Source organism: Saccostrea echinata, unplaced genomic scaffold (assembly GCF_033153115.1).
Source record: "Saccostrea echinata isolate AGI-Se365-2 ecotype Australia unplaced genomic scaffold, CSIRO_AGI_Sech_v1 ptg000001l, whole genome shotgun sequence".
In the NCBI taxonomy this organism is placed as follows: Eukaryota; Metazoa; Mollusca; class Bivalvia; order Ostreida; family Ostreidae; genus Saccostrea; species Saccostrea echinata.
Genome location: NW_026889750.1, coordinates 45475807 through 45619985, shown reverse-complemented (window position 1 = coordinate 45619985; position 144179 = coordinate 45475807). Strand labels below are relative to the sequence as shown.

The following is a 144179-nucleotide window of genomic DNA, read 5'->3' as shown; positions in this document are numbered from 1 at the left end:
TCATTTGAAAGATCACACTCTTCCAAATCAAGGGGCTTTAGTTAAAATACTTGGAAAATAGTATGGAATTATTGAAAGAAATATGTTACAGGAAAGACGGGACTTCCTTACCTGGAGTAGATTATTTGCTAGGATGAGATCTGAGACAATAAACCAGACTGAGGAGTTATATAGTCAAGACAATATGACAGCTAGCATACATAATTCAAGTAATGACTTCCAGGGTCAGTGTGTGTTGGGTCGATCACAATAGGATTTCATATTTCTGTAGGGAATATTTAAGAAAATTAAGTGTTGAAAGCAGATGATGCAATTTACAAATAAGACCAGAGTGAACCAGAAAATACAAAGTATAATTGTATATTTTGCATAATGTTTTAAAGTTTAAATTTTTGCACTACATATCGTACAAAGATAAAGATGTTGATATTTTTATGAGCCAGACAGAGACAACGTACGTCGTCCTTGTAGGGCCATCCATGTGTCTGTCCACCCATCTATTTTTTGAGGAGACACATTTCACAAAAGTGATCATCGGGCAACAGTTATGAATATTATACAAGATGATTATATTCATAATTTTGATTGGCTGAAAGGACGTCACGTGATATTTGTCATTTTGTGATATCATCGCGAAAGCGAGTCTGCAGAAAATGATATTGCATGACACATCGTTCGGTTGCACTAAAGTTACGTAGAACGTGACGTCATAATATAAGAAGCGTGTTTTTAACCATTGTGACGTAATGACAGCCAAGTCTGTTCAGTTAGGACTGTGTCATTGCATTCACTTTGAGTGATTATATAAAATAACTATTAACTATTGAGTGATTATATAAAATAACTATTATGGACTTCAGTGAACGGTCAATATGTGGTTATAAGGACTCATGGCATAGAAAATGATAGCGACCTTGCAGGCTCGGTCGCTATCACTTTCTGTGTCTTCGGTCAGTATCAATTGCCATGAGTCCTTATAACCACATATCGACCTACGCTGAAGTCCATAATTGTATATTGATTGATTCTTATTGTTTAATGTTGGGTCAGCAATATTTCACTCATGTTTTGGCGGGCAACAGTTATATAGGATTGATTGTTATTGTTTTACGCCGAGTCAGCCATATTTCGGCGGTTGAATACTTGGCATCACAGCCTGATGTATATGAAATGTACACTATGTATGAGGAACGAAGTTGGGGGAGCTTATGTAATACCCTCAGCGTTGGCGTCCCAGGTTAAGGTTTTTGGAGCAGTTTTCTTTTCAAGTACTCCTATGACCTATATTAATCAGAGAGGCATGGAGGATGCTTCTAGTGTGTTTCATTGTACCAGTCAAGGTTTCAGATGCTGCAATTTCAGCTAAAAATGACCAGGTTATTGTTTTTGGAGCAGGTTAAAGTTTTTGGAGCAGGTCTCATTTCCAAGTAACTATAAGCCCTATATTGACCAAACTTGCATGGATGATACATCTAAGGATGCACACTACTGGACTTGCTTCGGATGCTGGATCTAACCTATATTTTCCGGATGAGTGACCAGGTTAAAGTTTTTGGAGCAGATCTCATTTCCAAGTAACTAAAAGCCCTATATTGACCAAACTTGCATGGATGATACATCTAAGGATGCACACTACTGGACTTGCTTTGGATGCTGAAACTGAACTATATTTTCTGGATGAGTGACCAGGTTAAAGTTTTTGGAGCAGATCTCATTTTCAAAATACCAAAAATCCCTATATTGACCAAACTTGCATGGATGATACATTTAAGGATGCACACTACTGAACTTGCTTCAGATGCTGAATCTGACCTATATTTTCCGGATGAGTGACCAGGTTAAAGTTTTTGGAGCAGATCTCATTTCCAAGTAACTAAAAACCCTATATTGACTAAACTTGCATGGATGATACATCTTAGGATGTACACTACTGGACTTGCTTCGGATGCTGGATCTGACTTATATTTTCTGGATGAGTAACCAGGTTATAGTTTTTGGAGCAGATCTCATTTTCAAGTAACTTTAAGCCCTATATTGACTAGCTTGCTTCGATGATACATCTAAGGATGCACACTACTGGACTTGCTTCAGATGCTGGATCTGACCTATATTTTCTGGATGAGTGACCAGGTTAAGGTTTTTGGAGCAGATGTCATTTCCAAGTAACTTTAAACCTTATATTTTCCGGATGAGTAACCAGATTAAAGTTTTTGGAGCAGATCTCATTTCCAAGTAACTATAAGGCCTATCTGAACCAAACTTGCATGGATGATGCATCAAGGGACGAACAATCTCAAAACTTGCTTCGGATGCTGGATTTGACTATTATTTTCTGGATGAGTGACTAGTTTTAAGTTTTCAGATAAGTCTATTCCCAAGTAACTGCAAGCCCTATCAGACCAAAATTGCATAAATGTTGCATCTAGGGATGCACACTCCTAGATTATTAGTTTAGTGTGGGACTTTGCCTTACTCGGTATTATTGTGTAAAAACAGGTCACAATCAGTATATGATGAAATATTTGAGAAACGGGGAACACAAAAATTATTTTTGCATGGCTGATGACGGAAATCTTAGGTTTATCTGGCTTATTTAGCTCACGTGTGACGTCATAGTTGGTTTTTCCCGTACACGAGAAATGTAAAATATTGACATGCTTATGTCTTCTATAACGATGTCCTGTGCAATATTGAAGTCAGCTTCACCATTTTAAATTCTTACAGTTAATCAATAATATGAAGGACTTGCATTTCAACGTAAATTTAAAAATATTGAATGATAGAATTTTTTGCAAATTAAGTTTTTTGTATTTGTCTATAAAAGTACGTAATTTCCCCTATCCAGAGGCAGTATGATATTAGAAACTTGCTTTTTCGAATTTTAAACCCTATTCATACTCTGAAATATTTTAAAAGACACATGTCCACTTGCATATTTTTATCTATGCTTAAAAAAAACATAATAGACAGAGTAATGGGCCCGGAAACTTAATTCGTACTTAATTAGAAATATACAAAATATAAAATAAAATGAATGACAAGTATTTTTCAGTTCAAGGTCCTTCTTCCACGTAAAGATTCTGAAATGCATATATAGACTTCATGTTTCAAAACAAAAAAAAATGGTAATAATCTTCTATCAAAGAATAGTAGTGCTGACTTCATAATAGCTAATATAATTTGGTATTTCTGAAAAAAATATACTTCAACTCCTACATGTATTTATAATTGTGATGTTCTGTAATAATTGTTAAGATATAACAATGCCTTTGAATGAGGATCTGCTTTATATTTAAACATGTTAGAGAATTTTTTTTCAAAAATTGATACAAAAAATAATAAAACAATTATAGCTTTTAAATTTAGTACTCTTCTTTAATTACCTCTTTCAGCATAAAGGAAAGGATCCGTTTAGGGTTAGCAAGTTTGTATTATACTTCATTGAATCGTATTTCTGTGTATATTTGATTTACAAAATAAAGAATGGTTTCGACACGGCGATCAAAAGAATGAAGATTAAATTTTCCACATGGATTTTTTTGGTGAACATTTTTGGTATCTCCCCAGTGGTAAAGCCAATTTGTGATTACTTACTTTCACCACAGCAACTTTTTTCATTTGTTTGGCTAATTTTGCATACAGGGTATATTAAAACATAGCGTATAATACCAGTGCTAACCTAAGAAAAGTTGAATGGATGACATTTTTGGCTGTGTTTCTTGGAGAATGCTGCAAAACATACACAGGACTCATTTCTATGCGCGTCACTGCTTCATATATGGCTAACTATCTCTTTGTTGTGGTTCACGTTTTCTTGCATGGTAGGAAGAGGTTTGCCACGCGTTTTAATCATTCAATAGGAATAACGATAGCTGTCCTTACTTTTGTGCTGACTGCGTCAAATGGAATTTTAGTGCCGTCAAATACTCGTGAGAACACATTATTAAAAGTTTCCATCATTAAAATGACTTTATTTGTTGATGTCACAACTTTCCTGAATTTGATGTATGAATTAGTCGATTCAGACATTCTTTCATTTAGCACGATACCAACAAAATTATCCAAACACGTCCGAGGTCTTTTGACATATGTTTCCGTGATTTTCCTTTGTGCAATTTACTTCATCATCCCAAAAATACTTATGCAAATATTCAAATTTTCTGTAGTGTCCAGAAATTTATTCGAATATCAGATAGATTCTAATTCAAAACAGTGTCTTTGATTTCAATATGTATATGCAGAATGAAAATTTTAAATGTTTTAGCAGACATGAAAGCTTCTTGTTCAATAAACATTGTAATCAGTGTATTTGTAAGTGTATTAGAGCTCTGGTAGATTACTCAGAGTATGTGTCTTTATAATTTTCATATATATTACATGTACAACATAAATTTTCGTAAATTATCTCTATTTATTATAACAATCATATTGTATTCATTGTTTGTATAACAAGGAGAGGATTTATTAAGTTGAAAGAACTTGTATCCAATCCTTTTGTGCGTATTATTACAATAAAGTATGTTCAAATCAAATCATATATTTATTATATGATTGAATAATTCCCATAGTTATTTCCATACATATGTCGATACGATATATCCCCGTAAGCTTGAAATGAAAGATACCACAGAGTCTGAAACAACTGTTTCATATATTATCTATGGTCGATACAGACTTGTCAGCAAATACAATCTATCATAAGTCATATGCTAACTGACGTTTTTCATACTAATTGTTAGGACATTATTTACCATACTGAATTGTCGACGGGTTTTTCCGTTATTTAACGATTATGACAAGGAGCACACGGCGGTTGTGACCGGTCGGGAGGGGATGTTCACCCATCCATTACACCTGATCCCACCTCTGATGTTTTTGGAGGTCCATGTTTGCTCTGCTCCCGATTTTTATTGTTTTAATGGACTTTGAGCTTGAATACTGTTCGTTATCTCCATATTTCATTTTACATTGCACCTAAAATAAATAGAATTAAAAATTCCAGATTCCAGATTAATACAATTGCTCATGTTTATTTTAACCTTTTTTTTTCTCTCATTATGTTTGGGTTTGAGACTGTATAACATACGAATTGAAATCCTAATTCCATAAATTGGGATCTAAATACGAAAAATGGAATTTCAAGAACAAAGTTGTAGACCGACAAGTGCATATAACAGGCCCGTAGCAACGGTTTCAAAAGTAGGGGGAGGGGGCGGGGCAACTTCCCCAAAAAAAACCCTGACAAGCCAAAAAAAAAAAACTAATTTACTGTACAAATCCTACAATTTGCCAGTACTCGACCTTACAACGTCAAAAATGGGGGAGGGGGAGGGGCAACAAGCATCTAAAGGAAAATTTACTATCGCAAAATACTCAGAAAAATGGGGAGCCCCCCCCCCCCCCTTGCGTTCTACGGGCCTGTAAAACGCAGATTGAAATCTCTTCTAGTTATACGAATCGCATGAATAAATTACAATTTCATAATTCAGTTTAGTTTTGAGTGGTGTGGAATCATATTTCTATTTGATTATCACATGCTTTTCTATCACAGTCTTACTATCTTTGGATATTTATCTAGGCAGGAAAATGCTTGAACAAAATACAATAGCAAATAAATATCTGACCACACTTAGATTTATTTACATCTCTAACAATGCTAATTTTACATATTCCTTGAAACACTATAATTAAGTTGTATTAGACATGAATGTACATACTGCATCTTACATTCAAGTACTGAAAGTAGGATTTCCAGTTAACTACTTTCTGTTTGAATTTGTAGTAATTTGACACCTGTTCTTTTTTAGAAGAACAATGTTTCATTTTATTTTTGTAAAAATCACAAAACCTGGTTAGCTGGATCTATTTAAAGAACAAATCATAGAAAGTGACTCGATTTTAAGTCACTAAAAGAGGTGTATTAGCAATGTCAATGAAAGGTACTCGAGGTCACCTTTTCTCGGGACTGGTTGTAGTCCTGAAACTGCCAGCTTTGTTTCTTTTTGAGCTCTGGTGTCTTTCAAGTACCGAAAAATATCTTTATCAAAGGATCTTAGACTTGGCAGGTTTGTGGACCTCATTCCATTATCAGTACAATTAACTTTAGTTAACGTTTTTAAAAATGAAAATTATGATAATGTATGTATATCTGTTTTTTAATGAAGAAACAGTTTTGATGATTTGATGCCAAGTAATTGTCTATATTTGTATCTTACTTTTTCAGTACCCATTGCATCCACGGTGTTTGTATTCCTTCCACAGTCCCACATTCTCCAGGTTTACAAGTTCCTAGCTAGTGTAGCTGTACTGGTTTTTATTCATTTTCAAACCAAAAAGGTTATTGAAAGTGACGCAAGCATTGGATGCACTGACTTGTTCAACAATTCTTTTCTACTTGGATTTGCAGGGCAATTAGTTGCATATTTGTGTAACGAAAACTCAAACCACAACTTATTTTTCATGGGACATATCATACCAATGCTGACAAAAAGTATTGATCTTCCTTTCAGGATTAACCAGTGTTCGCTTTTATTGACCAGTGGCATTTATTGTTTGTATCTGATTTGCAAAATAAAGGATGGTTTCATTTTTGCAATCAAAGAAATGGAGACAGAGATTAAAACTTGGAATTCTTTAGTTAACATTTTTGGTTTCCTCCCTGTTGCAAGGTTGATATCTGAATCCAGACTTTTAACACAACAGCTTTTGTTATTCTGGTTGACGTCTTTTGGATACACGATTTATTACTACATAACATATACCACCAATTCCAATGTTCTGTCTATATCAAAAATGGATTGGTCGACATTTTTTGCAATTTGTGCGGGAGAATGCTGCAAAACGTATTTAGAACTTGTTTCAATGTGCGTTGCTGTTTCATATATAGCTAATTTTCTGTTTCATGTAATTCACTTTTACGTCCATGGTTGGAAGGAACTTGCAACAGGTGTTGATCATTCTGTTGGATGGACGATCGGTATCCTGACATTTGTGCTGTCCGTGGCAACTGGAATTCTAACACCATCAAATTCCTTGCAAAATATGCTCAAAAAAGGTTTTATGATTAAAATTATATCAATTTATGTGGCATCCAATTTTCTCAATTCGGCGTATGAATTTGCTGATCCCGCCCTTCTTTCACTGAGTGCAATATCAACAACAAAAGTATCTAAACACATTCAGGGTCTCATTTTTTATGTCTTTATTATAGTTTCCTTCTCATACATACTTTACATCGCTTGGCAAGTTGTTGATGTTTTCCTGACTATACCAGTAATTATCATAAGTCTGTCCAACAGTATCCAAGCGATAGCTTCTATCATGATATATTTATTGTTTGTTTATGACGGGCTTCATGCTCATCCTTTAGAGCACTTAGATGACATAATTTATTACATAAGGTCCACTGTGCGTTTTCTAGATTTTGCAGGGTCAGTTGTTTTGGCTTGCAATGGAATATGGTTAATAAAGTCAGGTGGACTTAGCTGGATCCAATATCCATTTTTCGTTTTACACTGCTATTCTAACGTGTGGGAGAGATTTCAAAATGGCTGGAAAAACTTCATGTTACGGAGAAATGCTGTGAAGATGGTAGATGCCCTTCAAACTGCGACAGAGGAACAGATTCGTAACCACGATGATGTGTGTTCTATATGCCTTTGTCCGATGTCATATGCTAAAATAACCAGATGTGGACATTTCTTTCACAGATCTTGTCTTAAAAAATGGATGTATGTTGGAGATTCTTGTCCACACTGCCTACAGAAACTTTCTATTGTTCGTCAATCCTGATACATCAGAAATGTCATTGGAATCTTTTATACAATGTATCTATTGAAGAGTTTTTGAGAGAATGTAAAACTTATTGGGAAAAAGAGCTAATTTTTGTATGTTTTACATATTGTGTATTTTGATTTAATTGAGATACAAATAACCATATGTATATATATACTTTCTTTTTATTGATTTATTCTATTACAGATTGAATAATAAAACATTGCTTGCAAAATTGATTTTCATCAATTTTTATGATTCATAAATCGTTATGAAATTCATGAAGTCCTGATGATGTAATTATTATCTGAAAAAATTCAAATATATACATACAATTACTTTAGCATTTTTCATTTTAAAAGGCTTGATGTCTCCTACAAAAACAACACATAAGTGTGCAATATTTATGTATTTATTAATGTGTTAAGTGTATTGTAATATTTATTACAGCGTTCTGCAAATGTTTCTGGGGCGCTAATCGATAGAAACTTCATTTACCCTATTAACATATACATGTAGAATTTCCTCTGACACTTGACATCCTGGAATGCTAATAAAATGTGAAGATCATACTCAAAAGTCTAGTTGAAAATACAAATTATTAACAGAGCCCACAGAGACATCTGACAACAGTGTTGGAATCAAGTGCCATGGATGAGGAAGCATTCCCCTGTTGACCGATCATACGCGTCGTTTACTCTTTCTCATGATTAGGTAAACGAGAAAACGCATAGAAAATTCAATCAATATTCAATATAACGACAGACCGAATTTGCAAACAATTGCAAGGTCATTGTACACTAATTTTGATATATAAAACAGCATCAAGCTAACAAAAGAAGTATTAACATCCATTTAGCATCAGCATATAAAAAACTACACTACCAGGATCAGCATCAGAAAGCAAAGGATAGAACTAGCATAACTAGCATTGACCTACTTAAAATCAGTGGTGACCTATTGGCTCAGAAAATCGACGAGGTTTGTTTCTTCAGTAAAGTAGATGTAAAACATAAAAGAAAATAGTTCAATGATTTTAAATCTTAGTATAAAAATATAATTAAAAAAATTACTATATCAAGCTTTTTTGATGCTTAAAACTGTGATGGTAAAATTCAATTATCTACATCTGCCAGCATGATGTAGAATTCGGTCGCATTAACCTCGTTCTGAAACAGCAAAGGTAGCATCTACATGTGGATCAGGATAAGATAATTAACATTAAATCAGCAAGCAAAGGAAGCATTCAAATCAGCAAATAAAGGATTTTAATAAATCAGCAAGAATACTTAATTAAAATTAGTTTTCTGCACTGCATCGAACAAATAAATTGCAAAATGTTGACTCTAAACGGAATTGTTGATGTTTTTGCATCATTAACTTATTTGTCAAAAGCCTGCCATGTTTTAGAAAATAGATGTAAGATATGCTCTTGCATATCAAATCAACTCCGAAACAAAACCTTCATATGCATGTGATAGAGAAACTGTAAAGTCACTATTTTCGTTGGGGTTTAATTTTCGTTGTTTTCGAGGTAAGATGAAACTCACCAATTCATGTCCTCTACGAATTGAAAATTTTTATATACATAACTTCTTCCAAGAAATCAAAACCTCACGAACCAATATTTTCCCTCAAACCACTAAAATTCGGCTGCACATAATATGTTACTTTACAGAATATTGCTACGTAGATAAGGTAAGTTAACGATAGAAAAGTTGAAATCATCACATTTCTCATAAAGTTTAGTTGTCAGTTTACCATCAATGTCTTTCTCTAATAAAACATCCAAATATTAAACCGATGAATGAATGAAAAGCACCGAACAAATTGAAGCTTTTATTAATAGACAGATAATGTAAACAGAAAGGAATCAGTTGACACATCATACACCCCTGTTATTGTATTTGGAACATTTTATTTTTCGGTGTTCTGCAAATTATAATACCCGAGGAGTTCGCAGTAGCTCTGGCGAGATTTGGTGAGACTACAGCGAGACCGTCGATGGATAAGGTAAATTTTTCACGGAAATGTAGTTAGGAAGTGACTAGAACGTGGAGACATGGTAAACAGAAAAGTTATATTAAATTTTCAGTTTTCACCACTGTATAATATCAGTGGAAATATACTTTAATATCCGTAGAATTCATTCAAACTTCCCTAAGTCGCCCGCGTGGCGCAGTGGTTAGAGCGTTCGCTCTAGAGTCGCAGAGTGAGGAGTTGATCCTTACGTCGCGGGTTCGAATCCCACTGCGGTACGTGGAGACTGGTCCTTCGGATGAGACCGTATAAACCGACGTCCCCTGTCGCAGTAGGTGCTGGCACAAAAAAAAGATCCCTCACTGCTCAATGGCCCTGAGTGCCGAGTATAGGTCAAAATTTGTAGCCCTCCACCGACAAGTGGTGGCGTCTCCATAAGAGTGAAAAATTCTCGAGAGGGACGTTAAACAATAAACAAACAAACAAAAATCAATCTTCCCTAATAAGTATTCTTTATGACATTAATATTTTCAGCAGTTAAATATTATAACATTTAATATGACCTTTTTGCACAGTAATTACGTCTAACACATAAATCAATTTTTCAAGTTTTTCCTCTAATATATTTTATCCAGATAAATTATGGGAACAAACACAGTCTATTTCATCTTGAATAGTCACATTAAAATTTATGACAACAAAAACAAGTTTCAAATTAATTCGCATAGTCAATTATTTGACCTTTCTGCACTCAAAAATGTCATTTTCTGGCATTAAAAATTTAACGGGCAATAAAATCATTTGAAAATAATGACATTTTTCTGAATTTAAGCAGAATGGTCAAAATTATCTTATATATTCAGAAAAGACAATTAAAAAAGGGGGTCTGTGATGTTAATTTTTAGATATTACTAAAATAGTGTTAATTTTAAGCTTAAAGTGGGCTATTTTTCCAGGACTTTCACAATATATTTGCTAAATTTGTCAAATATGATGATAGATTTCATGATAGTTAATTTAATATATAATTTAGGACTAGCATAAAGCATTTCACTGCACAAAATAACTCTGTGTGCAGAGTGCATGTAGAGAAAGGAATCCAAACTTAACAATACTGTAAATACTTCGAAAGGGAAAAATTGATCATTTTCTTCTTAAAAAAACCTTTGGCCACAAAAAATAATTCCTCCCTTAATGCTTTCGGTATGGAATTTAACCATGGGGTTTTATTTGAATATTCATGTAGTTTAATTAGCACTGTAGAATCCAAAAATATCGTAAGAACGAAACCATTATGCAGATTTTTTTAGATAGAGGTCAAGACAAAAATCTGCTCAAAAGCTCAGTTACGAACCTCTTTGACAAAAGTTTGTCATTGTAGATGACTTAACTTTTTCTTCCAACCTATTGGGCGACTTTGGAAAAAAAAAATAGGCCGCTACTGAGCTCCAATGTTGGCTCACACAAGCGATGATTAAGTAACATGAAATATTAAAAAAAACGAACAGTATTCAATCTCGAAATCTCAAAATTTAGAGGTGGGATCAGGTGCCATGGAGGAGTGAGCATCCCTTGCCGACCAGTCACACCCGTCTTGTTCTGCTTGTCGTGATCGGGAAAATATGGTTTTTAATCCACCACCCTTTCCTTTGTGTCAGAAAGGTCTGGCATCTTCCCAAGTCAAGACTGGTTCCTGATCTACTCCGCTCCATATTACCATAGCAACACCTTGAATTTTTAAGAATAAACTTTTGTATAGCTCTTCTAAACGTTGTCTCTTATGATGAATAAATGTCATATTTATTGAAACACCATAATTCTCATTGTGTCTAATCTCAGAGAGATTAGTATTAGAGTCTGAGCTCATAGCGTAACATGAGGTATAGAACATTATGCAGCGTTTTACATCAGATGAAATTTTTCAGATTGCTAGCTATAGCAACCATGCATTTAACGATGGACACATAAACATATTAAGAATTTCTTTTGAAGTTATCATTTTAAATGTTGCTGTGCTGATTAATTTTTTTTTTTTATAAAGTGAGATACAATGTGAAGATACACTCTAGCTTCCTAAGATGAATATTTAAATTACGCAAATAATATCATGAATATAGACTAAAAATAATTTCAAATAATTCTCAAACTTATAACCAATTTACCAAAAATTCAACAACCATCAAATTTCAAAAAGTCCAATTACTCAGTTAAAAGTCCTTTAAATTGACAAAACGTCCAAAATTGTGCTGGAGTATCCCTAGTTCTTCTTCTCGATCATTCCTTTAGACTGACTGTGTTTCAAGGGTAAGGATAGAAGTTAGAATTTTTTTTGCATTTTTGAATTTAGATTTAAGAAAGCTTTTTCATTTTATTTATTTTATTTTATTGTAAGAAGAGCCAGGGACGGTAGTGAGTGATACAATTGAGTAATAAAAGGTTATTGATTAAGGAGAGCATAACAAATAGTGATGTTAAATAAGAATCTAAGGGATGGAAATTTTTAATCACTGTGCCCCACACACTCTTCTAGGGTCAGGTTGAGCTGTATAACACAAGCCGTGTCAGAAAGATAAGACAACGCCTAGAGAGTCTCAGAGAAAGTAGCCCGTTACACTTTGCCTACCTCCAACAGGCCCGTAGAACGCGGGGGGGGGGGGGTGTAGTATTTTGCTATAGTAAATTTTCCTTTAGATGCTGGTTGCCCCCCTCCCCCACTTTTTGCTGTTGTAAGGTCGAGTACTGGCAAATTGTAGGATTTGTACAGTAATTTATTTTTTTTTTTGCTTGTCAGATAATTTTGGGAAGTTGCCCCCCCCCCCCTTTTGAAACCGTTGCTACGGGCCTGACCGAGGCTTGTTGGTATCAGAAATCCAGTGAAACGAATAACTCTAACTACAAAGATGGTGAAGAGGACCTCAAAAATATCTAGACGAGAGGGAGTTATGTTGACAGTGAGGAGATACAACAGGTTACAGATGATGAGGTGAACATGATTTCCCTGAGTGTCACTGACGGAGAATCTATACAGACCACAGCATACGAATAAGCGTCATTTTATGAGTGACACTAAGGGTAATCGTGTTCATCTCATCTTCCTAAGATGACCCTTATTTTGGTTTCCTGATCTGTAGATTCCCCGTCAGTGACACTCCTCTGATGAAGCAAGAAACAGTTCACCTTGCAAGAAGCATGACACATCAGAGGAAGAAAATTCAATTTTCATCCAGAGACCAGTATCAACTTTCCTCATATTCAAAGGACGAGACAGACCCAATACGTACCCAGAGGAACGTCATTAAATGGTAGTATCAGGACTAGTGAAATTTTTCAACCAACACAGCGCAGAAGCCAACAGACTGATGAGTGAGCTGAGGCGTATGCTGCTGAGCTTAAATGTTTGTATGATAAAGCTTATAAAAACAGAGGCGTCTCAATCAGACAGGAGTGACAATACTACAAATACCTTAGATGTATAAAATTGCCTTACAATCTTAATCTACAAGAACCCTGAAAACATTCAGATCATCAAACAGGCAGAGCAAATAATTAATGGAAGTTGCTTTGTCTGTAGTGAAAATATAATTTCTTTCAGGATCTTTCCTCTAAGTTATCAAAAAAAGAAATAATCACAGAAATGAAGAAGATTCCAACGAAGTACTCCCGGCACTGCCAATCAATAGCAATCCAATGATATCAAGAGAGAGTAAAGATTCATTAAACTAAATTCGGTCTTCTCAATGTAAACATCCTTCGCTTCAACCTATATGCTCTTCGCTCCTCAACAGCATCTTGTAATTTGTCCTTAATAATTTTCAATAAATCATATTTGTTTCTGACTGCCAATTGCAATTTTTCACCTTTTTTGTATCCATCAATCTGTCCAATAGCTCAAATTTCAGTACTTCAACAACATTTTGGAAGCAAAGTGCTTTTACGAACGCCTTCTTATACATACCGGTACCGGTTTTAAATCTGCATCAATTTTCAGTGTGATGCTGTTTGAAAGCAAAAGAAAAACTATCAAAATACAAAAATCCGTCCATAAAAGAATGTTAAATTAGTATTTTCTTACTTGATTTTTGCAGGTGGATTAATTTTTCAACACTAATATTAAACACACAAAAAATGTTTAGTTAGTACACTAGTAACGAAAATATGTCCCACCAGGACTTCTGTATTTTTAGGACAATGCATTAACAATTATATTTCGTTGATGACTAACTTAAATGCATATATTTTTGACGCACAGAAAACACACAATATCGTATTTCATCCGGTTGTTAACACATATTTTAAACAAACCTTTTTGTTATAGTGCAGAAGCAGTTACTGTATATTTCGGCCTTTAAATATTAAAAATCCTATCTTTACACTATCGGGGAATTTCCAAAAGAATCAATTTTTGAAATTATATTTGAAGAAAGAACTAAAACGCATATCCACTAAAGTTGGAAAATATTACAGGATACAATGAAATATATGGAGATAACGAAGAGTATTCAAGTTCAAAAGTCCATTAAACAATACAAAATAGGAGCAGAGCAAATACGGACCTCCAAAACATCAGAGGTGGGATCAGGTGCCATTGAGGAGTGAGCATATCCATATCTCTTCCCAAGAGTGCAGTTAATCCATGTGCTTTAAACATGTACCATCTTTGACTTACTGCATGATCTCCTTTATCAGAGGAATGATAATTCTTGTATAATGAAATATGGCGATAACGAATAGTATTCAAGCTCAAAAGTCCATTTAAACAATACAAATCGGAACAGAGCAATCACGAACCTCAAAAACGTAAGAGGTGGGATCAGGTGCCATGGGGGAGTAAGCATCCCCTGTTGCTGGTCACACCCGCCGTGTGCTCCCTGTCACGATCGGGCAAACTGAAAAATCCGTAGACAATTCAGTGTGTGAATAATGGCCTAACAATTGGTATGAAAAACGTCAGTCAGCATTTGACTTAATGAAAGATTGTATTTGCTGACAAGGTCATTTTATCGACCATAAAACTTGCGAAATGATGACTTCAAACGAGACTGTTGATATCCTTGTTTCATCAACTTGTTTGTCAAAAGCTTGCCTCGTTTTAGAAATTGTTCATACGTAGAGTATGGTAAATCTTTTCGAGAATTCATTTTAACTTTCATAGTCAGAATGAAATGGTGGGGAGAATTAAATAAAAAGATTAAACTTTGAAAACATTTTTGATGTCCTCCCTGTTGATAGTTTAAAGTCATATTTTTACCTCAACGGCTTCCTTTATTTTGGTTGACGTCTTTAGTGTAGTTTCTGCATTGCTATACAACATAGACATGTACATGTACTACTTATTTCCACGTACTATTATATCAAATTTGGACTGGTTGACATTTTGTCTCGGATTCCCATCGCCCAATACGGATTTCCAATTCACACAATGGAAGACTCCGTATTATGTCACAAATAACCGTGTAGTAACGAATACTGTGCTGTAACATCAACTTCGGCATGTGAATTTAATTGCCCATTCCGCCATTTAAGCAACAAATTTAACCACATTCAGAGTAATATTTTTTGGGTTTTTTTTCTTTATTTAATAATTTCATTTTTTATTCAATAATTTCATTTTTTTATTTAATAACTTCGCTTTCTTTATTCAATAATTTCGTTTGTTTTTTATTTAACAATTTCGTTTTCTTTATTTAATAACTACATTTTCTTTATTTAATAATTCCGTTTGTTTTTATGTAATAATTTCCTTTTCTTTATTTAACAATTTCGTTTTTTTATTTAATATTTTCGTTTTCTTCATATAATGATTTCGTTTTTTATTTTTTATTTTTTGGTTTGCGCTCATGCACTATTGGGCTTCCGTAAATACTACATTTGACTACGGAATGTTCCGTCTACCTTATCAATACATAGGGCTCACGGCGGGTGTGACCGGTCAACAGGGGATGCTTACTCCTCCTAGTCACCTGATCCCACCTCTGGAATATCCGGGGGTCCATGTTGTAGGCCCTGTTCATAAATTTTTATTGTCCGTTGATTTTTTGATATCGATCACTATTCGCTATATTCACGTTTTTCATCATAATTTCTAATACACTGCTCCGTGTGTTTTGTAGATTTTGTAGCGTCTGTTGTTGTTGATTGTAATGAAATGTGAATAATCAAATCAGGCGGACTTCTCTGAATCCAAATTCTATTTTTTTAGTTTTACACTGCTTTTCAAATGTGTTGGATAAATTTCAAATTGCTGGAAAATCTTTTTATTGAGAAAGAACGCTGTGAAGAAGGTAGATTTTCTTCAAACATATTCTAACAGATTCGTAACCACGAAATGTTCTTGTCCGATTCGTATGCTGGAATAAAATGGACAAAAATCGATATGTGTTGTACACTTGAGAAGGGAAGTGGGTAATTTTCTGATATTGTTTGAAATATCGTTTCAGATTTGTTTTGATTAAACTGAAAAATAGAGTTAACACATTTATTACTTTTCACTTTAAAATGTATTTATTATTTATTTATACATTATTGCAAATTGAATTAAATTATAAACTTTGCTATGAAGACAAACAGGTCCAAGAAAACAATGTTGGGCCATTATTTTCGCACTGAATTGTTAAAGGATTTTTTCGCTTCCCGATTATGATAAGATTCACACGGCGGGTGGGACCTGTCGACAGGGCATGCATACTTCTCCAAAGCATCCATTCCTACCTAATGTTTTTAAGAGGTCCGTGTTTTTTCTGCTCCCGGTTTGTATTGTTTTAATGGAGTCTAAAAATTTTTATTTATTATTTATACATTTTTGCAAATTGAATAAAATTTTAAACCTCGCTGCAGAAGGCAAACAGGTCCGAGAAAACAAGAGGGCAATAGATTACTGTAGATTTCTTGCAGTTTTTAATTATGATATATCCCGTTTCATAAGTCAGAAATAAAGGAAAAAAATATACAGTGAATGGAAACTCTTGAAATATATTGCTGTCGTGTTACTCATATTCTCAAGAAGGATGTATTTTCCCTCATCTATTTTTAGTCATACTCCTGGATGATTATATACATGTTTTTACTGTCTGATTTATTTCTTTCCTTGTCATGAGTATATTCCCATATTATTACATTCATAAACATGAATAAATGTACAGTGGGAATACTCTTGACGTACAACACTGTGAAAATGAAGAAAACGGAAGTTGGTCTAACAGTACGACACAATTTACTTATACTATTCCAAATATTTAAGCTATAAATAACGCTCAAATGTCCATAAATTATAGATATAATTAAAGCATATGTTTATTATGAACAGATTGTCCCCCTAATAGCATTTCTAACTTAAAGCAAAAAAGTTTGAATTCTTGATAGCCACTCGTCAGAATTTTACTATAATTAAGGTAGGGAAAATGTTCCATATTAACGATGCAACAATTTTCTGTTATCTATTTGCATTCAGTTAGTGATTCACATATGAATAATTGATAACTTAAAAAAATCATATCGTAAACAAAAACAGTCCACAAATACAAATAAATATGATATTATGCAAAGCTAATGGCACACTTTAAATAAATAACATATGGAAATTTTAAACAGATTTGAGAGAAAATTTAACATAGGTCTGATGAGCTAAAAAGAAAAACTGTTATATCATTAACCTTTGTTTCAAATTATTTTAGATTCCATTTACCTGTATAGATTTTATAGCTATGTAATGGATAAATAACGAGATGGTCTTGAATAGTTTAGAGAAAGGTGTTTTATCCAAACTATTAGTTATTAATCTTCTCCTTTAAATCCCTTCATTACTTTCAAATGAAAGTGCCATGAATAACAACATACTATTTGGATATAGCAACGACACGTAGCAGCTCTAAATATAAAGAACGGGAATGAGTGATATAATTTATGAAATTAATTATACTAAAATTATAATCCAACTTCATGCATATAAATCATTTTAATATGAAAAAAAAAATAAATACGACAAACAAATTGAATTAATTATAAACCAAGGTTCTTGGAAACATTTAAACGATCACATAGTTGATCATGAACATATCCATCTTTAGCGGACTCCGAGCGTCAACGTCCATGTCTTTTAAATATCCTGTCCGGAACTCCACGTACCACAGATGCAGTTGCTCCACCAGAACGCAAACTGTGCAGCCTTGCTGTTATTCACAATGCCTGTCAATGTTTCAATGAATATTTCACGAACTATACGATAACGGTTTTACACAATTACATAGACTGTATCCCTTTCCTGTCTTAGAAATTGCACAGAATACAAAATCCTGAGAATCATCTTGAACTCCAGCTAAACGAAGATATAACTCAAAGTTAGAAACAGGACACATATCCGAAAATGTTCTTGAAATAATAACTCTAGTACCATCTCTATAAATATCAGTCTTACTGGACTCGATGAATATTTCAACATGATCTTTAAAACAACTGGACGTCAGATCTTTTGATATTTATAAGTTCTCTACTACGTACTACGTACGCGAATGCTAACAGTACCATGCTAATAATTCTCTAATTATAAAGATTATTTTTAACAAATAGTTTCAAATACATATCACGTAAGTTATCAGCAGTGATTGGCTCTTTCTTTGAAATAGGTTTTGCAACTTTACGTTTGGCACCTTCCATAACATTTCTAACAAACTACTCGTCGTTTGTCGGAGACGTAAAACCAACAAGATTATGAGCCCATTTAATAGCACAAAAATCGTCAATAAGAGGAGATTAAGAATTAGCCTGTTGAGAAAAACATACTAGATAAATGGAAACATGTAAAGTTTTAGAAGGGAAAATATCACTTTCCTCAATTCCTAGATCCAGAGCTTATTCTTAAATCTCAAGAAACTGTTACAGTATTTGTAGATGGTGGAATCCGCTCGTGAAGCTTGAATGATCCCAGGGAGAACATAAACTTTTCCACAAAACTTTAAAGGTAATTCATTCAATTCTCTATCAAAAAACCTGCAAAAACAAACAAATTTGTTATCGAACACCAATAAATAATTTTTTCACTTTTAAAATCTATATATATATATATATATATATATATATATATATATATATATATATATATATATATATATATATATATATATATATATATATATATATATTCCCATAATGATAAAATTCAAACTCGCCAAATGGCAGTACCACAAATGTGGTGGGATAAATATCCCTGCATTCAAAAGCCATATGCTTAAATGCATAATACTGAGCAAACGCATTTTTAAATATAATTCAAAATTTTCTAGATCAGAAAAAATTCAAACTCGCCAAATGGCAGTACCAAAAATGTGGTGGGATAAACATCCCTGTAGTTAAAGTTTCATATTATTTAAAAAACGAGCCATATGACTACAAAAGCATGGTACTGAGCAAACGCATCTATAAAACATGATTCAAATGAATTTTAATAATTGTGTATAAATTATTTTCGGAAATCAAAAACAATTGCAAGCATTCTAAGTTCTAAATCTTCCTTACCAAAAATACCAGAACCGAGTTTACCACATGGGTAAAACTCCTTTTGTGTTGGAAGATCCTTCCATTCTACAATATGTGACCTGTAAATATCAGATATAAAATTGGCCAAGAAGCCGATGATTCCCATAATGGAACTACTAAAGTTCCATAACCTTTTGCATTTTAACAAAATTTTCCAAAACTCTAGAAATAAGATAAAATGGATGCACAATCCAGGCATTCCAACCTGTCCAACTGACAGTAAAACCATCGACTGCATAAGAAAATGGATTTCAAAATCTGGATCAAAACGAATATGGGTCATTTTATGAGTGACACTAAGGGTAATCGTGTTCATCTCATCTTCCTAAGATGACCCTTATTTTGGTTTCCTGATCTGTAGATTCCCCGTCAGTGACACTCCTCTGATGAAGCAAAAACAGATCACCTTGCAAAAAGCATGACATATCAGAGGAAGAAAACTTAATTTTCATCCAGAAACCAGTATCAACTTTCCTCATATTCAAAGGACGAGACTGACCCAATACGTACCCAGGAGAACGTCATCAAATGGCAGAAGACAACAGACTGATGAGTGAACTGAGGCGTATGATGCTTAAACGTTTGTATGATAAAACTTATAAAAACAGGCGCCTCAATCAGACAGGAGTGACAATACTACAAATACCTTAGATGTATAAAATTGCCTTACAATCTTAATCTACAAGAACCCTGAAAACACTCAGATCATCAAACAGGTAGAGCAAATAATTAATGGAAGTTGCTTTGTCCGTAGTCAAAATATACTTTCTTGCAGGAGCTTTCCTCTAAGTTATCAAAAAAAAATTATTAATAATCACAGAAATGAAGAAGATTCCAACGAAGTACTCCCTGCACTTCCAATCAATAGCAATCCAATGATATCAAGAGAGAGTAAAGATCTATTAAACTTAATTCGGTCTTCTCAATGACAACATCCTTCGCTTCAACCTATATGCTCTTCGCTCCTCAACAGCATCTAGTAATTTGTCCTTAATAATTTCAATAATTCATATTTGTTTCTGACTGCCAATTGCAATTTTTCCCTTTTTTTAACCATCAAACTGTCCAATAGCTCATATATCAATACTTCAACAATATTTTGGAAGCAAAATGCTTTTAAGAACGCCTTCTTATACATATCGCTACCGGTTTTAAATCTGCATCAATTTTCATTGTGATGCTGTTTAAAAGAAAGAAAAAAAAACTATCAAAATACAAAAATCCGTCCATTGAATTAGTGTTTTTTAACTTGGTTTTTGCAGGTGGACGAATTTTTCAACACTAATATTAAACACACATATACCAGTAATATTTATTTCTGTATTTTTAGGACAATACATCAACAATTATATTTCGATGATTATCAACTCGAAGGCATATATTTTCGACCCACACAAAACACGCAGGTTGTTAACAGCGGGTTGTTAACACATATTTTAAAGAAACCTTTTTGTTATAGTGCAGAAACACTATATTTCGGCTTTTAAATATTAAAAAACCTATATCTTTACACTATAGGGGAATTTCCAAAAGAGCCAATTTTGAAATTATATATGAAGAAAGAACTAATAACGGATATCCACTAAAGTGTAAAATATTACAGGATACAAACATTTCAATCTTTCCAATTTTGGATTTTATCCGTGGGCTACGGAATCCATTACGATGATATCAATTGATAAGGATCAGCTTTTTGCAGGACTGTATATGGTTCTAAGACAACCCTCCTTCCTTCTCTTTGAAATATGGCTTCGTTTTATCCCGCATGGTTCTTCATGGTTTCAACAGAGATTGAATATCTTTGGTAGGTATCTATAAAAAAGTTGAAATTCTTTGTAAGTATTTATATTTACATTTCCAATGTCTTTGTTCGAGATAAAATTACAAATTGTAAAAATACTTTATTTCTACATAAATCTACTGGTTCATCGATGGGCGCGGTTAAAAAAAATCACGTGCGGGGCGGGACAAATAGAGACAGAAGCGGGGCTATTAGCACGGGAATTTGCAGAATCAGAAGCATGTAAATATAAGGAATAACTGTCAGATTTTTTTGATTCATGACGATGATCAATCGATTGGCTTGCGTGATAATTTTATGCATAAACGCCTTCGGCGTTTATGCAAATTATCATGCAAGCCACTCGATTGATCACATCATGAATCCAAAAAATTAGACAGTTATTCCTTAATTCAAGCTGATTTTAATCAAAGGATTTGAATTTAAAACATACAAACAAAAGCATTTATTTACTATTGTGAAGTATACATCGCATCTACTATGTTGATCAGTTATTGAATAATTTAGTTAACGTAATTTGGTCCTTAACTTTGAGTACATCAAGACATTGAATATAACACAACATATTTTTCCCTGGGCAAACATTTAATAAATATGATATAACACAAAACATATTTTTTCCAAGGCAAACATTTTATGAATATGATAATTATTAGTCTAATTAAAAACTGTGATCTCATACAAGACGTCCAATCAAAAATTTGTAAAAAGAGGGGGGTGGAAAATTTTAAGGCTCTGTGTTTATCGTTGGCATTTTCTATACAAAAACAGGGCGTGCGTTAACTTTCGTAGGTATAAAACATTCAGGTTTCAAATGGCTATTTAAAAGGGACAAAAGCATGATCTTAGAGCGCGATTTATCAGGATATCAGGTTTACCAATATAATCATGTAATGTATTTATGAACGAGTCCAACTTGACAAGAATGTTTTAAGAGGGCCTTTAATCTTTTTTTTTTTTTAAATCGACATCAGTATATTGTTAGCTTAAATGACAGTTATTAAAAAGGGAAAACTTATAATGCAAAGCAATTTTATTTAATTTTAATTTATTTTGGTAAATATCATATAATTATATACTAGTTTTTGAATACCACAACAATTTTAAAAGAAACTAATATACATACCATTCTTACTGGTAAACATTTTCTTTCAACTCATTTTTTTTTCTAAAATAAACATGTATTTTAAAATTGTTATCAAAACACATACAATAACATTTTTTGTGCCATTGATTTATGACATTTAAACACAAAATATTAAACATTGTGCAGTTATTATTGAAAACTCCATGCGTTAAGTACCGTAGCATAATTTTTTCTTAAATAATTGCATTATCATTTAACGAAATCCTTTTCTTTACAGATGTTTCCATAGTCATCTTTTTTATGGCGCTTCCAAATTCGATAATCCCTCAACTGTATTGGTTTATCCTCCGTGTATGCCCTGTTGTTTTTGCCTATTCCTAAACAGTGGATTCCATGGAATTAAAAAGTGTTCATGAGGTCAAAGACTTACTCATCATCGACATGTTCAAAGATATTGTCATTCTTTACGTCTGTGGTCTGATCTCCGATAATTTGTTCGGCGAAAAGTGTTTGGCTAAAGTGTTTTTGGTAGCTTACGACAAAGCAAATGGGTCTTTCTGTCGCTAACATAAAATTTTCTAAAAACCTGGCAAATGAAGCAATATTTTGTTATCTTATTTTCAAACTACTTGTAGTCACTCAAGTAGAATGACATTGGTGGTACCTTTATCCCGATACTGGATTGGCTTTTGTAGAAATAATCGCATGTGAAGTACGTTTAGCTGAACAATTCCTAATTTATTGGTCACTGTTATTTTCATACCACTTATTTTGCAACATGGCACCAACTGCTAAACCGAATTCTTCACCTATACAAGAAAATGACTGGTCCACATTTTTCTTTATGAGTGTAAGTGATTGCTGTGCTAACCCTCTCGGACTCGTAGCCACGTACAGCACAGTTTTATACGTTTACAATCAACTTTGTGTTCTTGTTAATATCTTCCTACATGGTTTGGATACATATGATAATTTTAATTATAATGTAAACTGGAGACACGCATTTTTCATACTTCTGATGAATCTAATAAGGTCAGTACTTCCGCCATCTGCAAACAATTTGGAATTCAGAATAAAACTCGTTCTTCTGTTTACAATGATGGATTTTCTACACAGGACATATTGTAACATACATACAGTTATCATGTCATTTAGTATAGTTCCTACAAAACCATTCAAGCATATCCGAGGAATTCTTATGTACATCTTTATTATACTATTTTCTACTATTACGATTGTAATGATTTGTCAGCTTATTCATGTATCTGAGAGTACTGATATGTTAGTAGTCTCCATGTCAACTTGTGTCGAAGCACTGACTTCTATCATCATCTACTTCATTTTTGTATATGACGGTATTTATTCTAGACCGTGGGAAAGCAAGGATGATATAGTGATTAACATTTGGTCGACGATACAGTCATTAAATGTCGTGTTGTCTTTCATCGTTCTGGCTTTCGCTGGTTTGTATTTTATCTATCATAAAGATTTTATCTTTTTACAACTCATGTTAATCGCAGGATGTTGTAACTTTTCAGCTTTCGGTGTATTAAACATGAGATGGGAGCAAATACAATTAAGAAAACAAATCATGAACAAAATAGATATGTTACCAACTGCCACAGATGAACAAATAACAGACCTTAATGATGTGTGTTCGATATGTCTGCATTCGATGTCGACAGCTAAACTGACAGTTTGTGGCCATTTCTTACACAAAATATGTCTCAAAAATGGATGTACACGAATGATCTTTGTCCAGTGTGTCCACAAAGTGATAGCTCTAATTCACTTGCCAAATCCATTTACAATCCTAAACCCGATTTTCCCGACGAATCTGAATCCGACTTACTCGAGAGGGAGATCAATCAAATTTCGATGATGATGCATGCGGTAGGCCCAATTTAAAGGCAACCTTTTTTGTGACAATGTTAAAAGAAAACTCTCGTTTTATATATTCAACTGCATGTAGATATTAATGTAGCAATATCTTGTGTGTTTTATACAAAATCCTTTTTTTCTCAGATGTTAAGTTTTTATATACATTTATTAATGTGAAGCTGTAATACAATACGTTGTAGATTAAAACAAAAAGTGTAAATATAAAATAAAAATGTCCCCAAACGTATCCAAATTGTGAACAATAGTTTCTGGATAGCTTTTTTATTGCAGTTTTCTTTACTCTCTTTATATGCAATATAAATTTAACAATAGATACCATATATCGGATTATTTTGGCTTTGGAAACATTTGGCAAATTTGATATCAAAAAAGGGGTTTGAAATATTCGCGTCTTACATTTTTGCCAAAATATCAACTTTTGTAGAATGCTGAAATTACCCAATATGCGATATAACAAGACTTAGTGTCACCAGGTCAATTTTTAAACACGATTTTAAAATATGCTATGCCATATCTAAAAAAGAAGCAAAAAGTTTAAATATAGCTTGCTATATTTATCTCATACCTAAGAAAGAATTATGATTAAAACGCCATTTTTAGGTATCAAAAATATTGCATGTAATCTACCTCATAGGATTCACTGTAGTTAAGTAAGGACTTAACCCCATCTTGTTTATATGACTTTACAATGTCATGACAACAGCTGCTTTCAATGCATAAAACATTGTAAATGGATCTATACATATAAAAAGATCCTCACTTGATTACATTAGCATATTGCTTGTCGGAGTTCAATATCTACCACACATAATCAACGTCACTTTTCGAAGTGACTGACTTTTGACACTTTGACTACAAATCGACATTGACTGTGCATCTTTCATCTCTCTGAATCTTTTTCGGCATTTAAAAATAAGTACTCTGGATGAATTTTTTCTCTGTAATCCGTTTAAACATTTCTTAGGTCTATACCAGTTTTTCCAGGAGCGAAACATTATAGAATGTTAGAAAAAGAAACCTTGATTCTAACGACGCTCCAAATGAAAATTACGATAAAATTTTTCAGAACTTACAGAATGAGGTAAAATTTGCAAATTTTACGGAACCATTGTTTTATACCAAATGCCTGAATTGACAGGATTTTTGGATGACAAATATTTAGTTTAAAAGAGTTTTCCTCAGTTACACTCAGGTAGAAAAAACTTGATGTTCACGGTTGCGCCGCCTGGACATAGGGTTGCTTACAAAAACATTAATAATTTATTTAAAAATAACATTTATGGTTTATTCTAAAGATAGAAAGATAATGCTAACTAAATGTATTAAAATTCATTGACGTACCTAAAGCGGTTTAATTTTGGGAACTTTTTGATATCCCCATCTATGAGATAAATACGACATATATATACTTCAATACAATATTAAGTGAAGCGATGATATTTATTTAAAAAAAAAACAAACGTATATTTTGATAAGGTGATGTATTTGTTTTAATCGATTTGTTAACTTTGTTAAATTTATTACTAATAAGTCTTCCTGCCAATTAGAAACTCCCGCCACTTATACATCATTTTCCCTTATGGCAGGAATTAGTGACCCATAGTGGTTTTATTTCCTTCATAGGAATATTCTAATTAATATAATGCATTTTTTAAACATTCCTTAAAAAGGTGAAAATAGCGATCAATCTCAAAAAACATACTGTAAACAATACAAATCTGTGAAAAGAGCATAACACACGGAACCCTAGAAATTCCGGGGGGGGGGGGGGTCAGGTGCCTAGGAGCAGTAAGCATCCCCTGTCGACCGGTCACACAAGCTCTGAGCCCTATTTATTGATCAGGTACACGGAATAATCCGTTGTCAAATTTAGTATAAAAACAAAGGCCTTACAATTGGTATGAAATATGTCAGTCAACCAGTGATAGGTTATATTTGCTGACTTTAAACGAGGTTGTTGAAGTCCCTGTAACATCTATTTATTTGTCAGTAGCCTGTCTTGGTTTAAAAATTGGCCGTATTCAGAGCACACTTTTGATTATCGAAAATTTGGAGACAAACTCTATGTGCAGGTGCACGTGATAGTGGAATATTATTGCATAAATAAGGAAAGTTGACAGTGAAAAAGCTGAAGTATTTTAAGTGTTTGTTGGCCCTTTTTGTCTATAGTCAGTAAAACACCCAAATGTTAAAAAGATGTGACAGACTCTGTGGTGTCTTTTATTTCGATTTAACTGGGAAGTATCAAGTCGACATATGAAAGGAAGTAATGGAGGGATTAAATGCTTTGCGTCTTCGAGTATTTGACAAAAGTGACACCAACTCAATGTATTCTTATTCCATTTGTATACATATTAATGCTCATTAAGTATATTTTGCAAAATTAAACTTATGATTAAATTCTGCCAATTGCTTAGATTTAATTTTATTACATGTAGTTTTTTATTGCTTAATAGCCGTTTTGTTATCTTCAAAGTTTTTATTAAATCTTTGGCAGAAAATCTCCCAGAGTTATGTTTTTCATGAAAAAAGTGAAGATAACGAACAGTGATCGATCTAAAAAAAAGAAGTATAGAAATCTGTGAAGAGGGTTTAAAACACGGACCCCTGGAAATTCCAGAGGTGGAAAAGCAGCTGTCTATGATGTCAAAAAGCCTGGACTTTAATTTATCGTAAGGAATGGTTGTATAAAGTGTTGAAAAGTCGTAAGTTTTAATGTTATTGATTTTGGTAAATTTTTGTGATTTCAATTTTCGAAAAGTTCCTGGAGTTAATTGGCACAGTTATTACGATATGGTTTACATTTCTTTTAAAAAGGACTTTAGCAATTCGATGAAAGTAACCTGATATCATCTTGTAGCGGGAATGGCTGTTGTCCTCAAACTACCAGCCTGCTTTTTATTTGAGAAGGCGTGTCTTTCAGCACCGAAATAAAAAAAATCTAGTCTTTTCTGATATGTGGAATCCTTTCTTATAAATGTCTGGGTAAGTTTTCATGCATTATTACAAAAAAATTAGTAATTCTAATATTCTATATAAATTCGTTTTAGAATGCAGAAAATAATTTTGGTATATATATGGGTCACTCTCTATATGGAACTTAATTAACTGATACTATTATTACCTTTCTAGTAACTCTTTCATTTATTGTGCATGTATTTCTTCCACGAGCAAAGATATTCCAGGTATATATAACGTCTCAGCTGCTGTGTGTTAATAGAATTCTCAGACTCTGAAGATTATTGATAGCGACATCAGCACGAGTTATAGTGACTTACTGATCAATTTCTTTGCCTTTAGAAAATCAGGGCAGTTGTTTGGATAATTATATGGTGAAAATTCAGAGAACAAATCAGTGTTTATGATACATGGCATACTTTTGACAACAAAGAATTTAGGACTTCCGCACAAAGTTAAGTAGTGTTCGCTTTATGTTTCAATGTGCGTCGTTGTTTCATATTGGCTATTTTTCTTTCTCATTTGGTTCTCCTTTACCTCCATAGTTGGAATGGGATTACTCCAGAAATTGGTCATTCAGTCAGATGGATGGTAGGTGTTCTATCGGTTTTAGTGTCCCTATCATCCAGAATTCTCTGGAGTACTCTGATTAAAGTTATTATAATCAAAATCATATACATTTTTGTGACAGCAAATTTCCACAATTCTACCGACGAATTCTTTGATCCATCTTTACTATCACATATAGCACGATATCAACTACAAAGCTAATAAAACACATCCAAGGTCTTTTTTAAAATTATGGTTTTCTACTTGTACATAGTTTACAATATTCAACAATTTATTGAATTTTTTGTATCTATAACAGTGGTTTCCATTAATCTGTCTTCCAGCCCTCAAGCAATAGATTCAATCATGATCTATTTACTATTTGTCTAAGATGGCGTTCAACCCCTTACTTTAGAGAACTTGGATGACGTAGTTTATTCTATACGGTTACAGTGTGTTTCTTTTATTTTGCAGAGTCAGTTGTCCACCTTTAAAAGGAATAGGTTAATCAAATGAGTGAAACTTACCTGGATCCAATATCCATTTTTTTTTTGTTATTCGATGCATTCTGTGTTGGAGAGGTCACAGAAAGACTGGGAAAACTTGATGGTGAGAAGGAACGCATTGAAGATTGTAGATGAATATGCCCTTCGAAATGCGACAGGAACAGATTCGTTACCATAATGACGTGTGTTCTATATGTCTTTAACCGATGTCGTCTGCCAAAATATCCCAGTGTGGAATTTTTTTCACCGATTTGTTTTAAAAATGAATGTTTGTTAGGAATTTCTATCCACACTGTCTACTGAAACTCAATACGTCAGTCATCAAGATACAGCTACGGTAATTTACGTGCCAAGTGAAATTCTATTGTTTAGATAGATGATAACATTTTATTTAAATTCTCCTTTCATTATTTTACCAATATTTTTTTTTTATCTATTATCACTCAATAGCTGTAATGCTAATGATGTGCAACTTTGTTTTATTTGTGCCTTTACAAATGAAACTATTGTGGTATTACACATCTTATTTTGTTACAGTATATTATTATTATATATAAAACACTTTGGCATTTAGTAGGTATGTGTAAACAAATGCTTATGATTTTTATAGTTGATAGTATTATTTTATGATCTAAATGATCATCTTCTGTACTTTTTCCTGTGATTTCAAGAAATAAAGACGTAAACCTTAATTGTCTCCTGTCCTTTTTTTTTTTACAGAAATATCCCATACTATGTCATTCACTACGATGATTAATGTAGGTGTTCTATTAAAGTACACTTACTGCGATGTTAATGATATACATTAAAAGATAAAAACATCAAGGAAAGCGAAGAAAAAAAATGTATAACTGAATTTATTCAGCATTAAACAGCAGACTGGTAACAAAGATGTATCATTCGGTCTAGCGTTAACGTCTTTATGGGTATATGAGGAATGTTGAGACTATGCTGTGTTCTCATCATTATTCCACAGATATATTTCAAATACCGGAACATTGCAAATGATGTCTTTGTAAGTTTTATCTTTTATATATTCCGTTTCATAAGTCAGAAATAAAGGAAAAAATATTTAGTGGATGTAAACTATTTACAAATGTTGCTGTCTTGATATTCATATTCTCAAGAGGGAAGTATTTTCCCTTTTCTTTTTTCAGTCATTCGTCATTTGACACACTTCTTGTTGATTAATATATTCCCACATCACCACATTCATAAACATGATTTAGTGTAAAGTGTGTATACTCTTGCGTACAACTGTGACTATGAATAAACCGAAAGTTGGGCTTACAGTACGACTATTAATACTATTCCAAATATTAAGCTATAAATAAAGATTAAATTTTGCTTGATCTATTTTTAACTTTAAAATACATGTATATATATAGATCTGAGTAGATTCGTTTTCCAAGTTGCTTTTCTAACGTATAGCAAGAATGTGTGAAGTCTTTAAAGTTCCAGGTCCAGCCAATCTATCGGAATTCTACTGTAATGAAGGTAAGTAAAATGCTTCATATTAACGATAGGGAAGTATGTTGTTTGTTTGTTTAATTGCATTCAGAGATTAATTCACTTATAAACATGAAAAAAGTGAAGGTAAGGAACAGTGATCGATCTCAAAAAATCTACAAAATCTACAAATCTGTGAACAGGGCGTAAACAAGACGCCCGGAAGGGGTATTTGATGCTTTTTTTTTTAAATTTCAAATTCTAAACAAAAGCAGTCTACAAATGGAAATTATTAGGGTATTATACATAGCTAGCAGCACACTATAAATATACATATGAAAATTTTTAATTGATTTGCGATAAATTATAACGTGTAATATTTTTTGTAATTTAAATAAGGTTTTGAAAAAAAAAATGCAACTTGAAAAACATAAAATGTAACATATAAATGCAGTTATGCTCGGGGGATACACAAAAGATATTTTTGTCAACGTACATGTACAAATTGAAATCTACTCTACTTAATATAACTAATGATGAACCTGCTGTTCTAGAGATTGTTTAAAAACATTCCCATGTGAAAATTTGATCCACTTTTGTGGCCCCACTTTACCCCCTGGGGTAATCTACAGTATGTCAGGAGGCTTTAACTTCTTTTTAAGACATCCACCTTTATGTCTTTTCTTGATTGCCCCTCCCTTTAAGGGGCATTACCCTTTTTTAAAATAACCTAAATTCACTTTAAGTTTGGTTGAATTTGGTCCAGTGGTTCTGGAAAAGTCGAAAATGTAAAAAGTTAAAAGACGGACAGAGAGACAGACAAACGATGAACAAGAGGTGATCTGAAAATCTCACCTGAACCTTTTGTTTAGGTCAGCTAAAAATGATACTTTGTTCTTACATTATCCCTTCTTTCAAATTAGTTTGACTTCAATCTTCCTTCCATAGATTTTACAGCTTATTAAAAAAACAACGGTATTACGACTAATTGATTGTATGTTGTCTTATGTTCCATTTGAGAATTTTACACTCATATAGAGACGTCACCGTATGCCAGTGAAGGGCTTCAAATTTAGACCTTTACTCGGCACTCAGGGCCATTGAGCAGTGAGAGTTCTTTATCGTGCTAACGCCAACCCTAACACGGGGCCTCGGCTTTGAAGGTCTTATCCGAACGACCCGTTTCACTTCTAGTGTCAGACCCTTGGCGAAGGAACTGTCACTTTGTTTACGTCTTTGGTTTGACGCGGCGTGGCGAACGAGAATCGAACCCGGCCTCCCGATCACGAAGCAATTTTTCGTTAACTTCATTCATAGCATGTCAAAAATATATGTAGTTCCATTTGTAAATATATATTGCCAACATCCTTTATTTGCAACAAATATATATATTATACAATTATTGCTGGTTTTGAGGTCAATACGATGATTTAGACACCTGATGAGGAGGACAATATTCACCGAGCACATTTTACAACAACTCTTAAACTAACATTACTGCCCTAAGTGAAGAAATATTCAGTATAGAAAGCACAAAGAAATTCACTTTTATAAGGATAGCGGTATTTGAAATATCTTTGTGGAATAATGATGAGATCACAACATAGTCCCAACATTCCACATATACCCATAAAGACGTTAACGCTAGATCGAATGGTACATCTTTGTTAACAGTCTGCTGTTTATATATATAAACTAGTATATCTATCTATCTATCTATCTATCTATCTATCTATCTATCTATCAATCTATCTATATCTATATCTATATATATATATATATATATATATATATATATATATATATATATATACATATATGTAAGACTCCAAAGTGCGATGGGACTTCAAAGTCCGATGGTCACTCCGAAGTCCGATGGTCTGAGCCAAACCCTGATGGTTTGACACGCCAAAGTCCGATGGTGCGGAAAACAATTAACGTTTATGACGTCATAGTATTACTTCGCCAAACTTCAATGTTGCGCCATGCCAAGGTCCGATTGTTTCTTAAAATAAATACAAATAAATATTAAATGCCAGGACTAACCCCCATCTTTTGGATAGGTGCGAGACTCACCCTAATCAGTAGAAAAGTGTGTAACAACTATAACATAGATATCTTGGGTGGGTGCTAGACTAACCCTAATCAGTCGAATAGTATGCGAGGACTAACCTTAAATCTCTTAGGTGGGTTCAGTGTAACTCATTGTCAGTCAAATAGTGTGCAAGGGCTAACCCTTATCAGTTGAGTGGTGTGTGAGGACTCACCCTAATATCTCTGGTGGGTGCTAACAATAAGCAAAATCAACAAGCATTCTGAGAGTATTGCATTAGCAATACTAGTCCCCTACCGGCAAGTGTAATCTGGTTCCCGTTAAGAATTGAAAATACCATAATTCCGTCAAAAATCAATGAAGCGGGACGAAATGCAAACTTGATCTGTAACTCATCAAGACACACTCACATACCAAAAGTCAGCTCAATATCTGCAAGCGTTTAGGAAAAAAGTGCGGAAAACCAAGTGGGACAGACTGACAGACAGACAGAGGGACAGACAGACAGACAGATAGACAGACGGACAGACAGACGGACGGACAGACTCAGAGGAAACCTATAGTCCCCTCCGGTTTCACCGGTAGGGGACTAATAAAATTGTATGAGAGGACGAATACTGAATTGATGGCTTTTGAATGCTGGATTACAACGTCAGGGATTGACGTCGGACTATTGTGACGTCATAAACGTTGATTGTTTCTCCGCACCATCGGACCTCGGCGTATCAGACCATCGCACATTAGCGCAACGCGTCTCATAGGAAACAAGCCATCGGACTTTGGCGTGACCATCGGACTTCGGCGTCCGTATCGACATCAAACCATCGGGGTTTGACGCAGACCATCGGGGTTTGGCGAGACCATCGGACCTTGGCGTGACCATCGGACTTTGGAGTCTTTTATATATATATATATATATATATATATATATATATATATATATATATATATATATATATATATATATATATATATATATATATGCCCAATTATCAGTAACTGAAATGAAATACAGTAACTATAGCATGCATGTATGTACAGAAATTCTCTAACTAATCCCATTTTGTTTAACATCTGTACTCAGTTGACTTTTCGATGATACAATTTACAATGATTGCATCAGAATGTTTCAATTAAATGGTATACATCATTATACAATGAAATCCGTTGATGAAATATCACGATGACTTGTTTTCAGATCCGTCAAAATACGGAGGTGACTCAAATTATTTGGGATTATAACACAAAATGACAGATATGAACTTGTAGTCAACTATTTTCTCTTTTATTTCTGACTTATGAAACGGAATATATAAAAGATAAAAGTTACAAAGGCTTCATTTGCAATGTACCGGTATTTGAAATATTTTTGTGGAATAATGATGAGAACACAGCATAGTCTCAACATTCCTCATATACCCATAAAGACCTTAACGCTAGACCGAATGATACATCTCTGTTCCCAAACTGCTGTTTAATGCTGAATAAATTCAGTTATACATTTTTACGTAACTAATATTGATGGTATATAATTGCATTTCCTTCCGTTTCAATGATTGACGGAATTTTTTTAATGGGAACCAGATTACACTTGCCGGCAGGGGACAAGTATTGCTAATGCAATACTCTCAGAATGTTTGTTTAAAGAGTGGCATTACGTATCCATATTTGCAATTATATTTGAAAAGCGAAAAAATATAAACTGCTTTTTTCTATATAAATCATTAGGAGAAAACTATAATGTGAAACCTTTCTTTTAATTTTGAACAGTTATTTATCTGAAATAGAATTTGAAAAGTTATTTTCTCTTAGCATCCTACGCTGGTACATGTAAGGATATCTTCATAAAAAGCACTAAACATAGCTTATTGTTCAATTATTGCTTTTCATTTTCAATTACATAGTACCCTTTAATCTGATCACCAGTTTTACTGAAAAATGGATTTCCGCAAAAAAAAAAAAAATATCAAAGAAGAAAATACTCCCAAGCCTTTAAATACCTATAGATGAATACATTACTATATCTTGTATTTCTATATCAATTGCAGGAATAACCAGTACATCAAGAATCGGTCTTCATTATTGATTCCAACGGCACTATTCCACATGAAAAGGTCCACTGAATACATCTTTCAAATGTCAACACAGTTAAATTGGGTCGATGTTTTGTCCTTCCATACATTTGACTGTAGTAATAACCCTCTAGGACTATTTGTCACGTGCATGACAGTCTCACTTGTATTTAATTTCCTGCGATTTATAGTAAATTATTTTCTTCATGGCTGGAAAAGTTGGGTTACAACAAGTGACAACAAATTTAGCGGGACAGAAGGACTGACTATGTTTCTGATGTGTATCAAATTTGGGGATGGAACCATGAAATATCTTGATTTACAACAGCGATCCTTTATCATTAAAAGCTCTCTTCTCTATGCGACAGCGACTTTCCTCAATTCAACATACAAAACATTAGATCCAAGTCTGATGTCTTTTAGTACAATACCTATCACAAAGTCATTCAAACACTTCCGGATACTTACAGTGTATTTTATCATCGCTGCATTTCCTTTGTACATAGTGTACATACTTTATCAGTCTGTATGTTTTCTCATAACTATTCCGGTGCTAATAATGTGTGTGTCTACTAGTTTTCAAGCATCGACATCAGTTGCTACTTATGCATTGTATATATTAAGTAATTGTCGAAAAGATTCCTCAGAAAGTTTGGATGACACGGTATACTGCATTAGAACTACAGTTAAAATGATCGACTTTCTAGGTTCCGTTTTTCTTGCCTGCATAGGAGTGTGGGTAATCATAACAGAGGGGCTCAACTGGATTCAGACCCCATTGCTTATTTTGCATTGCTTTGATAATGTTTGGAGGCAATTACAATATGAAAGGATGTACTTCCTACTGAGAAAAGAAACAACAAAAAATATGAATTCTTTAACAACTGTAAACATGGCAGAACTCCATGACCATGACGATCTATGTCCTATCTGTTACCAGTCAATGTCCAGTGCTATGGTTACTCCTTGTGGTCACTTTTATCACAATATGTGTTTAAAGAAATGGCTATACATCAAAAATACATGTCCACTTTGTAATCGGACACTAATTGCCCTGTCAAAGGAGGTAGCAGTCATGGATACCCACACACCATGGTACTTTCCATTTTGCATTCAAATAGTAATAGGACCAAGTTCAATTTAGATGTTTGATGCTACATGTATTTACTATTAATAAATCATGAGAGGGTGCTTGAGTTTAGTTATATGCAGAATTTTTTAACACTCCATCTTAATATACAAAATATGCTTCCATAACAAATACATGTAAATCCCATTTTAGAATATCATAAATGCTTTATGTTTGATAAATTTTGTACACATTGAAATACATGTACGTTGCGTTCCAGTTATAAAAGTAGAATGTCCAACGATTTACTTTTTAAGTCTAAGTGAAAAAGGTGAAGATAACCATGATCGATCTCAAAAAATCTATAAACAATATAAATCTGTGAACAGGGCATAAATCACGGATCCCCAGAAATTCTAAAGTTGGGATCAGGTGCCTAAGAGGAGTAAGTATCCCCTGTCGATCGACCGGTCACACAGCCGTGAGTCTTAAGTATTGATCAGATAGACGGGATATTCCGTAGTCAAATTTAATATAAAAAGAAAAGCTTAGCAATTGGTATGAAATATATCATTCCACATCCATTAGCAAATTAATAGGTCAATGCCTAATAACACAAAGCAGTAAAACACATCAAAACATTAACAAAAACTGCATTAAGTGTACTGCGTAAATTTCTTATAGCTAAATAGCTGATTGTTTTATGTGTAAGAAGATGTTAACGTAGATTTTAATTTTTATATTGGAGGATTTTTTTTTATGTGTGCCTGGAAAAAAAGTCTATTAATATGCACATGGAGACATTTTAATTCTGCTTCAATTTTTAAATATCAATGTATTAAATGCACCCGAATATCTCTCTCTCTCTCTCTCTCTCTCTCTATATATATATATGAGATATAAATATCACCATGTGCATACATATATATTCATTTAATTTTTTTTGGTCTTTTTGGAAAGAACAGTTTAAATGTCAATGCAGTAGATAATACAATTTATCATATATAAAAAGAAACGGATTGTTTGCAATCGGAGATTTTGCCGGGAGAGTCAAAGCGAAGGCAATATTGAACAGGGGGAGATCTGCGACACCAGCTGGTGTCGCGAATCTGCCAATCTTTTACAATTTTATTTCGAGGATCTAACATCTGCGGCGAGAATTAAGTAATAAAAAAGGTGAAATAACGAACAGTTATCGATCTTCAAAACCTTCAATACAAATTTGTGAATAGAGCATAAAACACGGATCCCTGAAAATTCCAGTGGTTGGATCAGGTGCCTAGGAGAAGTAAGCATCCTCTGTTGACTGGTCTCAGTTGGAAGTCCTATGTATTATCAAAGACGCGAGAATTAAGTAGTGAATATGACTCTCCCCTTTACATGCCACAATATAAAAGGGGAATCACTTTGTAGAGAATCTTACGGGTAATTTTGGCGCGCTGCAAAAACTGACTTTGTTGGAGGATAAAAAAAATTAGTGAAAATAAAGCATCAACATTTCCATAATCTTATAGAGTTATCTGCTTTATTTTGAATTTGCCGACATTTGTAATCAGTGTATTGTGAATCTAGATGGTTTGCATTTGATTAGATTTAGGTACAGGTGATTTCCATAAATCGTGATTGAAGTTATGGGAACCACTAAAAAACTTCGAGAGATCGTGAGATCAAGAGCTCAAAAATCGATCAGCCTATTTCTCGCTGGCTATGAATACACATGTATCAATAAATGGTCTAGATCAAATTTATTCAATAATTTTCAGAAATATTTGCACAGTTGCTATTATTGTCTAAGCTAATAGTGCTTCGATTATTCATTTCATATTAAAAATGGCCATACAAAAACGAAAGTAGAAAATTGTAGCTAAAAACTACAAAATATCATTTGTAAAGTTTTCCATAACATCTCAGAGTAAATGCTTCTAAGGTATGTTAAAATATTTTTGTTGTTTTCCCGTGTGCGTAAATAAACAAAGCAATAAGTCCTTATTCCACAATTTTTATATACTATCGTTAAAAGTAATTATAGCTTTTCTTCTACGGCTTCGTGTTCATTAAATAATCAATTTCATAAACCATTGTGTATCTTCAAATGAATGGTACTTATTTAAACATCCAATCAAACTACACTGTATCAGATTTAGCAAATAGGTAAGGATTAACACGTCGCTAACAGGGACTGACACGCGTGGTTTAAAGCTTGGTTTCAACTTTCAATAATTCTGCATTCATTTTTATTGCTTCATTATTTTGGGTGGTGGGGTGGTGTTGAGGACATCAACTTACACATAGCTGCTTTTAAATTACCAATAACAGCAATCAGTGTAGTGGTGTTGAGGACATCAACTTACACATAGCTGCTTTTAAATTACCAATAACAGCAATCAGTGTAATACTGTTTTTGGAAAGAATTAGCAAAAGAAATAATTTAAATGCTAAAGTACGTCAAGAAGATGATTGGAATACCGGAAGTTTATTTCTGCTTAAGGTGTATTCGCATGTGGGGAAATTTCATGACAAAAACAAACAATATGTACTAGGTAGTAAAAAATGTGTTCTTTTCATGCCTTTTTCCCAAAATTTCCGGGGTTTTTTTTTTTGTTGTTTTTTTTTTTTTTTTTTTTTTTTGTTTTGTTTTTTGTTTTTTGTTTTTTTTGGACAAACCTTGAACACATATTTGAGAATATAAAAGGAACAAATATTTTCGACGCATATAAAACACGTAATATCCTATTGCATTGTGTTGCTTTTATACAAATTCTCATTGTTATATGTTTAGTGCAGAGACAATGTAGGCCTTTTAAATGCTCGATTCTCATGTAATCTTTTAAACTCCAATGATTTTAAAAATTATTTTTAATTCAATATTCTAATTTGCTTTCGTTTTCAAATCAAGGGAATTCCCAAAGAGCCAATTTTGATACACAATATACGTAACAAAAGAACTGAAAGAGCATATCCATTGACGTGAAAATATTCCAGGGAACAAACTCTGTTGTTGGGTTTTGAAGTCATTACAAGGGTATCAATGATATTTGATAAGGAACAACTTTTTGCGGGACTAACTCTGATTCTTAGACTACCATCGTTCCTTGTCTTCGAAATATGGTTTCGCTTTTGTTGGCAGGATTCATCATGGTTACAGCAGGGAATGAATATTTTTGGTACGTTGAATAGTCGCTGTTAATATCTTTTAATATGATTATAATCAGGAATGTTAAGTGAACACAGGAACGAAGCATATTCCGAATGTTAACTGAACGCAGGAACGAAGCATTTTCAGTTTTTAGGACACAACTAAACAGAAATTAATCAACAAAAAAGGGTCATTAGTAAAGAGGCACAACTATAAATTAGCTTTGTTTTCAATTATTTACCCACACTGTAAAAATTGTGTTTAGGAAATAAACACTTCTATTACATGTTTAGATCTAAACGTGTATAGTATTGTGTTTAACAACTAAACAATTATGTCTTAACATGTTTTATATCTAAACGCGTTTAGAAATAAAACACGTTTCACTGTAAAGTTAGTGTTAAATCTAAAGCAAACTAGCATGGCGCGGCGCCATGCCCTTTTTTCTCGGCGCCATGCCCTTTTTTCCAGCGCCATGCCCTTTTTTCCTTGCAAAAATAAATAAAAATGCCTAGCAGAGGCAAGATGGACTAGCGGCTTTGTTTATTCAGTGCATGCTGATTAGACCCTTTGTTTATTTAATGCACGCAAAGGTGTGAATTCAGGACAGGAAATCACTTCACGCTTGAACGCACACAGCCACCTGACCAGGTAACATGCCTCGGGCTGTCAGGGTATAAGAGATAACACGAGAAAATATCATTTGATTGCATTGATTATGCAAGAATTAGCCCAATGTCACAGATACCCCGGTATATTAATTTGTAAATTAAAATGTTACACATTTTAAATCAGGATCGTTTTTTTTTTAAATTGAAAGTAGAATAAACAGAGTTGATGAAGAAATGTGAAAAATAAAACTGCTGATAAATTTAGACAACTTACAATGTACAGTACCAAAAAAACTGAATATTATATGTGTTAAATGGGCTAGGAAACAACAAAGTATGAAGTTAGTTTCTTTCAACATGTTCAATGATTCTGTGTTCTAACTTTTTGAGATGACACCCAGAGGCTCAATGTTTCTAAGCCAGAAAAAAAGTTTAACCAATTTATATATTATTTCAAGTTTAATTTTTTGGTATGATCAGTTTTCACTTGATTTTGTTGGTAGATTATTTTCAAAATAAAGAGAATCCCTCTACATTTATTATCCAAGTAGCCCCCCCCCCCTTTGCAATTTTGTTCTGTTATTTACCTCATACACAAATAACAATATTAAAGTAAGGGAAAAAAATTCATACCCCAAACTAAAATAATTTTTGAGCAAGTGACAAAAAGATTCACACCTATTACTTTTTAAGCATAACCTTGATAACCATACTGATTTCTTGATTAAAAAATTTGAATTTAAATTTTGGCAGTAATTGCCCTCTCAGTGTGTATTAAATGAATTAAGCTGACAGATTTATAAATTTTTCTTTTAGATACTTGTAAAACTAAAGATTTCAGTATTAAATAATAATTTAAGTACATAAACATGATAAAGAAAATATTTATAATTTCAAAGACGTTAAAAAAGTGCCTTCATGAAAACTTGTCGCGGCATAAAGTGCCCTTTTGATAATTGGATTACCATGCCCTTTTTAGGGTCTGGATTTAACACTAAAAGTGCAGAGTTATCTTCCCGGAAATGACACACATATATTTGAACGTTAATTTGAGCGGCTATGTAAACAAAGAAAACGCAACAAGCTAAGGTGATGTATCAATGAGAGTTATGACAACCCAATTCAAGGGATAACCATGACGAAATAGTGAAATACGTGAAGGGCATCTTGTTGCTGCAATACATTAAAGGTTTGTTTTCTTCTTCTTTGCATTAATTAACCACGATGAGCAACGTAAATAAAGTTGACTTGGGATATCTTGAATTCGTTCATAGATTCATAGACTTGCAGGAGATGAAATAATATTAAATGTCATTAAAAACATCTATATTTATATCTGTGTAGTTTCACTAAAATTTGAACAATTTTGTTTTTCTAAGTAATGTAAAATATCAGTGATATAGTGTACTTTTTCTAAAATCTGGCTTTCTTTCCTACAGGCACCGTACGTAGTCCAGATCGAACTCAAAATACACATATCAGAGTACCTGGTGTCATCTTCAAGTGCAATGTTGTTGTTCCATAATCAACACTTTGGAACTTCATTTGTTGAAGACTACTGTGTTAATTCGACAGTGTTTACAATTATCCTCGTGCATTCGAAATTGGTTACTTTCTGGCAGTTATTGAGGGGATATAGATTATAATATGTGGTGCTTTGGGACTTACTGAAAGTTCATAAAATTTGATATTTTGTGATTGACATGAGGAAAACTCTGCAGCCGATTCAAAATATAATGATTATAATAAATATATATATAAATATACATTTTGTATTTTTAGTTTAACAATTCTTTAATGAAGCCTTTTAGAAAATATTCAATAAAGTTTTGATATTAAATTGTCAGCTTAATATTATTTTCTTAATAATTTTGAAGATTAAAAGTTTGTTATCTATGTGTACGTTATAAATTATGTGTCATTCTGATTGAATTGTTGAGACTTATCAAATCTATTCAGTTCTATCTCCTACATTATTTGTTTAAATTAAGTACATGTACATCGCACAGTGACCATTGCATTGTATAATTAAATACATATCCCAACGTTCAGTAGCTTTATGGAAAATAATTAATATTGGTTACATATTTTGAAAATTTTGACAATTATGCGCGTTTAAAAAACATATACTTTTTGTGCCTAAATTTACGAGAGTGGTTTGTTTTTCTGCATGTACAAATTAAACTTATGATGTGTTTAGATTTTAAACACATCTGCTGTTATGTGTTTAGAATTTAAACACTTGTGTTTATGTGTTTAGATATGTTTAATTTCTAAGCACACAAGTGTTTAAATTCTAAACACTTTCTAAAACATGTTTAGGAATTTTACATGTTTAGAAATTAAACATATAAAAAAGGAGGTGACAAGAAAGTGTTTAGAAAAGTGTTTGAATTGTAAACACATTTTTTACAGTGCATGTATTAGCAAAATTACTGATAGGCACGACCACGTGCGTTTTGTTCCTATAGGTCTGAAACATGCAAACCATTTTGTTATTAAATGTAAAAGATGAAAATAACGAACAGTGATCAATCTCATAAATCCAGTGATCATGGCAAAAAGATCCCTGGAAAAACCATAGGTGTAATCGGGTGCCTAGGAGGAGTAAGCATCCCCTGTCGATCGCTCACACCTGCTGTGATCCCTATGTATCGACTAGGTAGACGGAGTAATCCATAGTCATATTTGGTACAAGAGGCCCACGACGCTCACGTCAGTCACTATGACGTGCTTTTTCTTCTTCAGCAGATTTTTTCCTATTATTTCTATGTAAAACTTTGATCGCCTATTGTGGTCCCACCATACCTTCGTTGATCATTATATGTACACATTATAATAAAGCTTTCACATAAGTTTGAACTCTTCTGGTCCAATGATTCTTGAAAAGATGTTTACAGTTTTTGATATATATATATATATATATATATATATATATATATATATATATATATATATATATATATATATATATATATATATATATATATATATAGATTCCTGTATAAAACTTTGAGCGTTTATTGTATGTAATGATGAAGCTTTCACATAGTTTTCAAATTTTCTGGCATAATGGTTCTTCAGAAGATCTCCGAAAGAATTTTCGCTCATTCTTAATTCTCTCCTTCAAAGAGGAATTGACCCTTCATTTGAACAAACTTGAATTATCTGCCCCAAGGATGCTTTGTGACAAGTTTGATTGAAATCGATCCAGTGGTTCTTGAGAAGGAGTTAACAATGTGAAACGGTTACAACGGACGGACAGACGGAAGCCAGACAAAATGTGATCAGAAAAACTCACTTGTTGAAATTCTTATAATATCACCTTATTTTTTGAAGCCCGATCGTTATCTTCACCTTTTTCATTTAAGAAAAGATTGTATTCAGAGTATGTCCTTGAGTATGGAATCAGTCGGGGGAAATAAACACCATCAGCAGATGATAGCGGAATAAAGGTTTTACTACATAAATAATGGAAGTAAAAGATAGAAAGTCTGAACTCATCCCATATTCTCATACAACCAAGCTTTATGATAAACGTGATGACTTCAACTTTTCAATCGTCAACTTCCCTTACTTATGCAGCAATATACCTTCATCACCTGCATACGGGGTATATATCTCTCAGTTGATTCGATACGCAAGAGCATGCTCTACGTATGTACATTTTCTAAAACGAGGTAAATTTTCTTGCTTGTAAATACTAAAAATATATCTATAATATAAAACAGCACTTATATACATGTATACATATAACTTTTTATAACTTCAAAGAGCTGGATAAAAATATCACTACCTTATTTACAAAAAAGTTAGAATACATTGCCCAAATTGGTTATTTGTGCAGTTTTGCAACGCACTTTGAAAAATTACGCTCTTTGAATTTTTTTCAAAGTGCGCTAAATCTTGGACCCAGTTAACGCACTTAGTTAGCGCGTTAATATCGACCAAAAAATGTTCACTGTTACAACGCACTTTGAAAAATTACTTCGAAAAAAAATTTCAAAATGCGTTAAATTTGGGACCAAGTTAACGCGCTTTGAAAAAAATATATATCTTTTCAAAGTGCGTTAATATCGACCATAGTAACGCACTTTGAAAAAAATAAATGTGGCTTGGTCAATATTCTTGCAAATTTTAGGCATGATAAATAATTATTTGAATCTAGTTGGATAACTTTTCGGTGACACTTTTCGGTCACTTCAGAATTTGAGATATAGACGTTTTAAAGATTTTTAGGGGTTCTCTTGTTCCCAAAGGTTCTCGTAAATGTTATAAAGGGAAATGGGTCTTTTAAAAATAATGGAGGAATGATTGTTTAACAGCACAATTTCGTTTCTTTTTTAATTTTATCAAGTCTGTAATAAGTTCGGTAGATGTAGGGGTTGATAAGTGACTTAAAGCATCGCTTTTTTAGGAAAAGGGAGCAATTATGATTTTATTCTCTCTCTCTCTCTCTCTCTCTCTCATATTCATCTATCTATCTATTGATTAGTAGTATGAGGTATGAAAAAAATATTTATGCATTTATACAAGTCTTTTTTTACTTGTATTTGGTTTTGTAAAGCTACTTTGGCCAAAGTATAGTCAGTTGGCTATTGTTGCTTAGATCAGCGATATAGTCCCTGAGCATCTCTTCCTTGATATAATAGAGTGCGTTTTTTCCTCAGGAACGATTGTCTCATTTTTTTTTATCTATTGTACGTAAACTCAAATTTATTAAGAGAAAGTATATCAATACCAGTTATGTAAATACATATGTTTGGGTAGGAAAGATAAAGAGTTGGGCTGAAGGACATTCTACCTGTCTGCTCCTCGTTCTCGATGAGGGTAGATCAATTCATAAGTATAACAAAATAATGCTCTCTATTACTAAAATCTAAGTCCAGAAGTTTTGTTTTATACATATTTTTTCAAAGTGCATTAAGTGCCTCCATGGTAAAAAATGTTGATGTACACTCTTAACGCACTTTTAAAAAAAATTTCAAAGTGCATTGATTTTTGTCCCAAGTTTAACACACTTTGAAAAAATTTCAAAGTGCGTTGTTTTTGTCCCAAATTTAACGCACTTTGAAATTTTTTTCAAAGTGCGTATTTTTTTCGAAGTGCGTTGCTACAAAGCACAGTAGGCAACCACTATTTCAAAATCTGACAAAAAATAATCTTTGAAAATTAAACATATATATTTAAGGAATGGATCTGATAGCCACCTAATTTATACAGTATAAAGTGGGTTGTTGAAGTTTACGCTTTATAAACTGAGAAGCGGTTTATAAAAAGCGTAAATCTCGAAGACGTTTTCTCAGTCAACAACATAAGTTAATTCGATGTATTCAATTGGACGCTAAATAAAGGACACCGTAGAGTCTGGTACATCCATTTCATATTCATATGTTTTCCTAAATAAAGAGATTGATGGAAAACTAACAATAACAAAAGTTTATGATAAACGTGATGACTTGAACTTATCTACCGTCAACTTCTCTAATTTATGAAGCATTATACCCTTATCAGGTTGGGGGGAAACGTAAATTCCGCTATAATAGTGGTATATCACTATTATAGTGAGATTCCGCTATATTTTCAGCCGTAGTTACCCTCGATTTCATCAAATAACATATTTGCTGATTAAAGCCCAAGTTATGATCGGTATAAAAATGGACAATAATTTGAATCCTTGCATGTTATGAATTTTATTTAATTTTCTGCCGATGCGTTTAATAATACGAACATACTTTTAAAGCGGAAGTTACATTTTTAACATAGCAACCAGTGATTGCGGTAGTATTGAACAAAGACTGACTCTTAATATCTCTTACACGTGTGCACAAATTAGTGCTTGTAATAACTTTGAACCCATGTTGAAATACGTTTGTCGAATTTACAGAAGAAAAGATGACTTTTGCCTGTATGGTAACGGGTATGGAGGCCCGTTGTGTCAAACGAAAAAAGCTCATTGCATGTTCACTTTATTCTGATGAAACCGATTTGTATTGTTTAATTGCAATAAATCGTAAACAATGATGTAAGATGTCATTTCTGCAGGTAATTACAAACACAGTAATCAATCTCAAAAGTCCATTGAAACAATGAAAAATTAAACAGAGCAAACACGGACCCCTAAAAACATCAGAGGTGGGATCAGGTGCCATGGAGGAGTGAGCATCCTCTACCGACCGGTCACACCCGCCGTGTGCTCCTTGTCATGATCGTGAAAAAACCATAGACAATTCAATGTGTAAATAATGGCTTATGTGTACTTAAAAAAGCAGGCTTAATATTTTAGCGACTGTGGCGCAGACAACGATGCACTAATTCATGATAACCATTAACAAATGAATTTCGCAAAATCCATGATCGACAGGGGATGCCTACTCCTCCATAGCACCTGATCCTACCTTTTCGCTCTGCGAAAAATTTTATTGTTCAAATGGTCTTTTTCGTTATCTTCATATTTCTGTTTCTCCTTGTATTTCGTTTATTTATACCAGAATAATCTACTTCTGGTAATTAGGATTTATTGTCTCTTTTTTAGTGCATAACGTAGTTAAATATAAAATTTTATGCAATTTATACAATCAATAAATTGTGCAGATAATCTACAGGTAATTTTCACAACTTTTTCCCTTTTCTTGCTAAGACTAATCATTTTAATTCATGGTCTCATCATCAAGAAAGGAAACATTATACATGTACCTAAGATTACATGTAAAAGTGACATATATTGCTTACGATTTAGACGACACAAATCGTTTCCAATAAAGTGAAGAGCTTTTTTTTCATTTGTCATAACGGGCCTCCATACCAGTAACTATGCAGGCAAAAAATCACCTTTTCTTCTGTAAATTCGACAAACCTATTCCAAAGTGGGTCCAAAGTTATTACAAGCACTAATTTATGCACATGTGTGAGAGATATTAAGAGTCAGTCTTTGTTCAATACTACCGCAATCACTGGTTGCTATGCTAAAAATGTAACTTCCGCTTTAAAAAGTGTGTTCGTATTATAAAAAGCATCGGCAGAAAATTAAATAAAATTCATAACAAGCAAGGATTCAAATTATTGTCTATTTTTATACCCATCATAACTTGCGCTTTAATCAGCAAATATGTTATTTGATGAAATCGAGGGTAACTACGGCTGAAAATATAGCGGAATCTCACTATAATAGTGATATACCACTATTATAGTGGAATTTACGTGTCCCCCCAACCTGCTTATCACATGCATATGGGGTTTGTGTCTCTAAGTTGATTCGATACACAAGAGGATGTTCTGTCTAAAAGGGATGCTCACTCCTCCATAGTACAAGATCCCAACTCTGCTTTCAGAGGTCTGATTTTGGTCTGCTCACAATTTGTATTGTTTAATTAGACTACTATTCATTATCTTCAGATTTCATATATGTGACTTCAGATTATGATCCGGAGATTTTTATTTCTACGTTATTGTTTCAATGATCTTAAAAAAAGAGCTTTGATCTTGGAAACACTATGACATTCATGCATAATTTAAAGATATCTTTTTATTTTTAAATATCGATTGACTTTTCTTCTTAACTTATCCTTATCAATTGAATAACTGTAGCTAATGAAACACTTTCTTTACAGTTGTCATCACAGTCATCTTATTAATGGTGGTTCCATATTCGATAATCAGACAACTGTATTGGTTCTTTCTCCGCGCATTCCCAGTTGTTTTTGCTTATTCCTACGCAGTGGATTTCATGGAATCAAAATTTCAGGACAAAGACTTCCTCAGTATGGAAATATTCAGGGATATTGGTGTTCTTTATGTCACTGGTCTGTTCTCCGATTATTTGTTTGGCGAAAAGTGTTGGACTAAAGTGTTTTTGGTGGCTTACACATTGCCACTTCTCATAAGGCAATTAGGTCTTCCTATTACTATCAACAATATTGTTCATTACATGGCAACTGAAGCAATATTTTATTATCTCATAATCAAACTAATACATATCATTCTTGTTGCCACTAATCTGCTAAATGTATGGGAAAATATCCTTGACAATTTCAGATTTAGTGCCTTTTTAAATATCATCGCATCTGATATTCGATTTTCAAAACAATTACTAGTGTACTGGTCACTGCTATTTTTATACCAATTATTCTGCAATTTGTCAGCTGTTAAAGAAATGGATTGGCCAACACTTTTCTTCGTGAGTGTCGGTGAATGCTGCACTACCCCTCTCGGAGTGATCGCGATGTGTAAATCGGTTCTGTATGCATACCAATATTTCATTGCTCTCACTAATGCCTTCATACATGGCTTGGATACCTATGGTAAGTTTAATTATAATGTGACCTGGGCACATGGCTTTTTCATACTTGCGATGTATATAAGGTCTGGATTTTTGCCATCAGCCGAACATTTGGAAAGTCCATTCAAAGGAGCATTCAGAATGAAAATTGTACTTCTTTCCACCGTCTTATTTTTTCTAAACTTGACATATTGTAACACACATCCAGTTATCATATCATTTAGTGTAGCTCCTAAGACGAAGCCATTTAAACATATCCGGGGACTTCTGACATACATTTTTATCATACTATTTTGCGCGCTTACGATGACGATGATTTATAAGTTAAGTGATGTCTCTGAGACTATCAATATTTTATCACTCTGTTTGTCAACCTGTGTCCAAGCCATGTCCTCTTTCATCATTTATATTATTTATGTATATGATGGAATATATTCGAAACCATGGGAAAGTATGGATGATGTCGTGTTTTACATTTGGTCGACTATACAACTTATAAACACTGTGCTGTCATTTGTTCTTGCTTGCACCAGTGACTTTTTTCTTTTTCAAAACTATTTCTACTGGTTAAGCCCTCTGTTGTTGGTAGGATGTTTACCCTTTTGGGAGAGATTAAAAATGCTATGGAAAAATTTACAAGTAAGGAGGAAAACTATGAAAATGATTGATTTGTTACCAAATACCACAGAGGAACAAATACAAGATTTTGATGATGTGTGTTCGATCTGTCAGTATTCGATTTCGACGGCTAAGATAACACCATGTGGTCACTTCTTTCACCAAATGTGTCTAAAAAAGTGGATGTACACCAATGATCTTTGCCCATTATGTAGACAAAGTGTAAGCTCTGATTCACCTTCCAAATCCGAAATGAACAATGAGTCTGACGTTCACTCTGAATCTGGCTTTCACTCCGAATTTGAGGCATTCAACGAATCCAGCAACCATTCAGAATCCAATTCTGAAGATGAATCCTCTATCAATTCTGAACCAAATTCGCTCGACGAATCCGATACCCCTTCTGAATCCGATTCTCTTGACTAGACAGAAAATAAATCTTAAAGTGATAATCATGGGCATGGCAGATAAAGATCTTTTTAAATAAAACATATATATATAATTTTTTTTAAGTGACAAATGTGTAAAAGATATTAATATATTCGTATTCTCAAGTGCTCCTATAGAAGTAAAATAACTATATTTTGTGTGTGTTAACATGTACAAGCATTCATGAAATTGAAGATGTCAATATGTCTTATTGTAACGTTTTCTCCTGTTTTATGGTTTGTTACCATGAATATAAATTATTGTGGGTCTCTTGTTTCTGAATTTTACCCATTTAATTCTAATAAAAAGTCAGAATGTAAATTTATAACATTTAGTAAAAATAATTGAAATAATTGATGAAAATTTATAAAAATAATGAATAACAATAAAGAACAAGAAAATTACCAATAAAAATCAATAATAAATTATGGGTACCAGAAGATCTATAAGTATATGGGTCTAAATGGGTCATCCGTATGAATACATATACATTGTACAAAAATCATATGGGAAATTGGCATCAAATTCAAGCCTTGTGCCAGTAATGGACTAGCAAAAAGGAATTGGTCTACAATTAATATAAAATCTTAAATTATAATCAAACCATCCTCTCATGATCCTGATTCTCCATCTAAATGGTCTAAGTCCAAAAATATTCAGGAAGAAAATGACAGTGACTTTATTTTTTGAGCGAGGGACGAAAAGTGACTGTTGGGTCCAAAAACGCTTTTTATATACCTGTTGATTACTAGGGCCGAATGTATCCTCGCGCGAATCGAGCGCTACTGCCCGATTTAGCGCCCTATTTGGAGAACATGAACGCTTAGCTTAGCCATAGACATATATACAGAAATATGATATCTTTAAAAATTCTAATTTCAGCGATTTTTCATTTTTATTTTCATGAGTGTATTTAGAGAGCATGAAACTAAGCGCCTACGGATATTCCTGCGTCTGATATGTAAAGAAATGAGAGAGCACAATATAATTAATTTTACAATATTTAATTATGAAGGCGATGATAAGATGACTGGGGTGGCATAAATGTAACATTGTTTTAATTAGTATGCGTTGTATATATAACCAGTAATAATAGTAATAATAAAATACAATTTTTAATGTCAAGTAGATGTACTATTAAAGTACGATTGCTAGTGTGTAAGTGTATACATTGAAACAGCCATTACAAAACATAAAATGGAAGTGAAATTAGAAGTTTTGTAAAATTGGAAGATTTTCAGTAAATGGTTAACATTTTTTTTTCTAATCGAGTACCCGGTTACTCGGAGAGTTCTTCTTTAAGAAATCTTTACAGTTTTCGTCAGGACATTCTATAATTTTTAAAAACAATTTTACTGTATTTTATTTCATGAAATATGGAGATAACGAACAGTATTCAGGCTCAAAGTCCATTAAAACAATACAAATCGGGAGCAGAGCAAACAATGACCTCCAAAAACATCAGAAGTGGGGTCAGGTGCCATGGAGGAGTGATCACCCCCTGTCGACCGATCACACCCACCGTGAGCTCCTTGTCATGATCGGCTAATAACGGAAAATTCCGTCGACAATTCATTGTGTAAATAATGGCCTAACAATTAATATGAAAAACGTCAGTCAGCGTATGACTTAATGATAAATTGTATTTGCTGACGGGGTCATTGTTTCGAACATAGAACTTACGAAATGACGACTTTAAACGAGACTGCTGATATTCTTATTTCACCAACTTGTTTGTCAATAAATTACCTCGTTTTAGAAATTGTTCATACGTAGAGCATGCTCTTGTGTATCGAATCAACTGAGAGATATAAACCCCGTATGCAGGTGATGAAGGTATATTGCTGCATAAGTAAGGGAAGTTGACGATTGAAAAGTTAAAGCATCACGTTTATCATAAAGCTTTGTTGTTAGATTAGCATTAATGTCTTTTTGTATTAAAATATCCAAATAAGAAACAGATGTGTCAGACTCTGTGGTATTATCTTCTATTTCAAGCTCACTGGGATATATCAAGTCGACATATGAATGGAAATAACTATTGCTAATTGACAATACGTCATCGATATATCTAATTGTCGAGTTGAAGGCCACAGCATGAGATTTCTTTTTCTCGTGTATAAGATTTTGAACAAATTCTGCTTCATATGAATACAAGAATAGGTCTGCTAATAACGGGACGCAATTGGTACCCAATGGAATTCCAATAGATTGGAAGACCTGGGGCTCGTTTCTCAAAAAGTCGTAGATTTCAGCCTAAGTTGGTCCGACTAAGGAAGTTACGCCAAAATTTAGACGGGCCTAAATCGCGTTTCAGAAAACGGCGTAAGACTAGGCCTAAGACTAAGACCTCTCCGCTAAGTACTAAGCATGCGCAGATCGTATTTTATTTGGTTTAGAGACTACAATTACATGTGGCGGATCAAATTAATATTGAATTTAAACCTAAATACAGAAGTAAAGCACGGATAGCACTAGTGCGCGTGCATGTTTTCTCTATTCGCCATCTTTCAAACATACATGTATAAATTATGCAAATCAATCTGTATACATATTTTCAAGGTTACAGCATAAAAATTAAATTACTATTTTTGTACCCTCAGATAAATTTTAAAAAATCTTTATGGGTACAAATTACATTAGAAAAACATAAACATGCATGTACTCCATTGTGATATACAATCGTACATTAAAACCCAGACTTTGTACATAGCATACGTACTTGCGAAAAATTGGAGTACATTTAGCATAAAGAATTTTACTGAAGTAAATTTCTTTTGAAAATAAGCCATATTGTCTTTTCACTTATGTTTTACATTAAGATAAATACACATAAGGTAGTGGCAAAGGCCTGGAACAGGTTCGTAGCAACGGTTTCAAAAGTTGAGGACCCCCCCCCCCAAAAAAAAAATCATTAACTGTCCAAGTCAAAAACCTAATTAACTGTCCAAGTCATGAAAATATGGAATTTATCAGTGATCGACCTTACAGCTACAAAATCGGATGGGGGGAGGGGTTGGCACCAGCATCTGAAGGAAAATTTAATATAGCAAATACTACACTCAGAAAAAGTGGAGGGCCGGGGCCCCCTGGTCCCACCGCGTTCTACGGACCTGTGGATAATATAAAACAATTATGAAATCATATATTATTAAAATATGGATAAGAGATTTTTGGAAATTTAGTAGTTGTATTGAATTTATAATTTCATAACAATCAATTCTAACTGAATTAAATTTCTTGGCATTCAAACTGATACATGTATTACACTTTGGACATACAGTATAACATTGATATCGATATGATAATTTACACAGTCCATGTAAAAATACGCATATACAACATTTCCATTAGCACACACATTCTCAGTAAAGGTTTGCAAAAGCTTAATTAGTCAATCGAGTATTTTTAGTTTATCAATAATATAAAATATATATGATAAATAGTTAATTAATTTCTTCTAATCCATATTACAGGCAAGCAGTCTAGTATTTTTTATAAATTTCTGAAATATTTTCATTTAATAATTTCCAGTCGGGATCAGATTTATTTAGATCGGGAACGGTACAAATTTCAACATCACCATCTTTTTCTTTTAAACCTAGTAGTTCCGTTTCAATTTCTATTAAGAATATGATCATATTATATTTACATTTTTCAAATATTTTTCCTCAACATCTTTTGCAAATTAAAAAAAGTTCATGATCTCATGGACTACCGTGGGATGAGTAAGAATATTTCCATTGTGATGTGATTAAAGTCAACTATTTTAATGCAAACTTTGTTTTCTTTCAAAAATGATCGTTGAATGACAAAAATATGTGGCAAGTCATCAGAAAAATAATGTAAATATAAGATATGAATTTAATTTTTGCGAATCCATGAGGCACATGAACTTCACCGCTTCACGCCTGCATATTTATCATGAAGCGCTAACGCGCTTCTCGCCGGCGTACGCGTGAAGCGTCGTAGTTCATGTCCTCATGAATTCTCAAACACTCTCAGTTCTTAAACACATGTATTTCTTTTATAGATGCAGAATGTTTCTTGAAGATTGCATCTAGATATAATGATATTAACAAGTCATGACTTCCATATTCATAAATATTTTTAGATAAGCAAAATTTCTTCTTCTTGATACGTTTTATGAGTATAATGCATTAAATAACAGAAAAATTTGAAACTGTTTCTCATTTACAATAAAAAAAAACATGTTTAATACGTTATTGACCATTTTCTTTTCAAATGCATGTAATATAAAGTGTTTATCTGTTCATAAATCGATCAAAAGACACTCTCAAACAAAATTCGTCTGACAAAAGTACGATAGATTGTAAATTAATTAAAAACAAGTACCTGTTTAAAAAATAATGATAGACCCATCTGCACGCCTTATATGCCATGACAGTTACTCCTTTGAAATAGGAAAAAACACTACTAAGGACAAGATAATTAATTACTGGAACATTTTACAAATTCATATTTTTCTGTTCTATAAACATATTTAATTAAAGGGGAAATTAAAGTAAAAGGTGTATTAACTTAATTTATGGCATAATTACCGAATATTTCTTTTTATTGAAACTATATTAAATGTATATTGTTTGAGTTTTTTTTCAAAAACATTATCTATTTCAAAAATAACACATTATCAGGGACCCAGTTGTGTGTGTGTGGGGGGGGGGGGGGGGAAGGTAATTGAGTAACCAAGATATTCAGCAAACTTCTACAGTACAAGAAATCAAATACTGACAGTGTAGGTCAGCCTAAATTACAACTTAATTTTTAACACAAAACACCATTACTGGAAAAAACGGGAAGGTTGCAACCCCCTCCCCCATACTACGCCTGACTGTTTTTTTTAAACTCGGGTACTTCTTAATATCTTACCCAGTTTCATAATTCAAAATTCTTACAAATTTCTAGCTCATCAAACCTTTTTACGGAAAAAGTCTGCATCCTCGCTGGATTTTACTGCCTTTCTATTTACCTACATAATAATTGTATATTTCACGATTTTTCGCATATCATATATGTAACTGAATAGGTATTTTATCTTATAAGTACAAAATGATTATTTTTGTTATCTCTTTTTGATCGAAACACTTGCCACTTTTTTCAAGTTGTGTACAGACTAAGAACTTAAGCCTACTCATGAGGAGGCCTAGATTTAAGCTTAACTTTAGTCTCGACTAAGTCTGCGCCTTTTTGTGAAACGCTACTTAGTCAGATTTTGGGGTTTAGTCTCTGACTTAGTCCGGACTAAGCTTACGCCTGGTCGTAGGCCTTTTTGAGAAACGAGCCCCTGGTCTCCAAAATCCACATAGATATTGTCAATCAGAGACTCAAGCATCTTTTTAATATCAACTTCAGAGTACTTGTGTGTACAATCAGAATGTTTTTAGCAAAATAATTTTGCAAATGACCAATAACAATGTTAGTAAATTTACGAGTTCCATTTTTATTGAAAAAGCAGCTGTCAATGATATCAAAAAGCCTGGACTTTAATTTATCGTGGGGAATGGTGGTATGTAAAGTTGAAAAGTCGTAAGTTTTTATGTTGTTGATTTTGGTAAAATATTGTGATTTTAAATTTTCCAAAAGTTCCTTTGAATTTTTACATATCCAGATCTGATTTACATTACTTTTCGAATATATTGTTGCACAGTACTCCTGAAGTTTCTCCTGTTAATATTTTAGTGTGAAGTAAAGAAAGAGGCTAGGTAGAACATTTACTGGAACCCGCTATGTATCGTTGTTTGTAAGGATTTTTATGAAGTTTCGGAATCCAGTATAGATATGGTAATTCAAATTCATGTTGGTTGTTGGGAATATTAAAAATATTCAAAACTGACATATGATTTTGAAGATGTTCCTCCTTAGAAAGGGAGCTATGGGTATAAGTTGGATTACCACTTGTAGAATTAAATCCCTGTTCCTTTAAGATACAATTTAAATAATGAGCCTTACAAAGACAATGTAGTTACCTGCTTTGTCAGCAGGAACCAGTACATACTGATCATGTAATCTATTTAATTCTTTTTTCTCGTCTGAATTATTGAGCACAGAAGGATAACTGGTTTTCATTTGCCCCTCAATCGCTTAATGCGAGATTTTAACATACATCCGATACATTTAATCCATTCTGACAACGTGTCAATGTCTTCTTTTTCTTGTCTGGCCCATCGCCTGGCGTAATCTTCCACAGAATCCATAATATTTATGAAATTTTGACGCCAGTTGAAAGATCGGGGTACTCTAAATTTTGGCCCTTTCAAAATTAATGATTTAAGGTCTTCATTATTAACTATATTTACGTCACCAGTAATAACGTGTCCAGCAGGACTATAGTTGTAGGGTGAAGAAGAAAATGAACAGGAAGGAGGATTATGTATCAGATGCTCAATATCCAGGCTCTGTAAAGTTTTCTTATAATTAAAAAGTTTGGAAGCAATAGTCGATGTATATTTGTAGGAAATACAAGGTGTAGTCTTAAAATTGAAATATGGTGGAATACAAGACTGGGCCCTTTTGTGATTAAGAATATTACTTATATTAACCGCGTCAATTCCTTTGTTGGCATATTGGAGTTTAAGGGAAAAAACGGGTTGTTTTAACTGCAAATAATTTTGCAAAAGACCAATGACAAGGTAAGTAAATTTACGAGTTCTAGTTTTATTAAAAACTCCAGCTTTCAATGATGTCAAAAAGCCTGGATTTAATTTATCGTGGGGAATGGTTGTATATAGAGGTGAAAAGTCGTAAGTTATTATGCAACTGGTTTTGGTAAAATTTTCTAATTTCAAATTTTTCAAAAGTTCCCTGGAATATATTTATTATATATTGTTTCATATTATAGTAATGCCAAAACAAGAATTTCAAGACTATCGTGATTCTTCGTTGGCCAAAGCAGACATAGCCCAACTCTCTCTTAAGGACCAATGCAGGCATTACATGACCCGATTCACACATAACCCAATTGCAGGCATTGAGATACTTTCTCGAGACCCAATGCATGGCATGTCCATTGCCAGATTGTGGAGTTGACAAATGCCTTCCTAGACTGATTGTGGAGTAAGCTAATGTCGGCAATGACTGTTAAACGGCTAATACCTGCATTGAAAGACTGTGGAGTCGGTCAGGCCAATGCCTGCATTGATACACAATGGAGTGACCAAGGAGTGCCTTAAGAGACATTAAAATTCACCAAACTCTGCGTTCCCACTACGAAGTAATGAAATCACTGCATTGAAGAGCTTTAATAAGTGAAGTGTTTTAAATTACTTGCATCCGCATACAGTTGTGCAAGTTATGCAGCATTGCAACAATGCAGATAAGAAGGTTGAAAATAGAAAAAATAGAAAAAAGATATTTCAGTAAAAACCTCCCAAACTGGAATTTCAATATTATCCGTTTACCAAAATATATAGTAATTTTGCTCAAATTAGAATTGTGGAATTTTATCATTTCATTTGCATCTTGCAATTTGCATCTCATACTCAGTTGAATGGGGGAAAAAGCATTGTCATTTATGAAAATGTATCTGCATGGATGCGGAATTCGCAAGCTCGTTCCGCTTTCCTGCTATATATATTTATATCCCCCGATATTCAATAATCCTTGCAAAATTAGATACAGAGCGTTACTGCTGAAAACTATCTGAAATTTTCTCATAGAGAAGTGTTTAAATGGGCTGGGACACAGATTTGAAGTTAATATTTTCTTAAATTTTCTATATAATATCATCGTTTATATGTTGATATAGCGTTTCACACAGAAATAAAATAAAAAAGTGTTGAGGAACTTCTTCTGGAAATTATTAAAACTACGAATTCCGCACCGCGTATGATTGACACGTATACCAACACTTTCACGGTGTAAACTTTATAATTAATACTTCAGAAAAGTAGAAACTTTGTTGTTTATTAATGAAAATATTAAAACTATAATCTAGAAAACTAAGAGAAGAAATGCAACTGTGTCCAGGCCCCTTTAAAGACCGGTACACACGGTAAAATATGTATTATAATACTTGTATTATACTACAAAATTTTGTTGTGTATACACTCTTAATACAGTGTATCATACGATTTTTCGAATCTTATAAAATTGTATTAAGAATAGAGCAATGTTCCATTTCCTAATACAAATCTTAGTTGACTTTTATCCTAACCAATCAGATGATTCTGAATATAATAGTAAAATCATATATTGAGCATCATATTTTTATTCATATTACCTGTTTACAGTTTACGCATATACAGATTTCCATAATAACAAAGAAACCATTTTATCAAATGTTTATATAATTTAATTCTGATTGTAATCGCCAATTCATTGGATAAAAAATTTACTTTGTATCGTATAAATTGGGTTGCCTACGTCACAGTGACTTGATTCAAAAAAGTATCGATCCGCCTGACGTTATATTTAACTTTTGTACAATTTTAGGTCATTGTTTGAAGACAATCATCTTTTTTCTTACACTAAATGAATGAAAATTAAATTACATGTATAAGGAATGAAATTACGTAATAGCTACCCAATTTATACGGTATAAAGTGGGTAGCTAATAAATTCATTCCTTAAATCGAAACTTTTTCTTCTCATTTACGTTACTCAGATAAATGCAAAAATTTCAGAATGTTTGTGTTATTATGGTAGAGAACTAAAAAAACAAAATAAAAGGAATTACCACAAAGACTTTTTCAAGTATCACTGATATTTTTTTTTTTTTTTTTTTTTTTTTTTGGAAATATTGCAAAAGTAATATTATTATAATACTTGTATTATGATACAAATCTTACTGTGTGTACAGTGCTTTTTTAATTTCATTTGTTGATTGACCTGAGATAGTCCGACTTTGTAACACATGATAAAAATTATTGTTGTAGGTATTTCAAATGTTTAGATCAGATTGAAAAGGAAAGGAAAGAAGGAACGAAATTCACCTTAAACGATATGTGTTACAGGCAATCTAGTAAATAATGACATCTTGGGAATGAAAACTAAAGAAAAAAAATATACAGATGTGATAATAAATAGGTTATGAAACGTTGTAAATAATACCTTTATTAACAAAACTCAGAAAAATTAAATAATAACCGTTTTATCTTTTTTTGCATATAATGTTGAACATAATTTCGTTTCATTTTTCCGCTAGTATATAATGCATAAGTTTCGGTTTGTGTTACAGTTGATAAATTTCTTTTTAGCGTCATTGAGAATTAACATAATATTTATGAAAAATCTTTATATGACTTAGTAAAGTATGTCAAATTGGAAGATTTCTTTTTTCCATTTTCATATTCTTCATATAGAGGTGATAGTGGTATATTGCTACATAAATAAAGGAAGAAAAGTTTATTGATTGATTGTATATTGTTTAACGTCCCATTCGAGAATTTTTCACTCATATAGAGACATCACCGTATGCCGGTGAAGGGCTTCAAATTTAGACCTTTACTCGGCATTCAGGACCATTGAGCAGTGAGGGTTCTTTATTGTGCCAACCCCTACCGTGACACGGGACTTCGGTTTCCAAGGTCTCATCCGAAAGACCCGAGACTTTCATTTCTAATGACGAAGGAACAGTCACTACCTATGTTTACGTCTTAGGTTTGACGCGGCGCGGCGAACGAGAATCGAACTCGGGCCTCCCGATTACGAAGCGAACGCCCTACCAATAGGCCACCGTGACCGGTTGGAAAATTTGAAAATTGAAATTCTTTTTTTTTTTTAATTATTTTATTTTTTCAAAACAATTCATTCTATACAAAATGTCCAATATCTTTTCTATAACAGAATTGTGTATATATAAAGTTACGAGAGAGAGAGAGAGAGAGTTACAAAAATAGTTGGTTCCACCTGTTCCACTGAGTGTCAAATTTCTCTTTTTCACCATTTTTATATGATATATATTTTTGTGTTTGGTAAAAATAACTCAAGTGCGATATCGCAGAGTACACATTGAGAGGTTTTTCAGTGCATCTAGAAGTATAGATATAATATTTCAACCATAAGATTAAGATATTAGCTATTTCATTATTTTTTTCTCCAATACCTAGTATGAATGATTTTTTTGTTATGGACAAATGGAGGTTTCTCTGCTAGAGATAATATTCAAAGTTTTCAAGGAGTGATTGTACAAGATCACATTCCCTTAGGATATGTTCAATTGTCTCTTCTTCTTTTTGACAAAAAATACACTGCTTTGAAACAACCTTTTTAATTTTGAATAAAAAAGAATTTGTTGCCAATATTTTATTTAAAATTCTGCACTGAAACCACTGGAGTTTACAGTTTTTTGTAACTTGAAATGGTAATTTATGAATTATTTTGCATTCCTTGCTATCCAAATCAAATAATTCAATCCACTTTTTGTAACCAGCTGTTATAGAAGAATTTTTATTTTGAATTTCATAGAAGTTTTTTGATTTTTTGCATTTTCATACAAGATAAAAGTTAGACATAATAGAGGATTTTCTGATTTTTGTAATTTTTTATCAAAATTGCTCCTCTTTATCCAAGCTTTAACTGTATGGATTAAGCTAGAATATTCTAAAAAAAATAATCTTTATATCTGGATAAGTATTGCAAAAGCATCCATAGCTATAAAAAAAGCCATCTACTCCAATAATATCATTAATATATCTAATATTATTGTCCAAAAGTTTTTTACTATAAAAGGTTTTCCCTCCAATATGGATCATGGAGTTATAAAAACAGTGGAGAGTCTACAGTGGCATCAGAATCAGTATACATTTTATTCAAATCAACCCAGGACTTGAACACATCAATCCAGAATTTATATTTTAAGGTTTTCATAAGTTGAGTGATGTATTCAATCCCACAGGATGTAAATTTATATATATATTCATACTTGGGATGAAATTTTCCCACCCTTTATTTGTAAAAACTAGATGTCTTATCCAAACTAATTTCAAAGAAACAATGAAAGCATTTGAATTTATCGTTTTCAGTCCTCCATCTTCATAGTTTTTAACAATGACATCTTTTTTTAACTCTATGAGTTGAATTATTCCATAACAATGAGAAAAAAAGTTTTTCTAATTCTTTACAATAAGAATTAGATGGATATGGGATTGACATTAATAAATGATTTAATATAGGTAAAGCCAATGTCTTTATAACAGTAATTTTTACAGTTGGAGTTAAAAACCTTTTTCCCCATTGACTAAGAATAGACTTGATTTGCACTAGCTTTGGTTGATAATTTATTTCAGACATTTTTTCTAGGTCAACATCAAAATTTATCCCTAATAAAGCAAATCTAGTAGTTCCCCAATTAAGTTGGTAATTTGGGATTAAAACCTCATCAATGTATTTTTTGGATCCAATCCACACAATGTGTGTTTTTGAGAAGTTAATGCATAATCCAGACAAATCTGAAAATGTGTTCAAAGTTTTCAGTGTTTCTAAAAGAGACTCCTCACTTCCATCAAGAATAAGGGAAGTATCATCTGCCAGTTGAGAGATCTTTTTTCTACATTTCTAATGGTAATACCTTTTATTTTTTTTTATTTTTCCTAATTTGTATGGCTAGAATCTCTGCACAGATCAAAAAAATATATGGAGAAAGGGGTCTCGTCTGCATCCCCTTTGAGTATCAATTACATCAGAGAAATTACCACCTTGATAAACAGTAGCTTTAATATCAGTGTAAAAAAGAGTGACCCATTTTCTGATGGAAGGGCCAAAATTGAAAAAAAAAATGTAATGCTTTTTGTATGAAGTTCCAGGAAAGAGAGTCAAAAGCTTTCTCAAAATCGATCAGTAATAAAAGTCCTGGAATATCTTCTTCTGTAAAGTGCATTATATCATATATCAATCTTATGTTTTCTCCAATATATCTGTTGGAGATAAAACCGGTTTGGTCAGGGTTGATTATTTTATCTAAATATTTTTTAAATCTGTTTGCAATAGAGCCAGATGCTACTTTATTACAGTATTTAGCAGTGTAATAGGATGCCAGTTTTTAAGAAAATGCCTTGGCTTGTCACCTTTAGGTAATAATGTTATAACTCCATGTCTTTGTGTAATAGACATAATATCATTCCTGTAACCATAGTTAATAGATCTTACAACAAAAGGTCCAATATATTTCCAAAACATATTAAAAAAACTCTGTGGAGAAACCATCAGATCCTGGAGATTTGTTAGCCTTCATATTATAAAGAGTATTTGAGGCTTCTAACAAGGTTATTTCACCCTCTAAATGGTTTGATTCTACACAAAAAAGTTTGGGAACATCAGTATGTATTAACTCATTATCTAAATTTAAGTCTGTATTCCCTTCTTTAATTGTATATAAATTTTCAGAGAAAGATTTGATTTCTTTCAAAATCTGTGACTTCTTATATAATTACCTTGTAACTTGTGCTTTCTAATTTTTTCTAATTCTTGTTTTTTATCATAAAGTTCTTCTAAGTTACTTTCAGAAATATTTTCTTCCATATTTTTAATGTCATTGATCAATGAATGTTCCTCGATTTCTCTCTTCTTTTTGACATATGATGAATAAGAGATAGTTTTACCCCTTATTTCTAATAGTAAGGTTTCCAAAAATAATTGATCATTTATGGTGAAGAATATATTTTCATCTGGCACTGTGTGCATGTTGTCATAATTGTAAACTGGAATTGCATATTGCCTTTTAACCTGTAAGATAACCTCCTTAATACAGTTCAAGTACTTTTCATCATAAAGTAACGAGTTATTGATATTGAATTTCCACAAGCTGCGACCTCTCTTAAAGTCATTAAATACTAACGAGAGAGAAATGGTAGAATGATCTGATCTGTAACTGGGCTCTATAGTACATGTATCTAATCCTGATGAAAGTGGCTCTGACAGTAGGAAAAAAATCTAACCTACTTTGCTTTAATTGAGACTTTTTCCTTCATGAATATCTACGAAGTGACTCATGAAGTTGTCTAAAAGGATCTACATAGTAATTAATCTCTATTATTTCTAAAAGTTTGCTCCTTGCATTTGGTTTATTTACTTTTTTATAGTTATAATTATCTAACACTGGATTCAAAACCAGATTGAATCTCCACACAAGATAATGTTACTACACTGCAAATCATCTATATGATTTTGTATACTTTCAAAAAAAAATCAGATTTATCAGTATTTGGAGCATAAACATTACATATCAATACCTCATGGTTTTCTATACATGTTTTAAGTATAAGATAATTTCCGTCTGCATCACCTTTTTCTGAGATTACTTTGATATCAATATTGTTATTTATTAAAATAGCCACTCCCCTGGAATTAGTGGTGTACGAGCTAAAAAACATTCGTATCCCCACAAATTTCAAATATTATTTTCCATTTCTGATGAGAAATGAGTATCTTGCAAACAACACATATTACACTTTAAAGACTTAAAGGTGCTTAGACACAGATTTGAACTTGATATTTTCTCAAATTTTCTGTAAAATATCACGACTTATATATTGCAATAGCATTTCACACAAAAATATAATTAAAAAATTATTTTATCTGGAAAATATTGGAACTACGAATTCCAGGACGCGTTTGATTAACACATCTTTGCACTTACACAAATTTTAACTTCATCCTCAATATTTAAGAAAAGAAGCGATTTTGTTATGTATTAATGAAAAATATTACATCTATAATACAGAAAATTCATAGTAGAAATGTTCGAAAGCAAAATCAACTCACCAGTTTTGTCAGTCCGTGCTCTGTGATGTGTGCAGAGTTTAACAAATTGAACACACCCGTGAAATGTCAACTGTTTTTGTAAACAGGGCACGAGCTCTGTTATTGTTGATGTTTACGATTCACCGGGTGTGTTCAATTGTTAACCCTGCACACACCACTGAGCACGGACTTACAATACTGTGAGTGGGTTTTGCTTTCGAACATTTCTACTCTGAATTTTCTGGGTTATAGTTTTAATATTTTTCATTAATACACAACAAAATTGCCACTTTTCTTAAGTATTAAGAATAAAATTAAAATATATGTGAAAGTGCAAGGATGTGTCAATCCAACGCGTCCAGAAATTCGAAGTTTTAATAACTTCGAGATGAAATAAGATTTTTATTATATTTTAGTATGAAATGCTATAGCAACATATAAGTCATAAAATTATACAGAAAATTTGAGAAAATATTAACTTGAAATCTGTGTCCAAGCACCTTTAAGGAAGTTAAAAACATCTCTGCGTTTTGCGATATCACCAGGACCTTGACAATTGACTGATCGGCTTGGTCAAGATCAGGTGCCCATTTCCAACTAAATGATGTTATATAGATGTAACTTTTTATAGTTACATCTAATCTAAATGTCTTTCATTGCATTGCAAAGATCAGAATGAGAGCTCTCCATTGGTATATAATATCATATATGTAGTATCTGCATTTTTGAAAAAAACGACAGAATAATGTCAAAGATTCATAATTTTTTAAGCGTTATTCTTTTGCACTTGATTTTTTACATTTTAAATAATGGTTAATTAAAATTATTTTGAATGAAACATTCCAAAATAAAAGTACTTTATTATAGAGAAAACATTCTGGTTAAGTTTATTTTTTACAGAAAGAAAAAGGATAAAAATTGTGGAAATTATGAATAAATGTGTGCAGATATACCTTTGTTATATAATTTAAGATTTATCAATGTTTGAATAAATGCATAATTTCTATCAAAAAAAGAGCAAATATAATTTTTTTTAAACTTTTTATTTAACTTAAGAAAAAAAAGTACTATGAGAAAAATATAGTGGTTATATTGTAAAATGTGTGCGTATTTTGTATTTTATTTTCCATACTGGTCTAATATTTTGTATAGTCCGTAGCCCCATATTTCATTATAGTTTGTGTTCAACAAAAGAATGTAGAATTAATCATGCTCTTGTTTAATATTTTCACAGTTACCAGTGAAGTAAAAAACAGTAATGAATAGCTTTTGCGCTAACATGAAAAGAAGTTATAGAAGAATGATTGGTGTCCGTAGCCCTGTATAGTCTGTAGCCCCAATATAATAACTTCCAGAAAAAGTCATATACATTATTGATACAATAACTACGATACAAAAATATGTTTATTCGAACAAATGCAATGTTTTTAAATAGAAATACCACTGTAATTAAAAATAAAATATCTGAAAATTAACATTTTTCAACTAAAGGCTTGCTTCTGTAGTCTGTCCTGTTATGTTTGTGGTCACAACAAATTTCTAAATATACATGATAAAGTTTTCCTTCTTGTGATACATACTATCATTCCATTTACTATGATTAGCATTGGAATATTTTTAAAAGAATATTTAGCCGCACAAATCCTACTTACAGACCATATAACCGTACTTCTGTATTAGTAAGAGATCTTTTTACTACTTGTGTCTACTGCAAAATGGGGATTCCATGGTTTATTAGTTCTCAGTCTAAACATCCCATTGTGGGATTTCTTCCCAAAACATACTTTGCAATTTAGTACAAAGTGAGGCCTTTTCGCTCTTATAATTGCGCCACCCAATCTACTTGTCACTGAATTGTTAATTTAAAAAAAAAAAGCATTGATTCTTTATGGGTAAATATAGTACTGTTATGTTTTTTACTGCAAATGGTCAATCATGTTTTGCAATTTATATTTTTTTTTTGAATTACACCATATGATTATGATAAATTATATACTGATACACCTTTTGAATGACCATTTTGAGTTATATGCATTACATTAAATCGAAAAAAAAATGAAGCAATATAGTCCGTAACCCCCCACCCCACCCGACACACACACAAATCATGCCTTGATTTAATTTCAGCTCCTGTTGCTTTTATTCATTATAGTTTGAACACCAATTATGCTTTAATTAGTTGAACTGGAATTTCATTTGGCATTGAAAGTACATAGTACATTAGACAATTGATTTTTAAGTATGGTATTATTATACTAGTAAATACTCAAACTAGGTGGTGTGAACAAATATAGAAAAACAATTAATAAAAAAAAATGCCCAAAATTTAATTAAACAATTATATTTTCTTTAAGTTGATTGTCCACAATAGAGATGTTTAACGGTATAGTCCGTAGCCCCCATGCTCACATGAAATTCATCCTTCTTAGATGCTTAAGTAACGGGAAAGCTCATTCTTGGTCTTTAGATGGTTTTAAACAATATTTTAATATCAAAACACCAATTACATGTAATTCTGACATGTATTATTTTGTTCTGACTATTTATATTTTACTCTTATTGTAAATTTATATAAAGTTTTTGTTTTATTTTGTTAAATTTCAGGATTTAGTATAAATTGATTAATATCTAAATGAAAGGATTTATTAAACACCTGTGAACTCCAAGATGATAATTTTAACAAAAATTTACTGAAAAAAGCAACTATTTTTCTACGGTCTCTCATTAAATGAAAATACTATATGTATAGTCCGTAGCCCAAGGTCTCAGAATAGTCAATCAAAAAATATCTAGAATAACTGTGTACAGATAAAATTTACTTTCAAAAGTCAAGTGCCTTGAGTATTCATTGGCTTGTCTTTCGTTTCACGGTCAAATTCGGAATCGTGAAGAGCGTTATAAATGCGGAGTCCATAGCGGTTAGTCACGAGAATTCCGGTTCTTCAATCTATAATCAATGTCGTCTAAAATGTCAAACTTCATGCGTTTTCCATCCACACTGGCATACACAGAACAATTGAAATACCAAGCTGATGTAATCTCTGGATGTTCAATAAGTTAGGCGATGAGTTCGCTGTTTTCCCTTGTCACATCATCTCCTAACCTCACATTGCCCTCCGACTCTTTGACTTTTGAACTTTGTCGCATAACTTTCGCTTTTTCTGTCTGCATTTTTAAATTTTATTAGGATAGGTCTTGGGGTCTTTTGTTTACCCGGTATGCGATGAATAGCAATAATGTCAATATCGTCGATGTCCACATTTCCCTTTACTTTCAACATTTCTTTTGCAATTTGCAAAATATTTTCGTTTTTATTTTCTTTGACTCCATATATTTTCACATTGTTTTTACGGCTATATTGTTCGTTATAACGGTAAAAGTATTGTGTTATAAGCAATAGCTTTTCAAGAAGCTTGCCTGACTAAAGCAATCAATATTTATAGAAAGTTTTACGTGACTTTTTTTTTTTTAAAGAAAACCAAGCTCGAAAATCAGGCTATAAGAACATAATTTTTTATTTCATTGAAGCTATCAGACCCATTCAATAGAACATACATTCCAAAGAAAAGGCGCGAAGATCTACTTGTGACATTTGGCGCGAAATAATGTATGGTGTCCCGCCTTTCATAGTAGACAAATGGACTGATGCAGTAGTATAGAAGTGCAGAAAAGGGTTACACGGACATTCTGTATTTGGAATTGCACGGAATAAAAAAAAAATTGAGTGCATAAAGAATAAAGGAATTAAACAAGTCAATAGTTTTCATGAGTAACAGATTATTTCTTCTGCTAACAATTATTGTTAAAACTCAAGTAACAAATTTCGATGTGCATCTGCTTGCACAAAATTTGGCTGGCTAGCTTTTATCCTATAATTCCGTACTATGAAACGAAAACTTTTAACCTGCCTGACGCTCGTTACGTCAGACAATGAGTGCAAGGTAAACATCGATGATGGCTGGTGCATTGCGCTGGTGTTGTGGTTTCCATATTAATTTTTCACGCAGGCAATCTGAGTTTAATTCTCACTATAACGGAATTTTTTCTAATTTTTTAGCTTAAATTTGCGTTTTCTTTATAAATTGGCGTTTATTTCTCTTTGTGAAATCTTGGCTATTTTCATTTTTATAAATAAAAAATCTTTAAAATCCTGGTATTTTTTTTTAAAGATGCATGTTATATTTTAAGATGTAGTAAAGAGCATATAAATTTAATTTCACATGCAAAGAATATCACATAAAAGGGTGATTATTCGGAAGACTTCTCGTTGCTCGCAACGAGTATCTAGCTGAAAAAGCAGGTGTTTATGATGTCAAAAAGCTTGGTCTTTAATATATCGTACATGGGAATGATTGTATAAAGAATTGAAAAGTCGAGGGTTTTGATGCTATTGAATTTGTATAATTTTGTGATTTCAAATTTTCTATGAGTATAAATTGGATTACCACTTAATTCCAAGTTCCTCTAAAATAAAATTATAATAATGAACCTTACAAAGACAATGTCGTTACCTGCTTTGTCAGCTGGGGCCAGTAATATGATCGTGTATAAATCTATCTATTTTTTTTTATTATTGCCTCTCAGCTGTTTAACATTCAACATTCAATACTTTTATTCCATTTTGGCAAAGTGTCAAGGTCTTCTTTTTCAAGATTGGCCCAACGCCTGGCGTCGACAGAATTCATAATATTTATGAGATTTTAGCCCCAGTTAAGAGATCGGGGTTCCCTAAACGTTGGCCCTTTTAAAATAAGCGATTTAAGGATATACGCAACGTACCTTACCTACTGATAATTTTTCAAGATATTTTTAATTTAAGATTATAGTGCCATCAGATATTCGTGGACCAAAAATCAGTATGCATTACCAGAAGTTTTGAAAAGATATTAATTGATGAAAATTCTTGTATAATTCAAAGAAAAATATACAAAAATTACTAAACATATATTCTAGATGTTTTGTTTGTCCAAGCTTGTTTTAAAAGAAGTGTACAACAGCATATATAGACATTAAAATGTAGCACACAGTTCCTTTAAGTATTGGAACTCTTCAACTCCAGGGAAAAAGACCATAAAGTTCAAACTGTGTGTGTCCTTAAGGTTTTCAATATAAAGCATATTCACGTCACCAGTTATGTCATGCCCAGCAGAACTATAGAGTAACATGAACACGTAGGAGGATTCTAATATCCTATCACCATATTTATTGTCAGGACATGCACCTAAAATGCAGAGTATAATAAATTCCAAATTCTCAGGCAATAAAGAAAGACATTTGAACAACATTCACAATCTGCAATTTCTTAGTAGTAAAGCGATGAATATATATATATATATATATATATATATATATATATATATATATATATATATATATATATATATATATAGGACAGCGCCGCGAGAATTCCATCGGCATCAAATGCAAGTTTTTGAGTTGCCTAGATGGTCGAGCGGTCTAGCACGCTGTTCCTGTACTGTGAGGAGACAGATTCCGTAGGTCGAGAGTTCAACCCCGGGTTTGGGCGGAAAGTCGGTATTCATGTAAAAGTGAATTTCTTTGTGCTCTCTCTCTCTCTCTCTATATATATATGTGTGTGTGTGTCATTCACAACCAAAATACGTCTAAAACTATATATCAATCCATGCATCCAATTTTGTTTGTGTGTAGCATTTTCCCTTATGGTTCCGACTTTTTTTTCAAAACATAGTATTCGCCAAATTCCTTTAAACAATTTATTTATTGTAGTGAAGGTTACGGCTAGAGGATACGAAGATAGATACTGTAATCAGGCGCGGATCAAGGATTTTTTTCAAGGGTGGGGGGTCCACCCAGTCAAAAAAAAAATCCAACTCAAAAATTTTCTCGACAAAAAAAAAAAAAAAAGAAAAAAAAGAAAAAAAAAAGAAAAAGAAAGAAAGAAAAAAAAAACAACATAATATCAATTTCCCAAACGTGAAAACACCAAAAACACCTACTTCATGATGGTGATGGTGGGGTCCACTTTTTCCAGGGGGGTCCAGAGTCATTTTTTATTTGCTTCAATGTATACTTTTGATAACTCTGCAAATTTCAGGGACCCCCCCCCCCCCTAGATCCGCGCATGCTATAGTGATATTTTAAAAAACCGTGACAAAAAATTATTTATGTGACCATTATCCACGAATTGAAGAATTCTCCAAACTGTAGATTTTACTTAATCCACTGAAATGATGTCCCATTGATGAAACAACAGGAATACATCAAAAATGTACATGTAAAACAAAGAGTGTTTAAATACTCAATACTTTAAACATTGTCTTTCTGTTTGTTTTAAACATAACATGCTAAGACAAAATAACGGTACAGATTAAATCTTTTTTCAACATTGGATACAACATAAAAATATGTTGAAGACGTATATAATTTGAAAAGAGGGCTAACAACAAATCTTAAAGCCAAGTTATTCATTGTTTTTGAAAACTTTAATTCAAAGTTTATCACGGGGTCCTAGAAATACAAACACGGTGGCTATGAATGCCTTTGTATACTCTAACACAGAAGATACGTCAAATTCTGAAGATTGGATGTACATTTAGAATTTGTTGAAAATGAATTTACTTTACAACAGAATGATAAAGGCTAAAAAATTAAGTAGATTAAATGTGTGCCTTTCAAACTTTATCTCAAGGTAATTTGAAAGACAGGATTATTTTCAGAATAGAAATACAACCACAGTGACTATAAATGCGCATGTATAAAGTTTATACACTCATGTAATTCATTCTTCATGACTTTATTATTCCTTGATAATGTTACTGAATATTTAGCCTCTTAACATTTGATTTTTTTCTGTACATCAATTGGAGATAAAGATAGGGGTCTTCAGGTATTTGATATTTGTATGGAAGCCATGCTGAAATCTTTCTTACTGGAAAAAGATCTTCCGAGAACAAAGGGGACAGGAATCCCTAATGTATGACCACTTCTTTAAACATGCCCTGTGGTAGAAATGACCACAGGGCGTAATCTTTGCTGATGACATAATATGAAAACAGACTGGGCACACATCATCATGGTCATTGATTTTTTTCTTTGTTGCAGAGGCCAAAGAATCAACTTTTCTCATAGCTTCTCTTCTCTGAAGGAAACTTTTCCATCCATATTGTAACCGCTGCCAAACATTGACAAAACAGTGCAAAATCAGCATTGGTGTCTGAATCCAACTTAATCCCTCTGTTTTGATGACCCATACACCAGTGCAGGCTAGGATAACAGAACCCAGAAAATCAATTACTCTGACCGTAGATCTGATATAGTACACGGAATCTTCCAGATTTTCTAAAGGACATGATCGAGCACCGTCATACAGAAACAGCCCATAAGTTGCAATAGAAGCCAGCACTTGGAGACTGGTTGATAAGCAAATGATTATTACTGGGATGCCAACGGATATATGAACGAGCTGACTAATTGTGAAAGCAACGCTGAGAGAACATATCATGAGAAGAAAATACAGTAGGAGAGCGCGAAAGTGTTTGAATAGTTTTGCTGTCAGTGATGTACTAAATGACAAGATAACAGAATCATATTTTTCATACGTACCATTAAGGAACACCGCCACAGCGAATAGAAGCGTAATTCTAATAACAAATGCTCTTTTTAGTAAAACCTTGTATTCCATGGCGTTGTAGGTAGTTAAAATCCCAGATCTGATACTTATCAGAAACACTACTAGTCCCTCCACCCAGCCGTTTACATAATCATCTCTAGTGGAATATTTCCTCAAACCATAAAGATAAACATTTACCATAGCATTGAGGTAGTAAAATACATACGAGATTGCGATACTCGTGGCCACAAGACCAAGAGGAGTTTTGTAGCATTCCCCAGCACACAAAGACAAAAACTTAACCCATCCTAACTGAGACAGGGTAACTTTTGCATCAACCGGCCATGTCATATAGTAACAAATATTAAATATAAAGGAAACCATTGAAAACAAAAAAAGCTGTGATGGTAAAACAATAGAATCCACAAAAGACTTTATAAAATGATATAGATCAGGTATACAAGAATTCTTTGCTAAATATACCCATGTCTTAAGCTTATTTGTCAGTATTTTGATGACAAGGTAGAAAACATCAACTGCAAGAGGGATTAGGTGAGAAAGTATCAACCCATTTAAACAATACCGAGTATATTGACTGATAGTGAAACGAAAGCCAAGGTGTTTGGTGACTGTAATTAGTGTATAAGCCAGTAAAAAAGAGTTCCTTAATCTCCTGTGTCGGAATAAATACACAACTAGAAGTCCAATGGCATAGAGGGCGACGTAAGTCTTGATAATATCGAGGTCATTGGTTTCTATACTATCAGCTATCCAGTCCATAATGGCTAAAGCGTAGAAATACATCACCAGAAGAAGAAATCCTCCAATCAAGGACTTGTACAGGAGGAACAGGTGCCCGTTTTGGAGGAGTATCAATGCTGCTGCCAGGATAAGTGCTAGACAGATATAATAAAGAGACTTCTTAGCCTATTGTATTTCCTTTATCTAAACTGTGAGAAATGTAGTAGTGATCTTTTGAGAATAGATATGGAAGCCGAGCTTTTTATCAATATCATTACATGTAGTTATTTATTATACAAGATATATATTTTTATATAAATCATGATCATCAGGTACACGTTTATTTTTCAATTTAAAATTTATATAAGAAATACTGCAAGTATATGCAACTGATGGAAATATTTTTATACATTTTAATACCTTAACACAATAAGAAGCAAAGAAAACTATCCCTGATGTAATTTATAGACAGGACAGAACAAACTACATGTACCTACCTATCGCGGTTACAATTTGCTGTAACGTTGTTTTCTCTGAGCTGGACAGAAGCCATGCCTCTAATGTAAAGTAACCAGGAAGTCTCAGTACATTGGTCAGTCCCGATAGAAGGTGACCACGAGACAAACTCTTCATATTGAACTAAAATATTATACCATTACTTCTGTGTAGACTTCAATCTTTCATTGAAGTTTTTCTTAAGTTTAAAATACAGTGCCACATGTTGATGGATTGAATTATTTATAGACATGACATTAACATTTTTTATTGATTGTGAAATTGAGTGTATTTCAAACTTAACTGGAAATTCCAAGACTAAAGTCTACAAAGACCGTATTTTCGTTTCGATATTAATTTGTTCTGGGACCTCCGTGACTTCTTCTGACACTTGGTTAAGACATTGTTTATGTTCATCTTAAGGCCGGTACACATGGTAAGATCTGTGGTATAATTTAAGTATTATAATACAGAATCTCACTGTGTGTACACTTTAGATAAACTGTATGATAAGATTTTTTGAATTTAATAAAATTGTAATAGAATAGAGCATTCTTTTATTTCTTAATTAAAGTCTTTGCTGTCATTTTTCTCCCAACCAATTAGATATATGTGCAACAGGGTCATGTAATATAGCATCCAATTCTTAATCACATTACCAGCTGCTTATTAAACTATTTAAAATTCATTCTACAAAGTATATATGCATGCAGATTTTCAGAATCACAAAGTAATTCATATATACGAGGGTTGTTCGGAAAGTTCGTGGACTTCTGTTATATCTTTTTTATTTAACGTCATATTATATCCAAATTTGGTAGAAATATTTTAACAATAAATTCAAATGATTTGTATTAAAAATTTGTAAAATATCTTTATTTATTTCAAACGTATTAGGAGTTAAAGACTGCGAAAATTGGTTCGCGGAACAAGTCAAAATTTAGTAATTTACAAACAATACACTAATTAATGTCTGTTGTCATATCCTCTGTAAAATGGCTCAAAACCAAAATAAATCTAGACGATCAAATTAAGAATTGTTACATCGTTTCATATTCCAAATTACGACTAAATAATTTGCTTCATAGAAAAGAAATCAATTTCTGAAGATAGGTTGTAATTATTGAAAAAGGCAAAAAAGATGACGTCGTAGAACGTCACGGAGCAGCCGTTTGGACTATAAAATTTTCTTTGTACTCTGGAAAACGTCAGAATAAGTTGTGAAAATGTTGTAGGAAGCATGAAATATCTCAAAATGGGGTCATGCATATGTATGTGTAAATGGCCCAGGCGGTATTTGAATGATAGAGACTCTGTATCAGACGAGGACAATCTGGAAAACGATTATCTGTAAATAATTTAATTTTGTTTGTATTCTAGCCTCTGATTGGTTAATATCCAAAAAGGAACACAAATTATTTCTGTATAACCTGGTTTGGTATGGGGACACCCCCCCCCCTGACAACCAGCTGAATCATCTGTATGCATACAATCCTCTCATTTCCAGTCCTCGGGATTCATGGAAAATTCCAGATTTAATAAATATACCTTTAACTTCAAACAATAATTCGATCTTACCACATGTAAACAAGCTGCTAGGCCTATATATCAGTTTTTACCTCCCCTTGCTTCCCATCACTTCCGTTACTTCCGTTACTACGGTTGTATTATTGAGCGGCAAATTTGAACTAATAAAAAGCAACGAAATTTTACACCCATAGTTATTTAAGGATTTTAAAATTAAATTATAAGGAATGACTCTAATTCTTGGCCAAATTATTCGAGTATAACCTGGTTTGGGTCAGTTTACGCTGTTTTATAATCCGCTTCGCGGATTATAAAGCGTAAACTGACCCAAACCAGGTTATACTCGAATAATTTGGCCAAGAATTAGAGTCATTCCTAAAAGATTCAACCCCAAAACGTTCAGTTACGAGTAGTAAGGTCTTGGAAAGAAAAAGACGTTTCACGGTTGCTGGTCTTGTGAAAGCATGGTTAAGCGGTAAAAAAGAAAACATTGACAATCAAAATTACGCTACTGGAACAATTGTTAACAAAATGAATTTCAATTGATAGAGACACGTTTTAAATGAGCAGATATTGGACCAGACAGTGTGAAATGTATAGAGAGAATATTTTGAGAACCTCATGACGCTATATTTTTGACGTTATAATGTTGTTTAGTTTGCGCCGGGGTTATCAAACATGTTGATTTTAAAATAAAGTAAATTGATTTCTATTAAATCGAATGGAATGAAACTTCACACGTCAACAAAATAAATATTTTTACATATGATAATGTGCTTATATACGAAAGCCGGATAGGCTCATTTTTGACAAGACAAAAAAATATTTATCTCGTTATAACGAGATAATTATCTCGTAATAACGAGCTTGTATCTCGTTATAACGAGTTAGTATCTCGTTATAACGAGTTAATATCTCGTTATAACGAGTTAGTTATCTCGTTATAACGAGATAATTATCTCGTTATAACGAGTTAGTTATCTCGTTATAACGAGTTAGTTATCTCGTTATAACGAGTTAGTTATCTCGTTATAACGAGTTAGTTATCTCGTTATAACGAGAAAATTATCTCGTTATAACGAGTTAGTTATCTCGTTATAACGAGTTAGTATCTCGTTATAACGAGTTAGTTATCTCGTTATAACGAGTTAGTTATCTCGTTATAACGAGTTAGTTATCTCGTTATAACGAGTTACATGTAGTATCTCGTTATAACGAGTTAGTTATCTCGTTATAACGAGTTAGTTATCTCGTTATAACGAATTAGTATCTCGTTATAATCTCGTTATTACGAGATAATTATCTCGTTATAACGAGATAAAAATTGATCTAGAATTGATATATCTAAGTAAAGAATAGACCATTATTTATAGGAAATATACAGAAGCAAGTCGATCAAATTTGTTTGAAGTGTGCGTGATAAAGATTTTATGGAACAGCATACTAGTTTTTTTGTGTTATGCCTTTGATTAGTATTGTTTATTGGAAAGACCGAAGACAAATATACGGAAACTTGTGACCGCCTCATGTTGTTGTGTTATACCTTAAAATTGAAAAATAGAATTAGTGTCATCTTCAAATGGAATGTATATAACATCAAAATTTTGTCAACTTGTACAAGGAAATCAGAAAAAAATGATATACTCTGGCTGATTTAACTGCCCTGTTCAAGCTTTCTTGAATTTGTTAAAATTATAATAATGTTTGCGTAATATTTGTCGCAATAAAAAATGCATAGAAATAATCCCATTATAAATATTCCGAATAAATCATGTGGATATGAAACCATTTGTTAGGCTTTAACGATCATATTTTGATAATTCCTTGCCTGTTAACAAGGAATACCAGTTCAATTTTATCGTCTTAAAGGGGCAAGATCAAAATTCAACGTCTGACAAAAAACTAAATTCACGTAGTTTTTATCATCAATCCCTCCTTCCCCTCAATAATAAATATGATGAATATCAAGAACTAATACTGTACTTATCACTTAATAATTTATATATTTCTTCTGTTTATTAAAAGAAAGAAACATTTTAATTTACCAATTTGGCATGGAATCTTAAATTACAATATGTAATTTTTGCGTTATTATCAATGTGGTAGAATTAAAAAAACTTTTGGAGCTCTTTATTCTACGGAAGCCACAATAAAAGGTGAAGGTCAGCATTAGTAAAAACAGTTGACATGTGATCCTTTTTGGGTATAGAATGAAAGTTTAATATCTAAAGTTTACAATATGATAAGCATTACTTAAGGTGTATTTCAAGCATAAATTTTGCCAAGAAATGTGTATTGTATGTTGAGACAGGATTTTTGATATTTTCACTCGTGCTTCGCACTCATGAAAATATAAAAAAAAATTCCTGTCCCACTCGTGAAATAAATTGCATATCAATTACAAAACATTGAATATCCTCTATTTATTACCCCCCCCCCCCCAAAAAAAAATCATCAATCTCTTTTTGAAATAAAAATTATATGCTTGTAAAGTATACATAATAAATATTGTGATGAGGAAAATAATTAACGACATTGCTTCAATGTTGTATTAATAATAATATAAATGTACATATTTAGTATTAGGCCTATTCGTTGATCAATCCTAAGTAAAAAGATTATAAAAGTGAACTGGCTTTGTAAACTTTTTTTTTGTTTTGTAAACTCTGGTTTGACGTTCTGACACTATGTGGTAAACATATAGGATCCGCCAAATAGACGTGAATCTCAAATAGGTCTCCGTGAATCTCCACAACTTGGACCCCCCCCCCCCGAAAAAAAATATAAACAGTGAACCATGTCAGAATATTAGATAAAATGTCAATAACAACAGATCAGATTTAACGTCTTATTACTTAAAAGGATGTAATATCATTTTTGCTTCACCATTCCTCATTATCGTGGACAATATGCATAAGCTAAGTCACAAAGTTCAAGGGGGGGGGGGGGGTAAACCAAGTAAAATATTTGACAAGTAAAAAGAAAAAAAAATAGATTTGATGTTCCAACTACGAGTATTCGCCATTATTTTCGGGAGATATTTACTCAGGTAAAAAAATATGGAGGAAGGGGCACAAAGATACTCTTGACCGCCCCCTTTTCAAAAGTGGTGGTGTGGACATTAACCCCTCTATTACTACGCCTCTGATCTTACTGCTGATGTCTCACCATCCCCCGTCTTCAAAACATTTCTGAATCTCAGAAGTAACATATGTATATCACTGTAATCTATATATTATATGTTGCATAAACGATATGTTGCACTTATATTGTCTCTGATATTTAATTTTAGCGGTATAGAAATTGATATATGAAAGTGTATACCGGTAAGTCGTCCAAAACATATCGAAATAGTGTCATTCATCAGAAATATTTGTCATAAGTAAAATGCCAAAGTTTGAAGCGAGTATGTTTGGCAATATTATTTTAAGAAAAATATCGCGTCCTAATGCAACAATTTGAGGAGGAGTTCACGAAAATGTGTAAATGTGTTCGCCTTAGAGTTGCTATGATTATTGACAGCGAGATAGTTCAAGATTTAATCATAAGTAAACCCAGAGCAAATTAAATTTTCAACCATTTATCAATTGTTCAAGTTAAATTTGATTGATAATTACTTGCTAAAAACTCAATGGCATTTAAAACTGCAGCCATTTTTATTCCTATATTGCTATTAAGTCTCGAAATAACAAGAAAACTGTCTCGTTATAACGACATAACTAATTCGTTATAACGAGATAATTATCTCGTTATAACGACATAACTAATTCGTTATAACGAGATAATTATCTCGTTATAACGAGATAACTAACTCGTTATAACGAGATAACTAACTCGTTATAACGAGATAACTAACTCGTTATAACGAGATAACTACATGTAACTCGTTATAACGAGATAACTATCTCGTTATAACGAGTTAATTATTTTTTTTATCTTATCAAAAATGAGCCTATCCGGCTTTCGTACTTATATTAAATTTCTTGAAAGTAGTATAACGAGGATTGACATTGTCCACGAACTTTTCGAACAACCCTCGTATATATATATATATATATATATATATATATATATATCATCTAACGTTAACGTATTCCTTCCGTTTCAACAAAGTTCTCACATTGATCAATGCAAAAAAAAAAAAAATAAAAAAAAAAAAAACCGAAGTGTTCGTTGCTTTTATGGTAGAGAAATGAAAAAAAAAGTTTGCAAGATATTTTAAATGTGCGTTCATGTATGGCTGATATTGTTCTGAGAAAATAAGGCGGGGGAAAAGTATGACTGTTAAAATATCTACTTCTTGTACAACGTTAACCTCACAAGCTATGTATAAAGGTATGTACGGGAGAGTACTACACTACATACAATACTTGTAGCATAATACAAATCCTAGCGTACGTGTAGGTGTATACCGGCCTTTACAGAAAACTGCATCAAAGTAGATTGGTTGATCGCCAAAATAAACCAAAAAATCCTTTACCGAGGGAACGTGTAATTATGATTATTGTAATTTAATACATTTATACAATATATAAATAAATACCTGTGGCATGTCAAAAGTTGCAATTTTCGAATTTTTTCATTTGTATTGTATAATTTTCCCTTTGCATTGTATAATTTTTCATTTGTATTGTATAAATTTTCATTTGTATTGCATATTTTTTATTTTCATCTGTAATTTTCTACTTGTGTTCTATTATTTTCCATTTTTATTGTCCAATTTTCCATTTGTAATCTATAATTTTCCATCTGCATTTTATAAATGTCCAGATAGAAAAAAATACAGTTCAAATGGATAATTATAAAGAATACAAAAGATAAATAAATTATACAATACAAATGAAAAATTGTACAGTACAAATGGAGAGTTCAACAATATAAATGAAAAAATATCGAATATTGCAATATTTGACATACAGTATATTTATTAGGGTCCAGTTTGAAATCTGTTCTCAACGATTAATTACTTTCATTATTATCAACTGTGTTTCAGCAATCCTTCGAAGAATCCCAGTGTTGTTCTTTTTTCATGTTCAAAACATGTTATAAAACGCTTAGAACGATTCTGATTGGCTGATTTTCTCCGCGCGTTTCAAAGTGAACCTAAAAGACTCATGTTTGTAAAATGGGAGAAATAGATCCCATAACTTGCGCGAGTCAGTAACCGTTTTTTCCTTCAAACTTTTCTTCCTTAATGGATTTTTATGCCCCCATAATCAAAGATTTTGGAGCATATAGATTTTGCCCTGTCCGTCCGTCTGTCTGTCTAGCTGTCTGTTTGTCCGCAAAAACTTCAACCTGGCCCATTTTGATTAGTTGGAGCTACGGTCTTCATATTTCACATGTGTATTCCTGGTAACAATACTGACTTTTGTCTGGGTATCAAATATTAGACCTATTGACCTTGAAGTTTGACCCACTTTCGCAAAATTTTACTAAACTTTAACCTTAGTCATAATTTTTAACAATTGGTGCTAGGGCTTTCATACTTCACATGTATATTCCTTGTGAGAAGACCTTTTCCTGGATACAAATATTTTTGACCTTGGAATTTGGCCCACTTTTAAAAACTTTAACCTTGACCATAACTTTTGAACGGTAAGTGCTGGGGCTTTCGTATTTCACAGATGTCTTTCTTGTGACAAGACATTTCCTGGGGTACCAACAATTATGACCTTTCACCTTGACCTTGGAGTTTGACCTACTTTTCAAAAAAAACTTCAATCTTGTCCTGAACTTTTGAACAATTGGTGCTAGGGCTTTCATATTTCACAGTGTATTTCTTGTGAAAAGATCTTCTCTTGGGTACCAACAATTCTGACCCTTTGACCTTGGAGTTTGATCTTCTTTTATCTTAAATCTCATACATAACTTCTGAACATTTGGTGCTAAGGCTTTCATATTTCAGACATGCAGTTCTTGTGACAAAGACCCCTTATATACCAACAGTATCAACTGTTATTCCTTGACCTTGTCATTTGACCTACTATTGAAAAACTTTAACCTTGGTCTTAAATTTTGAAAGGTTGGTGCTGGGGCTTTCATATTTCACAAGTGTATTTCTTGTGACAAGACCTTCCCTTGGGCACCATTAAATTTGAGCTTGACCTTTGACCCACATTTGAAATACTTTAACCTTTGCAAAAACTTTTTAACGGTTGGTGCTAGAGATTTAATATTTAAAAGGTACATTCCTTGCGTCAAGACCTTTCTTTTGGTACCAACATTTTTTATCTCTCGACTTTGACCTTGGAGTTTTACTTGCATTTAAGAAACTTTCGCCTTCTCCATAAGCTGCCATATGGGGACATCAGTGTTTCACAAACACATCTTTATATAAGTATATATATCATTTTAAGAGACACTGCACAAGCGAGCCCCGCATCTCTTGAAAATTAAAAAAAATTAAGGAACTCGAGTTTGAAAAAAACTCACAGTGGTTATCATGGTATCCTCGCAACGGTCCTGAGTCCACTCGTGGATGTGGAACCCTTGATAAACTTCATTCGATATTTTTGGGCTGACTGCGGCAACATCTTTTGGTGAAATTACAAATCTTGCTTGATTTACTCATCTCTCGACTTATAACATTGAGACTTTCGGTGACAAACAACCTGAAACACGTGCGGTATCAACTGCTTCCTTCCTTTTTTTCCCTTTACCTTTTATGTAAGGGACCAGACAATGTTTCAAGTTGTGTCATTCACAAAACTAAGTTCCTGTGGTCACTTCTTCTATAGGAAAAAAGGATAATCATCAGAAACTTCAGTCCACTTTGTCCCCGCAAATCTTGCTCAATTAAAATTCAGAGACATATCAACATGCCGTCTCCTGTAATGGCTCCAAAACAATTTCAAATGATTATAGAGTACTGAAAACCAACTTTTGTAACCTGCAACATCGAGCTGGTGTATGATGTCTTGCATCACCGAGGTGTTATACTCATAGATGATTAACCTGTTAACTCAGGTATTTGTTGACCACTATATAATATATAAGTTCACAGCTATCACAAGTTTCTTCTTCATTGGACAACCCCCAAATGTGGTTAACGGCTACCTCCCGTAAACAAATTTCCCTTGTCCTGCCACTTCACAGGTACTGGTAACTCCTGTCACTTCCCCCACCCTCTCTCAAACCAATAAGTTGCCTCAATCAGGTCTTACGTACTTGGCTAATACTTAAAATTTCAGCTGTCCGTTTGCCTTATTCAAGTCTTATAACAATATGTAGGAGTATACACGGCCAAGGTTTACCAACTCCGTTACCAGAGAGTATCTTGAGGACAATAATACGTTGTGTATTATCGTAGTGCAGTCTCTGTACCTTGGCAAATCCAAACCTGTTTAAATGATCATAGAATTTATAATTTGTAGTGTTAAAGAAAATAGATAGAACGTATGTCCAAGGCTTTTGACGAAATGACAAAATCATTTCTGTTTCATTACCCTCCCCCTCAAGATTATATGCGTCCCGCATATGATTTTGTATTTACAATATATACATATGTACAATACTGTGTAACACCTGACAGTTTGTGGCATTTGTCTAGTACAAGACGTAGTCCTCAATCTACTGTGATCTTTTCTTGCATCTAACAGGGACGTTGTCATTATCAGAATGATAATTTGACTTGCCTTCTATATTTGCCTTGTTACTTGGAGGTTCAAGGTCTTCCTCTGGTTCTGTTCTCTCATCATTAGGTATCTCGTCTTGCAAAGTTTGAGGGTACCCATGATGCATTCTGTAGATATGATATGTGGCTTTCCATTACGTCCACAATCAACTTCGTGGGTAAGATCTGTCATTTTTAACTTCTTGTAAGGACCCTGCCAGTAGCTTGTGGATTTTGGCAAGCAGCCTGCCTTCCCAATATTGGAAAGAACACACAGGCAATCTAGTTCAAATTTCTGCCATGACAACTTTGGTTCGTGATACTTCTTCTGCTTAACCATTGCTGTTTTTAAATTCTCTCTGACATGCTTGTGTACACTTTCCATGGTTTCTCTTATTTTCCAGGCCCACTTGTCTTTAGGAATGTGCTGTACTGATCTTGGCATCTCTAACATGATGTCAAGCGGTGTTGATACATGTACTTCTCTTCCCAGCATCAGGTAACTGGGAGTGTAGCCAGTTGTTTCATGAACAGAAGCCTGGTAAGCTATCATTACAAATGGTAAATATTTGTCCCAATCAGAATGATGGTTGTTTATGCAAGCTCTGAACATTGTTACTAACGTCTTGTTATAACACTCTACTATTCTATCACTTTGTCAAGAATAAAAGTTGGTTTACAGTAAATGTGGATCTCTTTGAATTCACTGACATCATCAAAGAATGATGATACAGTCCTACAAAAAAATGATTAATACGAACTGTATACATGAGTTTTTATGTCCCCCATGTTTAAAATAGACATCATAAGGACAAAGCTTCTTAGTCTAATCCTGCCTTTCAAAGGACCCATTATAGAAGCTTGCAAAACGGAATATTTAATATACAATACTTTTCCCTTATCATTTTATTGTTAATTCAACAAATTCTAAATGCGCATCCAGTCTTATGAATTATTTCGATGTAATGTGCATCATCATTTTGTATTAGCATAATACAAAGTTTAACACAAACAGTAACACAATAATTCAGGTAAAAAAAAATTCTATGCTTTATTTATTTATTTATTTTGCTGTATTATGTTACATTGTTGTCTTGTGAACTGTCAGATTTTGCTGATCTACTGTCCATTTTTTGTAACACATTTGTAACAATTTCTCCAACCTCTGGTTGTATGAACTCTGATCCAGACTAAAACATGATTTGAGATACATTAAATAAACATGTTATGAACATTATCTTCAAGTTTGTCAGATTTTTTTTCTATTGACTAATCTTTACATAAGGACTGACAGGATGGTAAACATCATTAAACTAGAAAACTGATCAGTAAGCAAGGGCCCTGCCGAGGGGTAGAAATATAAGAGTGCAGCTTACAGAGTGAGAATTTTAATTGATTACAAAAATTTAAAAATATATGAAGAAGAATATGCAATAACAACTGTATTTATAAAATTTCAAGATAATTCCTAAATATCCAACAACCTGTAAAGAGTATCCCTGTATTTACATAAGGCAGTAAAAAACATATCTATAATAACTCAATTAAATGTATATTCAAACAAGAATAAAGCATGTGTTTTCAAATATCACCCTGGCCTGACCTTAACTTCAAAACAAACATCAGTTGCAGACAAAGGTTAATTTATCTTAAAGTGACAAATAAAGATAAGCCTGGAAAATTTTCTGCCCAAGACAAGATAATTAATCCCAAGGGATTCATTGTACTGCTCTCTTATCCTTTTCTTCCAAGTTTACAATAAGAACTCTTTCAGTAATGATAGAATGAGTTTATTATTGGACTACCCGTTAAAATTAATAATATTCTTGAATTTACATACGGCAACCAAAAAAAAAAAAAAATCAATAAATAAATAAAATAAATAAAAAAAAAAAAATTAAAAAAAAAAACATCTTTATGTATATCTTGTTTTTAAAATTCAATAAAATCATAACTAATTGTATATTTTACCAATATAAAGTATGAACATTATTTAAATCCACATTTCAGAGAATGTAAACATCATTCAGAATTGACCTTAACTTCAAAACAAACTTCATTTGCAGACAGAGGTGTTAATTAATCTCAATTTGACAAACACAGATAATGCTTTGGATTTTCTTCAAGAGGAAAGTTAATTAATCCCATGGGACTAGTTGCGGCTTTCATAGTTAACAATTGGAACATTCTCAGCAGTTATCTCTCTTTGCCCTGGCATTCATTCTAATGTAAAGTTAAGGAAACTACCCCACCACCCCAGCTCCAAACTGGATGACATAGAGAACCAAACTTAGCATCAAAATATGTCTTACTGCCTCTTCAACCAACATACCAAATTTGAACTTAATTGGTCAACTGCAAAAAAAGTTATTCGAAAAAAACAGAAAATTTGTGGACGGAAGAATGACAGACGGACAGACAGACGGACAGACAGACAGAGTGATTACTATAGGGCACCCGCAAATCCTTGCGGGGCCCTAATAATTACCATAATAAATTTTTTTTTTTTTCAGTATACCCATTTACTTGAGAGCTGAAAATGAATATTTTATGAGTAAAGAAACAATTATTTTTCTTCCTAGCTTTTTTGATCTAATGAATCTGGAATAATTGGAACTACATGGATTCATAAACAGTTTACAATTAATACTGTAAACGTATTACATTAGGAGGTGTATTCTATTTAGTGCCTTTTGTGGAAGGCAGCTACCACTAAATCAACTACATTGCTAAATGTTTTGTACATGTATGCATATACTTATATCTAGCACAATCAGAAAGCACTAAATAATTACTTAATCATTTTATTACTATTACATGTAATTAGGATTTTACCATGTTGTAATTTGAGTAGAATGTTTTAAGATAAGCAAGAAGTATGTATGTTGTGCTTTTTATATTTGATATAAAAAGACGAGAGTTTTGTACATTTAAGAAAATTACATTGTATAAAGGTGTAAATACCAGTTTATCTTTTTCAATCATTTTCAATATAGGGTACCTGCTATTTACCTCCAAGAAAAAAATGAAACTTTCCCATGCAGACAGAATTGTGAAATTACATGAAACTAAAGTTCTGATGAATAAAAAGTTGTTTACAGTAGATAAAACATTTACCTTAGAAAACTTCTTTTTTGTTGAACATTTTTCTGGGATTTTAATCCCAAAGAAAATCTCTGTTGGATTGTATTCTTTTAAAAAGTCTTTTGGGTCCCTTGAATTAAAACAGAACTGCAATTATAATCTCAATATAAAATATCTAAATGCTACATCTTGGAGAATTTAGAAAGACAGCTTTTCTTTAAACTCTATCTCAATTTCATAATCTCTCCATCTTTTCCTTGTTAAATGCCAAATTTTCTACTGTTAAATTCTTTCTAACATGAGATGCATAACACCTGTACATACCAGGAGATGCATAACACCTGTACATACCAGGAGATGTATAACACCTTTACATACCAGGAGATGCATAACACCTGTACATACCAGGAGATGTATAACACCTGTACATACTAGGAGATGTATAACACCTGTACATACTAGGAGATGCATAACACCTGTACATACCAGGAGATGCATAGCACCTGTACATACCAGGAGATGTATAACACCTGTACATACTAGGAGATGTATAACACCTGTACATACTAGGAGATATATAACACCTGTACATACTAGGAGATGTATGACACCTGTACATACTAGGAGATGTATAACACATGTACATACTAGATGTATAACACCTGTAAATACTAGGAGATGCATAACACCTGTACATACCAGGAGATCTGTAACACCTGTACATACTAGGAGATGTATAACACCTGTACATACTAGGAGATGCATAACACCTGTACATACCAGGAGATGTATAACACCTGTACATACTAGGAGATGCATAACACCTGTACATATCCCGAAGATGTATAACACCTGTACATACTAGGAGATGCATAACAACTAGATGTATAACACCTGTACATACTAGATGTATAATACCTGTACATACTAGGAGATGAATAACACCTGTACATACTAGGAGATGTATAACACCTGTACATACCAGGAGATGTATAACACCTGTACATACTAGGAGATGTATAACACCTGTATATACTAGGACATGTATAACACCTGTACATACTAGATGTATAACACCTGTACATACTAGGGGATGTATAACACCTGTACATACTAGGAGATGTATAATACCTGTACCTAATACCTGTACATACTAGGAGATGCATTACACCTGTACATACCAGGAGATGTATAACACCTGTACATACTAGGAGATGCATAACACCTGTACATACCAGGAGATGTATAACACCTGTACTACATACTAGGAGATGTATAACACCTGTACATACCATGAAATGAAAAACAACTGTATATACAGTGTTCACCTATCTACCTATACATGCTTACAGAAGCTTATAATACCTGTACTTACCTACGTATCAGATCTACAGGAAGCTTATAACACCTGTACTTACCTACGTATCAGATCTACAGGAAGCTGACCTTCACCAGAGGTTGGGGCCATTTTCGACAGATGTGTAGCAAATTGTCTGACAGTAGGGTGGTAGTGATGCTGTAAAATAGATAAGCTGGATAATGACATGTTCCATGCATTGCACAACTCATTTACATCTTTTATTTTCCAGAAACATATTTGTTTCAAAGTTAAAATGTTCAAACATGTTTAACAAAGTTGCAAGGCATAAACATAAAATTTATGTATTGATTGTTTGTATACATATTTATTAACAGCTTCTCAGAAAATATGAAATACTTCTTCATATTGATAAAGCAGATAAGCTATGGGCATAATTATAAAATCAGATGAATTACCTTCATTAGAGTTATCTCCCATAACATAGTGTTGTGTGCATTACTGTGCTCCGGGTGAGATAACTCTGGTAGGAAGACGCCGCTACCTTGTGTCTCATTATCGTACAGAAGCTCACTAGATCGATAATTCTACAACATAAATCACATGACAGTACAAAAGTTTTATGTCTTTCTTTTGCATATTTTCAATTTCTTGACTGCAAATTAAAAATCAAAATTAATTGAAGTCTTTTGTGTGAATGAAACTGACCACTACGAATCCCCTGAGGGCAGCTAACATGGCAAGACAGCTGTGTCCCTCCTGCTGGAGACCCAATGTACAGATCCTCTTAATGAAGGCAAGCACTCTCTGCTGGGAAATCTACAAAGAGAGAAAATCAAATAAAAATAATTGTTATGAAGGTGTTCCTTTTGTGTAAAATTTTACAAAGATTAACTTGCAGTCAATATCTGCTTAGTGTGCCTAACATGCACTACCTGTCTTTTCCTTCTTCCCAACATGCACTCTACACACTCCAAAACTAGCGAAGCATCATCACTAGACACACCTGAAAAATTACATTCAAAACTATTCAAAGAGTTATTAAATGGAATTTTTTATTCAAAATTCTCATCTTCATTTATCAAAACAATGTCATAAACATAATTGTTTTATTCCTTACTCTTGTTTTCACAGATACTTTATAAAAACTTTGCTGATTGTGGAACTGTAAATGACTGACCTGCGTTCACTTTCAGCATGGTGTTGTACAGGTGGGTGTAAAACCTCATAGGGTCAATATTGAGGACATCACCTTGACCCATCAGAATAGTGAAGGCCGTCTTGATATAGTGGAGGGACTCTCTGTAGCCCAGATTCTGGACATAAACACATACAAGGGGAATACATTAACAGGTGCAGGGAATTCTCTAATGATTCATGTAAAATAGACTTATTTAGAAATTAGAATGACCTTTCAAAAGTGACTGTTTTAAATGATGATACAGGTAACTAGGATAGAAAATAACAGTATGTCAAAGACTCGGAAACTTTTGATGTCTTTACTCAAACAAAGCATGAACATTCTCTAATCATGTGAGCCATGATATATGTCCCAGTGTATTAACATACCCCTGAGTCTATCAAGGTATTGAAGACATTAAACAAATCATCAAAGAAATCCACATTGATCAGATGAGCAAACCTGTAATTATAAAGTAAGAATTACATTTATAACTCTTGTGTAAGAATTACATTCATAACTCTTGTGTAAAAATTAATTTATAACTCTCGTGTAAGGATTACATTTATAACTCTCTTGTAAGAATTACATTTATAACTCTAGGCCATTCCAAGTTTTTTCTCTGTTTAGTGTCCACCCATCTTTCAAAAACCTACCTACATGTACCTATTCACAAAAAACACACAAACAAAAAAAAATAAAATAAAAATAAAAAAATGAAATAAAATAAAGAATCTATAATCATAAAAATGAGGTCAATCAAAGGATTTGATTTCATTAATCTATTTTTCTCATAGTTAGATACATTCTTAAGCAAAATCAGGATATTAAAGGCTTAAATTTTACCTAACATGACATATTGTAGACAAATATTTAGAGAAATTAACTGAATTCAAAGATTTGACCAAAATAATCAGTTTCAGGACTCCTGATTTTGTTTGTTTTTTTTCTGATACTGAGTGTCAAAAACCTAGGCGCACACGGACGCTAAACATAAAAAAAATTTGGAATGGCCCTAGTGTAAAATTACATTCATAACTCTCATGTAATATTACATTCATAACTCTCACGTAAGAATTACATTCATACCTCTTGTGTAAGAATTACATTCATACCTCTTGTGTAAGAATTACATTCATAACTCTTTTGTAAGAATAACATTTATAACTCTTTTGTAAGATTACATTTATAACTCATGTAAGAATTACATTTATAACTCTTGTGTAAGATTACATTTATAACTCTCCTGTTAGAATTACATTTATAACTCTCGTGTAAGATTACATTTATAACTATCGTGTAAGATTCCATTTATAACTCTCGTGCAAGAATTACATTTATAACTCTCATATAAGAATTACACTTATGACTCTCTATAAGATTACATTTATAACTCAAGTGTAAAATTACATTTATAACTCTCATGTAAGATTATATTTATAACTCTTGTGTAAGAACTGGCAGAAAATCTTATATGTAAGGCAGGTTTTATACAGCTATAAACAGATCTGCTTACTTGGCTAGCCCCTCCAGTACAGAAGGTAGAAGACTGGACTTCTCTAGACTCTTTAACACTCGGAAGTAAGTATGAAAGACAGTCTGAATTATCTCTGTGTGCTACAAAAAAGAACAGAATTCAAAAATCTAAATTCATCCCAAGAACATAGCTGTAGTTGAATCTAATTATCAAAAGTTTTGAAAATGATGAACATCTTTGAGATAACTTTAATTTCAAGCAGATTCAGAATTAAACACTAGTGTTTTGTTATTTTTTCAATTATTTGCAATCACCGATGTTATGCTATATATGTTAAGGAAACATACGGTGGAGGGATAAAATATCATTGTTTTTTTTATTTATCTGATTCGTCACACAACTCAGTTTAAATGTTAAATAAAGTACTTTACATAGAGTAAGGAGAAACTGGTACCATTTTAATTTTCCTATTTTTATCTTCTGATGCCCTTGTCTCTAATAGTTCATGCTCTAGTAGTTCCATCTTCTTCTTTTTCTGCAACAAAATTAAGTGTATAGTTGATGTACCCTTATTTCAACAAATGGATGTACTTTGACTCTTTGTTTGTGATTTCTAAAAATTTTGACATAAATTACTGGAAACTACTTAAATCAATTGGAATATTGCATAAAATATCACTATGCTATTGGTGAATCATCATATTTTTGGTATTTTTTATTTTTATTTTTTTATTTTTGAAAGGGGAAGGGGGTTATAGTTCGTGTATTTTTTTTCTTTTGGAAGAGCAGTAGGATAATGAAAGTTATGTTCTTCGTTTCTTATTTTTTCAAAATGTAAAATACTTCACATATTCTTATATTCTAAATTTCAAGTTTTATATGCAAGCATCTGTCTCCTGTTTTAACTTTTCAATTAAAACTTATATGAATATGAAACATATTTTAAATTAAATCATCAAAGAGTATGAAAACATTCTACTCAATTTTCACAAAAATCAAAAGTTACTAACAAGGGTTGTCCCAGAAAAACACAAACTTTTCAAAAACATGTATTTCATGAAGTACCTGACCAAAATTATTCATATTTTGCACAATTGGGAAATGGTATTTTTGTTACTTTGACATAATAGAGAGATTTTGCAAACCAACGTATATATCAGGGGATTCCCCCTGGAAATCTGTGCATTACATCATCAGTTTTGCTATCGATGAATTTCTACATGTATCCACTTACATGTAAATGTCTGAGTACACATAAGTCCAAACTTGTAGCTTATATTTCCTTATCTGCTGTTTATTTCAATGAAAGTGTGTTTTTTCCTCTTAAGCCTGAGGATTTAATGCAAATACTGCTAAAAAAAAAATCTATGGTCTTGGGAACTAATGTGTGAAATTCTTTAATCCGACATCATAAATGGCAATTGTACGTCGTTATATGCACAAAAGCTTTCTGTCCGATATTGCCAAAAATGGTGACATTGGGTGATAATGTGGCACACCACATTATCATTCTGTACCATTTTAAGCAGGAAACGACTCCTGTCCATACAGAAAAAGAGAAGGAAATGATGGAACGACGCCAACGTATCTCAGACACTGGTTCATACTTAGCTACAGAAGTTCAAGGATGGCTGAACTGGTCATTTAATGAAAGACAACAAACTACAAAGTGACCTGGAAGCCATAAAAGGAGACCACCTTTGAACTGCTCTAGAAGTTGGATAATGATTGGGGTTGGAAAATAGTCTATTTAAAGAATTATTTCTGCGATGACTCTAAAATGTGTGAGATAGGTACATGTACTTCTGTTTCTGACTGAATTTCAATTTTTTTGTCAAATTTCACAAAATTTTAAAACTCAAAAGAAAAGAAGTACAATTCCTGCACAATTTCAAAACCCTGTAGATAATGTGCTGACAACTATTAATTAAGATCCATTTAAGTGAGAGAGAAAATTTTATTTATAGAGATATTTTATAAAACTTTCTTTGTAGTATTCAAAAAATGTTGATTATGGTGCTTGCCAATTTTCAACTTTATAATAATAGTGCAACAGAAATTATTGTAACTGTTTGTATTGGGGGGGGGGGGGCAATATTCTCATTCAGTTTATTTATTTGTAATCATATGACTACCATCTGATGCACTAAAAATTGTTGCAATTTTTTTCAGTTTCGTCCTCACTTTTCGTTCTCTCCTTGACAGTTTCTTCATCATTTCTTTCCTGGTTTTCCCGTCCTTTTTCACTGAGTCACCCTCGTAATCCACCTCTTTTATCTTCAGACTTAAGAAAGTGTCCAGCACCTGTAGAAAGAGCAGAGTAACATAATGTCCCATGTACTTAATACAAAAGGACAAAGAAAATATACTGTTTATACTGTAAATGTATTTTATCTAGCACTTTTGATATTTGGCAGAAATTGATTTTTCAACAAGTTAGCATTGATTTTGTTTAGCGCAATTGTGTATGTATGAATTCATGTATATATATGCAAGACATTTAGGGATATACTTGATTTAGTGGAAGCTCTTTTCCACAAAGCTGCTAAATAGAATACACATACAGATGTGATATGTTTACAATATTTTACTTACCTCCTTTTTGACCTTGAACTCCCTAGCCTTGACCATTCTACTGATGCATTTTATTATCTAAAAAAAGATACTGAAAATATTACATCATAAGGAAACTATTTCCACTACTTGATCACAGGTTTGAATTATTTACAAAACTTTTAAGTTTACAGTTTTTCATACTTCTTTTATATTATGGGAAATTATAAAAAAACTAAGCATTTTCTAAAGAGACTCTGGGTCTGATTTAGTCTATATACCTCTAATGATAATTCCCCTGATTTGTCACCTCTAAATGCCTCTTGTACAGTCTCACAAACAATACCGCTGACCTAGAATTCACCAAAAAAAAGATTAAATTCTACATGTACCAGTCTGTATGAATTAGAATACATGACTATCCACAAATATTTGCTGAATATCAATGAACTATTTTTTCATGAATGTTGCCATATCACAACATTGTTCAAGATTTTAAGGACTATCACTATTTGTACTACAACATTGTTATCACTATTTGCACTACAACATTGTTATCACTATTTGTACTACAACATTGTTATTTCTGTGAGCCATTAAACTGTCCTCTCTGTTTCCCCGGTTAATTAGAGGGACCAGTACAGTGATGATGTTGAACCATTAGACTTACCTCTCTATTGCCCCGGTTCATTAGAGGGACCAGTACAGTGATGATGTTGAACCATTAGACTTACCTCTCTGTTTCCCCGGTTAATTAGAGGGACCAGTACAGTGATGATGTTGAACCATTAGACTTACCTCTCTGTTTCCCCGGTTCATTAGAGGGACCAGTACAGTGATGATGTTGAACCATTAGACTTACCTCTCTGTTTCCCCGGTTCATTAGAGGGACCAGTACAGTGATGATGTTGAACCATTAGACTTACCTCTCTTTTTCCCTGGTTAATTAGAGGGACCAGTACAGTGATGATGTTGAACCATTAGACTTACCTCTCTATTTCTCCGGTTCATTAGAGGGACCAGTACAGTGATGATGTTGAACCATTAGACTTACCTCTCTATTTCCCCGGTTAATTAGAGGGACCAGTACAGTGATGATGTTGAACCATTAGACTTACCTCTCTATTTCTCCGGTTCATTAGAGGGACCAGTACAGTGATGATGGTGAACCATTAGACTTACCTCTCTGTTTCCCCGGTTCATTAGAGGGACCAATACAGTGATGATGTTGAACCATTAGACTTACCTCTCTGTTTCCCCGGTTCATTAGAGGGACCAGTACAGTGATGATGTTGAACCATTAGACTTACCTCTCTTTTTCCCTGGTTAATTAGAGGGACCAGTACAGTGATGATGTTGAACCATTAGACTTACCTCTCTATTTCTCCGGTTCATTAGAGGGACCAGTACAGTGATGATGTTGAACCATTAGACTTACCTCTCTATTTCCCCGGTTAATTAGAGGGACCAGTACAGTGATGATGTTGAACCATTAGACTTACCTCTCTATTTCTCCGGTTCATTAGAGGGACCAGTACAGTGATGATGGTGAACCATTAGACTTACCTCTCTGTTTCCCCGGTTCATTAGAGGGACCAATACAGTGATGATGTTGAACCATTAGACTTACCTCTCTATTTCCCCAGTCCATTAGAGGGACCAGTACAGTGATGATGGTGAACCATTAGACTTACCTCTCTATTGCCTCGGTTCATTAGGGGGACCAGTACAGTGATGATGTTGAACCATTAGACTCACCTCTCTATTTTTCTCGGTTCATTAGAGGGACCAATACAGTGATGATGTTGAACCATTAGACTTACCTCTCTATTTCCCCGGTTCATTAGAGGGACCAGTACAGTGATGATGTTGAACCATTAGACTTACCTCTCTGTTTCCCCGGTTCATTAGAGGGACCAGTACAGTGATGATGTTGAACCATTAGACTTACCTCTCTATTTCCCCGGTTCATTAGAGGGACCAGTACAGTGATGATGTTGAACCATTAGACTTACCTCTCTGTTTCCCCCGCTCATTAGAGGGACCAGTACAGTGATGATGTTGAACCATTAGACTTACCTCTCTATTTCTCCGGTTCATTAGAATGACCAGTACAGTGATGATGTTGAACCATTAGACTTACCTCTCTGTTTCCCCAGTTCATTAGAAGGACCAATACAGTGATGATGTTGAACCATTAGACTTACCTCTCTATTTCCCCGGTTCATTAGAATGACCAGTACAGTGATGATGGTGAACCATTAGACTTACCTCTCTGTTTCCCCAGTTCATTAGAGGGACCAATACAGTGATGATGTTGAACCATTAGACTCACCTCTCTATTTCCCCGGTTCATTAGAGGGATCAATACAGTGATGATGTTGTTCCTGTAGTTAAAGTGAGGTTGTGTCTTCAGTAATTCACACAAACACTTCACAGCCAGCACCGACAGGGTCTGACAAAAAAAAAATCTGGGAGTAAACTTGTCATTGGGAACCATGATTTGAACAAAGAAGAACATAAACTACAAGGGGATACATTACATGCATATCAATGTGGCTAACTAGCACCTGTTTTCCTGTGAAGATTTTTTTCATCTTTTCCTACATATTCCAATGTCAAACATTGAACTCCCCTTCCCCTACTGTGACCCCAGTAGCCATGATTTTAAACAAACTTAAATCTTTACTACCGGTACGTGAGGATGTTTTGTTTTGTAATATGATCTTTGGCTCAGGTTAACTAAAACTTAAAAAGATGTCAATTATTAGTACTGTTACTATATATACAGTGTATAGAAATAAAATCACACATTCTGGGAATTCTGGCATTAACTTTGTCACTAGTTTTCGTTTTCTTCATCAGAGAGAGATCTGATTCAGTTTCTCATGAGACTTCCACTCCCACAAGAGGCAAAAAACTGAATTCCAATTTACAACAACATTGAATTTTGAGGTCTCAATAGACTTCACTCACCTGGGAGGCTGATGAGGAGAGTTTCAGTTCAGCTCCTCCCCTAGAGTATTTTTTATCCTTGTTTTCTACAAGTTTTCCTACAACACAGATATAGCTGTGGAAATGTTCTTATATATGAAAAGGCATTGCATATTCAAGATTGTTTTATATGCTACTATTTCCAATTCTCCTTTTAAATGAAAATAAGTATTATATCCACTTATATGAGTCAAATAATTTTTAATTTAGGCCAAAAAATAATCATGATAATAGTCTTGTTTCCTGCTAGGGTAGAGTGGGGTAATTTCGACCACTTTTGCTGATTTGTGGCTTTCAATCCACAAAACAAGACTGTTTTCAAATGTACTAGTTTAAAAAAGATTCAAAGTAATTGAGATTGATTTTTTCTTCATATTTTTCTGCTTTAGGAGTTAAAAATGCATAAAAAATTATAAATTGGTTAAAAAATAAGTAAGCATGTTGCATGGGTTAATTTCGACCGGCCTCGGGGTAATTTCGACCACAACAAACATCAAAAAGAAAGATAACTCTTGCAATGCAAGTAAACTGTACCTGTCGCATTTTATTCAAAATTTATGGTCCGAGAAACTATATTGCCTTATTTAGAAAATACGTGTATCTATCTCTATCAATAAAAAGATTAAAATGGATAAGTACTAGTATCCATACAGTAAAGAAATGGGTTGGGTTACTTAAGCTTTTCAGTGCTGTCTTATGGACATCTAAATTCTTATTCTTTATTCTAAATTCTGCTTTTAATTCGCGAACTCTATATTTTAAAATTGTGATATATATAGTTATGCAAATAGATAAAATCTTCTCAGATTCCACAAATAATTTCTTTGATATGATTTTTAATATGTCCAACCCAAAAGAGATTTTTTTTAATACCGTCTTTTCACAACAGAATCATTCAGATTGTATATATATGTATAAGGTTTGAGCATAGCATTAGAATTGCGTATATTTTTCTTCACTAATATTTACCATCTACACATTCATTTGGAATGCGTTGTATTACGTATTTTACGTGTTTTTTAATTCTAAAAAGAGATAGGTCCTGAAAAATTCGATCAAGTCAATTAAATAAAGATTTACAGAAGCAAAGTCCTCTGAAATCCCCCCCCCCCCCCCCGGAAAAAAAAACTCAAACAAATCATTAATAACGTGAAACATCATAGTTTTTTTTTTTTTTTTTTTTTTTTTTTTTTTTTTTTTTTGTTTCAAGATTGTTGTGGTTTTTTTGGTGTGTTGTTCTGCTATTTTGGGTACTATTTGGATTTGTGTACCTGGACTGTGTGATACGATCTTAATACGACCGGTTCGTTGGTTTTCGATAGCCTCAGTCTTATCCGTCAAAGTTTAGGCATTCGTAATAATGAAAAAAAAATTACAAAAACCTGATTTTTTTTTTTACATACATTTAATATTGCCTGCATTCTCTTTTTTGTTAATTTGACGGGTTCGGAAACTTGGATTGCTCTCGTCATGTGTTATTTCATAGCCAGTGCCGACTCCGTGTTCTCTCGCACGTCGATCAGTGATGCACTCTTGTGAACGGCCCGCAAAATATAATTATAAAGCTAGGCATGTATATGTTAATTAATCTGACATATTTTTTTTAATAAAAGGTTATATGTAGATAATATTTTACAAATACAGTATAATCATTTTTTTTTTTGGAAGATCTAACTCTGCATTGCATTAAACGGCTGTTAAAGACAACTTACACATATTTCAGAAAAAGTGGTCGAATTTACCCCGCGTCCTTAAAATCAGTAGGGGTAATTTCGACCAAAATCAAATGGACGTTTCTTGTGCATTTTGAGAGAAATCCAAGATGAATTGGTAAAATTCTGCAACTTAAAGATATTCCAAGAAAAAATAAAACAATTTTAATTTAATTCGTGCTGTAGACTGTTGAACAAGGTTAAACTTAAAGAGAGGTTGTACGAGTTGTCTCTCTTGCATTTCCTTGATCAAATCAAGCGCACTGAAGACGGGGTTTCGGACGTCAAACTGGAGACATAAATAATAGTAAAAATATTTTTTATATCACTGATCAAGCCATATTTGCGATGAATAATTACACTAGGACACACAATTTGAAGAATAGTTTTCTACAATTCCGAATAAATTAAACTTGTCTCAACACTTCCGTAGATCTTTGTGTAGTGTTGTTTTCCTGTGGTCGAAATTAAACGGTGGTCGAAATTACCCCGACTTACCCTACCCGACCAACCCCATTTTTTGTGCCCAACCCTAAAGATTTTTTTAGTTTTGGAAGAAAAAAAATTGGGAATTTCTGGAATTTCATCGTTCTGTCACTGTAATTGATTTCCGTGTTAACACAAAAAAAGCATTTCATGAAATTCTTTGTTTTAAATATGGATTTTCATAAAACACCACTTAATGAGTTGTGCATCAAAAACATGAAATTTAATTTTAAAAGACAATACTGACCTGTGACGTGTATAATTTGATCTTGCATTAGTTCATATCCAAAAAATGCCATCGGAAAAAATAAAATAAAAAAATAAAATAAAATTATTTTCTTACCTACCTACCCTATTTTTTTCAGGCTGGTAGCAGGAAACAAGACTTTTTTTGGGACTTATTTAGCTAATAAATAAGGCCTAGCTACCTAACAAGCCTGTCAGTTTAAAACAAATAATAGAAAATGTACAAAATTCATTTTATGAATAGACTCAATAATTGTATTATTTTCAAATAACTGACCCTTCATCAATCCTTTATATTTCCAATTTATATTAGATAAATTCATACTTTATGTACATGTACATACCTTTACAAGTCATTTCCAAAAACTCTAAATATTTTTTATAATTCAATAGAAAAGTTTCTTCAAAGTCTCGAATCTGCTTTGTTTCTTTCTTTAGCTGCAAGAAAATAATCAACAAAATGGTAGATTTTACATTTACTTCTCTGTATAATCAATTTGTAGATTCATATACAATATCAAATATAACAGATTTGTCATAAAAATCAACATTTCTCCTACTGTTGATTCATCATGTTTTCTTCCTGCGGTTATTCTCTTTTATTGATCCCCAAATAATTTTTTTTCCACATATTAGCTTCTGATATACTGTAGACATACTTTTTTCTGCATGGAATTAATTTACGCTACGGAAATATGTCACATCGTACTTAAAGTGCATTTAAGACCTAAAGAAGCAATGAAAGAAATCTGCATAGTTTTCTACCCATGTATTGAACAGAAATTCTGATCCCTCAGAATTTTGATCCTTTGGAAAAAAAGTACATTCCCAAACTTCCTTTCAAATTAATTATAAATAACAATAAAACAAAGATACCTTCTGTGTTTTTTCAGCTTCTGTAGGCAGTCTAATCCTATAGCCAGGTATGATGTCTTTAAAAACCTCCATCATTGATACCATGGCAAGTTTACGCACAGTCAAAAACACATCTGGATCACTCTCCATGATGTATGATCTCAACTCCTTCAGCTTTTTAATCTGGAATACAGATAATACAAATTTCTTGATTTTAACTACATCTCACAAAACAACACAACACTTAATATAGGTTAATAATGACTATTTTCGAGTAATTAGATGTTTAGATAAACTATTAGCCAGCATTGAGAATGCTGTTAAAGGCCTTTCAAAATACAAGAGACTAAGATCACTTCACATACGTTTTCCTCGGGGTTTTCTATAAGGGAGCTTGCCAGGGCAGCTATTCTTGATTTCCGAGCCCTCAGTTTTTCCTGTCTGTTAGCATACAGTTCTACATTTGTCAGGGCTGGTAACTTTTCCACCTTCTCGGCTGGGCTTGTTTCTGGATCATTATTTTCTTCCTCTTTAACCGCAGGTTCATCTTCACAAACTAATTTCAAAATTTAAACTATTCACAATATTTGAAATCTAAGTACAATATGTCTGAATTTGAAAATCTATTCAACTAAAATAAAATAAGTCAGCAGTATTATAATGTTAAAACTGCAGAAACATTTACCTTAGTAACAAAATAGTAATCAGATTTTAATTATGTGAATTGTCATCATTAAAAGATTAAAATTTATCTCTTTCAATTACTCATCAACCAGTACCTTCTGGATTGACAAGAGTCACTTGTGGTACGACCCCTTTCTTTGTTTTTATGGGCAACAGTGACTTGACATTCTCATCGTTAGCGAACAGTTTACGAGGTCTCTGTTCATACTGCTCTTCTTCATCTCCCTCTTTTGTGTCTTTCTTCTTTCTTTTCTTGCCACTTTTTACAACCTCTGTAGATAATGTTCTGTGGTATGAAAAAGAAGCTAATGAATAATCATACACATACAAGGTAAACGTACAGATACATGCTCATAAAATATTTACAGGTGAACTTTTCTTGCATATATTTCTGATTAGTGATGACAAAAACTATGATATCAATAATTAGGGAAAAACTGGCATTTTAAACATTATGGTATTCCAAATCCGAAACAAAGAAGTGAAAAGATGTCTCTGAGGTCCTTGTATGAATTGAACTGCTCCCTATATGAATAATACTTTATAAAAAATACCAAATATTTTGTATCTCTCCTTACAAGTACCTTAATCTGCTGACCTTAAGACATTTAAAGCAAAAGTAAAATAAACGTGAAACATTCTAGTAAAAATTTATGTATACAGCACATACCTAGATTTTGCAGCATTTATAAAACCTGAAGCATTTCCTGGTGTACCATAAAACTCTATATCTTCTTCACCTAAATCACTCTCTTCCTCTGTTTCTAGGCTTCCTCTCCCGTTTACTTGAATATGATCCCCCCGCTCGCTCTGCTGGTTAAGTTCTGCCAATCCTTTTTTCTTTTTCTTTGGTTTTAGTTTTCCTTGTTTGGCAAGTTTAGATGTTCTTTTATTGGATAACTTGACAGAGCTGGCTTTGTAACCTTTTCGTTTACCTCCACGTTTTCCTGACTTTTTCTATTTTTAAAAAAAAGATGAAAATTTTAAAGCCAAAAAAAGTCACTGAAAGGTGAACTGAATCTATACAAAAAAGATACATTTACAGCATAATAAAGTTAATGGTAATTTTTAGAAGATATATATCAACAATATAATAAGCAATATCAGATTTACACTGAAACAGAAAGTCGCGTGTGTACTTACCGCAGCCATATTTACAATCTTAGTCATCTGGGTGCTTCACCGTTTTGACTAATAACACGTAAAACGCTGTAGACCCGAATCTTCAGAGACATATCTACACAACAAACCACAGGACCCTCTAATAGTTTTTTAAAGGAATTGATCATTCAGGTAAACTAAGCATAGTATCTTGAAAAGCTAGAAAGTAGAGAAGATGGGAAGATATTTCGCCCTAGTATTGCCTAGCTCTATTCTAAGGCTTCTATGATCTGATCAATAAAAGGTATCAAATTCATAAATTGTCAGTCAAAACATACATCACAAGGAAAGGAAATGGGCACTGTGCTACATGTAAACATATGTATATTTTTTTAATGAGGAAAAATCTTTACCCTCCTCCCCACTCGTGCCACCTACAAAAGTGAGGTCTGAAAAAAATAGGGGGGGGGGGGGGGAATAGTGTCTGATGATCTGATGATCTTTTTTTTTGACATTTCCAAATATTCACTTCCCTTTTCCCCATTTGATAATTTTTTTTTCGAATTTCATTATTTAGAATTCCACCAAATGATTGTTTATTATGAAGATTACTAGCTAGGATAACATGTTGATCCGAGAGATGAAAAATTACACGTATATGTTTGTTTCCTCCACAGGTGCTTGGGGACCCCCCCCCCCCCCGTGTTCCGTACCCCAAGGGTTCTTTGGCTTTTTTTTAATAAAATGTTTTCTATGACACATTCACAAAGTATTACAACTGAAAAATCCACATAAAACTAACCTTTTATAAAAATTGACACTCTCTGATACTAAAAGTTCTCTTTTAGTATCAGAGAGTGTGAATTTTTATAAAAGGCTAGTTTTAGGTTATATTTTGAATTTTTCAGTCGTAATACTTTGTGCTTTGTGAATGTGTCATAGAAAAATATTTTATTAAAAAAAAAGTCAAAGAACCCTTGGGGTACGGAACACCGAAGGGGGGGGGGGTATCAATGAGCATTTCATTCATTTACATGTAGGTTCCTGATTTGATTATGATTCTTTGAATAAGAAAATTGCGCCATATACATTTCTATTCCATTTTGTTTCTTGTTTTTAAAATTCAAGTAAAATTTAGCTTTATTCAGGAGCGAGAAAAAAAAAAGATCCACTCCTGAATTTTTACTGATATGACTGATAAAACGGTAAACGATGCACCTCTAATTCACGAGCGAAAAAAAAAAATAGATCCACTCCTGAATATTAATTACTGATATGCTGACTGATAAAAGGGTAAACGATGCACCTCTATTCATTTCTCGAGCGAGAAAAAAAATTAGATTCACTTCTGAATTTTTACTGATATGACTGATAAAACGGTAAACGATGCACCTCTATTTATTTCGTGAGCGAGAAAAAAAAATAGATCCACTCCTGAATATTAACTGATATGATGACTGATAAAACGATTAACGATGTACCTCTGGAGTCATTAACAATAACCAAATTTAGCATTAATTATGTTGTATTTAATTAAATCTGTGATATATACTGTAATTCTACTGTATACAGGTAAGTTAATATTCATTTTTCCCAAGGATTTTTTTTTTAAAAACTTTTAATATTACTTGAAAGAAATCCAAATAGTTAAATGAAATCACGTGTTATTTACTAGTATAAACATGTATATATGACTCTTGTTTCAAATGTCTAGGCAATCATGTCATTGCACGATTGATCATTTTCTGAGTATATTTTAACAGAGGTGAAAAGAACAATCTAATCATTGATAATAGATAAAACATTTAACGAGTATTCATTGATTCATCACATCGTTATCTAATGTAGATAATATCAATGCTCACACTACAAATTGTAACTTACAGACTATCCCCCATTGTTATGCTTGTTTCTAGATGTACGTCTTGTCAAGTTTTACATTTAATAGATTCTTTGCTTTAAAATACATGTATATCTTAGCCCTAAAGTAATGCAGGTGTAAAGACGAATAATGACCCCCGTAGAATAATGACCGGGGGGTCATAAAAAAATGACCCCTAGCCGTAGAAAAAATTATTTTTTTTTTGTAGAAAAAGAACCCTAGGGGTCCGTTTTTAATATGTGCAACCTATAAGAAATTGACCCCCCGTTGAAAAATGACCCCCATCCTAACAGAGTGATACAAAGTTCAGAAGAGATGATTGATGCGAAGATTTGGATCTCATCGAGTAATTCTCTTGCGTTTTTCTGATTACCACTGGGCGAACAGGCATTTACAATTTGTTTAAAACATTACTAATCATTCGTTTTATAAGACCTATTGTGTTCTCATCTCAAAATTAAAATTGCACTGTGACAATAGATACGTCACAGTGGCTATTGATTAAAGGTAATCAGGACGGTATATTGTAATCGCTAGACCTATTATTTTGTGCGAACATTTTCTCGGACATGTTTTGGATACTTAATGAATCGTTTCAGAAGTGACGATCAGCAACTCTAGATGTTCATTATATATTTTGATTTTTAAAACTGACCACCGTTGTCAGACAAAAAAAGTCTAATATTCTCAGGGTTGACTTGTAAAATCTTTTGCAACTTCACAAATGCATTTACATTTAAGATTCTTAAAACTGTTTCGCCGTGGAAACGATTGGACTTTTTTTTTCTCACCACGAACGAGTGAACTAACGTGCACAGGTACAGAACTGCAGTTAAATAATCAATATGTATGGATCATTGTGTATGTCTATTGTAAGAGGCACCGCATTGGTATTTATTGCTATTTAGTGATATCACCTATTCGAATTTGTGATATTACCTGTTTGAAACGGTGATATAACTCATTCAGTTTGAATAGGTGATATCACTATATTCGAAAAAGTTATATCACTTTTTCGAATAGGTGATATAACTTTTTCGAATTGGTGATATCACCTATTGGAAATCTATTCGAAAAGGCGATATCACCTATTTGAGTTGAAAAGGTGATATCATCAATTCCAATATGAGATATCACCTATTCGAAAAGGTGATATCACCTTTTTATTTTGAATCGGTGATATCACCAATATGATTTGGTGATATCACCTATTTGCATTTCTTATCACATTAAAGTTACATAATGAGTCAAAATCATTTGTTTCCTTTAAGAGATGTGTATCATAAAGCGAAAGATTTATGAAAATTATGAGCATATTTTGGTACTTGAGACCATGATAACTTCTTCAACTTTTCTGCGCACACATACCATAAGGAGGAAGAAATAAAGCAATATTTTCGTGTTGGACCATACAAAAATTTTTTTTTTTCCATAAAAGTGGATTTTTTAGATTCTGAAACCTGTAATTTTCTGAAACCTAATACTTTCAGGAATTGAACAAAATTTGCACGGGTCATAGAAAAATTCTATGTTTGTCAATAATCCCGTTTGTGCCGTTAATCCTGTTTATCCATTGACCGTGTCGCTTTAAAAAAATGAATGCTTCCTTCCTCAAGAAAATCTAGCTTTAATGCAAAGTAAACGATGAACTTCCAAAATGCTTTCAAAGAGCAATCTTATTACCTTAGCAGTAATTAAAAATTGTTGAAATTGATTTTATTACTCTTGCACAAACTTGTTAAAAAAGATAATAAAGTTTCTACGGACTTTTTATACTTAATTTGGGCCATAACCTCTACTATTTCGGCATTGCATTGATCAAATAAACTGTAGATTCTCTGTAAGATCATTTTTTTTTTGGTAAAAGAGGAGAGGGGACACTGATTTTTAAGTTACAATGTATAAGTACACATAAAAGACCATAAATAATTTGGTTTGCATATGAAAAACTAGATTTCTATTGACCTTAAGCAAATTCGAGCTGCCCTTTTCCCCTGTGTTATAGTCCAAGACATTTAATATAACTCCACTTGTTTTCAATCCCTGTGAAGTTATAAAAATCACTTACAGTCATTTTTGCTATATTTATTGATACTTTCTCTCTGTTATAATTATCTAAATGAAAAGAAACTGAACTTTTTTACTTCCTGTATAAAGTAAATGTATGTACTATAATCTTGGGAGCAGTTGTTATTTCATACTTAATTTGAATTGGGGATATCACCAATTCAAAAGCTGAATAGGTGATATCAAGAATTCGAATATGTGACATCACCAAGTGAATTAGTGATATCACCTTTTCGAAAAGGTGATATCACTTAATGGCGGTAAATACCAAAACGGCCCCTTATACTAGTACTATTGCTTGCAATAGCATACATTTTAGTCTTTATTCTTTTTATCATTTGTTTCATGTTTCGACCAATTAACAAACGGGTTGACTTTAAAAGTCTCTAAAATATCAAGTAATTCTTCTCATTTAAATTGTAAGTCACATTTGCTATATGTCTGAAAATTTCATGTATGTACACTGTTTAAACCATTGGCTTAAAAAATGCATTCGTACGCAACTTAATCAATCGGTAGATAGACATTGTAAACAATTCTCTCTCTCTCATGGATAGTATAAGGGAAAATATGAATTTTTTTTAAACAATGATACATAAGTCAAACCAGAATGAAAGCATTTATACAGAATGTATACATAATTGATGTCGATTATAGTTGTCAATTTATCATGAAAGGCATTTGAAAAATTTGATGAGAACAATAGATCGTTGCTATATCTTCAATTTACCTCAGGTGAGCATTTTGATCTAGAGCCCTCTTGATTTATTAATTCTTGATTTAAAAAAAAATATTCCTAATAAAATCTACTAGGGGTCATTATTCTACGGGGGTCATTTTTCTTCACGTAGGGTATGCAGATTTTAAGGGTGTTGCCACTTTTTCTACAGGCAAAAGGGTCATTTTTCGACGTCGAATTATGACCGGGGGTCATTTTTCGACGTCGAATAATGACCGGGAGTCATTTTTCGCCGTCGAAAAATGACCCCCGGTCTTTATTCTACGGGGGTCATTATTCGTCTTTACACCGGCAAAGAAAAATAAAACTGCATCAACCTGACAGCTTAACTCAGAAAACATAACTATGAAACTGTAACAATATTACAGATTTATTTCTTTTTTTGAGTTTGATACTTGAATAACAGGCCCTTGGAACCCGGGGGGGGGGGGGGGGGGCTCCCCACTTTTTTCTGAGGATAGTATTTTGCTATAGTAAATTTTCCTGTAGATGCTGGTCCCCCCCCCCCCCCCAACACACACTCTTTTTTGTTGTTGTAAGGTTGAGCACTGGAAAATTCCAGGATTTGGACTGTAAATTAGGTTTTTTTGCTTGTCAGATAATTTTGGGAAGTGCCCCCCCCTCCTTTTGAAACCGTTGCTACGGGCCTGACCAAGTACATGTACTAGTATACTAAGACTTGTTCTTAGACCGAATTTCGATTTACTTTTTACTATCAATACAACGTTTTACTTCCACTACAAACCTTTACAATATCAAAGAGTTTGGTACGTTTTATTTTTCTTGATGAAATGTGACGATAATGAACAGTAATCATGCTCAAAAGTTCATTTAAACAATACAATTCATGAGCAGACCCAACAAAGACCTCTGAAAACAGAGGTGGGATCAGGCAGGTGCCATGGAGGAGTAAGCATCTCCTAGCTGTCGACTGGTCACATCTGCCGCTTGCTCCTTGTCATGATCGAGTGTATGAAAAAATCCGTTCATAATTCAGTTTAAAAATAATTTTCATTTGTAAACAGTCATGGTATTGTTGACCTTAAATAGGCCTTTCAACTAATTTTTCAAGTTGCGTATATGGTAAAAAACATTTCATAGATAGATTTATAGGTACAAAAAATTATCAAAAAAGATAATTACTTATGCATACATTAAATTAAATCATTAAAAAGTTTATTTATTAATAATTGACTTGTACGATGTTGTGTTTTAAGGACAGGTAACTCAAGTGTAGAAATTGACCAACTAAGTGCCGATTTATGAGTTATCGTTTATAGGAATGACATATAGGCTGCTTCAGTTGGTATTGTTATTTACACAAAAGGGTTCCTTACATTGTTTTGTACACAAAAGTGTTGACCAAAAGAAGGAGAATGTCTTCACTTTACCTGAAATAACGGGATCAAATGAATGGGGAACGGACTATATCCAAGATTTTTAACTCTCTTTGTCAATTGTTATGAAAAAAAAATATAATGTCATGTTTTTTGTGTGTGCATTTTTGTGCTTCCTATATAAATATATATATTTCTACAAGTAAATGTAACAATTAATTATCTTACTTGTGTTACTAAGCACGAAGAAGAACGACCAAGTATAAAAATTTACTCAGGTTAAAATTTGGAAGGGGATAGATTTCACTTTATATTTTAATTTAAAATTTTACTTATATGTAATTAAACAGTGTCCGTAACTACATGGTAAATAAGTTTCACATTTGTGCTAAATTTTAAAACCACTGGATTCTACTGACAGCAAAGAAAGACTTGGAAAACGCTAAAAACTGACTTGCTTAAAAATACTCAGATCCTCGAAACTGCTCTAAACAAGTTCCGGTAATGAGTTATCGTTCTTAACATCGAACCCTAGCGGCAGTTGAAAGGCCTAGCCTTAAACGAGATTGTTGATATCCTTGTTTCATCAACTATTTGTCAATAGCCTGCCCCGTTTAAGAAATTGTTCGTACGTAGAACATGCTCTTGTGCATCGAATTAACTGGGAGACATAAACTCCATATGTGGGTGATAATGGTATATTGTTACATGAATAAAGTAAGTTGACGATCGAAAAGTTAAAGTCATCACTGTTATCAAAAAGTTTAGTTGTTAATTTGCTGTCCAATCTGATTAACATCAGATCCTCGATCCACTCCTCTGTTTTATTTTGTTGTCGCTACCTTGTAGCGACAAGAAAATAAAACAAAGGAGCGGATCGAGGATCCGATTTTAATCAGATTGGTGTGCTATCAAAAAAATAATAATAATAAAATAAAATAAATAAAACAAAAGAAAGAAAGATAAACAAAGAAAAAAATTATTCAATTTTACTCTAACATACTTTGATTTGAACAGTACAAAAATACATGCCTTTTTTCAGGCGTTTTGGGTTACCCCTCCTGTCTACTCGGCAGTAGTTGTGTTACATACTTGTACTTTTCCCTCTTTTCAGGCCCCTTCTGTCCACTAAAGAGTGCCTTGGTTACATACTTACCTCTCTTTTCAGGTGTTTTGTGTTACCCCTCATGTCCCTTAGGCAGTGGCTGGGTTACATACAATGGTTCCTGTTATCTATTTAGCAATCAAAAACTGAAATATAGCGAGGCCTTCACTGAATGTGGACAGCTGGACTCAGATCTGCTTTATTTTTATAACGAAGATGAAAGGGTAACTTTGTTAAATTTTCACTTACAACTGAAGCATGTAAAATCTATTGAATGGAAAAAAATTACCAAGTAGCAGATACATGTATGTTTCACATTTTCATCATTGAAATCTGATATTCATTTATTTAATGAAAACGATATTTTTGTCACAGAGTGAAAGAATATCAAAATGATACTTTGTTACAGTGTGAAAGACAAAAAAAAACCTCCCTGGCCTGTTAAAAGATAGAGAGAATAAATAAACCATCCTGACAAACTAAAACTCCAAAGTTTCTCCAAAAATGTTACTTAATAAACTTCGTGAATTAAAATTCCATATCCAATTGCAAACCACTGAACATCCTCTATATATGCAATTCTACCGTATAAAGCAAATAAACTTCATAGAATATGGTACTTATGAGGCCGTTTTGGTATTAACTACCATTAAGTGATACCAATTATTCTAATAGGTTATATCACCTATTCCTATTGGTGATATCACCTATTCAGCTTTTGATTTGGTGATATCACCTATTCAGATAGCACATATTTTATTTGAATTGGTAATGTCTCTTAATCGATTTATTGATATTACCTATTGGAATTGGTGATGTCATCTATTTGATTTGAAATGGTGATATCTTCTATTCGAATAAATGATACCACCATTTCAAATCAAATAGGTGATATCAATTCGAAGATATGATATCACCTATTCAAACTATGTACGAAATGACAATTGCTCTCAAGACTATACATGTACCGCATACATTTACTTTATACAGGAAGTAAACATTTCAGTCTCTTTGTACATAAATAATAATAACAGAGAGAAAGTACCAATACATGTAAATATAGCAAAACTGACTGCAAGGGTTCGATAATATATGGTGTTTTAAATTTCTCAGACTACAGCAAAGAGAAAAAAGGCAGCCCGAATTTGCTAAGGGTTAATCGAAATTCAGTTTTCCATATGTAAAATCGGATTGCTCTATATGGACTCTTTTTGTGTATATATATAACATACGAATTGTGCCCTCCCTCTATTTGCCAACAAGGAGATCTTACAGCGGAAATTCAGTTTATTTGATCAATCAATACCGAAATAGTAGGGGTTGTCTCAAATTAAGTTCAACTGACAATTAAGTCCAAAGAATCTTTTATAATCTTCTTTTTTAAAAGTTTGTTTAAGAGTTACGAAATCAATATCATCATTGTTAACCAATGATAATAAAATAAAATTGTTTTACCAAAGCTTTTCAAAATGTTATCCTTTACTTTGCATTGAAGTTAAATTGTCCTGAAAAGAGACTATTCATTATAATTTAATGTTATAAGAAATGCAGATAGGTTATATCACTCATTCGAATTAGTGATATCAACAATTCAAAACGAACAGTTGATATCAACAATTCGAACAAGTGGTATCACCTTTTCGAATAGGTGATATCACTAAATGGCAATAAATACCAAAAACTGCACCTCATAGTTCTTATCAATTGCAGACATTCCTGTGATGATAAATAGAATTTTAAAAAATCTTAATTATTTGTTAAACTATCCACATCATTAAGTATTGTCTGCAAAAGATTAGAGCTTTAAAAATTGATTCAAAGGTAATTCTTTTCAGCTTGACTTTATAAAGGTTCTTAACAACCAGACAATGATCAAGGAGAGATGGTGGACTTCGCTGACGGACACTAACCATGGCGGGGCGTGGACGTGGGGAAATAACGCGGCGTCTACACTGGCTACAGGCAACGCCGTGTAACCTTATAAAACTAACACATCTCTTTAATCATTTATATTCCAACATTCACCAAAATTACAAACTTCGATCGTCACTAATAGCATTTATTTAATTATTATCAATACTTTCGTCATTCTCATCATCATTCCAAATGCAGAATCATCACAAGCATCATCAATCAAACAATCACCACAACTATAAATGAAGATAACTAACATAACATAAAAAAATCATCATCATCGCCGTCATCATCATCATCATTGTAAGAGCTATTCTTTGTAACCACTTAAACTTTTTTGGCACGCATGATCACTGCTTTTGGTGAAACTTTGCCTGTCACGGTAACTTGACACCAAGAACATGTATCAAATAAATGTGGTTGCTATGTGATTTAATTGTCATGGTAACAGTCGAGAAGGTCCGAAAAATTGAGATTTTCGGCTACCTTGAATATTTATTGAGCCTTAATAAAGATTAAGAAAATCAAACAAACCACTCTCACAAAAAATTACACCTTGTTGCCACTTATGCTTTAAAGAAACCATTTAAAATATCTCTAAGTAAATGGTAACTATGGATACGTTTGGAATACATTTTAAATGCTGAAAAATGCTCAATATTCACTAATGATAGGTATTATGATCAAACTCAATCAACAACACAAGAAAATCATATTTGACCTAAAGAAATCAGGTATTCGCAATATTATTCTAAAAATAACTTTCATGGTTGCCAGTACTACAGTATAAACACAAAAAAATCGTTGCTATGTTTTAGTTAATGCTGCTATCTTTAGAAAAAACATGGAAATTGAAGACTTGCAAATATACATTATAAGGACGGTGTACACACAGATGACGTAAGAAAAATTATAAGTATTTGGTACTTTGCAGTGTAACCATGGAAACAACGAACCAGTGGTTTAAAATGATAATTTTCTCTGCTTTATGAATTTAGATTTATTTTAACCAAGAAACATATTATGTGAATCACCTTGAATTGTACTTATGTGATGGATGTGATGGATAACTACCCTCTATTTTAAGGAATGTAATTTTTTTGAAATGTGGAAATTAGGACATTCCCGTTAAAAATTGATCACCATTTATATAAAAATTGCTCTTCGAAAGATGGGATGAGATTAAAATACACAAAGAGTTACCTTTGTGGTATTAAAACCAAATCAACCATTGCTTGGGGGCAAATTACATTGAAAAGTAATGCATTTCATTACCATTACTTCAAGAATTTTGGCATTAAATTACCATTACTATTACTATAATTCCTTAAAGTAATGCATTACATTACCATTGCTTCAGCAAAGTAATGCATTACCATTACCATTACTTTTGGAGGTTTTCAAAAATAAAAACACAAAGCTTTGCAACTATTTTCATAAAACATGCATTCCACCCCTTCGGCCCTCGGGCTGATATGGGGCCATTCGGGCTGATATGACATATGATATGGATTTTTGTATGTAATATTCTCTATTTATTACATTGTAAATAATTTACATATTTTTTTATTATTCATAGGAAGTTCAAACTTTTAAATTACCAATAAGATAAAACATGTACAATGTGTACTTTTTGTGTAACTATTGGTGTCATAAAGCAATTAACTTTTGGGGCAATTTACTCCCTCCTCAAAACTAAAACAAAACTTCATAAGACATCAAAGATAATGTGGATCTAGTACCTTGAATTATGACAAAAATTAAATGCACTGACGAACTTGTAAAAAGGATTTGACAATATGTACATTTTGCTCTTTAAAAGTAAAATGTCTGTCTTCTATCCCCATTCCTTTTGGTTCAATGGATTTGTTAAGGTCAGCTCAAGCTAGACCAGCTCAATTAATGTTTCATATATATATAAACTTAGTCAGAAGAAAGAGAGTACCAAGTACTTGAAATAAAATCATTCATCATGTTTAGATTTGAAGGGGTGGTATGCATACATGTATTCATGAAAATAGTTGCAAAGTTTTGTGTTTTTATTTTTTTCTCAAAACAATACATTGTTTTAATAATTACATAACCTTAGCGGCATTGTGTGTATTGCAAATTTTTTGGCATTACACATTACAAGCATCACTTCGAGTTCAAGTAATGCATTGCAATGCATTACCATTACATTTAGCATTGTCCCAAGCCTGTTGCCAACCAATAAGAAATATTACATTTCTTCAATCATTGGAATTTGTTCATAAAATCTTTGTTATTTGGTTGCATTTTAACCTATAATTGCTTTTAATTTTTAGTGTATGACTTTATAAAAATGAATGAATAAAATTATCACTTATGAATACTTTGTTTCTAATATCCTAACAACCACCAAAGGCATCTCCATCACTAAGTCCTTACATTCAGTTTGTCCATTATTATTTTTTATGTTTCCCATGGCCATTATAATTCTCATCAAATTCTAAACAGACATCGTCACATCAATTTTATGTACTACATACATCATCGGCATCATCAAAAGATTCTTCTTTTTGGACGAAAAATGGCTAAAGAATTTTTTAAAAGACAGAAAACTGTTTTTGAAATATAGTAAATAAGTTTATATAAGCGTGATACTATTTCGAACCCATATTTACTCTGTCAGTGTATGGAACACAGAACCAGATGATACCCGTCACTTGGAAAATTGTGGTGCTCTCAACTTTCAAGGTACCGTTAGTGACGAAGCTTGCTCAGAGAAACACAGCTACGTCTGCGAGTATACGACAAGTAAGCGCTTGTTATCCAAAATTTGGAAGAAAAAACATGGAGAATAAAATCAGTGTAAAATCTATAAATATTGGAATAATTAAGTTAGCAGCGACAAGACAAAGATTCAAAATAATGTAAGCAATGAGACGTGTTTATTACAGGTACCGGATGTATAACCGGTTGGACCCAATCGAACACGTCCTGTTACCTTTTCGGCAATCAGTTCGACGTCTACTCATGGACGTCGGCTAGTGACACATGTGTAAACAACCAAATCTCTACTAATTACCCAACATATCTAGCCAGGATCGAAACCAGACAAGAATTGGTACTCTATTTTTCTGTATTTGTAAACCAACACATGTAATTTTTGCTGTTATCAAAAGAATTGATTTACGTTTTTTGCAGATGACCCTTGGACGTTTGCTGTCAACCATGTCCGAGACAAGTCAGTTGTGGTGGATAGGGATGAGTGACCAGGCAGTAGAAGGACAGTGGGTATGGGGGAATGGTCAGAAAGTCAACCAGAATTTACTGTAAGTAAACACTTGCAAAGAGGTTAACCATTCTTCAATGAAAGAGAGCAAGAAATTCAAAAAATGAAGTATAAGTACACAATAGCAAGAAAATAAAGATCAACCAAAATTGAATGAAAGCAAACAAGAACCAGATTTTATCGATATCCAACACAACAATGATATATGACCACGATTTTCTGTCACAAATAAGAAAGCTAAAAACTTAAGGCAAATCATAAATAGGGAACAATTATTTGTTGTGATTTTCAGAATTTGGGCTAACGAGCCAAATAATCTAGGAGGGAACCAACATTGTGGCCTGATCTATAACAACGGGAGGTTTGGGGATGAGTCGTGTGACACCCTGGCTTATTATGTGTGTAAAACTCCAATCACAGGTGAGAAAGATCCCAAATCCAGGTAAAGTAAGGTAGAGGAGGGTACGTAGATAAGTTCATAACATATAGATATAGGATTGGAAGGAAACAATATACATGTACTTATGAGAACTCACTTATGATTCAAGGTACTTTTCCGAATATTATGAATTACGTTCAGACTACGCTGAAAGTGCAACAAAGATGAGACTCCTAGCCTTTATGAAATACTGTCAGAATCATTAAAGTTCATGGAGCCAAGTCATAAAATACTGCAATGTCTACCACTTCTCGAGAAAACTTTTAAACGTCTGCTTACTAAAACATTCTTTTGGTCAGCCATTGATTTCTCTTTAATTATGAATTATTTGGTTTTTTCCCCTAAGATTATGCCAAAAATGTATCAATTGACAAGGTCGAATTTGTCATTAATTCAAGGTACTGATTTATCATACTAGTACATGTATGTAATTAATCTACCACCAATCTGCGTAAGAGACCCTTTTTCTCAGAGAGGTCAAAGAAGTATTGGCTGTGCAGATACATAACAATGAAGCGCCATCATTTTTCAACATCCAGTGTTGAATGAACTCTTTATTTCAGCATATTTTCAGGAGCATAGATATTTACAAAGGGGGTAATATCTTTGTAGCATTATGAAAGAATAACTTCTGTTTGGATGAATATTCTACCGGATAATATTTCAGATGAAATATACTGTTAGTAAATGACAATAGGTTTTTTAAGAGAGCAAGTAAAAATGCTTTTGGACAGAAAAATGAATTATAATTGGTAACATGGAATAAGATGAAACGAAGTTGATAATATATTCATTTCAAATTTGTGAAAAAAGATGGTCTCCCTGTATTGAATGAACTGGGCTGTCCTAACAACTGGTTACGTGCTGGGTACAAATGCTACAAATTTAACACAGCAGCCCGACACACATGGAAAGAGTCAAATGATGCATGTCAGAAAACCAACACTCGACTTCTGCAAATCACTACCAAAGACGAAAGAGTAAATTTTAAATTTAAGAATAGCTTTAAGAAGTTCTAAAAAAAAAACTGTATTAGAATTTCAATTGCCAAAATGCCAATTTGCTCAAGGAATTCCTTTTTTTTTTTTGTCTTTTTTATGCAATACATGTATTTACAGAAAATTCCATTTTTTAAAAACTTTTCTTTTGCAATGGCCAGGACTGGATTCAGTACATCACAACGCAGTACCGGGCTTTCGCCTTTTGGTCTGGACTTCACTTCCATCCCAGTGACAAAACCTGGTACTGGACAAATGAACATAAAGCTAACATGGATTTGGTGTGAGGATATTACTATTCTTTAGATGGAATGCAATGAATCTTGTTTTCCTTTTTCCTTTGATTCTTTTTTTCTTTCTTTTTATTGACTTCTTTATTGTAGACGATGGAATGCTGAACCTAACGACTTTGCAGGACAAGAGGACTGTGCTCTCATTCTCCAGGACGGAACATTTAACGACTTCTCTTGCTATAAACCACTGCCATATATCTGTGAACTGCAATCTGAAGGTAAAAAAAATCATCTACGTTGCATAAATGCTGCCATCATGATACAAAAGAATACGGGAAAAAAACATTGATTGGACAAATAAACAAATAAAGTTTTAGACCCAGCGTAAAGGTTTCTTTCATATTTCAATTAGCATCTTAAGATAAATTAAAATAAATGGCACAATCTGATGTGATCTACGGACATTTATGGCCTGATGTTGTGGACCTCTTGATTGGAAAAAAGCCTTGTTCTCTATGCAGATCTTCTTGTGGTCATTTTATACAGTCTACATTTCAAACAGATGCACCATGTCCCGCTGGATGGGTTCCCTCCCCTGAGGAGGACGAATTTAGCTGTTATTACATCAGCAACACTACTCAGAATGTTGGAGCCACGTGGTTTGAATCACGTGATATCTGTCGACAACTTATTACAAATATGGATGGATACCTTTTAGCAATTAATACAAAACAAGAGCTGGTAAGGAAAAGGATTTTATTTAATTTTATAGATTTTATACTACATAAAGACAGTGATGTTTCACCTTTCTTTTTCATTTCTTTATTAGACAGGAATTGACAAAATTATTTTCTGCGATTGTAAACAAGAGGCAAGCTAGGTCAAAATGTGCAAGAAAGTTTTTAAGAAAATTTTGGAAAATATAAAACTTGCGCATTTCTTTTGAATGAATAGCAGTAATGAATACGCTACCGAATAAGATTTCTATGGTTTCAGAAAAAAATCTGAAATGTGGATTTGGAAGCATTTTATTCTTGCTAAAATTTAAAAAAAATTATGGAAAAATATTAATTATTGAACTTTGAATGTTAAATGGCAGGAGTTCATTCAGAATGAACTTAAGACTTATACCACGGCCTTTGGTTGGTGGACAGGACTAAACGACATGAAAGTGGAGGGAAACTGGGTGTATGACACAGACTTTAATAACCCTGTACAGCCAGGGCTTATGTAAGTACAATGTTCATTGTTTTACTTTTTTGTAAGGGGGATATAAAGATATATACCACTTTGTATTTATGCTGATTTAAGAAACATTCGAATGCTTCTTTAATGAAGTTCAACTCACTGCTGCCTTTTATTCCTGGTTTACCTATATGTCTCGCTGCAGACCTTGGAACACTGAACCCAATAACTCCGGGGGGTCTGATTACTGCGCAGTGATCTACTATGGCGGACGATATAACGACGTAGGATGTGACAGAAAGGCCGCCTTTATTTGTGAGACAGACGCCTTTGGTAGCAGTTTAGGTAAAACAATGTTCTAGTACTCTCGCCTTCTATGAACCTTATATGGCGTGTTTTACAGAATGATTATAGATTTACTTACCATGTACGTTTTGCGTCAATTCATGATATATATGTATATTGAATTATATATGAGAAATATTAACTGTTTTGTTTTCTCTCTCTTTACAGGAACAAAGATTGAAATGAATACATTCTTATTATTGGTAATAGCAGCAGTGCTACCGTAGGCTATAAATTGACTGAAAGTAACACTGAATCCCTTGACACCAATGCATCGATCAATATTAAACTACATTGCTATGATACATGCACCAGTTCTCACAAGTACTTTCCTGTGTTTTTTTTTCAATATTTGTTCCTTGACCCAGTGCTATTTTGAACTCTGGTCGTTTTAAAATTTTATACATCTATCATGTGCGAGGAACATGAAGTTTACTTATGTGTATGACGTTGTTAATTATTTATATATAATGGCCAAATGCTTGTGTTTGTTTTGTTAGTTTTATAACTTTTAAAAAATTAAAAATATATAATACGTTGGACTTCTCTTTTTATATGATTGAAGCATCTTAATTATTGATTGGTGTATGTTATTAGTCCCCTACCGGTGAAACCGGAGGGGACTATAGGTTTCCTCTGAGTCTGTCCGTCCGTCTGTCCGTCTGTCTGTCTGTCTGTCCGTCTGTCTGTCTGTCTGTCCCTCTGTCTGTCTGTCAGTCTGTCCCACTTGGTTTTCCACACTTTTTTCCTAAACGCTTGCAGATATTAAGCTGATTTTTGGTATGTGAGTGTATCTTGATGAGTTACAGATCAAGTTTGCATTTCGTTCCGCTTCATTGATTTTTGACGGAATTACGTCCTTTTCAATTTTTACGGGTTTTCCGCAATTTTCTTCTAAACGCTTGTAGATATTGAGCTGATTTTTGGTATGTGGCTTTACCTTGATTAGTTATAGATCAAGTTTGCATTTCGTCCCGCTTCATTAATTTTTGACGGAATTATGGCATTTTCAATTCTTAACGGGAACAGAACCAGATTACACTTGCCGGTAGGGGACTAGTATTGCTCATGCAATACTCTCAGAATGCTTGTTGAAATACATCACCATAGCAAAAGGAGACCTGCTTAATAATTCAAAAGAATTTTTTTAAATAACTCTATGGTTTCCTTTTGTTGTATATCCAATTTTTTTTTTAAACATGTATATTCTTCCTGAATTTTTTCCTATCGTTAACAATTCTTTATATTGTATTCTAATAATGCTGATTTTTATTTCAAATATATAAGATATTTTACTTTCTATACTTGTATGTCAATAAATTTTTTGTTTGCGAATTCCTGAGACTTATGTATCTACAAATCCGACCTCTTTTACAATGTCAACAGGGACGGCAATTAAAGATCGTATAATAGGGACAGGCTCTATACACTGATTGATACTATTATTGCAGTCATTGTCCCCGTCCGGAAAAAATATACATTAATGAATATATCCCTTTATGTGATTAAATAATAAGATATTTAATGACAATTAAGTAGGGTTATTACAGAGTCTGCCACATCTGCTTCATACTTGGATGTTTAACTGATTATAGACGATAATGGTCAACAAACACCTAATTAGATATTTAATGACAATTAAGTAGGATTATTACAGAGTCTGCCACATCTGCTTCATACTTGGATGTTTAACTGATTATAGACGATAATGGTCAACAAACACCTAAACTATATGACAAATGGATGACTTTGGCTTTACCACCATCAACTTTCTCTGCTTATGTTGTAATATTCCACGATCACCTGCATATGGTGCTTATGTCTTCCGATTCGATACTTAAGAGCATGTTCTGAGTACGATTATTTTAAAACAGAGGCAAATAAGTTGATGATACAGGGTAATCAACTTGTTCGTTTAAAGTCAGCATTTTGCAAATTCTATGGTCGTTATAATATTTTTTTTTGCAAATACAGCCTATCGTTGGGTCATATTTTGACTGACATCTTTCAATCTAGTTGTTAAGCCATTGTTTTTATACAATTTTTACTACGGATTACTCCGTTTACGTGATCAATACAGCGGGCTCATGGCGGTTGTGATCGGTCGGCACCTCATCCCACCTCTTGTGTTTCCAGGGGTCCGTGTTTTTGCCCTGTTCACGAATCGTATTCTTTCTGGATATATGAGATTGACCACTGTTTATTATCTCCACCTTTTATATAACTTAATAATTGATAACAGTAAATAGTTCAATGACTCACAACTGTTGGGCATCTAGGGCAAATGCGCACAACTGTAATTATTGGAATTAACATTTATTGTATATTAAAAGAGGGAAATGTCACGGTACTTTATCTGAATGTTGAACCAGATGAATTTATTATAGAATAAAGTTTACGACATAATTTCGAGTATTAAGTTGGACTTTTTATGCACATCTGGTAGTATAAAAAGTAACGTTGTGGAAATATTTGTATACCATTTTTGTAAATTGAGAACACAATGGCCAAGAGTTTGACAGTTCTTATTTCTATATCTTTGTTTCTTATTTGGTCAGGTAAGTAATCTTTAGTTATAATGTAAGTAAATGATACCTAATTTGCTGTATTATTTTTAGAACATTAGCAATACTTCTCATTAAAATATTTTAATCAAACATTATCTTTTTTTCTGATCTTGAAGCGGTTTCAATTTTACATCATAGTTGTTTTGTTTAACCATCTTTTAAAATCTACTCTTTACCCTAAATTACACAATTTTATATAGTATTTCTGTGTCTAAGTTGGCATCTTATGCTTATATTATCTATTTGTAATACGTGTATTGTGATTTTTTTTCATCTAATGTCTTAACCATTCACGTAAAATATCATAGATTTTTTCTTTTACTTTTAATAATTTTTCTGCCTACCCTATTAAAATGATTTACATAAACTGAAAGCTACCAGGTACAGCTAGGGGCCCTGGCTATGATCCGTTTAAAAACGGTAATAAAGGTGATCTATAACATACATATGGTGTTTTAAAATATTACTAAAGGAGTTTGAATTTCAAGGAAAAAAGTATAAAACTGCATTGTCTATTTTTAAAAAAAATATTTTAAGTAGAGTATGCATTCGATCCAATCCTGACAGAGGACTAGTATATTGCCTGCCGTGTTTTCTAAAAATATAAAATTGTATTTGAAACCATTTCTTTTTTAGGTTTTGTATATTCTAAAACTTGACACACTACTCCAAAAGACATACAAAACATTAAGCTGGTTTTGTTATGACTTTTCTTACACTTAATATTTTGCATTTGATTTTTAATTTATTCAATAAAGGCAAACACATTTAAATTGGTTTTTTTTTTTTAAATTTTTTTTTTTTTTTTTTTTTTTTTTTTTTTTTTTTTTTGTATTTTTTCTTCTTTAAAAGAACTTTATTATTTTTCTACTTCATTTATCTTGTAATTAACGCAGGACCTCGACCAGTGGAAACAGCATGCAAGTCTAACCCTGCTGGGAACTTGTATTGTAATGAGATCTACTACAGAGACTATGGGGCGGATCTAGTTCTCATGTGTGAGGACTATCAAGCTAGAAAGGACTGCTGTCTATTTTGTGTCGGGTTCAAAAAGTAGACATTCATCTCAACTTGTAAGCTCAAATCCAACCTCATATAATCTGATGAAGTATTGTTTCTTTTTCTGAATAGTTTTTTCCTAAATTTGACTTAGGCATAAACCTGTCTGCATGATATTGCCAATGCATTTCTAATTACATGTTATATATTTATTATTAAATAAAGGATAGACGGTAAATTATTTACGTGTATGTTTAAACGTTCTTCTGCAGGATATCCTCTGGTGGACCAGGACTAAAAAGAAGCACATCTTGACGATTGTAAATCTCTGTAGATTAATGAATGAAGATTTTACTGCAAGAATCTAGGGAGAGTTTTGTGTTTTGTTCATTGATATTATAAACATATTCCATACAATAAGATATTCCCTTCCTATGACTACATTTTTGTTTATATAAATTTGACCCTCTGATATTGCCCTGTCCCCCGGGAGCATAATTTATACAAATAATGAAAATGCTCACATAATAAAATGACTAATATTTGATATGTTTAGAAGTTTTACAGTATTATAATCCCTTATAAAGTTTTAGCCCCCTAATGCTGCCCTGACCTAAACAAAGAAGCTATGGTTCTAACAAACTTGAATCTTCACTACCCAAAGAAGCTTGCATATTTTGACCCTGCTGTTTTTGAAAAGATATTTCAAAATTTGGTATATGTGCCTATGTATAAGGTTTAAGCCTATTATGGCCCATCCTAGCCCCTGGGGAAATTTGAACAAACAAGATGCTAATACTAGTATATTAATATGCTTTATTTTGAACCTGTCATTCTTGATGAGATTTTTCCATTTTTTTATCATAGAAATGCAAAATATTTTTGGGCTGTTTCATACCGATCTTTTTTCCACCAATCTTCAGGCCATTTTTATTTACCAATTTGACTACGGATTACTTATTTCATCGGAAAAAGTACAGCTCAAGGTCGCACGGTAGGTGTGACCGGTTGACAGAGGGAGGATGCTTACTCCTCCAAGGCACCTGATCCAACTTCTGGTGTGTTTAGGGGTCCATGTTTTTTTTTCTCTTTTCTTGATTTGTATTCTTTACTGTCCACTGTTTATCATCTTCACCTTTTACATTTAGGGACCCATTTTAGTCACGGGGGTCATGACTTGAACACACGAATGTAAACCACCTGTTGATTCTTGCATATATGACTAGTTGACCTGCTGCTCTTGGAAAGAAATTCGATTAAAACGTGTCATATGGACTTCTATAAAAAAAAAACTTAAAACGCCGATTGTGATCAGATACAAGCCCCAGTGGCCAAAAATTGATCAATTTTGAATCTACACTTAGATAAAAGCATTCAAAACTTTTTTAGCATTGAAGATGGTTATATAAAGATCTTTAAATGAACCCATATTTTCATTATCTCATTATAATTTCCCTTTGAAAAAAGGTGTGAACATATTCAAATTCCCGTTACCCGAGGATGTTTTTAACTAATTTGGTTGGAAATGACCGAGTATAGTCTATCAAAATACATGTATGAAAAGTTTCCAAACAATAAAAAAAATATACGTGTATATTGTAAACAGATAGACAGACAGCAAGACGCCAATACTCTTCTGAGCATTTGGCTCATGTGGACCAAGAAGTATGTGATATTGATAATCATATAATCAATGTGGAAAATTTATGTAATTCCACAGGAAAAAGGAAGTACTAAGTCGATTATAATGGAAATGTTATGTATATACTTCCTTGACGTCTAGTTTGTTTCAGATTGCGGAGTACACTGATTCCTTACTGCACTGTTATAATCGATACAGAGCTTGTTTATAATGGAATTCCTTAAAATTAGTTTTATAATTTTGTTTTTCACGGTGACAGTGGACGGATCAAAGAAAAAGTCTCGATACGATTGCTTGGATGATTTTCCTATGTTTTATAATAATACTGATGACTGTAATTTAAGCGTATCTTCAGCGTCTGCAACTTTATTTTCCAAAAATGTTCGACATTACGGTTACAATTTTGTCATGATTAATCTCCACTTTGGCAATGTGACTGTCCGCTGGACTCGGTGTGTGATCGAAGCATACAAATGGGTATGGACATTCAATGGGAATGATGGCGCTACAGCCTATCTCTCTTGGCCAGTAGAATATAATGTACTATCGTTTGGTCTTCTCGATTCTCACACGCTTCGGGACCTGCCAATAGAAATCGTCCATCATGGAAACTGTGACAACATGATGATTGGACTTCCAGCGACAACTTTTGGCATAGCAAGAGCGTTGGCGAATATGACAAGAAAACTCGTATCTGATTCAAAAGAGAACATGAAATATGATAGCAGTGTGTGGTGCTATAAAGAAAGAATTCTGGTAAGTAATGAAAAATGGACGATGTGCCATTACGCTCTCTGTCCATTTGAATCCTTGACCTACAGGTGTTGCAGATGGGAAAACTACGAGAAGAATCTGATAATATGCGAGAAAAAGCGACATCAACTGAAATGGTTTCTACCCTTTTTGCTGGGATCGTTCGTCTATTTCTATTCACCCATTGCTGTCTTTGGCATAGTTGGATTCTTATATAGAAAATGTATTCCAGACAAAGAAAACCGTTTGAAAATTGGAAGAGAAGTTTCTGTGGAATATGGAACGTTTCGAGGTTTAGCATACACTTACGTAGATGAACAGGAGGTTTCAAATGTCGATATAGATAAAGATGAAAACGTAATATTTTACAACCCTTTACAATTCAGCTCTGTTTTTGAGTGTTTTAAAAGCAATGCTTGCTGCTTGTCGAAGAGGTACTGTAGATGTTTCTTTCTAGTTGCCTGTCTCTCTGTTCTTACAACAAAGCTGATTATTTACAAATACACAGAGAGAGAATTTGTCGTCGAAAGTGTGAGACAAGGAGTTCCTATGGGATTTCTTTCAATGCTAATATCAAACATCACGGTCCAAAGATCTAACTATTTGTACCACTTCTATGGACCAATTCCGGCTATCGTACTTTTTATATGTTTCTCGCTGCTATTCCTATGTGTTCCGAAAGATCTGAGCACATTTCTTACAAAAGGATTAACAGAGAATACCGAGGGAATATCTATTTCACCTTTAACTAGTGACATTTGTATCAAAATTAAGTATGGCTCTCTTCAATACGTTCGTAATGTCAACGGGTACAAACAATTCAAAATGATAATGGTTTCCCATTTCCTGATGTTGTTAAACATTAAGTTCTGGAGATACTGTTTAATCATCCAGCTGGCCAGATGGAATTCACTTTTTCAAAGAAAATCGGGATTTTTGCACATTTGTTGGATACTAGCATTTCCACTTTACTGTGTTATGTGTTCTTTTGAATTACTTCTGTGTATTTTATATTTCGGAGTACCAATAGTTTTCTTATTTATAACCTGTGTAAGGGCCTATTGCGGTGCAGTTGCATCATTCTGTTCCAATCGATCCACTATAATCCGGGTCCTCAGGCCCGTGATGACCTTGCTGGTGTTTCTAATACTGCTGCTTCTACTGTACTTCTTCAGTATTATATTTATCGACAGTTTCGTCTTCATTTCACAGATCCTGACGTACACTTACACGGGATTGTTTGCCAATCCTGATTTCTCCTATGGGTACGTTATCCTTGCCATCACTGTCATTATGTACATATTTGACAGCATCAACTTCATTCACTCCGTCTATGACGACTTATTTGTTCATGTTCGAGACGTCTGCGAGAAGCTCAAGACAGAAAATAAGTATCCGGGAATTTCCCTAATTCATACGGTGGACGAATTTCAGGGTATCCCCAGAAAGCTTTTTTCTTATGTCATTCAAACAACTAGACCGATTCGGAGAGAAATATTTGTTTCTGTTCTGAAAATAGCCTTTATTGCTTCCGTCCTGTCAGTTTCAGTATTAGTGCTTTCTGATTTCCAAGACTTCAAACGTATGTCGGACCTTATGCAGGCTGCCATAACTCTGTTTGTTTGTCTGGTTCCTAAAATAATAAACAGTGTTTGTCAAGTAAATGAAACCAAGTGGAAAATACAAAGATCCCTTGAGCTCAAGAATGCTGTCCATTACTACTGCAGAAGAGAAATGAGAAAGAAAACTGAAAACGGTTTTAAGATGACTGTTGTGAATTAAAGATTATAAATACGTTAAGTTTTGGAAAAATAATTGCAATAAAACATCTCATTCAAATAAAGCATTCTAAATGTCAAGTTGAAATGAAATGCATAATTTGTGAATTTTTATCAACTAATTTCTTTTCTATTCCTATCTTAATTAAAGTATGTTTATTTGTATATACTAGTAATTTGTATGATAAAATAAAAGTGCATAAACACATTTATGCAGGTCCCTTTATAATTGAATTAAACTTAGTCGGCTAATACTAGGGATGTAATGATAAAAATATACTTTGAGACTATTTCAAAATAGGTAATACAAATGTTTTGGAATTAAAAATTTGTATTAAAAATTGAAATGTGCATGAATAAAAAAAATATATATTCATAAAAAATTTAAATATACTTATGATATGTTACATTTCCATTCAAGAGTGACAATGCTATGAGGCAATCACCAAAAAAGAATACTTTTTTGTCTCTGGAATCTTTTGAACAACACTTTGACCCCCCCCCCGATAAAATCAATCAATAAACGGTTGTGACGGATATCCTTTATTATCATCGAAATAATGAGATGATTAAGATTCCTCCTCAGTTGTCATAGAAAAATTTATATTTTTATTTTCTATTGCACATAAAGTAGATATAGAGCTTATGTATTGATCTTTTGCAGGGAGGAGCTTGGGGGGGGGGGGGGGGGGTTCGAGATAAAAACAGAAAATCAGTCATAGTACATCCATTGCAAACGTTTAATTTACAGTAAGATTTTCCAGGCCTGTATACAAATTTAATGTACAAGTTTACTATCTAAAAAGGCCTTTTTCGTATATTTTATTTGTCAGTATCTACAACGATGTTTAGATCCACTGCACATGGAAATTTTACTGTAAGAAAATGGTATTCTCTGTAAAATAAACACTGATTATCTAAAAATTCAAAGTAGTACTATTAAGAAATTTACCGTTTATTGTTTAACATTCGAAACTAGAGATCTAACCTACTGTAGGTGAAATGCCACAAATTTTGGCTTATATTTGTTCCTTTCGGCCGTAGCAGTGAAGGATCTTTATCGTTATCACGCCTACCATTACACAGAACCTCTTTTTATATGGTCTCATCTGAAAGACCCGTGACTTTCACTTTTTATGCCGGGCGCTTGTCGAAGGAACAGTCACCACTTATGTTAAATGTCTTAGGGTAAATAGGTAAAAGATAAGATAAAAAAAACAGTGTTCGATCTCAAAAAAAAAAATTGCAACCAATACAAATCTGTGAACAGGACATAAAACACGGACTCCTGGAAATTTCAGAGGTGGGATCAGGTGCCTAGAAGGAGCAAGCATACCCTGTCGACCGGTCACACCCACATTGAATCCTATAAATAAGTATGATCAGGTAAACAGAATAATCCGTAGTCAAATTTAGCATGAAGTTGGCTTGAAATATATCAGTCAAAATATGAAACATTGTATTTCAAGACCATTATAACGACCATAGAATTTAAATGCTGACTTTAAACGAGATGTTGAAAACTCTGTAACATCAACTCATTTGTCAGTAGCCTACCTTGAATAAAACTTTGAATGTACTCAGAGCACATTCTCTTGATCATGGAATAAGTTGAAGACATAAACATCATATGCAGGTGATAGTGGAATGTTACTACATAAAAAATGAAAGTTGACGATGGAAAAGCTGAATAAAAGAGCACAATTAGATCCCAGTGAAATTCAAACAGATTATTGGAAGAGCTTCAGTGTCTCCAAAGACTACATAGATGTTGTCAACGAGGAACTCCAGTATCCTTTATACATCAGCCTCAGAGTATTTATGCGTAGAATCAGTGATTTTTTACAAAGTAATTTTGTAGAAATAGAAACGAATCCAGACCTCTCAATCAGGAGTGCCCAACCATAAGGCTACCACAAGGCTATCGCTATATGAAAATAAAATTAACAAAATTATAATTCTTTTTAAAAAAAAAAAATGCTTCATTTTCAGATCTCACAATATTCCTAACACAAAGTTCACGCATTTAATAGTCTATCACCTTCCATTTCCTTAGAAGTAAGGAATGAGGGCAATGATTTCTAACTTATCCTGAGTGTGTCTTTCATAATTAAAAAAAAGCTGGAGGCAGTCTGAGATTCCCTACTTCTAGGAGATTCCCTACTCTAAGATAACTCCTAAGATTATTTCCTTCTATACAACAGATCGGATGCATTATCATTGTATTATATAATGAGATTACCTTATTTACATTTCTTCCTTGACAGTCGTATGTAGGAATGATAACCTCTGATGTTATTTTCCTTTTATTATGCAACAATTAGAGCGGACGCATTATCACTGATTAACTTATTTATATTTTTATTGACGATTGTGTATCAGAATGACCACAAAGACTCGAGAAAAGTTTACATACAACTAGCATTATCTGCAGAAGAGTTGACATACAACTAGCCATAACTGCAGAAAAGTTTACATACAACTATCCATAACTGCAGAAAAGTTTACATACAACTAGCCATAACTGCAGAAAAGTTTGCCTACAACTAGCCATATCTGCAGAAAAGTTTATATACAACTAGCCATATCTGCAGAAAAGTTTACATACAACTAGCCATATCTGCAGAAAAGTTTACATACAACTAGCCATAACTCCAGAAATATTTACATACAACTAGCCATAACTCCAGAAATATTTACATACAACTAGCCATCCTATCTCCATTTAGCAAAAGCCTCAGTTAAATGCATGGAAAAGTTGTCCCTCCACCCATACACATTCACAAATGGATCCTTCAAAAGGAATATCTAAGCCTTTGAGTAATTCTTTTAAATTTCTTTCATAAATTTACACTACATATAATTACATGCAATTATTTAAGCTATCTTGCAAATAGCATGTTGACAGAAATAATTAGTAGGTTTAAGGATCGCCAAACAAACGAGTATTTTTTTTCCTTCCAAATTCAATTAAAATAGCCTATTCATCACTCCGGAATCAAATGGAAGAATCAAATGGAAGAAACATGTTCAAAAATATAGTAATCTATTTATATAATAGTAAAGTATAGTTGCGTATAGTAATTCATAGTATTTAATTTTTTTTAAGTTAACCAAGATATCGAAATTTTTAGCATAGTAAATTAAAGATCGAAATTTCATATTGAATAATAAATCAAGGTATCAAAGTATATACGTAAACTCTTGATTACTAAAGTAAATGTTTGTTGAGATAAAGTACTTTTATATACAAATATACTTTAACTTGCATCGTTTTGATAATGGTTACATAATCTTCTCATACAACTGAAATACATATGTATATTTTCTATAATACATATAAAATATCTTCTAATTATCGATTAGTATACTCATGTCCCTGGTTCATATCATTGATAGCTGCTGAAATGAGGAAACTTATGATTCCAATTAAATCTGACGTCGTACTTCCTCAAACAATTATTGTCGTGCTACGTATAATTAGGAATTCTATTCTAACATAGAAATGGTATTTTGAAATTATCTACAGTGTAATGAAAAAAGTTAAAATAACGAGCTTTGATCAATTTCATAAATCCTATAAAAACAAAACGAAACGTGCATCGGGCAAAAACACACACCAGAGGTGAAATCAGGTGTCTAGAAGAAGTAAGCATCCCCTGTTGACGTGTCACTACATTCCATAAAACATCCATTTGTCCACAAATATCAATCTAATATGGCAAAAAATTAGATGATGACATTGTATGTGAATGGGAACGAAATTGATCAATTTGAGGAATCACTTTAAGCCATATGTGTATGCATATGCCAAGAGGATCATTATAACCTTAACATATTTGATAATATTATCGTATTGGAAACAGGAATTATTATGACCGCACTCCCAGGCATTAGTTTCCTTGTCTACACAGATAATGGGAAATAGCTACAGGAATAATTTAACGTCAATTTGGAGTTGTCTTTCCTTAAGCAATAATTGCCTACTTCGCGTTTTAATGAAGTTAATGAAGGAAAAATATTTCAAGTACCTCTTGGGATTAATAGGAAATGTATAAATGATGGAACATCCGTCTAATTTATATTTCTTCAATTCTGAAACTTATGTAAAGAATATTTTCATATCAAGTTTGCAAAAATATGTCATTTAACTGGTATGTAATTTCAAATGATAGAGAAGCCTGCATATACGTTAAATATAAAATAGTGATTTTTTTTTATATATAGAACATGAACATAATGTTCTGAACAACTTAAGTTGAGACACTGATTTTGAAATATTACTTCACTATCAAATTGCATAATATATTCATAATGCATAAAAACACATATCTCTAAACGTACATAGTTATAACATAGCATCAATGAAATATATGTAGATAACGAACAATATTCAAGCTCAAAAGTCCATTCAAACAATACAAATCAGGAGCAGAGCAAACACAGACCTCTATAACATCGGAGGAGGGATCAGGTGCCATGGAGGCGTGAGCATACCCTGCCGACCGGTCACACCCGCCGTGTGCTCCTTGTCATGATCGGGAAATAACAAAAAAATCCGTCGACAATTCAGTGTGTAAATAATGGCCTTAGCTTATTTGTGTCCTCATCAAAATAATAAGACTATAACAGAATAAAGGTGCTCTAATTTTCTTTTATACTCTAAGACGTCTTTTTTCTAGATTTATCAGAAATATCGAAAGCTAAGTCAATTATGTTCTCGTGGATCCTTGGTGCTAAATTGCTTCTTTCAAAATCTGACATTTTATAAAATCTACGTATTAAACAAATATGTTTTAGAGGTCTGTGTTTGCTCTGCTCCTGATTTGTATCGTTTCAATGGACTTTTGAGCTTGAATACTGTTCGATATCTCCATATTTCATTTAATTTCTGTATCTCGTTTTCATTAAAAAAAAAATCAAAAGCAATATATATAATAATATCCAACGCAATGATCCTTGATATAGGTTTTTCAATATTCATATGAATAAAATTGATTTTTTCGCTAATTTTAAGAGGCACATGAAATACATATCCCCTAGACTGACACGAGAAGTAGGCAATTATTGATTAAGGAAGGACAACTCTAAATCCGCTTTAAATTATTCCTTATTAAAAGTGTAGCTTTTGCCATCACTTCAAACCACAAAAAAGCTCAACCAGCTCAGTGTGGTCAGAATAACTCTTGTATCCAATATCATTAAATAAATCAAAGACGGTCAGGTTATAATGATCTTGTAAAAAAATATATATAAATGAAGACATGTTCAACTGTATAACTAAAAATGGTACATCAGACCTTTTTTCCCTCATAAGATACCTTCATATCCGCTTATTTTTGTCAGATTGATTTAATATTTCTCTTCCAAAAAATTTTTTTTGGAATAAAGTCAGATTTCACAATATCAACTGTTTTACGTAGCGCGACAATCATTGTTGTAAGAAAACAACTCTAGAAATGGGATTTATATCGCAAAGTTGATTCGATACGCAAGAGCATACTTCACGTACGAAAAAGTTCTAAAACGAAGCAAGCTATTGACAAGTTGATAACACAAAGATATCAACAGTCTCTTTTAAAGTCATCATTTTGCAAGTTCTATGGTCGATGAAATAACCTTGTCAGCAAATACAACCTATCATGAAGTCGAATGCTGACTGATGTTTTTCACACTAATTGTTAAGCCATTATTTAATCAAATATGGAGATAACGAACAGTTATTAAGCTCAAAAGTCCATAAAAAATATACAAATAAGGAGAAGAGCAAACACGGACCTCTAAAAACATCAGAGGTTGGATCAGGTGCCATTGAGTAGTAAGCATCCCCTGCCGACCGGTCACACCCGACCAATGCTCCTTGTCGTGATGGGAAAAAGGAAAAATCTCGTAGACAATTCAGTGTGTAAATAATATTGAAACAACTGGAGCCCTAAACCCCATATGGAGATGCATATGATAAGGGTATATTGCTACTTAAGTTAGGGAAGATGATCATGTTTGTCATAAAGTTTTGTTGTTAGGTTACCATTAACGTCGTTTTCTAGTAAAGTATCGAAATATGAAACAGATGTGTCAGACTCTGTGGTATCTTTTATTTCAAGTTCACTAGGATATATCGAGTTGACAAGTAAATGGAAGTAACTATCGTTAATTGATAATGTCGTCAATATATCTACATGTTTAGTTGAAGGCCACAGCAATGTGCTTTCTTCTCATGTACAAGTTTTTGAATGAATTTTGCTTCATATGAATACAAAAATATGTCTGTTAATTACGGAAGCTTAAAGGGCTCTACCTTTGTTGTGTTAAAACTTGTATATTGTCATATTTCATTGTCTTATCAAGTGCAATAACTCCTTATTTTTTCATATATTTTGAATTGTATGGGCCAGACATGAAAAGGAAGGCCTTGACACTTTGTCAGAATAGATTGAATGTATCAGATGTATGTTAAAATCGCACATTAAAAGATTGAAGGGCAATATGAAAACCATCTATCCTTCTGTATTCAATAATCCAGAAGTGAAAAAAAGAATTAGATAGATTACATGATCAGTACGTACTGGTCCCTGCTGACAAAGCAAGTAACAACATTGTCTTGTTTGTAAGGCTCATTATATTAAATGTATTTTAGAGGAACTTCGATTTAATTCTCCAAGTGGTAATCCAACTTATACTCATAGTTCCCTTTCTAAGGAAGAAATTCTTCAAAATCATATGTCAGTTTTGAATATTTTTTGATGGAAGTAAACTTAATATTCCAAACAACTAAAATGAATTTGAATTACCACATCTATATTGGATTTCGAAACTTAATAAAAATCCTTACAAACAGCGGGTTCCAGTAAATGTTCAATCAAGCCTCTTTCTTTACTCCTCACTAGGATATTAACAGTAGTGAAGGAGAAACTTCAAGAGTACTGTGCAACAATATATTCGAGAAGTAGTGTAAATCAGATTTGGATACTTAAAAATTCCGAGGACCTTTTGGAAAATTTGAAATCACAAGATTTTACCAAAATCAACAACTTAAAAACTTACGACTTTTCAACTTTAAACACAGCCGTTCCCCACGATAAATTAAAGTCCAGGCTTCTTGATATCATTGACAGCTTTTTTTTTCAATAAAAATGGAACTCGTAAATTTACTTACCTTGTCATTGGTCATTTGCAAAATTATTTTGTTAAAAACATTCGGATTGTACACACAAGTACTCTGAAGTTGACATTAAAAAGATGCTTGAGTTTCTGATTGACAATATCTTTGTGGTTTTTGGAGACCAGGTCTTCCAACAATCTATTGGAATTTCCATGGGTACCAATTGCACCCCGTTATTAGCAGACCTTTTTTTGTATTCATATGAGGCTGAATTTGTCCAGAAACTTATACGTGAAAGGAAGAAAACACTTGCTGTGGCCTTCAACTCGACATTTAGATATATCGACAACGTATTGTCGATTAACAATGTTTATTTCCATTCGATACGACATATCCCGGTGAGCTCGAGATAAAATATACCACAGATTCTGACACATCTGTTTCATATTTGGATATTTTACTTGAAAAAGACGTTAATGGTAATCTAACAACCAAGCTTTATGATAAACGTGATGACTTTAACTTTTCAATCGTCAACTTCCCTTACTTATCCAGCATCAATCTCATCACCTGCTTACGAGGTTTATATCTCTAGTTGATTCGATACGCAAGAGCATGCTCTACGTATGTACAATTTCTAAAACGAGGTATATTATTGACAAACAAGTTGATGAAACAAGAATACCAGCAGTCTCGTTTAAAGTCATCATTTCGTAAGTTCTATGGTCGGTACAATGACAATTTATCATTAAGTCAAATGATGTTTGACTTTTTTTCATACTAATTGTTAGGTCATCATTTACACACTGACTTGTCGACGGATTTTTCCGTTATTTTCCGATCATGACATGGAGCACACGGCGGGTGTGACCGGTGTCACATAATATTTGGTCCACCTCGTTTAAAGGTCCGGGGGGACCTAATACGATAACATATAAGGTCCGCCTTTTATAAGAAAAGGTCCGGCCCGTATAAGAAAAGGTCCGCCGAAGTTTAAAGGTCCGGGTGGTACAAAATGTTTTAATCTTGACTTAAACACATAAAATTAAAGAGAGTTTGTTTACATCATATGAAGAAAGAAGGATTTATCCTAGCTGTTGTGTTTTTTTTTATTGTACAATATCTCTTAGGGCAGGAATTGCAACTCCTTGTTCAGTGTCCTTTAAGCAATGCCGTTTAGGCCAATGATTTTTAACAAAAAAATATCCCATTTATTGGGCTTGTGTTTATTTTTCCCCAGCATTTGCTTTGTGTAAATTAGGACGATTAAAGGTGTGAAATCTGTTGGTGTGTACAGGCAATAAAACAATGGGGGTATGAAGTATTCGTATACCTGACAGGTACCCGCATGTAGAGCCCGCGGCAGATAGCAATGACAATGTAATGGTCATGTGTTTGCTCTAAATCAATAGATATGAATTCTCTATTTTAATAAATTATGCTAAGGAACAAATTATAATACTATTATGATATTCATGCGTACACATCAAAATTGTGATTTATATAATTATATGTAGTCTATTTTTATTACAATATTTAAAGAAATTTCTTATTCCAAGTGCAGAGTTTAATACTAAGACCGATAAAAAATAAAAGTATGTATATGCTTCCCTTTAGTTTTAACAATTAACTTGTTTTCAGTTTATAATCATATTTTGGCCCTTTATTTGTGGATTGCATAATATATAGCCTAATGTTGTATTCGATCTATATTTACTGCAGAAACAAAGTACATGTAATGTTAAAGCTTAAAACAGGAAACTCAATGTTGAAAATATATACATCAGATTTAAAGTATAATCATGGTTTGGATTTAATCCTTTCTTATAAAAATATCACTCTTCCTCGTCATAATGAACTACATATGATAGAAAGTTTGTAATATTTTTGCCACAAGAAGAAAAAAAGAAAGAAAAAGAAATTACACATTTTACTGGGACTATAGCCAGACTGTGGGATAATCTAGCAGGCTGTATTGCATGACCGATTAAATTTTGAAATCATTATTGTAAAATATTTTCTTTTATTACCGACATAAAGCATTTTGGGTAAAGTTGAATGTCCAGTTCTATATGCAAGTAATTTATGTATCTCACTTCTATATGAACGGGGGAAGGGGGAGGGAACATCAGTTGATCCTCTTCCTTTTTTTGCGTATCAAGGAATTTCTATTTTCTACATTAATTTGTGCAATAACCCCCCCTCCCCTTCCAATTGCACCCAGAAATATACTGACCTGAATGTTTCTGGGGACGTTGTCAAGAGTGCGTCATATTTCCCATTTCAAGCTACATGATATGTACATTTTCGTGGTGTCGACTAGAAGAGTTTCAGTTTAATTTTAAATGAAAAATATATTTCTTTCAAAAAGCGCTGATTATTTATTTTATTCATTTATGGAAAGTGGCAACTCACGGTTATCCGGAGAAAAAAGGTAATTCATGGGTTTTTCCACTTATAAAACTGACTGATCAAGAGAGTTCAAGCTCTAGACAGCTCAGTATTACGTTACGCTACAGCTCCATACCAAGTAGTCCCAGAGAATTGACACTGTATGGAGTATGACTGAAAGTGATGGTGGGGTCCACGTTTTCTAAGGGGGTCCAAAGTCATTATTTATTTACTTCAGCATATACTTTTAATAACTCTGCAAATTCCGGGGGGGGGGGGGTCCGGACCCACCCACCCCCCGACCCCCCTCTGGATCCGCGCATCTTATATAAATATTTTCGGTATTGGATGGAGAAATTTCCGGTACATGTAATACAATGCATCTCAGGCGATGAAGAGGGGGAGAGGGTGGCAATAACACCTTCTTTATATTTCCATATGCTCCTTGCGTATCAAGTACATAGTAAATAAACACAAACTTCAATTAATCTAATCTGGTGTATTACAGATTTCTTTTTACTTGTCACACAAGGAATTTACCACATACATTATGTACGTAGTGTTGATGACCCCCTTTCTTATTTTTAAGATTATTTTTCCAATACATTGTATGAATACAGAAACAAATACTCCCTCTTTTTCATGCTATATGAACCAAAGTCTATAGATACGGATACAGTACAACTAATGATCATTTTAACATAACATTTTTGTGATATACATGGATAATAAATCTGACCTCATATCTTTTGATTGTATTTGGCGAATATTACATCGTACTACCATTATACATTCAGATTCGTCACTGCCTTTTATAAAAGAATCGTCCTACGATTTTCCAAGACCTTGATACAAAATAAGAGGCCCATGGGCTACAACGCTCACCTGAGTCAATATGGCCTTGCTGTTTTTCATCAGCAGATTTATTCTAACATATTTTCCTATGTAAAACATTAATCGCTATTGTGACCCCACCCTACCCCAGGTGTCATGATTTTTATAGATGTAGCGCTAGCACCCTACCCCTCGGGGTCATGATTTAAACAAACTTGAATTTACACTACCTCAAGATACTACTATATCAATGTGACTAAACATGGCTTTGTTGTTCCTGAAAAAAAGGTTTTAGAATTTTTTTCCTATACATTCACATGCTTAACTCTGATAGTGCATTGTGGCCCATCCTACCCCTAGGGTGTCATGATTTGATTGATTGATTGATTAGGGTTTAACGCCGAGTCGGCAATATTTCAGCCATATTTCGGCGGAAAATTAATTTTATATGACCGGTTGAGGATGTTTCCATATCAATCTGACTAAAGATGACTTTGCTGTTCTTGTGAAGAAGATTTTTGAAGGTTTTTTTCGATATATAGATATACCCTGTGTAAAACTTTGATCCCCCATTGTGACCCCACCCTACCCCGGAGGTCATGATTTGAACAAACGTACATGTACACTACCTGATGATGCTTCCATATTAATATGACAAATCAGGACATTGCTGTTCTTAAGAAAAAGATTTTTGAAGACTTTTTCCTAAATATTTCTATGTAAAACCTTAATCCCCCGTTTTGATCTATCTATTACAAAGCGAAAATTATAGACAGGGTTCTTTTATGTACCATAAAAAATAGAGAAAGGGGCAGGGCGGACATTAAAACGCAGTATAATAAAAGGTCCGCCCTCTGTTTTTCAGATATCTCACTATTACAAGGCGAAAATTTTGAGCAGAGTTTATTTTCCTAGCATAAAACTAGAGAAAGAGGTAGGGCGGACCTTAAAACGCAGTATTATAGAAGGTCCGCCCTCTTCAATTCAGATGTCTTACTGTTAGAAAGATAACTTTTTGAACAGGGTTTATTTCCGTAACATAAAAACTAGTCAAAATGGCAGGGCGGACCTTAAAACGCAGTATAAGAAAAGGTCCACCCTCTGTTTTTCAGATATCTTACTATTACAAGGCGAAAATTTTGAACAGCTAGGGTTTATTTTCGTAGCATAGAAACTAGAGAAAGAGGCAGGGCGGACCTTAAAACGCAGTATATTGAAAGGTCCGCCCTCTATATTTCAGATATCTTACAATTACAAGGCAAAGATTTTGAACAGGGTTTATTTTCGAAGCCTGTAAACTAGAGAAAGAGGCAGGGCGGACCTTAAAACGCAGTATTATTAAAGGTCCGTCCTCCGTTTTTCATATATCTTTCTATTACAAGGCGAAAATTTTGAACAGGGTTTATTTTTGTAGCATAAACTAGAGAAAGAGGACTGACCTTAAAACGCAGTATAAGAAAAGGTCCGCCCTCTGTATTTCAGTTATCTTACTATGACAGGGCGAAAATTTTGAACAGGGTTTATTTTCGAAACATAAATACTAGAGAAAGAGGCAGGACGGACCTTAAAACGCAGTATAATAAAAGGTCCGTCCTCCGTTTTTCAAATATCGTTCAATTACAAGGCGAAAATTTTGAACAGGGTTTATTTTTGTAGCATAAAACAAGAGAAAGAGGCAGGGCGGACCTTAAAACACAGTATAATAAAAGGTCCGCCCTCTATATTTCAGATATCTTACTATTAGAAAGCAAAAAATTTTGGACAGGGTTTATTTCCGTAACATAAAAACTAGAGAAAGAGGCAGGGCGGACCTTAAAACGCAGTATAATAAAAGGTCCGCCCTCTATATTTCAGATATCTTACTGTTAGAAATCAAACATTTTGGACAGGGTTTATTTCCGTACATGTAACATAAAAACAAGTCAAAATGGCAGGGCGGACCTTAAAATGCAGTATCATAAGAGGTCCGCCCTCTATATTTCAGATGTCTTATTGTAAGAAAGCAAACATTTTGGACAGGATTTATTTCCGTAACATAAAAACTACTAAAAAATGGCAGGGCGGACCTTAAAACGCAGTATAATAAAAGGTCCACCCTGTATATTTCAGATATCTTACGGTTAGAAAACAAAAATATTGGACAGAGTTTATTTCCGTAACATAAAAACAAGTCAAAATGGCAGGACAGACCTTAAAACGCAGTATAATAAAAGGTCCGCCCTCTGTATTTCAGTTATCTTACTATGACAGGGCGAAAATTTTGAACAGGGTTTATTTTCGAAGCATAAATACTAGAGAAAGAGGCAGGACGGACCTTAAAACGCAGTATAATAAAAGGTCCGTCCTCCGTTTTTCATATATCTTTCTATTACAAGGCGAAAATTTTGAACAGGGTTTATTTTTGTAGCATAAAACTAGAGAAAGAGGCAGGGCGGACCTTAAAACGCAGTATAATAAAAGGTCCGCCCTCTATATTTCAGATATCTTACTGTTAGAAATCAAACATTTTGGACAGGGTTTATTTCCGTACATGTAACATAAAAACAAGTCAAAATGGCTAGACAGACCTTAAAACGCAGTATAAGAAAAGGTCCGCCCTCTGCATTTCAGTTATCTTACTATGACAGGGCGAAAATTTTGAACAGGGTTTATTTTCGAAGCATAAATACTAGAGAAAGAGGCAGGACGGACCTTAAAACGCAGTATAATAAAAGGTCCGCGCTCTGTTTTTCTTTTTTCCCAGATACATGTGTCTCACTGTTACAAAGCAAAAATTATGGAAATGCTGTAAGTTCCTATTGTCTTTTTTTCTTTGTTGACTCGTGTGTTTTTCCAGGGTAAAAAGATAATTAGGTCTTTAATTTTAGGATGGACGCTAAACTAACTTAGAAAACTTTTGGAATGGCAAGGCCGTAACTAGGCTCAAATTTTTAGTGAGGCAAGGGGACTTGGGGCCACCCGAGTCCCAAGCGGGTCCAGGGTAGTGTCCTGGTGGGGAGTCTCGGGGGAAGGGGAGCTGAAATTTTGCAAATAACTTTCTAGCTTACATTAATTTAAAATGGTTTTAACACCTGTTTAATCTTTTTAACAAGAATTGAGAGAGATATTTTATGCTAGTAATTTTTATCTGAATCATTAATTTAATTTGCAAAATTTTACAATCCACTTAAGTTTTTGGTCATTGTCATAAGTTCTTTCGTAAAACGGGCCCCTGGGTGTAGTAAATTTAAGACAACCTTTGAAAATTTACACGTTTTGAATGATTTGTACATGCGTTCTACACCTGGTGAGAAAATCGATTTACCTGTAATCAGAAATTGAAACAAAAGATGAAAGTGTTAATTTAGTACAAAGACACACATAATTAATTCAAGTTCAAATTTAAAAAAATTCACTTAAAGAAAACTCTAAAAAAAAAATTGTGAGGCATTTGCCTCACTTGCCTCCATGGTAGTTACGGCCTTGAATGGCCTAATTGTATGTAGTATAGTGTACTTTTTTTCATTTATGCTGACAAAAAGACAAAAACTTTAATGTCAATTAATTATCCATTCTATGTACATTTGCATGAGATGTGTCTACTGTATTGTATATATTATATATCTATATGCAACAATAAACATCTGTCTGAACGGACCAAGGATATATATATTATCATTTAATTAGTAATGTTGATGACGTGCAACAAGAGAACTAATACCCCCCCCCCCCATCACACACACATAAATAAAAAAGAAATAGCCGCTAAATGTTGTAGAAAATCTACTTTAAACCAAACTCAAAATAAATATAAAAAAAATATTAACAAACGAACACGACTTGGTAGTGTTTTATGGATTTTTATATCAGTCACGATTTCCACAGACACTTTCCTTTTTATTAATTTAGGGGGAAATACATGTCAAGTTGCTCCGTAAAACCCCTCTTTAAATGGTATGGGCGGATAAGATTCTCCCTAGTAAGAAGATGGAAAAGGAGAAAATTCTGTTCTGAAGCGTATTTCCTATGGTGAATAATGAAGCCGGGGTTGTTTCTTCCAAGCTTTTCATTAAGCTCGCTTCATGTCATTTCCGGAATTTTGCATTGCATTTCCGACATTTTTTTGTTTTCATATTTCACATTTTTTTTATTTTCATTTTCGACATTCATTTTTTTTTTACGTTTCCGGATTTTTTAAAGTTCCTTTCTGGCAATTCAATGTTAACAAAGCAGGCGGAAATAGAATTTTAACAGGATATAAATATTTAATATAACATTTATGTCAAATCCCATTTTTCCGATTAAAAACATTACAATATATACATGCAACACTAAGTCTAGTAAAAATACAAAGTCTAGTAATAAAATGCAATAAATAATTTCAAGAATAAAACATGCAATTTTTGATCACCAAATTTTAATGCCCACTGAATTATATGTGTTTGAAAGCACCGAAAAACAGAATTCGCTCAACTATGATTACTTTATTCCCTCAAACATAGTTTCTGTATGTCATAAATTCTATATCATAACCTTTCTGATCTCAAATTCAATCTGATTATCTTGATTTGAAAAGATGAACAAAAATTCACAACACTTACATGTGTCCGAGGATAAAATCGTCATAAGATTCTTTTAAATATAAGCAGAACTTATTATTTGGAAATCAAGGAATTATTCTTGATTTATTCTTTAATTTTTTTATAAGGAAAATTTCAATTCTGTTTTCATTGCCGGAAAAGTACTTTTTGATAAATGTCAGAGATGAAAACTTTAAAATGTCAAAAATGAAAACTACAAAATGTAGGAAATGAAATGAACACTATTTTAAAAATTCCGGAAATAAAATCCTATGCTAGGCTCATTTTCCAAAAAAAGGGGGGTCTTTAAACCCAAGCTCGTTTTAAGGGGAAAAAATATCAATGCGGGAGGAAAGTCTACAACATCGGTACTTTTTAAACTATTTGACATGTATCAGCATAATTTTGCTATACCCCACCCACCAAAAATACAACAGGACTATTTATAATCTTTTCTTTGGGGGGGGGGGGGATGTTTTTTTGCTTAAAATGTTCAACTCGATTGACTTTGGTTTGATTTTGCCAATTAATGCACATCTTCCTTAACCAGTGTTAACCCCGGGGTAATATCAAGTAGAATGATATAATCGTTAGTCTTTAACTGGATGGTTATAAAAACACAGAGGAAATGCGACTTCATGTTTCGTCAAGTGAGACAATAGGCCTATCTATTGTTTTACATGTAACAACAACGGGGTATAGGCTAGTACACCGTAACACAAGTCCCTGTCACAGTGACCCTCCAATTATTTTATAGTTAGCTACAATATGAATCGTAAGAATTATGCATAATTATTATTAATAATATAACGAAATATCTTTCGAAAGATATGAAAATTCTTTTTGGGAAGTGGAAGTCGAACGTTGTTAGGAAAGAGACTGTAATGAAATGATCATTGTTGGACTTACGAACACTGTATACTAAACAGTGTGCCAGTGAAGGTATACATATTATATATATGTATTTTTTTTTATTTTGCAATGATAATATTGATATCACTTAAACTATAAACGACACAAGTCGTACATGATTTTCCCATAAGGTAACTCGATCAACAGATCTTTTGCATTTTTATATTTTTTTTTTGTTTGTGCATTACCTGTGAGTCATGTACTAAGATAAGGAGCTAACAGTTAACCAGTGCTAACATCAAATTTTGAATAATTTTTCGATAGATAATTCGAGGTTTTGTACTGAAATATTTGTTAGCATTAGAAATATAATTAATTAAAATTGACTAACGAAATCCAGCAACTAGCGAGATATCACAAGATTTGATCCTGTTAGTATATATACAATGTACATGTACGTCCCTGGAACTCCACTTTGCTGGGAGGGACATTATTATTATAACAACAGTTTCTATACCTTAAATAATTTAAAAAGATTAATTAAGCAAATTAATTTCGAATCAATAAAGGAGAAAAATCTGCATATTAAACCGAGGGCGGACCTTTTATTATAGAGGCAGGCCGGACCTTATATGTTATCGTATTAGGTCCCCCCGGACCTTTAAACGAGGCGGACCAAATATTATGCGACACCGGTCGACAGGGGATGCTCACTCCTCCATCCCACCTGACGCCACCTCTGATGTTGTAGAGGTCCGTGTTTGTTCTGCTCCTATTTTGTATTGTTTAATGGACTTTTGAGCTTGAATACTGTTCGTTATCTCCATATAAATATTGGGGGGTTTTCTTAGCAAGAAAATACACAGATTTTGTTTCACGTTTGTCTCATATTAAAACATACTAATCGAAGACTGGAAGATGATCATATGTTTAATTGATAAAAAAATAGAACAGTTATGTTACAAATAGCCAGATGACTTACTTATTTAAATGTAAAAACATTCACATATTTATTATACATCGTGATATTGTATAAGTCACTGTAATTATTATCAATTTTCAAAGAATATATATAATTATTTTAAACTTACAATGTCATAATAATAATTATTTGATGATATTTAAATTAGTTTTTTTTTTAATTTCTTTGCGTTCGTAGAAATAGTGATGTTTCGGCTACTTCCGGCGGAGTTGGAAGGAGGTAAATACGGAAACATTTAGGTCTCTACTCTTGTTGTGTAATTACTTCTATCTTATTTCACTTGGGATTTGATGAAGGAATATGTACGATGTACATATGAAAAATGTCCAATATTTGCTATATGAGTATAGAGAGATTAAAAAAACGTAGGGTGAGTTAACCATGCATCGGACGCATATCTTGCTTCGGACAACTTTAAGCAATAAACTTTCATTCAACCCGAGTCTCCCCGTTTTTTTTTTACTTGTTTCTGTCTTAAAGGTGAAGAATTAAACTTTTTAATGATGCCAATTTTTATTTTCATGTTGTGATAAAAAATACCACAAGAATGGCCTTGAAATTACGTCATATTTTGCATCATCGAAGGGGCGTAACCGGAATTTTACGATTTTGCAATTTTTAGAGTTGTCATTCTTTTAAATAGACGGCAACGGAACGGGTCGGACCTGCGTAAAATTTGTCAATAATTGATAATTTTACATAAATTTTTCAAAAATTTTACCTCAATGTTTGTATAATATTTTTTAGAGTTGTTTTTAACTAGTATGTTTATTTCACCGTACATCGGACACAAATTAACAATGCATCGGACACTTAAGAAAAAACAAATTATCGATATATGACGACTAGAAGTAGACTCAATTTATTTCTTTTAACTGGATGATGATAACCCACGAGATAAAGGCCCGAGTTGACCTATTACTTGCATTGTAAAGCCTTTCTAAGGCGATGTGATGCAACTAAAAGTTTTTCACATTTGTGATTCGAAATAGTCATTCAAATTTAATTAGAAGGTTAATTTTTTAATAAATGATAGAAATGTTTCGATTTCACTAATTTTAAAGCACCGAGATCAAAGTATAATATTTTTCTTATTTAAATATCGTATGTCCGATGCATGGTGAATATTGTCCGATCCACGGTGAATTCTGACTTATTTCGAAAAAATCGGTTTTAATGACATTTTCTTAACAAATAGGGCACGGTTGTGTCAAAAAATTATATTTCAACCACATACTACATGTCAAGTTCTATTTTGATAATATTCGGTCGGTAGCGATATCGCTAGAACTTGTTGAAGTGCGAGGGTGTCCGATGCATGGTGAATTCACCCTATATTGAATGTTTGAAGGGGGTTGGGGAGACATGAGCAGTTAGATTGTCTCCAAATTAGCAAATATCAATTTACACATCATTCTTGTTAATGAGAAATCAAATATATGTAAGTCTAGGAAAAATTTATTATTGTTTTTATTAATAAAGATCGCAAATCTCTTTTTTAAAATAAAAATTATATGCTTAAAAAATATACATAATAAATATTGTGATGAGTAATTAACGACAGCCCCCCACCTCCCCGTAGTTCCAAAGTTCTATTCATAGATACATAGTACTAAGTTTATTCCTGGATGAAATATATGCAGATAACGAACAGTGTTCAAGCTCAAAAGTCCATTAAACAATACAAAATAGAAGCAGAGCAAACATGGACCTCTACAACATCAGAGGTGGGATCAGGTGCCATGAAGGAGTGAGCATCCCCTGCCGACCGGTCACACCCGCCGTGTGCTCCTTGTCATGATCGGAAAATAACGGAAAAATCCGTCGACAAGACAATTCAGTGTGTATAAAATGGCCTAACAATTAGTATGAAAAACGTCAGTCAGCATTTGACTCAATGATAAATTGTATTTGCTGACAAGGTCATTGTATCGACTATAGAACTTACGAAATGATGACTTTAAACGAGACTACTGATATTCTTGTTTCATCAACTTGTTTGTCAATAATTCACCTCGTTTTAGAAATTGTACATACGTAGAGCATGCTCTTGCGTATCGAATCAACTGAGAGATATATACCTCGTATGCAGGTGATAAAGGTATATTGCTGCAAAAGTAAGGGAAGTTGACGATTGAAAAGTTAAAGTCATCACGTTTATCATAAAGCTTGGTTGTTAGATTACCATTAACATCTTTTTCAAGTAAAATATCCAAATATGAAACAGATGTGTCAGACTCTGTGGTGTCTTTTATCTCAAGCTCACCAGGATATATCGTATCGACATAAGAATGGAAATATGCATTGTTAATTGACAATACATCGTCGATATATATTCTGGATGCATCAAAAGTAACAATATTATAAAAGTGATACTGGGTATGTCAAATCTGTAAATGTTTAATGTTTTCTCACCCTGTGATAAACATAGGATCCGCTACATAGAGATGAACCTCCACTCTCTTGACCCCCAGCCCCACCCCAACACAAACACACACACACATGACAGAATATCAGATAAAATGTCAATATTAGCAAATCAGATCTAGCTTCCTATTACTTAGAATGATGTAACATCATTTTTTCCTCATTGAGGACATTCTTCATAAGTTTAGTTAGGAAGTTAGAAAAGTAGTGGGTAAGTAAGTAAATTTCAGGTATTTCAAGAGCAAAAGGGGAAAAAAGAAATTTGATAATCCAACTACAAGTATTTTTCATTTATTTTGGGGATAGACTTACTACTCAGATATAAAGAAAAAGCTGGAGGTGGGGGCACGGATACTCTTGGCCTTCCTCTCTTTAAAAGTGATGCTGGGGACAAGTAGCCTCTAGCTATATCTACGCATATGATCTAACTACTGATGTCTCCCCATCCTTCTTCTTCAAACCATTTCTGAATCTCAGAATAACACTTGTAAAACACTATAATCTTATATGATAGCAAATTCATTATACCGGTAAAGTCTCTGAATCCCGGTAGAGGTGATGTTTCATTACAATTCCTGCTCCCGCGAAGTTAATTCAATAATATTTTCTCACTTTTTTCTCGGAAATACTCATATATTTACATCGATATTCTTATATATTTATTGTTACATATCGACTTTACTATATTGATATGATTAAATCTTTTGGTTTGATCAATATTTTCAAATCAAATATTTTTTAAGTCGATATAATTTATAGCTATAAAATCAATAAAATAAAAGAAGGTTCCTCGAATTATGTTAAAACGCCTAGATACAATTCAAAATATGTGTATAAATAAGGAGATTTAACACTTAATATGTTGATAAGACACTAACAAATAAGACAATGTACAAGTTATAACGCAAGTGTACAGACCTATACGCTTCCGTATTCATCCTTTGTCCATCTGTCCAGATGGTTTTTCCTGTTTTTACACAAATATAAAAAAAATTAATAGATTTGAAAGACATTTAAGGAGATAAGAGGTGTGCTGTACATAACATCTTGCTTTTTTGCAGAGAAGAAACAGTGTCTTTAGCTGAATTATTTGCCATTTTGAAATGTGTTTTATAAGAAAATAATATGTAACTTTTAAGAGTAAGGATTTTTATTTTTTTATTCACATTTTCAATTATTGTGATTTTTTTTTAAAATATTGATTCAATGAAATATGTGGAGATAACGAACAGTATTCGAGCTCAAAAGTCCATTAAACATTACAAAATAGGAACAGAGCAAACACGGACCTCTAAGACATCAGAGGTGGGATCAGGTGCCATGGAGGAGTGAGCATCTCCTGTCGACCGGTCACACCCGCCGTGTGCTCCTTGTCATGATCGGGAAATAACGGAAAAATCCGTAGACAATTCAGTGTGTAAATAATGGCCTAACAATTAGTATGAAAAAAGACAGTCAGCATTTGACTTAATGATAGATTGTATTTGCTGACTAGGTGATTGTATCGACCATAGAACTTTCGAAATGATGACTTGAAAGGAGACTGCTGATATCATATAATCAAACACCATGCACTTTTGGCCAACAAAGTACACGTAAAACGACTTTTCGTAGTATGAGCTCATACAAATTTTTAGGGCCTAAGGACTAATCGCTGTATAACCTTATTATAATTATTTTTAATTCTTTTTTAAAAAGTTTGAAATGGCACAAAATAAGTATTTATGACATATTAAATTAAGACTTTACCTATATTCGTTTTTTCATAAAAGAATTAAACAATTGTTCAAAGTTTCACCGATGCATTCATGGGTGGAAGATTTTGCTTCTTGTTTAAAAAATCAACATCAAAGAAATGGAAACAGAATAGTTCAGAGAACGTCAATGATTCAAAAAATATTTAATTTTATGAACTATAAGTAATAAAATAAATTAGGATCGTTTCAGGATACTTCTTTCATCTGTTATTTCTACATAATCTTTCACGTATTCGACTATCTGTTACTGGTAATTTAATCATGCATATTATTTGATAAAAATGTTTCAAAAATAAACTCTACTGTGTCGAACATTTTATTCACAGTGATGCATTTATCCTAATTTCTTTGAGTCATCAAGCTTATGTCGACCTAAGCAAAATCAAAGAAATCTGATGAAAAATAACCATGTAAAATGTTTTAATAGATTTCAATTAAACATATGGATTTTTTTCTTTTTTGTTTTTTAGTATTTTCACAAATTCTTGTTATTGTCGTTGTTGTTGAACTAAAATATTCTACTACAGTATATGCCATATGATGAACTTGAATAAACCTCCAAGAAACTCACATATTTTTATGCATTATATTTTCAAAACTTGCAGTTCAACCAGGAATTCGTAAATAATTCAGAAATGTTCTTTACCTCTCCATGTAAGAACCATAGCATGACCCAAACAAACTTAAATTACAAGGCTAGATTACAGGGCAAAGGTCTCGTACTTTATATCATATACACTATAGATGCATGCATATAATAGTTGCAATAAAAAAAGCATAATATTAGTAATGCCATATTAAGAAAGTATATAATACTATTTATTTATAAAGAAGGTTAATGCTCCATATTTAACAATGTTGCAATGCAGTTTATGTAAAAGCATTAAATGTAGAGAACCACAAGTCCTAGGTCTCTATTTCATAAATTAAAATGAATATTATGCACTCACTTTACTCTGTATTTATGCACTTAACAGAGGAAACATCAAACCCGAGATAAAATATAAATAGGTAACATTAATTTTACGGTAATGAACTTGAATTAATATACAACAGTAGCGTAGAATTATAAACTTGATCTAAATCTAGAACCTAGGCATTATCCACACGCCCATCGTATGGGGAAATATCTGTACAAATTTAATGAACGTTTTGATCTAAGATATTACATAAATGCGTTCTATTAAGAAATGGGTATGAAAGTTGTGCCACACAGAAGCAAGGCAGGGCTTTTCGGAGTGCGGTAATTTTCTTTACTTATAAACGATAAATTGCAAAGTTATAAAAAACTGATGTTATCCAGAAAAATAAAATAAAATATCAGAGGTTCTAAAGTGAACATAATAAAATTTACAGCTACGATAAAAACGAGATTATAATCAGCCATATTTTAACAATTTCTCGCAAAAAACACCTCTGATACTAGATCCACAATGCTTTCAAACTTCTGCTCTGACGAGAATATTTAATTTGGAACCGATCTCCACAACACAAAAATCTCCATACCGAGCATAAAAAGCGATTCCATAACTTCTATTTCGCTCATAAATTTTTAGCTGATTATGAAAGCAAATTGTGTGTTTAATGTATGATATTCACATAAAAAGTTTCCATATAGGATTTTTATTTCATATCATAGGATACAAATTGTTGGAATCATAGAGGGCTTTAAATGAATCGGTGCTTAAAAGATCTTATCAAATAATTTGAAAGGCGCCAAAATGGTGGAGGAAGACATTAGGACCGATAACGCGCCAAAAGAGTGATTTCTATCGCTACCTTTACATACAAAAAACCCTACACCAAATTATAACAACATTCACAGGTCAGCCGCCTTAACGAGATATGAATTTCATCGGGTCGTTAATTTCCCTTTGAGCTTCATTCTACTGTAATTGGACACTATTTATGGGGTTAATGTAAGTCTTTATGAGTCCAACATTTGATCAACAGTAGGTCTGTTGGTGGCTTTTCCTCAATATCACTACTCCTGTTTGGTAGTTACCCGGATGCAGCCATGAAACTACTTGTAAGAGATATGTGACGTTCACCTATATCATCATATGTACTCATTATTGGTAGTTCTAACTCTAATGATCTTTTTGTTGTAAATATAAGGATGCTGACAAGCAAATAAATCCTCAGAGAATTAAACAACCTCTTAGATAACTATTCTCCCCAAATCTGTAAAATGAAGTCATCTCTCTAAATAACCAACAAAAAGAAAAAACCCTAATAAACACTCGAGTATAACAACATTACTACTCCTAATCCTAATTGCCAATCTTGCAAAATCAAATGCACCATGGGAAGCATTCAAGGATAACCATTAATTAATAATGTAAACTCTGAAAACAGACATATGAATGTATGCTTGTGTTATTCCTCTTTTATTTATCTTTTATTTTATTTCTCCTTATTTATTTAGGAGATTTATCTCGTAGTAAAAGTGAAATGCTAAAACTATACAGAATTAACAATAACCCCTAAACTTAACAGCCAGAACTCTGTGAAGTATTTGATAACATTGTTCTCAAACTTTCTATACCGATATAGATCATTCAATGTCTTGTAAACAATTTTAACATCAAGATAACAAATATGTTTATTTTAATGTATTCCTGCAGAATAATATTCTTAATTTCCGTATGTTCATATTCCTGTATATTCAAATCCCCAAATATGGAATAGTTACACTTCAGATTTTTTTTTTTACCAAAAATCTCATATATTTTACAGCTTTTCTAAAACTTAAAACTAAACCAACATTTTTATTGATCGTATGCTTTTTTATCTTTCAATTTTCGGTGGTTAAGAAAGTTTTTCCCCCCTCTCTGCCTTGTTTTACATAAAGAATATATTTCTATTTCACGTGGAACC

The 144179-nt window shown here is 33.0% G+C and overlaps 7 protein-coding genes and 1 long non-coding RNA gene across 8 annotated transcripts; 6 read left to right on the top strand and 2 right to left on the bottom strand.

The window, feature by feature from the left end:
• The first annotated feature begins 5911 nt into the window (after positions 1–5911).
• On the top strand, positions 5912–7929 carry LOC133180080 (RING finger protein 145-like). The gene is made up of 2 exons (XM_061314671.1): positions 5912–6065; positions 6224–7929. The coding sequence occupies exons 1-2, from the start codon at positions 5927–5929 to the stop codon at positions 7789–7791; spliced, it is 1707 nt and encodes a 568-aa protein (XP_061170655.1). The 5' UTR covers positions 5912–5926; the 3' UTR covers positions 7792–7929.
• Positions 7930–29527: 21598 nt separating this feature from the next.
• Positions 29528–34842, top strand: LOC133180067 (RING finger protein 145-like). The gene is made up of 2 exons (XM_061314665.1): positions 29528–29581; positions 33635–34842. Exon 2 carries the CDS (start codon positions 33693–33695, stop codon positions 34800–34802), a length of 1110 nt encoding a protein of 369 aa, XP_061170649.1. The 5' UTR covers positions 29528–29581; positions 33635–33692; the 3' UTR covers positions 34803–34842.
• An 11260-nt stretch (positions 34843–46102) lies between these two features.
• Positions 46103–47925, top strand: LOC133180055 (RING finger protein 145-like). The gene has a single exon (XM_061314658.1). The coding sequence runs from the start codon at positions 46108–46110 to the stop codon at positions 47794–47796; it is 1689 nt and encodes a 562-aa protein (XP_061170642.1). The 5' UTR covers positions 46103–46107; the 3' UTR covers positions 47797–47925.
• Positions 47926–68404: 20479 nt separating this feature from the next.
• LOC133197824 (RING finger protein 145-like) lies at positions 68405–70462 on the bottom strand. Its single transcript, XM_061334017.1, has 2 exons — positions 70327–70462; positions 68405–69984 (listed from the first exon to the last, which is right to left on the bottom strand). Exons 1-2 carry the CDS (start codon positions 70460–70462, stop codon positions 68405–68407), a joined length of 1716 nt encoding a protein of 571 aa, XP_061190001.1.
• Positions 70463–80517: 10055 nt separating this feature from the next.
• LOC133192781 (nucleolar complex protein 3 homolog) lies at positions 80518–97221 on the bottom strand. Its single transcript, XM_061328791.1, has 21 exons — positions 97199–97221; positions 96726–97012; positions 96151–96341; positions 95737–95927; positions 95393–95554; positions 94861–94954; positions 92055–92131; positions 91414–91533; positions 89360–89431; positions 89121–89177; positions 88710–88829; positions 86980–87060; positions 86565–86665; positions 85438–85510; positions 85049–85184; positions 84804–84874; positions 84577–84687; positions 84327–84455; positions 83969–84066; positions 82584–82680; positions 80518–80656 (listed from the first exon to the last, which is right to left on the bottom strand). The coding sequence occupies exons 1-21, from the start codon at positions 97205–97207 to the stop codon at positions 80543–80545; spliced, it is 2391 nt and encodes a 796-aa protein (XP_061184775.1). The 5' UTR covers positions 97208–97221; the 3' UTR covers positions 80518–80542.
• Positions 97222–98608: 1387 nt separating this feature from the next.
• On the top strand, positions 98609–113128 carry LOC133192769 (macrophage mannose receptor 1-like). Its single transcript, XM_061328781.1, has 14 exons — positions 98609–98728; positions 104350–104510; positions 106122–106258; positions 108854–108978; positions 109122–109288; positions 109369–109496; positions 109749–109876; positions 110709–110875; positions 111055–111176; positions 111277–111404; positions 111689–111867; positions 112226–112356; positions 112517–112656; positions 112825–113128. The coding sequence occupies exons 1-14, from the start codon at positions 98677–98679 to the stop codon at positions 112881–112883; spliced, it is 1824 nt and encodes a 607-aa protein (XP_061184765.1). The 5' UTR covers positions 98609–98676; the 3' UTR covers positions 112884–113128.
• Positions 113129–115136: 2008 nt separating this feature from the next.
• LOC133180047 (uncharacterized) lies at positions 115137–116587 on the top strand. The gene is made up of 3 exons (XR_009720256.1): positions 115137–115214; positions 116120–116296; positions 116495–116587. It is a non-coding gene; the product is annotated as an uncharacterized LOC133180047 (long non-coding RNA).
• A 1487-nt stretch (positions 116588–118074) lies between these two features.
• Positions 118075–120454, top strand: LOC133197808 (uncharacterized). Its single transcript, XM_061334013.1, has one exon. The coding sequence runs from the start codon at positions 118075–118077 to the stop codon at positions 120397–120399; it is 2325 nt and encodes a 774-aa protein (XP_061189997.1). The 3' UTR covers positions 120400–120454.
• Positions 120455–144179: the final 23725 nt, after the last annotated feature.

Bases quoted from the DNA above. Each gene is read 5' to 3' on its own strand.
- LOC133180080 (XM_061314671.1), top strand. From the start codon at position 5,927: ATGTCAATGAAAGGTACTCGAGGTCACCTTTTCTCGGGACTGGTTGTA. The intron at 6,066-6,223 runs GTTTGTGGACCT...TTACTTTTTCAG, and splicing joins AAGGATCTTAGACTTGGCAG to TACCCATTGCATCCACGGTG.
- LOC133180067 (XM_061314665.1), top strand. From the start codon at position 33,693: ATGAAAAGGTCCACTGAATACATCTTTCAAATGTCAACACAGTTAAAT.
- LOC133180055 (XM_061314658.1), top strand. From the start codon at position 46,108: ATGGTGGTTCCATATTCGATAATCAGACAACTGTATTGGTTCTTTCTC.
- LOC133197824 (XM_061334017.1), bottom strand. From the start codon at position 70,462: ATGAAGAGTTTGTCTCGTGGTCACCTTCTATCGGGACTGACCAATGTA. The intron at 69,985-70,326 runs GTAGGTACATGT...ATATCTGTCTAG, and splicing joins GCAAATTGTAACCGCGATAG to CACTTATCCTGGCAGCAGCA.
- LOC133192781 (XM_061328791.1), bottom strand. The intron at 85,511-86,564 runs GTAAGCAGATCT...TTATAATTACAG, and splicing joins GTACTGGAGGGGCTAGCCAA to GTTTGCTCATCTGATCAATG. The intron at 85,185-85,437 runs GTATGTTAATAC...GTTTATGTCCAG, and splicing joins ATACCTTGATAGACTCAGGG to AATCTGGGCTACAGAGAGTC.
- LOC133192769 (XM_061328781.1), top strand. From the start codon at position 98,677: ATGTTGTATTTAATTAAATCTGTGATATATACTGTAATTCTACTGTAT. The intron at 104,511-106,121 runs GTAACTTTGTTA...AATTCTTTTCAG, and splicing joins TTTATAACGAAGATGAAAGG to CTTGACTTTATAAAGGTTCT. The intron at 111,868-112,225 runs GTAAGGAAAAGG...GTTAAATGGCAG, and splicing joins TTAATACAAAACAAGAGCTG to GAGTTCATTCAGAATGAACT.
- LOC133197808 (XM_061334013.1), top strand. From the start codon at position 118,075: ATGGAATTCCTTAAAATTAGTTTTATAATTTTGTTTTTCACGGTGACA.